We start from the raw sequence: 144,179 nt of genomic DNA on the forward strand, positions 1-144,179 counted from the left end.
TGAGGATAGGTGGAGGGGCTGGTAGTGTTGAAGAAACAGGGAGTCTGCAGGAGGACTGACAGATGGAGAGAATGGGAAAAGGAGTGGAAGATGGAATAGAGTGTAGGGAAGTGTATGGTCATGCACTTTGGTAGAAGAAATAAAGGCAGAGACTATTTTCCAGATGCAGAGAAAATTCAAAAATCAGAGAGCTGACCAATGATCATCATACACTGGAGTGGATGATCTGCCAGCAGCACTTGATGTTTGTCTCTGTGTGCATCCCTGGGCACAGCCAGTAGATCAGAGAACCTTCTGTTACACAGCTGCTCAGGATGAAACGGACACAGGACCTTTCTTCACAAATCCACAATGTGCAAAGAGGTGAGCTACTGTCTCTACAAACATGAGAAGCAGATGCTGGAAGGGCCTCAGTCTGAAATGTCATCTGTTTACTCTTTTCCATAGAGGCTGCCTGGCCTGCTGAGTTCCTCCAGCATTTTTTGTGTGCAGCTACTGTCTCTTCCCCACTACAGTCATCATGTGGTCAGTGCATTATGTAGATGATTCTCCGAGAATGTAGGAAGGATCTGACTGGGAGGGCTCTTCTCACCGCCAGCCAGGAGAGGTCTTGGTGCCTGTAGGTGAGGCCTGATGATGAGACATTCTGATGATTGATTTGGACAGTCTGCTAAGGAAGCTGCCCCACAGCATCCATAGAATCTTCTCCCTCAGTGCCTGCAGGATGTTCTTTGTTGACCACTAGCTGATGGCCTTGTGGTCAAAGGTATTGGTCTTGAAGAACCTTCCATGAAGAACAGGTAGTGTGGCACCATCCCGCTAACTGGGATGTTGCGCGGCAACAGGGCCAAACCCCTCCTTCAAAGCACTGGGGACAGGGAGAACGTTGGCATATAGTGGTACTTGGTGCCCATGTGTTTAGGTTCCATGTACAGCCTGATGCAACCACACACAGAGCTGGTCATCAGGATGAGGGAGACATTGGGTATATTTTGCCCCAATTGTCCAGGGACACGTGCATTGTGGTTCAGCTGACCTGCTCCATCTTGGATCTCCAGATTAACCTGAACAGGTGAACTAAATCAGATGAGGGTGTCTAGTGGTTTCATACCCCAGTGAGTTAGGGACATGCTTCCCCAGCATGTGAAGTCAGCTCTGGTGGACTGGGCAGGTGGGATCTACAGTGAGATCCAGCATCCAGCAAGGTGGTATTGCAATGCTCCATGGAGAGAGAAAGGCATGACAAGGGACAGAAGACGTCATGGTCATCCACTGCAATCCAGGAAGACCTCAGTCTGTGACACTAGTCTGTCCCACTTGACTTGGACCTCTGACCTCAAGAGAGTGGTACTGCCCCAGTGCAATGGCTCTTCCACTTTGAAAACTTTCCCATGCAGGTTTCCTGCCATTGTTGGACATAATGGACAACCACCACCACAGTCTAAGCAGTGAAGGAGCCTTTGCTTGCTATTACAGTCCACTGGTTCTCAGTATTTAACCCTACACAATGGAGGTATGGTTATGACAGTGTTATCCACATCCTGCACTCCGCTCTCAATCCCTCTCCTTCTGCACAGCACAAAGATAGCGGTTTCCTGGTCCTCACTTCCACCACACCAGCCTCCACATTCGACACATCATCCTTTACAATTTTCACATTTTACATCACCAGACACACATCTCTCTTTCTTCTCCCCTTTCTGCACTGCAAAGGGACTGTTCTCATCATGACTCCCTGCTAAACCCTTCCATCCACACCTACAGCCCTCTCTTACTTCACTTCCCTGTGCAACTCAACCCTTCCCACCATCCAGGGATCCAAACAGTCTTTCCAAGTGAAGCAGAGGTTCACTTGTACTTCTTCTAATCTGATGTACCACAGTATAGTTTCCTCTATGCTGGAGAAACCAAACACAGGATGGGTGGCCACTTAGTTGCTATTAGCAAGCGGTAACATTGGCAAAGCAGTACAATCTGCCTCCAGTGCCCCATTAATACATTTGGATCCAGTCTCACCTTATCATAGATATTCCCTTCATTCTGCCCATTCTTCCGCACTTTCCACCCTCCTACATCGTTAGAAGGATGTGATTGCTGAGGAAGGTGCAGAGGTGATTCATCAGGAGATGGCTTGCAGAAGTATCTGGAACTAGAGGCCATTGATTCAGGATCAGCGGTGCAAGGTTGAGAGGACATCTCAGGAAGACATTTATCTCCAGAGGGTGGTTACAACCTGGGACACTCTACCTGAGGGATGGTGGAGGCAGAGATTCTCATAACATTTAAAAAACATCTGCATGAACTCTGGAATCAGTGAGGGAGAGAAGGTTACAGATCAAATGCTGGTCCTACGGTTAGTGTAGGTGGGTACATGATGGTCAGCATGAACATCATGACCTGTATCTGTGCTGTATGACAATAAGACTACATGAATGCATAACCTGTCTGCAACTTAAAATTATCCCTTTTAAAAATCTCTCTTTGAGATCCATTGAAAATTCTTGACATGGAACATTAACTAGTTCTCTCTCCACAGATGGTGTCTGACCTGCTGAGTGTTTCCAGTATTTTATGTTTTGGTTCAGTTTTCCAACAACTAGAATTTCTTGATAAATGTCCATTTTGTGTCCACCACTGGTTCAACCCCAGAAACACACAGGCTGGCTTTTGCTTGGCTCATGGTATCAGTGGGAATTGTGTTCAGTTGGCAGCTTTGGGACCACAGTAAGTCTGAACTGTGGGAATTTTCAGTAAATGTGATCCTGCAGGGGTGTGGGGGGGGGGGGGGGAGTGTGGTGGGAGGTCCTGTTTTGAACTGAGGAGGGAGGTTCAGAGTGTGGGGTACTGGGGCACAGCCTCAGTCTCTGATTCCAGACTCCCAGCTGCAGTGTGTGGCGGTGAGGGTGGAAGACTGTTTGTCTATCAACTTTACTCATTGAGCCACCTATTCCCTGTTAGGAGGAAACAACAGCAGCAGCTGAATCAGTGGCACCATGACTGGCTGTGGTGTGCAGAAGGGATGGCTGACAGGTAAGTAAGTAGTAGTGATAGGGAAGTGGTCATGAAGCTATTAGAGAAGATTTGTAGCAATAGGATTTATGAGCATTTGGAAAACCATGGACTAATTAGCGACCATCAGTATGACTTTGTCCAGGGTAGGTCATACAACAGAAGCATTTAGAGTGTCCTAGACAGGCACAAGGATGTGCAGGGAATGGAGGGATATGGACATGACATAGAACATAGAATATAAAACTTAGAAAATAGGTACAGCACTGGACAGGCCCTTTGGCTCACAATGGTCTTGATGACAAATTATACTCAATGTCCTCTTCCTATGTATCTCCATATTCCTCCATTCCCTTCATATTCACATGCCTGTCCAAAAACCTCTTAAACTCCATCAAACTGCCTGCTTCCACCACTATCCCTGGTAACCTATTCCAAGTACCTACCTCCGTGTAAAAGACTTGCCCCTCATATTACTTTTAAACTTCAACTCTAAAACCTTAAAAGCATGTCCTTTGGCATTTATATTTCTACCCTGGGGTAAAGGTTCTGAATATCCACCCTATCTATGCCCCTCATAATTTTAAAATCCTCTATCAAGTCTCCCTTAAGCGTCGAACATTCCAGGAAGGACAGCTCAAGTCGTCTAACCTTTCCTTATATCTCATATCTCTAATTTAAGCAGCATCCCAGTAAACATCTTCTGCAGCATCTCCATGGTTTCCACATCCTTCCTTTAATGGGATGACCAGAACCAAATGCAATACTCCAAGTGCAGTTTGACTAAACTTTTATATAGCAGTACTATGACTTTCTTACTTTTATACTGGACACCCTGCCAATGAAGGAAAATATTTTGTACACCTTCTTTAACACTTATCCACTTGTGTAGCCACTTTCAGTGAATTATGGCTGGACCCCAAGATCCCTCTATATTTTGATACTATTAAGAGGTCTCCAATTAACTGTATACTATCTCCTTTCATTTGACCTCCCATTATGTAACATCTCACACATGCCTGGAATGATCTCCATCTGCCACTTCTCTGGCCATATCTATAAATAGTCTGTATCCCACAGTATTCTTTGATGGGCTTTACATTGTCCACAACTCCACTTATCTTGGCGATATCCACCCATCTACTGTACATTTTCATCTAAATCATTGATATATTCCATAAACAACAGAGGCCTCAACTTCTGACTTGAGGCTCAGTGCCTATAATTAATGGGATTACCCTTTTTCCTGTCTTGAACAAAGGTAGAAGGATTAGCTTAGTTAGGAGTTAAGTTACTATTTTGATTAGTTTGGCACAGCATCATGGTTTGAAGAACATGTTCCTTTCTTGTACCATTCTATGTTTGATTGGGGACTCTATAGTCAAGGGGCTTCCAGGGAAGTACGTTGCCTGGAGATAAGGGACTGCAGATGCAGAGATGCAGGAATCCGGTGCTCTAAAAAAATCTGCTGGGCTAAATCAATGGGTCAAGCAGCATCTGTGGGAGGAAAGGAATTGCCAATGTCTTGGGTCAATACTCTATATCAGGTATGTTGCATCCCTATTGCCAGGCCATGGGCAACAATGTCTGAGTGACATCTTGAAAGTCTTGGTCCACGTTGGTACATAGACAGGAAAAGAGATGACATTCTGCAAAGTGAATTTAGGAAATTAACTGAAATTGGAAAAAAAAGGACCTGTACAGTTTTAATCTCAAGATTATTCCTTGTGCCACTAGCAAGTTACAGTAGGAATAGGAATGTTCTAATGCCTGGCTAAAATTCTGCTGTAGAAGGGAGGATTTCAGATACATAGCACTGGTGTCTGTCAGGGCAGATGGGACCTCTACAAGAAGGATAGGTTGTGGATAAACTGGAGGGGAACGAGTTTTGAAACAGGAAGGTTTGTACACACTGCTCAGGAATGTTTATACTGAACTAGTTTGGCAGGAGATGAGGATCAAAACAATAAGTCAGCAAGTAGAGGGATTGAGGGAAAGGTAGGAATTCGATTAGGTAAGTCTGATAGGAAGGATGGGCGGAGGAGCCAAGTTAATGAACACTGTGGAGTTTACACTCTGAAATCTTATTTTTTATTTTAATGCAAGGATTATTACAGGAAAAGGCAGATTAATCTAGAATCTGGATTAGTGCATAGAACTGTGATGTTGTGGCCATTGCAGAAACGTGGTTGAGAGAAGGGCAGGGCTGGCAGCTGGTAGCTCCAGGATTTAGATGCTTTAGAGAGTGATGTAAAAAAGATGGGGAATTTGCAATATTAATCAGGGATAATGTCACAGCAGCACTTAGAAAGAACAACCTGAATGGTTTCTCTCAGAAACAAGACAGCTGAAATCAGTATAATACTAAAAACCTTCCAGTAGCCAGCAGGAGATAACAGAACTAGATGTGTAGATATTTAAAAGACACGGTCAGGTGCATGGATGTAAGATTTAGAAGGCAATGTGGGCAAATGGGACTGACTTAGATGGGAATCTTTACCAGCATGGATCATTTAAGCTAGTAGGCCCATTTCTGAATCATATGATTCTATGAACTGTGTCCATCTATTCTGCAGGGAGCAGTGCTGAGTGGGGGGGGGGGGGCTCTGTTACTTGTGATATATATAAATGATACAGAGGAAAATGTAAATAATGTTTAATCCAGGCAAATGTAAGATGTTGCATTTTGAGAGATCAAATGCAAAAGACATTAATAGTAAATGGCAGGGCCTTTGGAACATTGATATCAGTCCTGAGATGCAGTCCACAGCTCCCTGAAAGTGGAACAAGTGATAGGGTGATTAAGAAGGTGAGCATCGTAATTTGCTTTTATTAGTTGGGACATTGAGTATGGAAGTCAGGCAGTCATGCTGCAGCTGTATAGATCTGTGGTCAGGCCACATTTGGAGAATTGCGTGTATTTCTGGTTGCCACATTACTAGAAGGATGTAAGGCCTGAAGGTGTTTATTAAGATGTTGCCTGGATTTGAACAAGATAGCTATAAAGGGAAAATGGACAAACTTGAATTGTTTTCTCTGGAGTCTCAGAGGCTGAGGGGAGACCAGATAGAAGTTTATAGAATTATGAGAGGAGTAGGGAGGTTAGATAGGAAGCAACACACACACAAAATGCTGGGGGAATTCAGCAGGTCAGGTAGCATCTATGGAAATGATAAACAGTCGACATTTCAGGCCGAGACCCTTCTTCAGGACTGGAAAGGAAGGCGGAAGATGTCAGAATAAAAAGGTGAGAGGATGGGGGAGGAGGCTAGCTGGAAGGTGATAGGTGAAGCCAGGTGGGTGGAAAAGGTGAAGGACTGGAGAAGAAGGAATCTGATAGGAGAGGAGAGAGGGCCATAGGAGAAAGGGAAGGAGGAGGGGACCCAGGGGGAAGTGATAAGAAGGAGAGAAGAGGTAAAAGGCCATAGTGGGGAATAGAGGAAGAGAAGAGGTGGAGGGATTTTTTTTCTGGAAGGTGAAATTGATATTCATGACATCAGATTGGAGGCTACCCAGACGAATATAAGTTGTTGCTCCTCCACCCTGGGGGCGGCCTCATCTTGACAAAGGAGAAGGACATGGACTGACATGTTGGAACAGGAAATAGAATTTGAATTAAAATGTTTGGCCACCAGGAAATTCCACTTGTAGCAAATGGTGCTTGATGAAGCAATCCTTCATCTTACAACATGTCTCACCAATGTAGAGGAGGCCAGATCGGAAGCACCAGACACAATGGATGACACCCCCCCCCCCCCCCCCCCAGCAGATTCACAGGTGAACTATTGCTTCACCTGGAAGGACTGTTCGCGGCCCTGAATGGAGGTGAGGGAGGTGGTGATTGGGCAGGTGTAGCACTTTGTCCGCTTGCAGGGATAAGTGCCGGGAGGGATGAATGGAAAAGGGAATCGCATAGGGAGTGATCCCTGCAGAATGCAGGAAGGGGGTGGAGAGATAAAGGTAAGTTCAGTGATAGGATCCCTTTGGAGATGGCAGAGGTTGTGAACAATGATGTGTTAGATGTGGTGGCTAATGGGATGGTAGGTAAGAACAAGGCGAACTCTATCACTGTGGGAAGATGGGGTGAGTGCAGATTTTCAGGAAATGCTGAGATGCAGGTGAGCACAGTATCATTACTGGAGGGATGGAAATCCCATTCTTTGAAGAAGGAGGACATTTCAAATGTCCTGGAAAGGAAAGCCACATCCTGAGAACAGATGCAGTGGAGGCGAAGGAAATGAGGAAAAGGAAGAGCAGTTTTACAGAGATAGGTTGGGAACAGGGTAGATAGAGAGTTCTTTCCAGAGTGAATTGTCAAATACTAGAGAGCATGGGCGTAGGGTGACAGGGGGTAAGTTTGAAGGATATTTGCAGAGAGTGCTAGATGCCTGGAACAGACTACCGTGGTGGTGGTGGTAGCAGATACCACAGCAATGTTTAAGAGGGATTTAGTCAGCAAATGGAGGGGTACACACCATGTGTGGGCAGATGGGTTCAGTTTAAATTGACATCATGGTCAGTACAGACATGGTAGGCTAAAAGGCCTTTTCCTGTACTGTTCTCTGTTCTCAGTGGAGAGATAGAGAGTCAAAACCAATAGTCAAAGTTTTCAATAGCAAAGATAGGGGAGGGTCAGGTAGAGCAGAGGGAAGGGTAAAGGTTTACCAGACCTGACGAAAAGCCTCAAACCTGATAAATAACCCAGTTTCTCACTTATTGGTGCTGTCTGACTCGCTGAACAGAGTGGATCCGTCCTCTCCTTCAACTCAGTGGTGAGAGGGTGAAGTAAAATTATCTGCGTAAACTGTTCAATTCAACGCAGGTCAAAAGCCTCTTCTAAATGTCTCTTTTGAAGAAACGCCTCTTCTCGGAGCATCTCTTCCTCAACTGAAGCAAATTCAGTTTGGTGTCATTCAGAGCAAGTTGGTCTGTATTCTACCCGAAGACAGATGACGAGCCAGAAGCTCGGCGTCTGATTGGTTCAGCTGCCCTCGGGCACATATCAATATCAGACTGCAGTAGAGTGAACGGCAGAAGTTTGGTTTAATCGAGAAACTGGTGGCAGACTGAGCTGAACTGGCGCTGGACGAGGAGCGGTCGAGTTTGCGAGACCTGGGAGATATGGGAGCTGGGGTTTACTTCTTTGTGTTGGCGACGGCTTTTATATATGGAGCACAGGCTGGAGATTGTGAGTTATCTGATAGTAACAATTAAAATATTTTACTGTTTGAACTCCCTGAACCAGTTGGCATTATAATAGAGTACTCTATGTATTTATGTCTGTATCGGCCAAATATATGTTCTTAACCTTACAATGCTATGATGATTCTAATTTGTTTTAACAGAGAACGCAGTCTGTGACAACCTATCTTCAGGATATACTGTATCTATAAACCTGAGCCAACTGTCCATTTCTATTGACAAACTGGGAGCTGAGTTTATATTTTATGTCTCAAAATCAGGGAATTTGAGACGTTGGACCTTGATCCTTCCCTGAGAGAGGTCTACAATTTGTTGCCGAGATCAGAGTGACAGCAGGTTGAAAACAGTGAGTTAGTTGGGGAACAGCATGGGTTTGTAAAGAGTGGGTCCGCTCACAAACGTGGAGGAATATTTGAAGAGGGGTCTGAGGTAGCGGACAGGACAGGTCTGCCTGTAAAAACTTCAAGAAGGGAATTGCTGTTGACCGGAGCTAGTCCGTGGAGATGAAGAGAAATCGGGATAACGGCCACTCGGCCGGACAGGTGTGAAGGTCCAACTGCCCCGGGCACTGATACAGCTTGTCGATGGGGTTCTGGGGTCCACGACGGCCCAGAGCGGGAGTTGGCGGCGTTAGAGCAATGAAGGGACTGGCGAACCGAGTGATGGGTTCAGCCCGCTCTAATATCCAGGCCGGAGCCAGACGGACGGAATAGTAACGTGTGAGAATTGAGGCCGTGTTCGAGGTCCGTGTACGGGGACCACACGAACTCGGAGGTCCTGAACAGGGCTGGTGGAGTTTGTGCCCCGAAACTGGAGTCTCAGTCCAGTAGGGGATCGGACACTGCGGTGGCAGGGGTGGGGGACATACTGGCCAGTGAGGGAGGGAGTGTGATCTGCATTCCCAGCACAGCAGCCGGATTACACAGTTCAGACAGTTCCTTACTGGGGTTTACAGGCGAGGGTGCCTGATGTGTTTCTTTTAGGATATTTTCCCCCCACCCCCACCGGCGTAGAGAAAATTATCAGGGGCAGTAATTTTTTGCACGTTCGTGTACAGGTGCAGGGCTACAAAAGTGCAAAAATACAAAATATATTTATTGCAAATCACATTCTACAATACTTCAACATACGCAGAGACAATAACAGTGGCTAACACAATCTAAATTAAAACGTTCCAATCTCTGTCAAAAACATTTACCGTTAACGCCTCCATTGCACCCTGGACACCGCGTGTTCCTTCTCCACGGTTTCCTGGGCACCGATACCCCACTCCCCCGATGAATTAGGGCAGGGGGGTGGGGGCGTCCGGAGGGACAAGTTTCCAGATTTTATCAGTCCTCATAGAAGCCGGGAAATGCCTGCGCAGACTGGCCGATGCCCCTTAGCAAGGCAAGGCTCTGCTGAGCTCTGACCGCTCAGCGTCTGAGGGAGGGAGGTCAGTGTCGTGAAGGCGCGGCCTGGATTGCAGCTGGAGCCAGGCTCGGGGTCAAAGAGAGGAATGGGGAAGGAGGCCAAGGGGTGCGTGAATGAACGTGATGGGAGAAGGGAATTAGGAGGAGAGAAGAGAGCGTCACCTGTTGAGGTGTGAGGGATTTAGCCCTCTAGTTGGGAAGTCCAGAATCACAGAATTAGAGCAGGTCCTTTGTGATTAGGTTGGAAAATAGTTCCCGCACCAGTGTGTGGAAATATTGGAACACTCTTCCTCAAGTGGTAATATGAGATTTTAATTTGACATAGAGTCATGGGGCACAACAGCACAGAAACAGGCCCTTCGGCCAACTAGTCCTTGCTGAACTATTAATCTGCCTAGTCTTGTTAACCAGCACCCAGTCAATTCTGATTGGTGGTGTCTTGTGACCCCATAAATTAAATACGTAGTGCAAAAAGAGAGCGGAATAATGGAGGGGAAACAGTAGTGAGGTGGTGTTCGTGGGTTCATTGTTCATTCAGAAATCTGACGGCGGAGGGGAAGAAGCTGTTTTTAAAACATTGAGTTGGTGTCTTCAGGTTCCCATACCTCCTCCTTGATGGTAGAAATGAGTAGGGGCCATGTCCTGGAGCAATTCTTGTTCCTCGGAAATGGATAAAGTAACCCAAATATGTTCTCTCATTCTCCCTCCCTCTCTCTCTCTCTCTCTCTCTCACACACACACACACACACACACACACACACACACACACACACACACACACACACACACACACACACACACACACACACACACACACACACACACACACACACACAGTGAGGGAGCAAAGCGGAAGCAGTGAGATAGAGAGAGAGAGAAGCTGTCAAACCTTTCCTTTTTGAATCATTTATCTCTTAAGGCTTAGAATGTGAAAGGTGACAAATACGTTTCCAGAAAGAGACAAGAGAGAGGGTGAGACTGAGAGGAGTGGCAGGAAGCAGGCCCAGAGTTGACACTACTCCAAACTTTATCCACCTCACCTACCCATAGGCTCAGTGTGTTCACTCATTGGATTAAGATAGCTCTAACACCAATCTGTTTGGTTTGGATGTTGTGAAATTTGAATTAGATAATGTTCTGACTTATCTGGAAACATTGGGTGGTTCATAGACTCAATGGGCCGAATGGCCTGTTTCCATGTTTTACCTCTCTCTGTCCCTGGTGGAAATGGACGGTATGGAGTTGGATGAATCAGCCGGTGTAAATGTACTGTCTCGGTCTGGTACACTGGGGTGTGAACAGGTCCTGGTAGCAGTGGGATATTACACTGGAATTGCTCCATTTTTTCCCTGGTTAACCTGACATCTGGTGTCTTCACCAGCCCTGGGTGTGGGTGAGGGTTTGTAAATAATGAACAAAACTGACGGCAGAGTCAGAGGTTTGATTTAGATTTTCTGTCTGTGGGTGAAGCTGTGAGGTGAGTTGAAGTTGAGTCTCCTCTCCTGAGGTCAGAGGGTGGTCACTTCATCAGCTGATGCCAAGAGCTGGGTCAGGTGGGTCTGTTGAAGGGTGACCTCACTGGGACCTGTGCTATTTCCAACATACGGGTCCTGTAGGATGTGAAATTTTGGGTCATCGCCTCACCTTACCTCACTCCCATCCATTAGTTATGGAGAAGGCAGGGAGGAGCCCACAGACATGGCAAGGCCAGAGTAGGCCCAGCAGACTCCTACTATAGGTCACATTCCTCTTCCCATTTGTGTGAAGAAGCTACCCAAATGTCCTTTTTAAATTGTCGCCTCTAATCTTAAACGTCTGCTCTCTTGTTTTTATCACTCTTTCCCTGTGAAAAGACTATATGCTTTCATACTGTCTGTGCCCCTCGTGGTCTTATATACCCTAATCAGGTCACCTCTCAATCTCCTACATTCCATGGAATATAGTCCTAGTCAAACATGAGGGACTGCACGTTTATAGCCCAGCGGTGGCGGTTGGTGCAGTATGGACAAGACAAGACAATGCAACCTTTCCTTGTACCTCAGGCCCCTAAGTCCAGGCAACATGCTTGTAAATCTGTTCTGCATTCTTTCTAGTTTAGTAACATCTTTCCTATAGCAGAGTGACCAAAAGGACCAAAAGGGAACTCACACTTAATTTGCTTCAGTCATAGGGTCATTCGTCACAGAAACAGGCCCTTCAGCCCATCTCATCTAACACATATCCATGTACATTCATTCCATCTATCAGCACTTATTCCAGGGCCTTCTCTGCCTTAATGAATCCAATACTCAGACCAATGTTTTCAAATGCTGTGAAAGTCTCTGCCTTCATCACCCCCTCGGGTTCCAGACTTCAATCACCCTCTTGGGTGCAAGTTTTTCCTCAGATCTCTATGTAAACCTGCTGGTTTGTGTAGATTTAGCATGTTATCTAAAACTTTGATGAACTTCTACAGATGCACAGTGGAGAGTATCCTGACTGGTTGCATCATGGCCTGGTGTGGAAACACCAGTGCCCAAGAACAGAAAAACCTACAAAATTTTTTGTTTGGATGCAGCCCAGTCCATCACAGGAAAAGTTCTCCCCACCATTGAGCACATCTGCAATGAGCACTACCACAGGAAAGCAGCATCCTCACCATCCAAGCCATGTTCTCTTCTTGCCGCTGCAACTGGGAAGGAGGTACAGGAGCCTTAGGTCCCACACCACCAGGTTCAGGAACAGCTATTACCCTTCAACCGTCAGGCTCCTGAATGAGTGTGGATAAATTCACTCAGCACAACTCTGAACTGATCACTGAACACAACCCTATGGACTCACTTTCAAGGACACTGCAACTCATGTCCTCACTATTGTTGATTTATCTACAAGTATCTATCTATTTATTTATTTATTATTATTTATTTGCACAGTTTGTTTTGTTTTTCACCGTGGTTGTTCATCAGTCTTTGTGTGTAGTTTTTCATTGATTCTATTGTATTTCTTTGTTCTGCTGTGAATGTCTGCAAGAAATTTAATCACAAAGTAGTATATGGTGACATGTATATACATTGATATTAAATTTACATTAAACTTTGAACATGAAATGACAGCACTTAATGGGGTAATATTGTGAATGTTGGAGTCCTCAGTCTCCCAACATGGTGCAGCACTGGGATTAGGACAGGCAGATTTCTTCTCCCCTTCTTCCCTCCCCCAGATCACTCTGATCTTGATCTTACTCACCAGTCTTGAATCCTTCTCTGTCACCACTTGGTTCCCGATTATTTTCACCACTCTGAAGATTAATGACAGTGGATCACATTTGCTATAGTTGTGCAGCACAGAAAGATGATTCAACCCACCAGATCCACACTGACAAGGCAGTTTAACATAATCAGCAAGTCTGCATTTGAGAACAAAATTCTAGTGGACAGTGGAGAAATTTAACAAATGTGCAGTGATTTATTTTGGTCAATCAAACCATGGCAAAACTTATACGATGATGGCAGAGCCCTGGGGACTGCTGCAGACAGAAAGACCTGGGGGTACAGGAGTCCTGATGAAGGGTCTCAGCCCGAAACGTCAACAGTGCTTCTCCCTATAGATGCTGTCTGGCCTGCTGTGTTCCACCAGCATTTTGTGTGTGTTGTTTGAATTTCCAGCATCTGCAGATTTCCTCGTGTTTGATCATTATACCAGACATTGATTAGATCACACTTTGAGTACTGTCTACAGTTCTGGTTCCCCCAGCAAAGGGAAGGAAGTCATTATGCTGGAAAGAGTGCAGTAAAGATTCACAAAGATGTTAAGGAGAGGCTGGGACTTGTACCCCTGAGCATAGGATATTGAGGGATGTGATTAAATACATAAAATCATGAGGGAAATAGATAACGTTAATGGTTACTGTCTTTTCCCCGGGTTAGGGGAGTCTAAAACTCGAGGGCATAGACTTAACATGAGAGGGGAAGATTTAAAAGAGACCTGAGGGGTAACTTCTTTATGTATAGAGATACGATTACAATTACAATGATTATTTTTTTTAACAAAATAAGCTTTATTCATAATAAAAGTACAATGTTTAAGTGACATTCTGAAGGCACTTGGATGGAAAAAAAATCCAGAGAGACATGAGCCAAATACAAGCAAATGGGACTAGTTCAGAGACATCTTTGTCCTGGTGAAAGAGTTGGGTCGAAAGACAGGTTTCCCTATCTGTTCCGAACCACGTTGACCCCTGACCCTGAAACCTTCATCCCGCAACATCAGGAGTCAACGTGTTAATTTTTCTGAAAGGTGAATATTGCTGGAGCTTAATTGGTTTGCATTGTGAATACACCAACTGAACGTCACCATCTCCCGGCCCGGGATGCTCAGTCCGTCCTAGCAGTCAGATAGCTGTCGAAAAAAGCATCTGATGTCTGCGACTAGGATTTACCACTAAAGTCACAAAAATACAACTGCAGATGCTGTGGATCAAAGAATACGTACACAACGCTGGAAGAACTCAGCAGGTTAGGCAGCATCCGTGAGAAAAGAGTAGCCAACGTTTCGGGCCGAGACCCTTCATCAGGAATGGGGGGGGGGGGGGGGGAAAGAGAGGGCCGAAGTCCAAAGCCCAGTAATAGAGATGAGGGAGGGGGTAGGGCCTGAAGGCGCCAGGTGGAATCAGTCATCAGGCGTCATTTCACGTGGACGTAGGCTCGGCCGCTAGAGGGCGCACGGTGACCGACTGCCAATCACAAGCAGGAGAAAATCTGCAGATGCTGGAAATTACCGAGTAACAAACACAAAATGCTGGAGGAAGTCAGCAGGTCAGTCAGTCAGTGCAGTCGACGTTTCAGGTTGAAACCCTTTGGCCGACTGCCAATCACCTGGATACTACCCGCCCACAGGGAACAACATCCAGCTTTGTAATCGGTGATTGATTGCGGTGTACTAAGATTCAGTGTTCGTGTGCCATCCTGAAGAATCCTGCCATGCATAAATACATTAAGGTAATAAAAGTAAAAACAAAATGTAAAATGAAGTGTTACAGGTGCAGAGAAAGTACAGTGCAGCCCAGTAAATGGACTCTGAAAACTCGCAGCAGCACACACAAAATGCTGGAGGAACTCAGCAGGCCAGGCAGCATCTATGAAAAAGCGTGGACAGTCGACGTTTCGGGGGAGACCATTCAGCAGGACTGAAAACTCGCACTCATTCCTGTATTACATTTACTTGTATATAATGAGAACAGCATGGCTCATGTCACCCCCACTGTTCTGAATTCTGAACAGAGGAATGTCATTTTTATACTTCGTTGACTAGCATATACCGATATTGACCATTTGGTAAACTCTATGTTCAACTTCCTAACTTGCATGATCAATCACTATTCACAATACAGGTGTTACAAATCAATAGAAAGTATTAGCTAACAATGAATGAAACTTTGAAGATAGTAAAGTTATTGTCCCTTAGTTTGTGTGCCCTTTCTGTTACATCCTTACCTTGTCTCCCTATGTAAATGGCACCAGTCCCCTGCTGTGCTAGGCTCTTCAAACCCTTCTAGCCTGGGCTGACTACACACTAACCATCCTTGCCTGGAGATGTTTTCACCCTTACCTTTCTGCAAATTCCACAGAGGCAGACAATGAGGTGCAAGATCATAACGAGGTAGATTGTGAGGTCAAGCAGCAATCTTACTGTACCAAGGAACCATTCAATACTCTTACAACACTGTGGTAGAAGCTATCCTTGAGCCTGGCCTTTGATGAAGCTGTTTGCAAGAAATATAGAGAGTTTATGGAGTTGTGTGATAGACTTTGATAGTGTTCAAAATTTTTTGCAATATCTTGTGGTCTTGGGCAGAGCAGTTGTCATACCAAGCTGTGTTGTATCTGGAAAGGATGCTCTCTATGTTGCATTTGTAAAAACAGTAAAGAGTCATCATAGATGTGCCAAATTTCCTTAGGCTTCTGAGAAATCGAGGCATTGGTGTGCTTTCTTAGCCATAGTGTCAATGTGGATGGACCAGGACAAGCTACTGGTGAAAATTACACCAGGGAACTTGAAGTTCTCAGCCGTCTCCACCTCAGCACCATTGATACAGACAGGAATATGGGCACCGTCCACCATGAAGTCAATGACTGGCTCTTTTGTTGACATTGACAGAAAGGTTCTTGTAATGACACCGTGATACTAAGCTCTTTGTCTCCTTCCTGTACTCCAAATCATCGTTATTAGAGATGCGGTCCACTACAATGGTATCTACAGGGGAGCCACGCTAGTCTAGTGGTTAGCATGACATTATTACAGCTTGGGGCTTCAGAGTTCACAGTTCAATTCCGGAATCTTCTCTAAGCAAATTTGTAAGTTCCTTACCATGTACATGGGGGTTTCCTCTAAAGTTGCTCCTGTTTCCTCCCACTGTCCAAAGGTAGTAGGTTAATATGTTAATAGGTAATTTTAAATTGCCCTATTATTAGGCTAGGGTTAAATCAGTGGGTTGCTGGGCAGTGCAGCTCGAAGGACTGGAAGGGCCTATTCCACACAGTATCTCAAAATAAAATAAAATAAATTTTAAAAATAGATCAACTGCAAACGAATTGATGGAGTTAGAATAAAATTTGCTCACGGGGGGGGGGTTGTGTGTGTGTGTGTGTGTGTGTGTGTGTGGACTAAAGGCGGGAGCTGGGCACACAGCCTTGTGGGGCATCAGTGTTTAGAATAATCATGCTGGAGGTGTTGGTGTCTGTCCTTACTGACTGTGGTCTGTTGTTCAGGAAGTCAAAGATCCAGTTATTGAGTCCCAAGTCTGGAGTTCAGAAATGAGTTTGCTTAGAATTATTCAAGTCAAGTCACTTTTATTGTCATTTCGACCATAACTGCTGGTACAGTGCATAGTAAAAATGAGACAACGTTTTTCAGGACCATGGTTTACATGACACAGTACAAAAACTAGACTGAACTACGTTAAAAAACAACACAGAGAAAGCTACACTAGATTACAGGCCTACACAGGACTGTGTAAATTGCACAAAAACAGTGCAGGCATTACAATAAATAATAAACAGGACAATAGGGCAAGGTGTCAGTCCAGGCTCTGGGTATTGAGAAGTCTGATAGCTTGGGGAAAGAAACTGTTACATAGTCTGGTTGTGAGATCCCGAATGCTTCAGAGCCTTTTCGTAGACAGCAGGAGGGAGAAGAGTTTGTAGGAGGGGTGCATGGGGTCCTTCATAATGCTGTTTGCTTTGCGGATGCAGCGTGTAGTGTAAATGTCTGTGATGGTGGGAAGAGAGACCCCGATGACCTTCTCAGCTGACCTCACTATCCGCTGCAGGGTCTTGCGATCCGAGATGGTGCAATTTCCAAACCAGGCAGTGATGCAGCTGCTCAGGATACTCTCAATACAACCCCTGTAGAATGTGATGAGGATTGGGGGGTGGGAGATGGACTTTCCTCAGTCTTCGCAGAAAGTAGAGATACTGCTGGGCTTTCTTTGCTATGGAGCTGGTGTTGAGCTGGTATGGTATTGAAGGTGGAGATGTAGTTAATGAACAAGAATCTTTACGGTCCAGATGAGTGTAGTGCCAGGGAGGTGGTATCTGTCGTGGATCTGTTTTCGCAGTAGGTAAATTGCAGTGTGTTAAGGTTGTTTGGGAGGCTAGAGTTGATATGTGCCATCACCAGCCTCCTGGAGCACTCTGTCAGGACACATTACCTTAGTTTTCTTTGGTACTGGGATGATAGTGGTCTTCTTAAAGCAGGTGGGAACCTCAGATTGAAGCAGGGAGAGGTTGAAAATGTCTGCAAATATCCCCACCATCTGATCTGTGAGGATTGAAAGACACGGCTGGCTACACCATCCGGGTCCAATGCTTTCTGCAAGTTCACACTCCAGAAAACTGATCTCATACCTGCAACAGTGACTGTAGGCTCATGCATTGGGTCTGTCAGGTCTGTCTTTCTATTAAAAATGCACATAGAATATGTTAAGCAAGTTGAGGAGGGATGCATTATTGGCAGCAATATTGTCTAGTTTCATTTTGGGGATCATTTTAAGGTGCCCTGCCAGAACTGATATTGGGCAGGGATCTGGTATTGTCTTTTGGCATTTCTAATACATTTACAAAGCCCAAACTTTGATTTCCTGCTTAGTTACCTGACTTGCAAACCTCAGACCTGGATTCAGTGGGGAGTAGATCTCCTTGGTCATCCACGATTTCCTGTTCAGGAACACTAAGTTTTACCACAGTCCTCAACACACCAGCTGCTAAAGTCTGTGACGGTGTGATATACTGATACAAATTGGCTGTTGAGTCTCTGATTATGGACTAGTCTACTGAGTATGGAAGCTCCCCTATTTCCTCAGACTGGCACTGTATGACATTCCATACTGGATCTTCCTGTTTCAGTTCCTGTTTGTATGCGGGGAGCAGGAGCACAGCTTGGTAGTCTGATTTACCAAAGTGTGTGCTGGGGGAGTGCGGGGAGGTTGTGGATTGGTTTGGTAGGCATCATCGATGGTTGTGTAGCAATGGTCAAGAGTGTTTGGATCTTTGTGGGACAGGAGATGTGTTGTTAGTATTTTGGTAACACACGCTTAATGTCCCTGGTTATGATGAAGAGGACCTCAGGGTATCCCGCCTCAGGCCTGTTGATCATGGACTATTACTCATTGAGTGCAGGCTTCAGAAACACCCAGGGTGGGATACAGACGGCTGAGGTGAACTCCAAAGTCAGGCAGTACAGACGGCACTTCACTGTTTGATATGCCAAGTCAACTGAGCAGGAACTCACGCGAATGAGTTGATTAGGAAGCAACTCCTCCACCTTTTGCTTTTCCCGAGGATGCCGTCTGGTCCATCTGATGAACTGAGAAGCTCTTAGGTTGAAGGGCACAGTCAGGTGAAGCCAGCGTGAGTCACATTTCAGTGAGACAGTGTAGACAGCAGACCCCGAGTTCCTTTTAATAAATGAGTGTAGCTTTAAGTTCATCTAGTTTGTTTACGATGGCCAGGACATGTGCCAGGTTTATACTGGGGTGGGGGGATTTGAAACTGTTGTTTCAGGCTCACTGCAGCCCAGTCCTTCTCCCACATTTCCTGGGAGAGTGACTGCTTTTGGTCAGCCCAGGAATCGGAGTACTGTACAGAATCACTGTTCCAAAAGGTAGGCGAAGACATCAGGTGAAGACCAGGAATCAATTTGCAGTGTTTGGGTGCTCTGGAGGTTTGGTCTTTAGTATCAGGTCACGGTGCTGGGTGTTTCACATTATCAGGCCTTTTGCCCAGGATGGGATTGGGAGGTAGGCCATTCCCACTGATCAGTGTTCATGTCTGGGTCAGGACTTCAAAAGTCTGGTAAGTCACTCATCTATCCAAACATTGGAGACTGCACTTGATTTGGGACCATTTTCGGCCTCACTTATTAAGTCCATTTGGGTTCAAGAGATTTAAGAGAATATTTTAATTCTTACTGTCTTAGAAATTGAGATTTAAAAGAATAGCATGATTATAATGAGGGAATCAGCTGGGGACGACCCTCAAAGAGTCACCACACTCTGGAACCGTTTAACTCCTCAGTAATCAGTGAGCATTCAGAGTGAAGGTTCCATTACCCTCACACAGTAAAATGAAAAACAGAAACATTACGAATAAACATAAAAATAATTGTGATTCTTTTACAGTTGCTTATATTGTGAAATAATCCTGTGAAAGTGCACAACCTAGAATAGCTAATCATATAAACCAGATTACTGCTATCTGTGAATACAGTTTAGTACAGCGGCAAAGTTTTCATTTGTCAGATTTTAAGGAACTAATTTATTAGTGATTGTGTTAAACTCCTCAGGATCTGAGTGAATTCCTGACTGGGGTGCAGAAGGTGTCAGGACATAGCCACTGAGGTTTACCCAAGGCCCAGTTAATGCTCATTGAAGACCTTGCCACTACCCCACTATGACCATTTGAAAAGCAGTCAACAGTGAAAATTTTTGACAGTGTGATTTTAATCACAGTTTAAAATTGAGCTTTATTGCTGAATAATGTAATGATTTTACTGTTGTTTATTTTTTGGAATATGGTTTAATATTTGAGTTTATCTCAAAATAATACTGTGATTTATTGCTGGTGGATTTTTGACTTTTCAGATCAGGAGTTATTGTTTAATAAATTGATTTTTGTTAAATTTTGGGGTCTGTTTAATATCTTATTTTTGTATTAAATCATATTCATTGCAGTTTAATATTTGGAATTACTTCAGTTAAGAGGTTTGTTATATCAAGAGTTAGCACAGGCCTTTCAGCTCACTACATTGTGCCGACTTTGTACCCAACTCCACGAGCAATCTAACCCTTCCATCCTGCACAGATTATAGCCCTACAGTTTTCTTCCATCCACATGCTTACCCAAGAGTCTCTTAAACGTCCCTAATGGATCAGCCCTAACCACCACTCCTGAACTATTTTATCTTGAATTAGAGTTTTAATTGTGCTTAATATCTAATTTATTGTCAGGCATACCCAGGGTATAAATGCCATGAAAATTAGCATTTTATTCCAGCACAGTACATTACAGAACAGACAGACAGACAGACATACTTTATTGATCCCGAGGGAAATTTGGTTTCGTTACAGTCGCACCAACCAAGAATAGTGAAAAAATATAGCAATATAAAACCATAAATAATTAAATAATAATAAGTTAATCATGTCAAGTGGATTTAAGTCCAGGACGAGCCTATTGGCTCAGGGTGTCTGACACTCCGAGGGAGGAGTTGTAAAGTTTGATGGCCACAGGCAGGAATGACTTCCTATGATGCTCAGTGTTGCATCTCAGTGGAATGAGTCTCTGGCTGAATGTACTCCTGTGCCTAACTAGTACATTATGGAGTGGATGGGAGTCATTGTCCAAGATGGCATGCAACTTGGACAGCATCCTCTTTTCAGACACCACCGTCAGAGAGTCCAGTTCCACCCCCACAACATCACTGGTCTTACGAATGAGTTTGTTGATCCTGTTGGTGTCTGCTACCCTCAGCCTGCTGCCCCAGCACACAACAGCAAACATGATAGCACTGGCCACCACAGCCTCGTAGAACATCCTCAGCATCGTCCGGCCGATGTTAAAGGACCTCAGTCTCCTCAGGAAGTAGAGATGGCTCTGACCCTTCTTGTAGACAGCCTCAGTGTTCTTTGACCAGTCCAGTTTATTGTCACTTCGTATCCCCAGGTATTTGTAATCCTCCACCATGTCCACACTGACCCCTTGGATGGAAACAGGGGTCACCGGTGCCTTAGCCCTCCTCAGGTCCACCACTAGCTCCTTAGTCTTTTTCACATTAAGCTGCAGATGATTCTGCTCACACCATGTGACAAAGTTTCCCACCATAGCCCTGTACTCAGCCTCATCTCCCTTGCTGATGCTTCCAACTATGGCAGAGTCATCAGAAAACTTATGAAGATGGCAAGACTCTGTGCAGTATTTGAAGTCCGAGGTGTAGATGGTGAAGAGAAAGGGAGACAGGACAGTTTCCTGTGGAGCCCCAGTGCTGCTGACCACTCTGTCTGACACACAGTGTTGCAAGCGCACATACTGTGGTCTGCCAGTCAGGTAATCAATAATCCATGACACCAGGGAAGCATCCACCTGCATCACTGTCAGCTTCTCACCCAGCAGAGCAGGGTGAATGGTGTTAAACGAAGTGGAGAAGTCAAAAAACATGACCCTCACAGTGCTCGCTGGCTTGTCCAGGTGGGTGTAGACATGGTTCAGCAGGTAGACGATGGCATCCTCAACTCCTAGTCGGGGCTGGTAGGCGAACTGGAGGGGGTGTAAGTGTGGCCTAACCATAGGCCGGAGCTGCTCTAGAACAAGTCTCTCCAGGGTCTTCATAATGTGGGAGGGAATGCCACTGGTCTGTAGTCATTGGAGCCACTGGGGCGCAGCGTCTTCGGTACAGGGACGAGGCAGGACGTCTTCCACAGCACAGGAACCCTTTGGAGACTCAGGCTCAGGTTGAAGACATGGTGAAGTACTCCACATAGCTGGGGGGCACAGGCTTTGAGCACCCTGGGGCTGACACCATCCGGGCCTGCAGCCTTGCTTGGGTGGAGACGTTTCAGCTGTCTTCTCACCTGTTCAGCTGTGAAGCCCACCGTGGTGGTTTCAGGTGGGGGAGGGGTGTAGTCACGAGAGCAGGGTGGGGTTGAAATGACAAACGTTGACTAAAATTAACATAAATTATACATTAATTGATCAATAAGCATAACTACACCAGTGCAAGTTGAGAGAGAGGAAAATAAATATAATCCGAGATAGTGTTACAGTTTTCCAGGTCTGTTCAAAATAGTGATCAGTTCATGGTGATCTGTTGTTGGGTTCAGAGTTTAAATTGGGGATTATCCCTTTTGCACTGGTTTGGCAAGTTCCAAAGGTTATGGTTCAGTATATTGGTTCACTTACCATTTAATTTCTGATCATTTGGTGTACTTGGTTTTGCTGTCTGGGCTCTGTGCTGTTCATTCCCTTGCTGACCTGTGCCTGAGCACACAATAAATTTTGTGTCACTGCCTTTATTCTGCTTTGACACTGATCCCAGCTGCACCCTGGGCTCCCATCTCTCCATCTCCTCCCTGCTGGCCCCTAGGTTCCACTCCCTCCCATTGTCTGGCATGTCCTCAGGCTCCCCCCCCCCTCTATTCCCCAACACCACTTAGCTCTCTCCTTGCTCTCAGCTGATCTCGTTTTTTTCTCCCACAGACCTACATGAGGAACTCATGATCTTTGTTGTCCAGGACCGCAGTCCTGACAAACAGTTCGATGTTTTGGATGATGGTGATGAGCGTTTCTACATGGACTTCAACCTGAAGAAGGAGGTGCCACGGATCCCCGAGTTCGCAGGCCATGGGATGGAGGGAGGAGAGGCAGGGGTCTCGGCTCAAATGGCCATCATGAAACAGAATTTTAATGTTTGGAAGAACCTGTCGCAAGGGAGCCCAGAGCCTAAAGGTGAGAGAGTAGGGGTTGGGGGGAGTGTCACTGAACCCGGAGTAATGTGGGTCTGTCCAGGGACCAACCTGGGGCTGAGTGCCGCTTCAATCCCTCCTCAACCTCAGCTCCTGGCTGGTTCCTCACAGAATCCAACCCCTCTCCTTTAACCCTCACATTCCCCAATCCCACAAAACACTGGAACACCCCGCTAGTCCCAGCCCTTCCACAGTTCACTCACTCAGGCCCGATATCTCTCGGGTTCTGGAGGAACTCAGCAGGTCAAAGTTCAAAGGACATTTATTATCAAAGTATGTAGGCTATATACAATCTTGAGATTTGTTTCTTTCAAGCAGCCACAAACTAAGAAAACACAATAGACCCCATTTAAAAAAATCCACACTACAAAGGATGTCAACACCTAGTGTGCGAGAAAAGAACAAACTGTGCAAACAATAAAAAAATAAACAAATAACAAAACAACACACACAAAATGCTGAAGGAACTCTGCTGGTCGGCTGCATCTATGAAAAAGAGTTAATAGATGATGTTTTGGGCCAAGCCCCTTCATCAGGACTGAGAAAAAAGCAGGAAGATGCCGGAATAAAGAGCTGGAGGGAGGGGAAGGATACTAGTTGGAAGGTGAAAGGTGAAGCCAGGTGGGAGGGAAGGGTTAAGGGCTGGGGAGTAAGGAATTTGATAGGAGAGGAGAGTGGCCCATAGGAAAAAGGGAAGGAGGAGGGGATCCGGGGTAAGTAATAGGCAGGTGAGAAGAGGGAAAAGGTCAGAGTGGGGACCAGAGGAAGAGGGGAGGGAGGAAGTTTGTTTACTGGAGGGAGAAATTGATATTCATGTCATCATGTCGGAGGCTACTCAAGATGGAATATAAGGAGCTGCCCTCCACCCTGAGGGTGGCCTCAAGTTGGCACAATAACACACAGACCATGAACCACTGAGTCCCTGAAAATAAATCCTCAGACATGGAGTCAGGCAGCATCTGTGGGGGGAAATCGACAATTTACATTACAGATTGAGATCCTTTAATCTTGAGGTCGACGAGGTTGCTGGAGGAGTGTGAATGGGTGACGGGCTGTGAGGAGCTGGGGAAGTGTGAGGGGGTGATATTGTAGATTTTACTGATGGAAGTCACTGCTGGCAAACACCTGAGACCAGATGTTGTGGCCAAGATAAACCAACCATTTCTTTATCTCACCCCATGTTTGGTTGGAAATCTGAAAACACGTTTTTGTCGTCTCGACTGATTTCCCATTGGATGTAGACTGGTCCGGGTCTCTCCATCCTGCACTCCCACCCCCCACACATAATGATTTTCCGTGCCCTTTCACCTTGGTTAACCTGTATTCACCCTGTCTGCCTGCAGTTCCCCCTCAGACTGCCATGTACCCCGAGGAACCTGTGGAGTGGGGTCAGCCCAACACTTTGATCTGTCTGGCTGACGGATTCTATCCTCCGAGCATCAAGATGACGTGGAATCGGAACAACAATCCTGTGACCGGTGGAGTCAACATCACAGAGTACTACCTGAAGAGTGACGCCTCCTTCCAGAGATTCTCCTACCTGAGCTTTGTGCCAAATCCTGGAGATATGTACTCCTGCCACGTGGCGCACGAATCAATGAAGGAGCCAAGAGTTGTCTTCTGGGGTTAGTATGGACTGGGTTACCAACGGGAGGTGGGAGCTGATTCCAGGGGAGTTCTAAGATCACCTGATCTATTAGCTTTCTGTTCCAGCCATAAGCAGGTGATCGTGTGTAAATACCATATACTCTGGGCTATTTGGGGCATGGGGTGAGTACAGATGGGTGCTGTGTTGAGTGAAGAAGCAAATAAATTTTGTGATGTGGGAAATCTGAAAAAAATCAGGGAATGGAAACATTCAGCAGGTCAGGTGGCATCTGTGGGAGAGAAACCCTTTGTCAGAACTTGGGAAGTGAGAAAAGAAGTATGTTAAGTTGCAGTGATGGGGTAGGGCGCTGTGACCAGGGGAGGTGTCTGATCACCCCTGATTCACCCCTGATCCAGGCGATATTCATCACAACCTATAATGAAAGAATGCTGGTGAATCATAGGTAATCTATCTGATGAAGTGTGAACAGATGGGCAGGAAGGAGGGCAGAAGAAAGAAACAAAGTACAAACTGTGAGATGGAGAACTGAAATCTGAGACTCAAGTAGGGCCTGTGAAGAGGAACTGAGTTATCTTTGCCAGTTAGTGGTCTTGCATCAGAATAAAGAGGAACGCTGGTTATCTGGAATTGCTGAGTGATGATATCAGCAATGTGATTTAGATTTATGCTGAAGCTTCAGTGGATCAGTGTAGGAAATCAGAGTGGGAGTGGGATGGAAAATTAAAGTAATTGGAGGATTAGGGCCACCCTATGGACTGAAAAAATTTTTTGGTATAATAGTCAGCCAGACTGTGTTTGGTTCCTCCAACGTAAAATCATAAGGTTTAGGAGCTGGTAGTAGTAGGCAGCCATTGATCCCAGGAGATTGTGGGTTTGTGCCTCTGGTGGACTGTGTCCTCTCTAGGATACAAGCTTGGGCGGGAAGATTTGAAGAACCAGCTGTTGCCCATGCAGCGGGTTCCCCCTCTCCGTGTCACCGAGGAAGTCCAAGAGAAGGGCAAGCCCTGATACAGCTTGGCACAGCTTGGCACCTGTGTCATGCCAGAGTAAAGTTGTAAACAACATCAAACTGCCTTAGGGACACTGGCTCCAGATTTCTTCCTCCAGGTTTACTCCTGAAGCCATCCCGTGAGTGGGTATGGCCGCAAGGCAGCGAAGGTTTAAAATCAGAGTTCTCCTTCTCCTAGGCGGGCTGTCATCCAAGGCTGATGAGCCCCACGTGCCCGAAACAACTAGTTTTGAGGCACCAGTGATCTGCCTTTGCTTCTTGTCAGTAAAAACAGTTCAGCTGGGTCTAGTAGCTATGCTACACATGAAGGCCTAGAGTTGGATTTGGTTGTCAGAGGCTGTTAGAGACGCACACCATTTGGAGCACTTTATAGGTAGTGGGAGCTTATCCCCACTACCACACCCAGCTATGGCAACCTTAGGAGCAGGTAAAGACCTACTGAACCTAATTTTTGCAACACGGGAAGAGGCCATCAGTCTATCAGGTCCCTGCCAGCTCCCAGCAGAGGAAATCCGGTAACTCTGATCTCATTCCCTCTCACAGCCATAGAGTCATAGATACTACAGCAGTCTTAGGGATGTGAGAAGAAAATGGACCTTAATGGGGAAATCCACACAGTCACAGGGAGAATATGGAAATGCCACACCTGCAGCACCAGAGGTTGGGATCTGCAAACTGTCCAGAGGCATCAATTTAGGACAGGCATCAAATCAGAGGGAGGGTCAGAGAATGATGTCTTCACACGGCCTGTGGGGCAAATGGGAACTAGCTACCAGAGAAAGACCCACAGAGCAGAGTGGGATGGTGGGCTTACAGGACAATTTATCAGTCGTTTTTGGGAGAACATAGAACATAGAAATCTACAGCACATTACAGGCCCTTCGGCCCACAATGTTATGCCGACCATGTAACCTACTCTAAAACTGCCTACAATTACCCCACTGCATAGCCTTCTATTTTCCGCACCCACCACTCTGTGTGTTTAAAACTTACCTCTGACATCTCCCTTGTACTTTCAGGCACCTTAAAACTTTGCCTTCTCATGTTAGCCTTTTCAGACCTGGGAAAAAAGCCTCTGGCTATCCACATGATCAATGCCTCTCACCCTCTCTCGATCCAAGGAGAAAAGGCCAAGGTCACTCAACCTATTCTCATAAATCATGCTCTCCAATCCAGGCAACATCCTTGTAAATCTCCTCTGCACCCTTTCTATAGTATTCACATCCTTCCTGTAGTGAGGTGACCAGAACTGAACACAGTATTCCAAGTGGGGTCTTATATAGCTGTAACATTACCTCACGGTTCTTGAACGCAATCCCATGGTTGATGAATGTCAAGCCACCATATACCTTCTTAACAAGATTCCCTCTCAGGGAGGGAGGGGAATGTGGACTAAGGGTGGGAAGGACAGTGAGGCTGAATGGAGGGAAGGAGGAGGAGATGTGACTGTTACTCTGAATTTCCAGCATCTGCAGAATCCTTTGTACATAAAATAAAAACCTTATTTTAGTCACCTGGTCTGGGAATATTGTATCAGTGGCCTTAGGTGATGGTGCAGACGGTTTAACACCACAGTGCTGATACTGAGTGCCTTCAGCCACACAGAGTGTGAAGTCAGAGGTACCTTCTGAGGGCAGAGAGGGCTGAGGACAGGTAATTTGAAGAGGAGGGGACTTTGATCAGGTCCACTGCCTGAGGATAAAAGGCAGGAGCGGTTTATGAGAGCATAATAAAGCTTTGACCAGGTGCCAATCAGCATTTGGGGTTCATTAGTAAGAGCAAATTGAAGGCAGGGACAAGCACAGTGGCTGTCATCTGAGTGAGCATACTCAGAGTGGTGATCTCAAGGCTTTAGCTTTTCGAGGCTTTAGCTCTTCGAGGCTTCACTCAGAGAAAGCAAAGGAAAGAAAAGCTCAATTTGTTTTCATTCTGTTCTTTATATCTGCTCAGCTATGACAGTAGGGATGACAGGTAGGATAGTGAGATTGTCCTTATACAGGATATGGGAAGGCAGGGAGACCTCTAGTGTCCCTGACAACTACAACTGTGAGAATTGCATCCAGCTCCAGCTGCTAACAAACCATGTTAAGGAGTTGGAGCTGAAACTGGATGAACTCTTGATCATTCAGGGGACTGAAGGTGTGATAGATAAGACATATAGAGAAGTAGTTACACCCAAGGAGCAGGACACAGGAAACTGAGTGACAGACAGCAAGGGGAAAGGGGTTAAGGTGCCAATGCAGAGTATCCCTGTGGCTACCCCCCCTCAATAACAGCAATATCACTTTGAATACTGTCAGGGAAGATGACCTAATGGTCAGGTCTTTGGCACTGAGTCTGTCTCAGTAACTCAGAAAAGAAGAGGCATGATGTGGTGATAGGGGATTCATTACAGGAATAGATGGGAGGTTCTGTGGGTGAGAACGAGATTCCTGGATGGTATGTTACCTCTGGGGTTCTAGGGTCCGGGATATTTTGGATTGAGTCCTGAGCATTCTTAAGTGGGAGGGAGAAATCCTCGTCCATGTAGGTACCAATGACATGGATAGAATGAGTGAAGAGATTCTGCATAGGGATTTCAGGGAGTTAGGTGGTAAGTTAAAGGGCAGGACTTCCAAAGTTGTGTTCCCATGCCACGTGCTAATGAGTCTGGAACTAGAAATATTATACAGTTTAATACGTGGTTAAGGAGTTAGTGTAGAAGGAAGGACATACGATTTTTGGATCATTGGGCTCTCTTCCAGGGAAGGTAAAATCTGTACAAAAGGGACAGTTTGCTCCTGATCTGGAGGGGAACTAATATCCTAGTGGGAAGGTTTGTTAATGTTGCATGATGGGTCAGGGGAATGGGAACCAGAGTGCCGGAAAAGTTAGTGGAGAGTTTGTGAAGGCAGATGTCAGTAAGGCCTTAGACAAAGTCAGGGATAAAAAGGTTGAGCCTGGTGCAACAAGTGTCCTGAGCTCCTTATATTTCAATGCAGGAAGTGCCATAATCAAGTTGGTGGATAATAGTGCTGAAGATGAGGTAGCAGGTTTACAAACAGAGGCAATGTGTGTTGAGGAGAGATTGTTGATAGGGCAAAATTGCAGTCAACAGGATGAGTTACAACATTAAAGGCAGGCAGAATTGGAAAAGGTGAATACAAGACTGAAGATGTTGTATCTGAATGTGGGCAGTATACAGAATAAGGTAGATGAAGTTGTACCATAGTTGCAGATTGGCAGGTATTATGTTGTAGGCATCACTGAATCATGGCTGAAAGATTATTGCTGGGAGCTTAATGTATCGAAAGGATAGGCTGGAAGGCAGAGGAGGCGGCGTTGCTTTGTTGCTAAAAAATGAAACCAAATCATTAGAAAGAGCTGACATAGGGTTGGAAAGTGTTGAATCATTGTGGATAGACCTAAGGAACTGCAAGGGGAGTTGTATACAGACCCCCAAACAGTAGTAAGGATGTGGTTTACAAATTACAATGGGAGATAGAAAATGCATGCCTAAAGGGCAATGTTACAATAGTCATGATGGATTTCAATATGCGGGTAAATTGGGAAAATCAGGTTGGTGCTGGATTTCAGGAGTGGGAGTTTCTAGAGGGCCTCTGAGATGGATTTTTAGTGCATCATGTAGTTGAGCCCCCTAGAGGATCAGTTATTCTGGATTGGGTGTTGTGCAATGAACCAGAATTGATTACAGAGCTTAAGGTAAAAGAACCCTTGGGAAAAATGATCATAATATGATCGAATTCACTCTGAAGTTTGAGGAGAAGCTAAAGTCAGATGTAGCAATATTACAGTAGAGTAAAGGGAAGTACAGAGACATGAGAGAGGAGTTGGCCAGAATTGATTGGAAAAGGACACTGGCAGGGATGACATCAAAGTAGAAATGTCTGGAATTCATGGAAGCAGTTCAGAAGAAATATGACACAACCATAGCTAACAAGAGAAGTCAAAGCCAACATAAAAGCCAAAGAGAGGGCATGCAATAGAAGGAAGTTACAGGATTGGGAAGCTTTTAACAATCATCAGAGGGCAACTAAAAGTCATTAAGAAGGTAAAGATGAAATAGGAAAATAAGCTAGCCAATAATATTAAAGAGGATACCAAAAGTTTCTTCAGATACATGAAGCATAAAAGAGAGTCAAGAGTGGATATTAGACCACTGAAAAATGATGCTGGAGAGGTAGTAATGGGGGACAATGAAAGGGTGGATAAAAGTATCTTGCATCAGTCTTCACTGTGGAAGACACTAGCATTATGCTGGAAGTTCCAGGCATTGGGGGCATGAAGTGTGTGAAGTTGCCATAACTAGAGAGAAGGTTCTTAGGAAACTGAAAGGTCTGAAAGTGATTAAGTCACCTGGACCAGATGGTCTATACCCCAGAGTTCTGAAACAGGTGGCTGAAGAAATTGTGGAGGCATTAGTAATGATCTTTCTAGAATCACTAGATTCTGGAATGGTTCTGGAAAACTGGAAAATTGCAAATGTCAGCCTATTCTTCAAGAAGGAAAGGAGGCAGAAGAAAAGAAACTATAGACCAGTTCATCTGACCTCAGTGGCTGGGAAGATGTTAGAGTCAATTATTAAGGATGAGGTCTTGGTACTTGGAGGCACATGATAAAATATGTTGTAGTCAACATGGTTTCTTCAGGGGAAAATCTTGCTTGACAAATTTGTTGGAATTCTTTGAAGAAATAACAAGCAGGGTAGACAAAGGAGAATTGGTTGATGTTCTGTATTTGGATTTGCAGAAGGCCTTTGACAAGGTGCCACAAATGAGGCTACCAATAAGCTATGAACTCATGGTATTACAGGAAAAACTCTAGCATGGATAAAGCAGTGGCTGATTGGCAGAAGGCAAAGAGTGGGAATGAAGGGAGCTTTTTCTGGCTGGCTGCCGGTGACTAGTGGTTTTCCACAGGGGTCTGTGTTGGAAGCGATTCCTTTCATGTGATATGTCAATGATTTGGATAATGGAATTGATGACTTTGTTGCAAAATTTGCAGGTGATATGAAGATAGTTAGAGGGTAAGTAATTTTCAGGAAGTAGGCTACAGAAGGACAGACAGATTAGGAGAATGGACAAAGAAGTGGCAGATGGAATACAGTGTTGGGAAGTGTATGGTCATGCACTTTCGTAGAAGAAATTGAAGGGTTAACTATTTTCTAAATGGAGAGAAAATACAAAAAACTGAGGTGCTAAAGGATTTAGGAGTCCTTGTGCAAGATTCCCAGAAGGTTAATTTGCAGGTTGAGTCTGTGTGAGGAAGGCAAATGCAATGTTAGCATTCATTTTAAGAGGACTAGAATATAAAAAAACAAGGATGTAATGATGAGACTTTATAAAGCACTGGTGAGGTCTCACATGGAGTATTGTGAGCAGTTTTGGGCTCTTGGAAAGGATGTGCTGAAACTGGAGAAGGTCCAAAGGAGGGTCACGAAAATGATTCAAGGATAGAATGACTTGTCATATGAAGAGCTTTTGATGGCTCTGGGCCTGTATTCACTAGAATTCAGAACAATGAAGAGGAGTCTCATTGAAACCTATCAAATGGTGAAATGCCTTGATAGAGAGGATGTGAAGAGGATGTTTCCTCTGGTAGGAGAGTTAAGACTAGCAGACACAGCCTCAGAATAGAGGGGTGTCCATTTAGAATGGAGATGAGGAGGAATTTCTTTAGCCAGCGAGTGGTGATTCTGTGGAATTCTTTGCCACAGGCAGCTGTGGAGGCCAAGTCATTATGCATATTTAAAGCAGAAGTTGATAACTTCTTGATTGGTCAGGGCATGAAGGGATACGGGGAGAAGGCAGGAGAGTTGGGCTGAGAGAAAAATTGGATCAGCCATGATGAAATGGTGGAGCTGACTCGATGGGCCAAATGGATTCATTCTGTTCCTATATCTTATGGTCTTATACGAGTTCTGTATCAGGATGGGATCTGAAGCTGGAAACAGTTTGAATAAATTTTTGAGCTAACTATACAGATGATTGAAGGGGAAGGGTGTGGGACATGCAGAGAGCTACTTTCCTTTTGCTGAGACAAAAGGAATGCTGAGTGTTTGCTATTTAACATCTGTGAGTCTTTCACACAACCAGTTCTGTCTCTTTTGACATCCTAGGGAGTGGAGCTGTGTGATCTCTATCCCTTTAACATCCTTTCTACAAATATTTACACACTGCCTCAAACCTGGGTTATCAATATCCTGTGTCACCCCAGTCTGTGGGCCCTGGGTAGAGACTGTGACTGCAGACCACAGGCTCACTGATGTGTGTGGACAGGGGTTTGCCAATGTTGGGGAGGTGTGTTAGTGTTGGGCCAGACTTCCCTCCAGCAAGGTAAGCTTGGTGAATGAACACTCACTGTGTGTCCTCTGTAAGTTTCACTGTGAGCTCTCACGCTTCTCTTGTCTCTCCCTAGAACCTGAGGTACCTGAGGAAGTCTCCGGCCCAGGAACCGTGATCTGCGCACTGGGACTCTCCCTGGGAATCATCAGTGCCGTGGTTGGAATCATCCTGCTGATCAAAGAGAGGCAGCGTCTGCAGGCTCAGCAACAGGGCATCTAGGGGTGAGTGTTGGGCCCAGTGAGGGCTCCCAGTCTGTCTGGGGTCCTAACCTTGGAAGAAATCCTCAGTCAGAGAACATCCTGTAGAAGTCATGTATCTATTTCCTGTCTGTCTGCATTGTATTTTGTGTTGTGCATTTTTATTATGGGTTACGGAAATTTGTTATGTGGATTGGGGCGTCGTAGAAGAATATGAATATAGTCCCATATTTACACTTTGTGTCATTAGTTTTAGTTCGAGAGAGAATTAGTTGGTGACATGGATATTTTTTGTAGACTAATTTCTTTTTTTGAATATTTTTATTATTTTTCTACATAGGAGAATACAGAGTTCAAGAAAAAAGAAATATATCAAATACACTATACTGAATCGCACATATAAACTCCTTACTCTATATTCATACAAATTGATTAATTCATAATATTGAAATATAGTAAATTTATTATATAGAAAAAAAATCTAACCCACTACCAAGACCGAAGCTGATTAATAAAGAGGAAAAAAGAAAGTATATTATTAGCCATCATCTGTGCTTTAATGGCAAATCAGAGGTTTTGAAAATAGTTCATAAAAGGTCCCCACAATGTTTGAAAGTCTTGATTAGATTCAGGAATTGAACACCGAATCTTCTCTAAATTTAAACATGACATGACATCACGCAGCCATTGAACCTGAGTGGGCGGGACCGCATCTTTCCATTTAAGCAAGAATACCCTCCTAGCCATAAGATAAATAAAAGCCAAAATGTGCAAATCAGATTTCTCCAAAATAATATGTCACAAGGTGAGGTGGAGACTGGACCCAAATGCAGGACGCAGGCACTGAAGTACTAGGGGTCGGACAGGAACAACTAAAGGATAGAACAAGATGGGGAGACCGTGGCATGTAAAGGTGATCCTGGGGTTCAGCGAGTTCATGGCGAAGGCAGGACCTTGGCTAGGCTAAAGGATGGGTCTATGGGACAAGGAATGCTGGGAGGATAGCCCCCTGGGTGGGCCACATTACTTCTGGGCAGGACCCGGCCTCCCAGGCAGGAACACAGGGGCCTGGGCAGGTCGCAGGGCACCTAGGCAGGATGTGGGGCACAACCAGTCGGGAGCAAGGGGTAGGAAAGGGTCGGAGTCCTCCGGGCAGGCCGCATAGCTCCTGGGCAGGGCCACCTCCCAGGAAGGAACACGGGGGCCTGGGCAAGAAGTGGAGCACCTGGGCAGGTTGCGGGGCACCACCCATTGGAAGAGAGGGGTAGGAAAGGGTCAGAGTACCCCCGCCGGGCAATGGCAGTCCAGCCTGCTTACCCAACGGAGGCAAGGATCAGGAGGGAGCTCGGTCCAGGGTGACTACAAGAACGGACTTACAGAACTAGATGTTTAACAGTGGGTACTCCAAGCCGGGGTCGAAACAGGATAGCCAAGCAAACATTGCAACAGCACAAACAAGGCAAACCAGACGGAACAGTGGGTACAAGACAAACAGAGGAACAGGACAACCCCCCAACTAGACTCAGTCCCAGAGCCCCTTATATACACCTGCCAGCCGATAGGTCTCAGGTGAACTTCCAAGATGATCCCCTTTGGGCTTAAGAAAAAATGAGGTACGAAGGTAAACTAGCCAAGAATATAAAGGAGGATAGTAAAAGCTTCTTTAGGTATGTGAAGAGCAAAAAAATAGTTAAGACCAAAATTGGACCATTGAAGACAGAAACGGGTGAATTTATTATGGGGAACAAGAAAATGGCAGATGAGTTGAACAAGTACTTTGGATCTGTCTTCACTAGGGAAGACACAAACAATCTTCCAGATGTAATAGTGCTCAAAGGAACTAGGGTAAGGGATGAACTGAAGGAAATTTATATTAGGCAAGAAACGGTGTTGGATAGACTGTTGAGTCTGAAGGCTGATAAGTCCTCGGGACCTGATGGTCTGCATCCCAGGGTACTTAAAGAGGTGGCTCTAGAAGTCGTGGACACATTGGTAATCATTTTTCAATGTTCTATAGATTCAGGAACAGTTCCTGCTGACTGGAGGGTGGCTAATGTTGTCCCACTTTTCAAGAAAGGAGGGAGAGAGAAAACAGGGAATTATAGACTGGTTAGCCTGATGTCAGTGGTGGGAAAGATGCTGGAGTCAATTATAAAAGATGAAATTACAACACATTTGGATAGCAGTAGAAAGATCAGTCCGAGTCAGCATGGATTTATGAAGGCAAAATCATGCTTGACTGATCTTCTGGAGTTTTTTGAGGATGTAACTATGAAAATGGACAAGGGAGAGCCAGTGGATGTAGTGTACCTGGACTTCCAGAAAGCTTTGATAAAGTCCCACATAGGAGATTAGTGGGCAAAATTAGGGCACATGGTATTGGGGGCAGAGTACTGACATGGATTGAAAATTGGCTGGCTGACAGGAAACAAAGAGTAGCAATTAACAGGTCCCTTTCAGAATGGCAGGGTGTGACCAGTGGGGTACCGCAAGGTTCGGTGCTGGGACCACAGCTGTTTACAATATACATTAATGATTTAGATGAAAGGATTAAAAGTAACATTAGCAAATTTGCTGATGACACAAAGCTGGGTGGCAGTGTGAAATGTCAGGAAGATGTTATGAGAATGCAGGGTGACTTGGACAGGTTGGGTGAGTGGGCAAATGTATGGCAGATGCAGTTTAATGTGGATAAATGTGAGGTTATCCACTTTGGAGGCAAGAACAGGAAGGCAGATTACTATCTAAATGGAGTCAAGTTAGGAAAAGGGGAAGTACAATGAAATCTAGGTGTTCTTGTACATCAGTCAATGAAAGTTAGCATGCAGGTACAGCAGGCAGTGAAGAAAGCTAATGGCGTGCTGGCCTTTATAACAAGAGGAATTGAGTATAGGAGTAAAGAGGTCCTTCTGCAGCTGTACAGGGCCCTGGTGGGACCCCACCTGGAGTATTGTGTGCAGTTTTGGTCTCCAAATTTGAGGAAGGACATTCTTGCTATTGAGGGAGTGCAGCATAGGTTCACAAGGTTAATTCCCGGAATGGCGGGACTGTCATATGTTGAAAGATTGGAGCGACTGGGCTTGTATACACTGGAATTTAGAAGGATGAGAGGGGATCTGATTGAGACATATAAGATTATTAAGGGATTGGACACGCTGGAGGCAGGAAGCATGTTCCCGCTGATGGGTGAGTCCAGAACTAGAGGTCACAGTTTAAGAATAAGGGTAGGCCATTTAGAACAGAGATGTGGAAAAACTTTTTCACCCAGAGAGTGGTGGATATGTGGAATGCTCTGCCCCAGAAGGCAGTGGAGGCCAAGTCTCTGGATGCATTCAAGGGAGAGTTAGTTAGAGCTCTTATAGATAGCAGAGTCAAGGGATATGGGGAGAGGGCAGGAATGGGGTACTGATTGTGTATGATTAGCCATGATCACAGTGAATGCCGGTGCTGTCTAGAAGGGCCGAATGGCCTGCTCCTGCACCTATTGTCTATTGTCTGTTGTCTTAAGGGTGAAAGGAGGGACGGCTACAAGACCCGGAGTCCGCGGACCGGATCAAGACCCGGAAAGCAGGCTCCAGACCGGACCATAACAAATATCCTATCCTCCAACAATACCAAATAAAGCGGTCAAAAGATTAGGCTTAAAATTTACTTTAAAAAGTACCAAGAAGGTTTGAAATACTTCTTTCCAATATTTTTCAAGACTCAGACATGTCCAAAACATATGAATGAGTGAAGCTTCTCCATTATTACATTTATCACAATAAGGAGATATAGCCAAATAGAAGCAAGACAACTTATCCTTGGTCATATGGGCTCTATGGACCACTTTAAATTGTAGGAGAGAGTGGCGAGCACATAACGATGAAGTGTTAACAACTGCTAACCACTTATTTGGTTTGTTCTGCTTATTTCACTATCACTATGCTAGTTTTGTTAGTTTTTTATCACTATATAGATCATACTTCTTTGCTGGTTTTGTAATAAAGGATCGAACATACATTTTTCAACTTGGAACTCAATTATTTGGAAGCATATCACACAGTGTCAAATCCCTCACTCAGTCTCTCAGCGGTTTTGGCTTGTTTTTCAAGTAACTACTTCATTTTGTCAACAAAAAATAATAGTTATACCAAATGAATACCACTCTATAGTGAAGGATTGCCTCAGACCTGTTGGTCTGACCTGTCTCCACAAGACTGGATCATCTTGTGGTAGGATTATCTGTGACCTTTTCTTGATTCATACTGTGTTCAAACATTCATAAAGGCTTTTGAAAACAGTGTTGAAGGAAAGACCGACAGCCAAAGTGACTGCCTCTATTTCCTTGACCAGTACATTAGGGGTTGCCCTACAGAACTTGTCAGAAGTTACCAGCATGACACCCCTAAGAAAGGATATGTTAAGGCTAAGGTTTTACTGTAGGGACATTTGGTAATGAACAAAACTGCATCTGCCTACATGCAAAAGGCTTTTTCTTTGGTACCTATCAAATCTGAAAACATGAAGGCTCTTCAAGACTACAGTCTTTTTCTTAAGAGGCTGTTGCAAAGCTATGGAAGAAGTGCAGTACATGAGTTGGATGGACATGCCTGCCAAAATGTCGATAGTTATAAAGAAATTGCCCTATATGTTGGCGATAAATGGAGAACAGTGATCTGGAAACTGCAGGAAGGGCACAACCGTAAGGCTCCTTTCACTGACATTGTTGATTTTTTTGAAAGGAAAGTAAAGATAATAACAGACCTGTTATCTGAGAATACACAGATGCTCCATCTGCTACAGTAAGTAAAGGCGTGAACTAGAAAAAGTCACAATTTTGTTTTAAGACTAAAGGAAGTAGTTTTGCCATGACTGTGGCTACTGTGAGAAGTAAAACTAAAACTGAACCTGGAACTAATGGAAGGGAAATGGATTCATCAGTCTAAGCAGGCCATCTGTTTTGTGAGGTTGAACTTGCATTGGATTTCTGCCCTCATGGAGAAAAAGGTTCATTGTGAGAAGATTGCCTTCATAAAGGAAAATGATGTCTGATTTGCAACACACACAGAGTGCTGGAGGAACTCAGCAGGCCAGGTAGCATCTATGGAAAAGAGTACAGTCAACATTTCGGGCCGAGACCCTTCAACAGGAGTCTGCTTTGTCTGCTTGTGTACGGGACACATCAGCAAGGATTGCAGGAAGCATAGTTCATACAAGGTATGCAGTGGCAAGCATCCTAGAATACTTCATATTCACTCTGATGAAAAGGGTTTAGAATCCAAACAAGCTGTGAAAGAATCAGACACAACAGTGAGTAGTGCCCTGGTATCTAATGGCCTTACAGGGGCTGACGATCATGATCGTAAACTTCCCATAATTCCAGTACAAGTGAAGTCTAAAAAGGGGAACAAGACAATGGTTACTTATGCTTTCCTAGATCAAGGCAGTACAATAGTTTTTTCTACAGTGGGCCTGATGACCACGCTCAACATTCACAGGAACAAGGACATGCATTCTCATACACACCATGGGTCAAGAGAAGGTAATGAGAAGCTACATTGTTTCAGGATTAGAAGTGGCTGGCTTAGATGGTTAAACTATTGTGAGCTACCTAACATCTATACACTGGAAACTATGCATGTCCACAGAGGAGAAACTCCACGTAGGAGGGATCTCCAGGGATAGTCTCACCTGAAACATCTCCATTTGCCAGAGAGAGATTCAGAAATTGAGCTGCAGATAGGGACAAATGTGCCTAAAGCATTGGAGCTGTTGCAAGTGATTCACAGTGTTAATAATGGACCTTATGCAATTAGAACAATGTTGGGTTGGACTGTGAATGGAGATGATGGTGATGGGAAAGACTGTGGACAGCCTAAGCTGACAGTTAACAGGATCTCAGTTTTGAACTTGGAAGAGGTTTGGCAATGGCAGTTCAAGGCAGACTTCCCTGAATGCAGTTAGAATGAACAACTTGGTTTGTCAAGAGAAGGTCACAAGTTCATGGAGCAAGTTGCAAATTCTGCAAAACTGGTGGATGGCCACTACCAGAAAAAAGGTTAATATGCCAAATAAGAAGAAGATTGCAGAACAGTGCGTTCTAAATCTCAGAGGTTTAGGAAGGATTTGTCATTTCTCACTGACTACACAGATTTCATGAAGGATGTAATTTCCAGAGATTATGCCAAAAGAGTGTCAGCAGAGGATCTGGAATACAGTGATGTTAAAGTCTGGGATATTCCACATCATGGTGTTTACCACCCCAGAAAAGGAAAACTTCATGTTGTGTTTAGCAGTCGAGTAACTTTTCAGGGAGTGCCACTTAATGCTCAGATTTTACAGGGACAAATTCTTACTAACTCACTGATTGAGGTCATGGCCATATTCAGAAAGTAACCAGTGGTGATCATGACAGATATTGGATCAGTGTTTCACCAGCAGAAGATGCAGCTCTGCTGAGGTTTCTCTGGTTTCTTTGGTGGCCGGATGGAGACATCAGGCAAGATATGGTGTACTTTAGAATTTTGGTACATCTCTTTGGAATGACTTCACCCCTGAGCTGTGCCAACTTTGCCCTTAGGAAATGTACAAAAGACAATGCAGAACAGTTCAGCTGTGAGACAATGGGTAAGGTTTTGCATTGCTTCTACGTTGATGACTGCCTTGTGTCAGTGTCCTTTTAGGAAGAAATTTCTCTATCATGACCTGGTATCCATTTGTGCTAAAGGTAGCTTCCAACACACAAAGTAGATAAGCAACAGATATACTGTGCTAGCTGTTATATCAGAAGAGAAAAGAGTGAAAGACATGAAGGATTTGGATTTGGATCAATATATACCTTCAGTGGAGAGAGTACTGGGTGTACAATGATGAATTTAGTCTGATACTTTCAAGTTTAAGATCATGATCCAAGATAGACCACTCACTAGAAGGCAGATCCTCTCCACAGTTAGTTCCATCTATGATCCTTTAGGAATCTTGAGTCTGGTGGTGCTATCCGCTATGAAGATCCTGTAAGATCTACAAAAGAAAGAATTTGTCTGGGATCAGTTGCTCACGAGTGGACAAGCTGGCTGGAAGAACTCTGATGGTTGGAAGATTTCAAGGTTGTTAAATATATGAAGCCCCTGGATTTTAGTGAAGTTATTGCTGCAGTTACATCACTCTACGTACACAAGTGAAGATGGCAATGGAGTAGAGACCTACCTATTGTTACACAACATTCACTCTCAGTTGCAAAGTGCCTTGTTCATTGGAAAATCTAGGATAGCTCCACTGAAGTCAGTTTTCATCCTCCAGATGGAGCTCACTGCTGTTACAATGGCAAGCTGTATGGACACATTGTGGAGGAGGGAGTTGCAAATGCAGCTTCATGACTCAGTTTTTGGACTGATAGTACTTGTGTACTGAAGAATATCAAGAATGAAACTTTCAAGTTTTGAATCTTCATTAAAAAACAGACATTTTTAAGGTTTCACAGGCATGTAAATGGAGGTATGTAAAAACTAAGCAACTCAGTTGATGTGGTCTCTAGTGGGTTGAAGGTGAAAGCATTTCTGAAGAATAAAACATGGGTGTCAGGGCCTCAATATCATCTTCTGCTTGAAATCCCAATTGTTCTGGAGAACTCCTACAACATGATCCGGAAGTCAAGAGTACTGTTACAATCAACGCTGTTCAGATTGGAGAGGAGGTGGACCCAATAACATGTATAATCTATCACTTCTCATCTAGGGCCCATTTGAGGAAGACAGTGGCCTAAATTTTGAATTTAAGAACTTGCTCTTGTTTTTCGTTGGAAGAGGAAGCAATTGAACATTGCTTTTGCTCAGTTTGACTTGGATGAGTATAACAATGATATTCTTTGGAGAGAGAGATTGAGAAGGCCAATGGTCAGATTGGCCGAGATTGTCTCTTAATGGAGGAACTCAGAAAAGCTGAAATAGTGATCATTTGGGTTTGCCAAAGGAAGAGATTTGCTAATGAATTCTCAAGTCTGCAAAGAGGAGAAAGCGCAAAAATGAACAGCCATATTTTCAAGCTTTATCCAGTACTTGAAGGTGGCACCTTGGTTGACAGCTTAGTAGGATAGCCATGCCTGAAGAGTCTGAACATCTTGTTATACTGGCAAAGGATCTTTACGTCTCAGACATCATTCTGAGGCATGTACATCAAGAGGTGGGACATGCTGGTCATAACCACATGTTGTCCAGGTTGCACCAAAGATACATTGTTCCTGGCACTAGTACAGCTATAAGAAGAATCCTGTTTAAGTTTGTTGTCTGTTGATGGATGCACACAGCTCCAGGATGCCAGCAGATGGCAGATCTACCTCTGGACGGACTCTCTCCTGACAGTCCTCTATTTACATGTGTAGGTGTGGACTACTTTGGAAATTTTGAGGTGAAGAGCAGAAGTACAGGGAAGAGGTATGGGGTCATATTTACCTGTCTAGCTATACGAGGTGTTCACATTGAAATGGCATCTTTTTTAGACACAGACTACTTTGTTCATGCACTTCAATGCAAGACAAGGACAGGCTTATGAACTGTGCTGTGATAATGGAACAAACTTTGTTGGTGCTGAATGTAAATTGAAAGAAGCCATTGAGAAGTGGAACCATTCACATATCAGTGTTGTCCTTTTACAGAAAGTAATTAAGTGGATTTTTAAACTTCCAGCTGAATTTCATCATGGAGGAACATGGGAGAAGTTGGTCAGGTCTATGCAAAAGGTCCTCAATTCCACCATGCAAGTATGGAATCTTTTCAAAGAGGGTTTCTGCACAGTTCTTTATGAAGCCGAGGCTATAATCAATGGTCATCCAATTACTAAGGAATCCTCTGATCCCAATGATTTAGAAGCATTAACACTCAACCATGTGTTGCTTCTGAAGACCTCACCAGACTTACCACCAGGAGAGTTCCAAAAGGAACTTGTCGTAGATGGAAGCATGTCAATAGATGTCAAACTGGTTTTGGAAACAGTGGGTCAAGAGTACTTAACACAGTTCCAGGAACATCAAAAATGTTCAGGTATAAAGCACAATTTCTTCCCAGGAGACATTGTGCTTATAGTTGATGACACAGTGTCTTGCAACTTATGGATCTTGGGAAGAGTCATTCAAGTCTTTCCAGACAGAAGATGATATGTGCACCAGCTGTCGGGACAGGTCTATAACCAAGATCTGTCTTCCACAGGAGGCAGAGGTTTGATGAAATACAGCTCTAGAAAATTAACTTCAAGTTATTTGACTTCATGACTTTGACTTGACAGAAAGTGGTGGTGAAGATCACTCTTGCAGGGCTAACTGCTGGTAACCTCTGGCTTATATGATAGTTACATGACTAGGCTTGAAGAAGAAAGAGGATATTTGCATAAAGTTAAGATGTTATCCTTGAAGAATTTGTCTCCTATTTTTGTAGCATATAGTTGTAATTATCATAGTGTAGTAAATAGGAGCTGGGATGTAGGAGCCATGTATCTATTTTCTGTCTGTCTGTATTGTATTTTGTGTTGCGTGGTTTTATTATGGGTTATGGCGATTTGGCATGCAGGTTGGGGAGTGGTGGAAGCAATGAGTATAGTCATGTATTCACACTTTGTGTATTTAGTTTAAGTTAGAGAGAGAATTGGAAGGATATGGTTTTATTTTGTTGATTGCTAACTTTGCTTATTTTGCTATCGCTATGCTAATTTTGGTAGTTTTTTTATCTCAATATTAGATCATTCATCCTTGCTAGTTTTCTAATAAGGGATCAAATGTACTTTTTTCCACTTGGAACTCAGTTATTTGGAAGCATGTCATACAGTGTTGATTCCCTCACTCAGTCTCTCAGTTTTGGTATGTTTTCAAGTAATCACTACATCTCCCACTGGCTATCACCTGCTGCAAGGCAAAGGTGTGGACAAGGTGAAGCTTTCACAAAGAAATCTGTAGATGTTGGAAATTCAAGCAACACACACAAAATGCCGGTGGAACGCAGCAGGCCAGGCAGCACCTATAGGGAGAAGCGCTGTCAACATTTAGGGCCGAGACCCTTCGTCAGGTGAAGCTTTGCCGCTTCTCACATTCAATGATGGATGGAGACTTTGTGCTCCAGAGGACTGCTGAGTGGGGACCAGCAAGAAGAGCTATTCAAGGGGATGGGACACTGGCAATGCGAAGATGTAGAAAAGGCATGTAATAAAGGGCAATGTTACAAAAGGCATGAGGGATTTCAATATGCAGATAGACTGAGAAAATCAGATTAGTGCTGGATCCCAAGAGAGTAGATTTATAGAATGGCTATGAGATGGCTTTTTAGAGCAGCCTGTGGTTGAGCCTATAAGGGAAAAGGCAGTTCTGGATTGGGTGTTGTATAATAAACCAGATTTTATTATTATTATTATGACTTTATTGTCACAAAACAATTGATACTAGAGCATACAATCATCACAGTGATATTTGATTCTGCGCTTCGTGCTCCCTGGAGTACAAATCGATAGTAAATATAATAAAAATTTAAATTATAAGTCATAAATAGAAAATAGAAACTGGAAAGTAAGGTAGTGCAAAAAAAACCGAGAGACAGGTCCGGATATTTGGAAGGCACGGCCCAGATCCGGGTCAGGATCCGTTCAGCAGTTGGAAAGAAGCTGTTCCCAAATCTGGCCAGATGTGTCTTCAAGCTCCTGAACCTTCTCCCAGAGGGAAGGTGAGTCATGTCCTTGATTATCCTGGCAGCACTGCTCCGACAGCGTGTGGTGTAAAGTGAGTCCAAGGATGGAAGATTGGTTTGTGTGATGTGCTGGGCTATGTTCACAATCTTCTGCAGCCTCTTCCGGTCTTGGACAGGACACCTTCCATACCAGGTTGTGATGCACCCTAGAAGAATGCTTTCTATGATGCATCTATAAAAATTAGTGAGGGTTTTAGGGGACAGGCCAAATTTCTTCAGCTTTCTCAGAAAATAAAGGTGGTGGTGGGTCTTCTTGACAGTGGACTCTGCTTGGTTAGACCAAGTCAGGTCATTTGTGATATTCACCCCGAGAAGCTTAAAGCTTTTGACCTGTTCCACCTGCGCACCACCGATGTAGATGGGGTCATGCGGTCCGCTACTCCTTCTGAAGTCAACAACCAATTCCTTCGTCTTGCTGACGTTGAGGGATAGGTTATTGTCTTCGCACCATGCCACCAGGTTCTTAATTTCCTCTCTGTACTCAGACTCATCATTACCCAAGATACGGCCTACAATTGTGGTGTCATCAGCAAATTTATATACTGAGTTCGATGGAAACTTGGCTACACAATCATGGGTGTACAGTGAGTACAGCAGGGGCTGAGTACACAGCCTTGTGGGGCACCGGTGCTCAGAGTGATTGTAGAGGAGAGCTTGTCCCCTATTTTTTACAGCCTGGGTCCTATCTGTGAGGAAGTTGAAGATCCAGCTTCAGATCTGAGTGCTAAGACCCAGGTTCCGGAGCTTAGGAATCAGTTTATTCGGGATGATGGTATTAAAGGCGGAGCTGTAGTCAATGAAAAGGAGCCTAACATATGCGTCTTTATTCTCCAGGTGTTCCAAGGAGGAATGTAGTGCCAGAGAGATGGCATCTGCCGATTTCATTAGGGAATTTGAAGTAAAGGAACACTTTGGAGGCAGTGATCATAATATGATATTTACTCTGAAGTTTGAGAGAGAGAGGCTTTAATCAGATATAGATAGATAGATACTTTATTCATCCCCATGGGGAAATTCAACCTTTTTTCCAATGTCCCATACACTTGTTGTAGCAAAAACTAATTACATACAATACTTAACTCAGTAAAAATATGATATGCATCTAAATCACTAACTCAAAAAGCATTAATAATAGCTTTAAAAAAAAAAGTTCTTAAGTCCTGGCGGTTGAATTGTAAAGCCTAATGGCATTGGGGAGTATTGACCTCTTCATCCTGTCTGAGGAGCATTGCATCGACAGTAACCTGTCGCTGAAACTGCTTCTCTGTCTCTGGATATATATCAGTATTACTCTGGAGTAAAGAGGACTACGGTGGCATGAGGGAAGAGCTGGACAAAGTCAATTGAAAAGAGACACCAGCAGGGATCAAATTCACAAATCAAAAGTGCAAAGGAATTTCTCAGAGGTTAACTTGCAGGTTGATTCGCTAATAAGGAAAGGAAATTAACTGGTAGCATTCATTTCAAAAGGACTAGAATATGAAGTTGTGTATATAATGCTGAGGCTTTGGTCAGACTGCAGTTTAGGATCTAAAAAAGAGATATGTTATCATTGGAGAGGCTCAAGAGGAGACTTGCAAGAATTACCTCAAAAATGAGAAGGTTAATATATGATGAGCAGGGGCTACGTGGGGAAGATGGGTTCTTCTCTTACTAGAGAGCAAGAGCAGAGTAGGTGGAGGAAGCCCCTCAATTATTGTAGTAGTTTGAATACCCCCCTCCCAGTGCTGTTAATATGTATGAATTTAATAGAACAGTATGGGAAGCATTGATCATGTATGTAAAGAATGAAAAGGAATTGAATGGTTTATTCCTGTAAATAGTTTTTTTTATTTTGATTAAAGTTTATTTTGTTTATACAAAAAAGTGCTGCTGGGCCTGGTGCAGTGTTTCCATTACTATATTGGAGCCTTTGAGAAGGGGGTTGGGAAATAGCAAGAGGAATAAACCAAGTCTCCCAATATGAAACATTTCACACTTAACTGAATTAAACTCTGTCAATTCTTTGCCCATATCTGTAACTGATCTATAACTCGCTGTATTTGTTGATAACCCTTTACACTGTCCACAACTCCATCAACCTTGGTATCACCTAATCTACCCATCTACATTTCCATCCAAATGATAGATGTAACATCACAAATAACAGAGGTCCCAGCACCAGTTCTTTACACTTGTATGAGTTACAGGCCGTGTAACATCATCCCCAGCACATGAATGTAAAAAATGGTTGTTACTCTGAATCCAATGCAGCATTATAAAAACAGAAAAAGCATAGAAATCATAATAAATATAAATATAAAGGCAAGCCTATAAAGCAAAATTCACAAGTAAATTGAGTGTGGTTGTATATGCATAAGATTAGTTTATATACATATACTAATTATATGTACATAAAGTGACAATAGGTACAGGAATAGGTCATCCTCCCCCACCGCCGCTCCACAATCCCATGTCTCGCAGGTCCAACTGCCAGTTCCTGGGTCTACACAGACTCCACCTTCCTCTCACCCCACCATCCCTGAACACCCCAAACCTCCCTTCTCCTCAGACACCACCAACCCTGTGGTAAACCATGTATATCTGTCTGGACACGCCCCTCTGCTGACTGCTCCTGTGGCTCCTCCCACAGACCCCTGTATAAAGGTGTCACCATGGAGTGTTCAGGGTAGGGGTCTGGTTCTCCCGTGTCCTCCTGCCCATCAGGTAAGACCACATAGGCATGCTGGGGGCTCACATGAAGTAGGTGAACCCTCTCGACCATCGGGGAGTATTTATTGCTCCTCGCATGTTTCCGGAGCAGCACTGGCCCTGGGGATGTCAGCCAAGCCGGTAGGGTGGTCCCAGTGGCAGACTTCCTGGGAAAAGAAAAGAGACGCTCATGAGGGGTGGCATTGGTGGATGTACATAACAGGGAGTGGATGGAGTGGAGTGCCTTGGGGAGGACCTCCTGCCAGCGAGAGACCAGCAATCCCTTTGACCTAAGGGCTAGGAGTGTGGCCTTCCACACTGTGGCTTTCTCCCTCTCCACCTGTCCATTCCCCCAGGGATTATAGCTCATGGTCCTACTAGTAGCAATGCCCCTAGCCAGCAGGTACTGGCACAGCTCGTCACTCATAAACAAGGACCCTCTGTCACTGTGGATATAGCAGGGATATCCGAACAGAGTGAAGAACTGGCGCAGGGCCTTTATGACTGACGTGGCAGTGGTATCGGGGCAGGGGATGGCAAAGGGGAACCGCGAGTACTTGTCGATGATGTTAAGAAAGTACACATTGCGGTCGGTGGAGGGAAGGGGGCCCTTAAAGTTGACACTCAGTCGCTCAAAGGGGCGGGTGGCCTTGATAAGTTGTGCCTTTTCAGGACGGTAGAAGTGCGGTTTGCACTCAGCGCAGACTTGGCAGTCCCTGGTCATCGTCCTGATCTCCTCAAGAGAGTAAGGCAGGTTCCGGGCTTTCACGAAATGGAAAAGCCGGGTGACCCCCGGGTGGCAAAGATCTGCATAGAGGGCGTATAGCCGGTCGAGCTGCGTGCTGGCGCATGTTCCCCGGGATAGGGCATTAGGGGGCTCATTGAGCCTTCCAGGCCGGTACAGGATGTAGGTGGAGCTGTAGGTGGAGAGTTCTATTCTCCACCTTAAAATTTTATCATTTTTGATTTTGCCCTGCTGTTGGTTGCTAAACACGAACGCAACTGAGCGCTGGTCGGTCAGCAAGGTGAACCTTTTGCCAGCGAGATAGTGCTCCAGTGCCTAATAGCTTCACTATGGCCTGGGCTTCTTTTTCCACCGCGAAGTGCCGAATTTCAGGGCCTAGAAGAGTACGAGAGAAGAATGCTACCGGTATTCCTGCCTGATTGAGGGTAGCAGCCAGTGCAAAGTCAGAGGCGTCACTCTCTACTTGGAAGGGAATGGTCTTGTCCACCACATGCATCGTTGCTTTGGCAATGTCCCCTTTAATGCGGCTGAAGGCCGCGTGGGCCTCGGCAGAGAGGGGAAATGCGGTGGACTTGACCGGGAACGGGCCTTATCAGCGTAGTGAGGGACCCATTGGGCGTAATAGGAAAAGAAGCCCAGGCACCTTTTGAGGGCTCTGAGGGTGGTGGGAAGAGGGAGTTCCAACAGGGGCCGCATACGGTCGGGGTCAGGGCCAATGACTCCATTCTCTACGACACACCCAAGGAGAGCAAGTCGGGTGGTTCCAAACACACACTTGTCCCTGTTATAGGTAAGGTTAAAAGCTTTGGCTGCTTGGAAAAATTTTTGGAGGTTGTTGTCGTGATCCTGCCGGTCGTGACCGCAGATGGTGATATTATCCAGATATGGGAACATGGCCTTCAGTTGGCACTGGTCCACCATCCGGTCCATTTCCCTCTGGAAGACTGACACCATTCGTAACACCGAAGGGGATGTGCAGGAAGTGATAGAGCCTGCCGCCCACTTCGAAGGCGGTGTAGGGGCGGTCCTCCGGGCGGATGGGGAGCTGGTGGTAAGCGGATTTTAGGTCTATGGTCGAGTACACATTGTACTGAGCTATCTGATTGACCATATCCGCGATGCGGGGTAGGGGGTACGCGTCAAGCTGGGTGAACCTATTGATGGTCTGGCTATAGTCCACGACCATCCTATTTTTCTCCCCGTTCCGAACAACGACCACCTGGGCCCTCCAAGGACTTGTGCTTGGCTCAATGATCCCCTCCCTGAGCAGCCGCTGCACCTCTGACTGAATGAAGGCCCTGTCCCCCGCACTGTAACTCCTGCGTTTAGTTGCCACAAGTTTACAGTCGGGGGTCAGGTTGGCGAACAGCGGTGGGGAAGGGATCTTGAGGGTGGAGAGGCCGCAAGTGGTGTCCGTAGTGCGGCTGTCGGCATGGTGTTGTGTGGGATGTGCGGGTTGGTGTGTGTGTGTGTGTGGTCAGTAGCGGGGTATGTGACAAATTCCTACAGAACTGAGGATTTCTGACAGTGCTTGGTGGGAGGGGCCCATCATACTCCATTGTCACACTTTTCAGGTGGCTCTGGAAGTCGAGCCCCAATAGCACAGGGGCACACAGTTGAGGCATGACTAGTAATGTAAAGTCTCGATATTCTGTGCCCTGCACCACTAGTGTCGCTACACTACCCCCCCCCCCCCCCCCCCCCGGATGTCTGTTGTATGCGACCCAGAAGCCATGGCAACCCTCTGGCTTACCGGCCATGTCACGAGTCCGCAATGTTGCACCGTGTCCAGGTGGATAAAACTCTCCGTGCTGCCCATGTCAAACAGGCAGCTAGTCCTGTGCCCCTCCACCAGGATGTCCATCATTGACCTTGCGAGCTGGTGTGGAGCGCTTTGGTCGAGGGTCATGGAGGCCAGAGTTGAATCGCTGTCTTGGTCCGGTGCGGTGGGGTGCCCGGTAAGTACCCGTGGGTCATAGGTGGTGCGAGGTGGCGCCGACCAAGATTGCCACCCCCATGCCTCGCACGCAGCAGCAGGCAGGAAAGATGGCAAACCCCATGCCTTGCACGCGGCGCTGCTCGATTCCGCTCGCGGTTTGGACTTACAGGCCTTGGCAAAGTGGCCCTTCTTTCCGCAGCTGGAGCAGGTAGCTTCTCGGGCCGGGCAACTTCTTCGGGGGTGCTTCTTGAGTCCGCAGAAGTAACATTTCGCGGACTTGCGACTGGCAGCAGCCATGGTCGATTTGCCGGCGGGTTGCGGGGTCTGCGGCGTCCACGAAGCCAGCGGGAGATTGCACGCCTGGAGAGCATCAGAGTTGTGCAGAGCGGCCTCCAGCATATCAGCCAGCTCAATCGCGGAATGTAAGGTAAGATCAGCATGTTCCAGCACGTACGCTGACCTGATCCCTGTGACGAAGACGTCTCTTACTAGGAGCTGTGACATGTTGTTTGGCCATCAGCCCCTGGCAATCGCAGGCCCGCACGAGTGTCTGTAGGGCCCGGACAAACTGAGCGTTCGATTCTCCTGCCCGCTACTGCTCCGTTGCTAAGCGATGTCTTGCATAGACGGTATTTACTGGCCGCAGGTATTGTCTTCTGAGGGTGCTCATCGCGCCGTCGTAACTCGGCTGGTCTCTAATCATCGAGTAGACTGTGGACTGACCCTGGAGAGGAGAACTCTGTGCTTCGCAGCGGACTCCAAACTCCTCCAGGTATGATTCGAAGCAGGCTAGCCAGAATTTGAAAGCATTTCCAGCCTCAGGTGTTCGCGGGTCGATGTCCAATTTGTCAGGCCTCAAAACGTGTTCCATGCTTTAAATATACTGCTAATAAAATTGATGCACTATCAATAACTCCAAAAGACTGGAAGTAGAGTAAGTACTGAAAGGCTTTTATTAACAGTAAAATGGATCCACGTTCATGCTGGATGACCACCCTGGACTGTGGGAGGAGCCACAGGAGCAGTCAGCAGAGCGGCGTGTCCAGACAGATATACATGGTTTACCACAAACCCCCTTCCCCCCTCTGATCCTAGCTCTCATCCATGCCGGGTTTTCACCATTCCCTCTGACCTTCCCCTCTCTGAGGCAGAATGTTCTGTCCTCAGTAAGGGCCTCACCTTTGTTCCCCTGCTCTCACACCTCAGTGAGTTTTGTGCCCGCCATGATGCTTAGCTTTTCCTCCCTCACCTCCGTCTTCAAGCAAGGACTCTCCACCCTGCACCGATATGACCCCCTTCTCCCCTCTTCAACCATCCTCCTCTTCCTGGGCACCTCACCCTGGTCTTCTGCCTGCTCTGGACCTTTTCATTGCCAACTGCTGATGGGACATTAACCGTCTAGACCTGCACCTCCTTTCTCCATTTCCAACCTCACTCCTTCTGAGCACTGTACTCTCCACTCCTTCTGCACCAATCCTAACAACACCATCAAACCCACAGACAAGGGAGGTGCTGGCGCCTGACCTCTATCTCGCTGAGGCTCAGCGTCAACTCACAGACACCTCCTCTTACTTACCCCTCGAATAGGATCCCACTAATGAGCACCAGGCAATTGTCTCCCACACCATCACCAACCTTATCAGCTCTGGGGATCTCCCATCCACTGCCACCAATCTCATAGTTCCCACACCCCTGCACTTTCTGTTTCTACTTCCTACTCAAGATCCACAACCCCACTTGTCCAGGTAGACCCATTGCTTCAGCTTGTACCTGCCCCACTGAACTCATATCAGCATATCTTGACTCTGTTTTATCCCCCTAGTTTAGTCCCTTTTTACCTACATTCGTGACACTTCACACGCTCTTAATCTTCTCAAGTATTTTGTTCCCTGGCCCCCATCATCTTATTTTTACAATGGATGTCCCAGTCCCTGTACACCTCCATCCTCCACCAGGAAGGCCTCTAAGCAGCTCTCTGTTTTTTTCTGGATTCCAGGCCTAACCAGTGCTCCTCCACCACCACTCTCCTCCACCTAGCAGAATTTGTCCTCACTCTCAATAATTTCTCCTTTGGCTCTTCCCACTTCCTTCAAACAAAAGGGGTAGCCATGGACACTCGCATAGGTCCCAGAAATGCCTGTGTGTTTGTTAGCTATGTGGAACAGTCTAAGTTCCAAGCCTCACTGGTCTATCCCCCACTTTTCCAATGCTACATCAACAACTGCATTGGTGCTGCTTCCTGCACCCATGCCGAGCTCATCGACTTCATCTGCTTTCCTCCAGCTTCCACCCTCAAATTTAAATGGCCCATTTCTGACAACTCCCTCCCCTTTCTCAATCTCTCTGTCTCTATCTCTGGAGACAGTTTATCCAATTTGGGTAACTTCCAAACTGATTGGATGAACATCAATTTCTCAAACTTCTGGTAATGCTCCCCAACCCCCTCTCCTTCACCATTCCCCATAATTTTAGCAAGAGGAACTCTCCTAGGTAGCAGCAGGGTAAATGAAAACAGAGTAGGACAGTCACTGTGTCTATGTAGGTCTGAGGTGTGGAGTGTAGGCATTGCATGGAGGGGTGAAGGGTGCTGAGGGGCTAAGAAGTGGAGTGATGTGGATGTAGTGGTGGTGGCGGCACGGGTTAGTAGGTGGAGGTATTGATCTGCCTGATGCCTTGGGAGAAGGAACTGTTTTTCAGTCTAGTGTTCCTAGTGTGAATGCTAGCCTCTTCTCTGATGGGAGAGGAACAAACAGTCCATAACTAGGGTGGGTGGGATCCTTCATGATATTTCTGGACTTTTCCCAGGACTATTTTCTGTTGTGTCCTTGATGGCGGGGAGGCTGGTGCCGATGATGCATTGGGCAGTTTTAATTACCCATTATAGAGCCTTCCTGTCTGCTGCAGTACAGTTTCCATATCACATGGTGATGGAACATGTTAGCATGCTCTCAACTTTGCATCTTTAGAAGGTCTTGAGTGTTGATGTGCATAGTTATGCTCTCTTCAGCACCTTTGAAAGTACAGGCATTTGTGAATTTTCTTGACTGTGCAGGATGAGCTCTTGGACCATGGGAGATTGTTCAAGATGTGCACTCCCAGGAGTTTGAAACTGCTTGCAGTTTCCACCGCTGTGCCACTGATATGTGAGTGGTGCAGATTTTTCTGAAGTCCATAACCATTTCCTTTGTCTTGTTGGCATTAAGGAAAAAGTTATTTTGCCTGGAACCAGGTTTAGAGCTTCCACCTCCTCTCTGCAGGCATCTCAACATTGTTGGTGATGAGCCTCATCACTGTCATGTCATTGGTGAACCTGAAAATGGGATTGCTGAAGGGTTTGGCTGTGCAGTCTTGTATGAGCCCTGCACACAGCCCACTAAGAGGCAATAATTCACAAAAACCCACTACCATCACCCTCAGTCTCCTATTGCCAAGTCAAGTTTGGATCCAATTTGCCCCTTTGCTCTGGATTCCATGGATTCCTAGCCTTTTGGACCAGTGTCCCATGTGGGACCTTGTCAAGTACAATACACTGCATCCACCATGGTCACTGCACTGTCCTCATCAATACATTTTGTTATATTCTCAATGAATACAATCAGAATGATTCGCCTTTGGCCATCTCTGAGCAGTCACAGTCTTTCCAAGTGATCATTAATCCTGTTTCTTAGAAATTTTTACAGTAACTACTCCAGTAGCGATGTTAGGCTCAGAGGTCCACAGTTACCATGCTCTTCCTTGATGACCTTGAAAAGGTGGAACATATTTGCCATCCTGTCATCATCTGGTTTCCTACTTGTGACTGGCACAGATGTAAAATTCTCAGTCAGATCCCCAAAAGTCTATTGCCCTGTTTTTCATAGTGGTCTAGGATAAACATCATCCGGCTAACTAAGGCATGAAGTATCTACTCTTTATTTATGGAGACTTGCACTAGACTTTTACCTTCCCCTTCACTGCATTCTCCAACTGCACAGTCAAAGGTCATGAGGGCAGGGGGCAAGCCTGAGACTTTCAAATATATTATTACTGCTGTGTACATACATCTACTGATGCTTCTGGACACATCTTCAGTGATGTTCTTGGAATCATCGGGTGTTTCAGGTCTTTCAACATCATACACCCTTCTCCAGGTGACCCAGCTGGGGCTGATCAGACCCCAGCTTGTGTCCAAATGGCTAGCTACTTATGACTCCATGGCTCCCCTCTTTTGAGCCACAGCCATCTTGAGGCCCTCTCTGCCCCATCTGTGGTCCTGCAGATGGCTCTCCTCTTCCTCTGTCCCTCGATGCCCAAATTGCTGAAGGCTCTGGCTAAGGAACGGGCTGTGAATCCCCTACAACCAACTTCCACTGGGCTGACAATGATTGCTGTCATGGCTTGTAGCTTCCTATCGACCTCTCCCTTCGCCTCCACAGTATTATGGAGAAAAAAATTGAGGGTAACACAGTGGTACAACTATAGAGTCATTGCCTCTCAGATCAAGAGCTTTGAGTTCGTTACTGACTTTAAATGCTTTCTGTGTAAAGCTTGCACATTCTCCCTGTGACTAAGTGGATTTCCCCAGATGCAACGTTTTCCTCCCATATCCCAAAGATATGATGGTTGGTTTACCATCCAGGGCCCTAAACAGTCCTTCCAGGTGAGGCAACACTTCACCTGTGAGTCTGTTGGGGTTATACACTGTGTCCGGTGCTCCTGCTGTGGCCTCCTGTATATCGGTGAGACCGAACATAGATTTTGAGACCACTTTGTCGAGCACCTATGCTCCATTCGCCAGAAAAGGCAGGATCTTCCAGTGACTGCCCATGTTAATTCTGTTTCCCATTCCCATTCCAACATGTTAATCCATAGAATACATACACAACACTGGAAGAACTCAGCAAGTCAGGCAGCATCCGTGAGAAAAGAGTAGCCAACGTTTCAGGCTGAGACCCTTCATCAGGACCGTTCATCAGATTCCTGATGAAGGGTCTCGGCCCGAAATGTTGGCTACTCTTTTCTCACGGATGCTGCCTGACCTGCTAAGTTCTTCCAGCGTTGTGTACATATTCTTTGACCCACAGCATCCGCAGTTGTATTTTTGTATGTTAATCCATAGTTTCCTCTACTATCGTGATGATCCAACTGTCTCAGGTTCGAGTCTCCAACCTGATGGCATGAACATCAATTTCTCAAACTTCTGGTAATGACCCTCCCCTCTCCTTTACAATTTCCCATTCCCTTTTCCCTCTCTCACCTATCTTCTTGCCTGCCCATTGCCTCCCTCTATTGCTCCTCCCCCTTTTCTTTCTTCCATGGCCTTCTCTCCTCTCCAATCAGATTTCCCCATCTCCAGCCCTTTATCTCTTTCAGCAATCAACTTCCCAGCTCTTTAATTTACCCCTCCCCCACCTAGTTTCACCTATCACCTTATGTCTCACCCTCCCCTCCCCCCAACTTTTAACTCTGATTCCTCATCTGTTTTTTCTCTGGTCTTGCTGAAGTGTCTCGGCCCGAAACTGTCGACTGTACTCTTTTCCATTGGTGCTGCCTAACCTGCTGAGTTCCTCTATCATTTTGTGTGTGTTGACAGGATCATTCAATCTCTTGTTATAATTAATAGTCTCTAATCCAGCCAACCTGTTTGTAAATCTCTACTACACCTTCACGTCCTTCTGTAATGCAGTGACCAGAATTGCACACAATACTCAGTTCTTCCCGTTCTGTGTTTGTGTCAAGCCCCCTCTATGTTTTCTGACATCATGATAATGAATAGATCTGCTGAGAGCGGCTTGCAATGAGTTGCCAGGTTCTAGTATGATCTTGAGGCCGAACAGCATCCTCTTGATATCAGTATGCATTAGGCTTCCGATGTAAATCATCCCCTGTGAGATATGTCCTCATTAATCTTATCTTTCTTCCTCCAGATCAACAGTCCAGGGCCCGCCCAGAGACTGCCTCCATCTACCGATTCATCTCGGCCCACTTATAAGACGAGCATTCGATCCACGAATCCGATGGATAACGCCCAACTGAAGCCATTCCTGCAGCAATAAACCTTCAACTTCAGTAACCGGTCTCCATTGGTCTGTTTGTTGTACCACATTGGTTAATCCCGGGTCAGAGATGGGTAATCATTCCCCAAGCAGGGTCCCAGTTGATGGCTCCAGTGTTGCAGGGTGCTCCAGAGTCAGACGGAGAATGTGGGGAAATGCGTGTGGGAAATGATCTGTATGACCCTAACACATCCTCAGAATAGAGGGGCATCCTTTTAGAATGGAGGTGAGGAGGAATATCTTTAGCTGGAGAGCGGTGAGTATGTGGAACCTGATGAAGGGTTTCAGTCATAGAGGGATACCATAAAAGGGACCTTTTCCATAGATGCTGCCTGACTTGCTGAGTTCCTTCGAAATGTGTGTATTGCTTGGATTTCTAGCATCTGCCGTTTTTCCCTTGTTTGGAATCTGTGGAATTCTTTGCTACAGGCAGCTGTGGAGACCAAGTCTTTATGTATATTTAAGGCACAGGTTCGGGCATGAAGCGATACGGGGAGAAGGTAGGAGATTGGGGCTGAGAAAAATCGTATTGAAATGACGGAGCAGACTCAATGGACCAGATGGCCTAATTCTGCTCCTATACCTTATGGACTTATGGTCTAATGCATCTCCTGTCTAGAAACGGAAGTGTGTTCAGTCACTCCCCGCCCACCAGTGGACATTGATGCACCATCAATAACTCTCTGAGACGTGAGGCAAGATATAGGCTTTTATTGACTGGAAGAAAGAACAAGCAGCAATTGACCACCATGCTACATCCTGGAGACTGAGGGCCGGGCTTAGGCCTCAATCGCCTTTATACCAGGGTCTGTGGGAGGAGCCACGGTCAGTGGGAGGGGCCACAGGAGCAGTCAGCAGGGGGCGTGTCCAGACAGGTATTTGTAGTTCACCACAGACACGATGTTCGCAGTCGGAAGCCGAAGCTTTAACTCGCATATCGCGACCTTTCAATTCACGTCAGTTCCAGGGGCTGTGACTGAGCGGGTCCTAACTCACACCGAAATCACAATGAGAGAGTTTATACCAGGATAATTGTTTTCCTGTTGTCTGAAACAATTACACCAGGGTAGGTAAACCCCTTTTGGTGAAACAACGTTGGGAATGCAATGTGGAGGCGGGGGTGTAGAGATCTTGGCGTAGCCCCCAAACAGTGGGTGCAGGGTGTATGGCCAGGCAGTTCCTCACACTAGATCACAGCCCGGGGTTTAATCTGACCAGCTCAGATCCCCAACGCTCCTGTCCTGCATAAACCGACCTCGTTCCATTTTCCTGGCAGTCACAATCCCCATCCTCTTATCAACATTTCCGTACTAAAAAAAAGTGTATTGCCAGTGTGTCAACACTACAACAGAAACACTATAAACTATAATAATAATAACTAACACCAAATTAAAATATTCCCATCATCTGTGGTACCATTTATACCTTTTCATTGCCCAACTGTTCCGGAACACCTCCATGGTGGCTGTGGATACAACGTGTTCTTTCTTCAGCTATACCTGGGAGCGAGCGTACTTCCTGGAAAATTTCCAGTCAGCTCGGGCCATCCCCTTCACTACATGCCTCCAGGACCCACAGATAGCTAATTTGGCCATCCGCACGAGCAAGTTTACCAGGACACCCTCCTCTCATTCCGCCCCTTCCCGACTGGATGACAAATATAAAGAAGGTGGGGCTGAATGCAACGAGAAGGCGAGGAGCACACCTGAAGATAGGCAAATAGGGTTGCAGCCTCACCACTCCGAGTACAGGCTTATAAAATTATTACAGAGCTCCATCTCAGGACTCCAATGTACAAGGGAAGGACACCAGAATATCCACTGGGAACTCACTCACTCCCAGGTGAAAATACTGAAAGCCATGGTATGTATGGACTGTGAAGGGGGGGTGGAGTGGACAAAGAAATGAAGGATACAAAGTGGTAACCCCTATGGGTATTTCCTAACTGCACCTTGGAATGGCATTGTGGGTGTTGACAAGATATGGCTCAAGTTGTGTAGTACCAGCTCTCAAATAAGATTTTGGGGCCTGAGTCTGATAAGCAATTCCGACTGAGCGGAATCGTTCCACGCATCTAATCCAAACCAATACCCGATAAGGTTGGTCGTTCTGTCAGCCTGGTCCCAGCTGAGGCAACTATGTCCCAGGCTTTTAGTAGGCCCCAATATGCTACAAAAACCCTATGGACAACTGCACTATCCATAGGGTTGCCATGAGTCGACCGACAGAGTCTCAATGGCACTCAACAACAGATAGACACCAGGCAACCCCTGCAGATCATGAAGGCAGCCGCCTCTCCAGAGTACATCATCAACATGTCCCACCTAGGAGGGTGCTCGGCGTATACAGGAATTTCTACAAGGTTCTGAAGCAGAGATACCATAAGACACAGGAGCAGAATTAGACCATTCAACCCATCAAGTTTGTTCTGGCATTCCTTCATGACTGACTTATTATCCTTCTCAACGCCATTCTCCTGCCTTCATCTTTGAAGTCCTGACTAATCAAGACCTATCAACCTCTGCTGTAAATATATCCAATAACTTGGCTTCCATAGCCTTCTGTGGTAATGATTTTCACTGATTCATCATCCTCTGGCTAAAAAAATTCCTCCTCATCTCCATTTTAAAGGGATATCCTTGTACTGTGAGGCTGTGTCCTCTGATCTTAGAGTGCCCCAGTACAGGAAACAACCTCTCAACGTCCAATCTGTGTAAACCTTTTAATATTTGATAGTTTTCAATGAGACTCCCTCCCCACTGCCCCCATTCTTCTAAACTCCAGTGAGTACAGGCTCAGACCTATCAAATGCTCCTCATACATTAACCCTTTCATTCCCAGAATAATTCCTATAACCATCCTCTGGATGCTGCACATCTTTTCTAAGATAAGGGGCCTAAAACAGCTCATAACACTCCAAGTGCTGTCCGACCATTGCCTTATATAGCATCAGCAGTACGTTGTTGCATTTATATTCTAGCCCTCTTGAAATATATGCTAACGTTGCATTTGCCTTCCTCACCACCAACTTAACCTGAAAGTTAACCTTTAGAGAATCCTGCACAAGGACTCCCAAGTCCCTTTGCACCTCTGAATTTTAAAGTTTTCTCCTCATTTATAAAATAGCCTACATTTTTATTCCTTCTACCATACATTTCCCTACATTATATTCCATCTGCCACTTCCTTGCCCATTCACCTAATCTGTTTAAATCCTTCTGCAGACTCCCAGCTTTCTCAAAACTACCTGCCCTTCCACCTATCTTTGTAACATCTACAAACTTGGTTAGTATACCATCATCCAAATCATATAATGTGAAAAGAAGTGGTCCCAACACTGACCTTTGAGGAATACCACTAGTTACCAGCAACAAACTGGAAAAGAGCCCATTTATTCTTACTCTTTGCCTCCTGCTAGTCAGCCAATCTTCTACCCATGCTAGATTCTTTCCTGTGATACCACAGGCTCTTATCTTGTTAAGCAGCCTCATGTGCCACTCCATGTCAAAGGCCTTCTGAGAGCCGTCAACTGTATATGTAGTCACACCAGCCACTGTCCATCTGTCAGATCATTGATGCAAAGAACCAGTATTTTTTATTGGCTCAGAAGTCCTCTCACTCAGTCATACTGTCATAGGACACTATGGCACAGAAACATGCCCTTCAGCCCTCCTAGTCTATGCCAAACAGCTACTCTTCTTAGTCCCATCAACCTGTAACCGGATCATACCCCTCCCATTCATGTATTTATCCAGACTTCTCTTAAATGTTATAATCTAACCTGCATCCAACATTTCCATTTGTAACTTGTTCCACACTCACACCAGCATCTGAATGAAGTTCCATAATAATCAGAATCAGAATCAGGTTTATTATCACCGGCATGTGTCATGAAATTTGTTAACAGCAGCAGCAGTTCAATGCAATACATGATAATATAGAAATAAAAAAATAAAAAATAAATAAGTAAATCAATTACTGTATGTATATTGGATAGAATAAAAATAGTGTAAAAACAAATAACATATATTGTAAAAAGTGATGTAGTATTCATGGGTTCAATATCAATTTATGAATCGTCTGCTAGAGGGGAAGAAGCTGTTCCTGAATCACTGAGTGTGTGCATTCAGGCTTCTGTACCTCCTACCTGATGTAACATTGAGAAGTGGGCATGCCCTGGGTGATGGCGTCCTGAATAATGGATGTTGCCTTTCTGAGGCACTGCTACGTGAAGATGTCTTGGATACTACGGAAGGTTGTACCCAAGATGGAGCTAAATAAATTTATGACATGTCCCCCTTAAACCTTAACCTATGACCTCTATTTCTAATCTTAATGAACCTCAGTGGGAAAAGCCTGCTAACATTTAGCCTATCTATAATCCTCAATATTTTGTATACCACCTCTCATTCTCCTATGCTCCACTTGGGACACCTCTCACTACCAAGTAGAAAAATCAACCACCATGGCGTGTTGGGACAGTGAACTAGGGCTAGGAATTAGAGGGTGTGGAGCAGTAATTCATACAGGTACCTCCTACCTGAATCTTTGCATGGTATTCTAGGTGTCAATGAGATATAGCTCGAGTTATATGGTACCAGCTCCCAGATAAGATTCTGGGGCCTAGGTACAATGAACAACTCTGTCTGAGCAGAAGTGAGGCCAGCCAGAATCTTCCAAGGACTTGAGTTGCACCAACACCCAGTGAGATAGGGCAGTTCCCTCAGCAAGGACATCACCCTTCGCTAGTGTAGGTGTTGTAGTTGGAAGCAACCATGTTCCAGACTTTTAGTAGGTACCATTAGAAGTTCTACTGATCACCATGGTTGATACCTTCTGCGTGTGGCTAAGTCTCCAGACCTCTGGAGAAAGTACAACTCCAGTACATGCAACTTTAGAGGATTCTCGGTGAACATGAATCTCAGGGTTCTGAGGTCAAGAGTCACTAATCCTGTATGTTTACACAACAGTTCACTATCTACCCTCTCCCACTCTGGAGATGCAGGACCATCGTAGAAACCCAAGTTTCCTGTCACCCCAGAAGTCCATTCACTTCCTCTGGATTTTACTGGAAAAAACAGGGAGTGAAGTTAATGTGACCATCCAATACCACAACATAAAGGCCACCAATTGGTTTACAACTGCACCCTACCTCAGTAGGAAAGCACTCTAAGGAGGCCTGACCAGTTCACCAAGGTCCATTGGGCCATGACCTTTGCCTCCAGGTCCTGCCAGTTCACCAGTCAGTTCTCCCCCGAAGGGCTCAGGGAGACTCCCAGATAGAGGAGATGTGTGGTACTCCATGTAAATGGTCTCATCTCCTCCAGCAGGGAGTTCACCTACCACTCACCAGCTAAGAGTCAAACATTTTGGCCAATTGATCCCGGCAAAGGACACTTCCAAGATGACCTCCTTGCACTCACACACCCTCCACAGGTCATGGGGATTTGAAACCATAAAGAGCCTATAGCTGACATAGGATAGAAGTTAATATCTATGTTTAGCTCGTGCAGGACCTGACTAGTTAACACTGTGCAGATGGTGTACAACTGGCTAGACAAAGGGCACACCCAACTACTCAAGATTCACTGACCTTGATGAAGCACTCTGAGGCACAGTATAAGAGTCCCCTGGGCAACAAAAGCTGATCTTAACTGAAAAACCTTCATATGGTGCTGTGTCTTCAGCACCATGCTGTGTCTGCAACACTGTTATGTCCTATTTTTTCATTGAAATTTGAATTTATGCAAATTTAAAATTTCAAAGCAGATAAGCTTCAAAGCCAGTTTAGCAGAACTCTCAATGCCCAGTTCCTGGTCTTGTGAATGGCTCCTTTGTCCAGGCCTAGGAGCAAACAAATCAGGAAATTCCCCAACCAACACACACTCCCCCATCCTTCTGCGCCATCCCAAGATTGGGTGTCTGAAGATTGGGCAGATGGGTTTGAATTGAACTGAAACTGAAAATTGACTAAAACTGAAACAGACACAGTTGCTCTTCTGAATCTATACTGTATATATATATCAAGGGAATGGCTGAAGTCTTCTCTTTCTTCTCAGTCCTTTGGGATTGAGGATGACCTAGTTCTGTACCAATTCTATCAGTTCTCAGGTGCCTGATGAGTTGAATAGGGGACCCACAGATTTTGCCACAGATGGGGTAGAAGATACTTCCCAGAACAAGTGTCTAATAGTCAGGGAGACAGTATATTTCTACTGTTGTTAATACTGGACATCATTTCTCTCCTGGTGAAGAGAATTAAGGACCTCCATTTCATCTGAATGCTCTTTCTTTGCTTTGAAGCAACTGGGGTCAAATTTCTGTAAGTTGGTGGATTCTATGAGAATGTATTTGAACTATTTCCTGCATCCACCAACTAATATCTTAACATGACTGAGCATGGACTGGTGCATCTGTTTCTGCAGTCTGGTGTCAGGCAATAAAACAATGTGGCTGCCCATTAGAGCTGTGGTCCTGATGTTTTTTGCCCTTCCTGGATGCTTTTCCTGGATTGGGATGATTTTGCACAGGCTGCATTGGTTCTACATCTCCAGCATGTTGTGGTACACACTATGGTTAGTCAATGTCTCAGAAGGCAGCATCTAAAGTAATCAAAGTGATGGGAATTTCTTCATAACAACTGAACTGTAGTCAGGCTAGGTAATAAGATATGCAAATCAACATGACAGATTCCACTAAGCTTGCATTTTTATCCAAATCTTTGAAAATCAGAATCATTGCTCAGATGAAACCAGCTATCCTTTCTAAACAACAATCAGTCAGAACTCTATCCAATCAAATGCCAACCAAGACATAATGGTGTGACAGAAGTCACATAGTATGTCAGTGGGATGGAAGAAAGTGACTCAATGGTTAAATTATCATCAAGAAATCTTGGCCAGCAATCCAGAGACTTGAGTTCAAATCCTATCACAACAGCTGTGGAATTTACTAAATACATTTAATGTTCTGGAATTTGGAAGCAACAACAATTAGTAAAGATGACTGTGAAAATTATTGGATTGTCATGAAAGATATCTAATACATAAATGCTATCTCCATATAGGTGACTGTTATAAAGAGAGGCAAGCCACTCAGTTGTCCTATTATTGTTACATTAAAAGGAAAAAAGAACAAAATTATAAAGACCACCTAACATTTGGACACGTACAAGGATAGGACAGATTTGTAACATAAAACCGTAAGACATAGGGCAGAATTAGGCCATTTGTCTCATTGAGCCTGTTCTATCATAGCTGATTTTTTTTTCTCTCATACCCATTCTCCTACATTCTCTCTGTAAATATGAACCCCTTTACCAACAAGTACCTATCAATCTCTGCCATGGATACCTCAAGTCTCCATGGGAGGAAATTACACAGATTCACAGCAGTCTGGATGAATAATTTCTTCATCATCTCAGTTCTAAGAGTACATTCCTTTATTCTGAGGCAGTGCCCTCAAATCCTAGGCTGTCCTAATAACTCTCTATGGCCAATCTCTCCAGGTCTTTCAGTATCCGGTAGATTTCAATGAGTTTCCATCCCCCCCTCCCCCCCCCCCCCCCATCATCACCATTCTTCTGAACATCATTGAGCACGAGCTCAGAGACATCATTTCTCACATGCAAAGTTTTTCATTCCTGGGATCATTCTTGCAAACTTCCCCTGGACCCTCTCCAGGGCCAGAACAACTTTCTTTAGATATGGGGCCCAAAATATCACAGTATTCCAAATGAGGCCCGATGGATGCTTTATAAACCTCAGCAGTACATCCTTGTTTTCATATTCTTGTCCACTCAAAATGTATGCTAACATTGTATTTGCCTTCCTTACTACTGAATCAACCTGCAAGTTAACCTTGATGGAATCCTGAACTAGGACTCCCAAGTCCCTCTGCACCTCTGTTTTCTGAATGCTCTCCCAATTAAAAATACACCTTTAGCTTTCCTACAAATGTGTACAACCCCACACTTCCCTACCCTGCATTCCATCTGCCAAAAGTTTGCCAACTCTCCCAACCTGTCCAATTTTTCTGCCTCTGTAATGCTATCTGCCTCTCTACTTATCTTTCTATTATCTGCAAACTTGGTCACAATGTCATCAGTTCCTTTATAAACATTATTAATGAATAAAAGTGATGGTCCCAAAACTGACCCTTGTGGAACACCATTCTGTAAGGAACCCTTTTATTTCCTCTCTCTGCTCCTTGCTAATCAGCCAGTCTTCTATCCATGCACTAACACCTTGCCTCTAACACCATGGGCTCTTCTTCAGCAGCCTTGAGCGTAGCACTTTGTCAAAGACCTTCTAAAAATGCAAATATGTAACATCCACCAACTCTCCACAAGAAGCTGAATGAATTTAGCAGGCAGTCAGCACCTATGGGGAGAAATAAACTCATTGACAGTTCATACTGGAAAGGAAGGATGGAGAAGCCAGAATAAAATGTTGGGGAAAGGGGAACAGAATAAGTTAGCAGGAAGTAGGTGAGTCCAGATGAGGGGGGGAAGGCACAAGGGGTTAAAAGGGAATGATGAGAGGTGATAGGTGGAAGAGGCAAAGGGCTGAAGAAAAAGGAATCTAAAAGGGGAGGCAGCTGATGGGCAGATCTTGAGGGCAGGAGAGAGGAAGAGAAGAGGTGTCACATGAAAGTAGAGAAAGAAAAGGGGGGAATTGAAAGCTTTTCTATGCGGTTACTGGAAGATGGAGAAACCAGTGTTAATCCCGTTGAAACCTTCAGGCACATCTTCACCTCTGATACCCTCTCTGTGATTCCCTCTCCACTCAGCCCTCCCACCAATCTCCCTTCAGGTATTTATCCCTGCAACTGTGCTATGTACTACACCTGCTCCTATGCCTCCTCCCTCACCACCATTCAAGACCCTTCTAGGTGAGGCAACACTCACCCGGCATTCCATCTGCCAAAAGTTTGCCAGTAAGGCTATCAGGATCATTTCCTGCATCTGGTGCTCTAGTGCAGCCTCCTCTACATTAGTGAGGCCCAACATAGATTGAGGGACTGCTTTATCAAAAACCTTTGCTCCATCTGCAGCAACAGGCAGTATCTCCTGATAGCTACTATTTTCAATTCTGCTTCCCACTCGAAAAATGGCATATATATCCATCACCTTGTCTACTGTTCTATGAGGCTGTGGTGGCCAGTGCTATCATGTTTGCTGTTGTGTGCTGGGGCAGCAGGCTGAGGGTAGCAGACACCAACAGAATCAACAATCTCATTTGTAAGGCCAGTGATGTTGTGGGGGTGGAACTGGACTCTCTGACGGTGGTGTCTGAAAAGAGGATGCAGTCCAAGTTGCATGCCATCTTGGACAATGTCTCCCATCCACTCCATAATGTACTGGTTAGGCAGAGTACATTCAACCAGAGACTCATTCCACCGAGATGTAACACTGAGCGTCATAGGAAGTCATTCCTGCCTGTGGCCATCAAACTTTACAACTCCTCCCTCGGAGTGTCAGACACCCTGAGCCAATAGGCTGGTCCTGGACTTATTTCCACTTGGAATGATTAACTTATTATTATTTAATTATCTATGGTTTTATATTGCTATATTTCTTCACTATTCTTGTTTGGTGCAGCTGTAACGAAACCCAATTTCCCCTCGGGATCAATAAAGTATGTCTGTCTGTCCACTGCCATGCTGAGGCCAGATGCAGGTTGGAGGAGCAACACCGCATATTCTGTCTTGGTACCTCTGGTATCTCTGGCAACTTAACCTACAAGCTTCAGCTTCTCATAGACTGTGTAAGAGAACTGGAACTGGAGCAGGATGAACTGCAGATCAATCAAGAAGCTGTGGGGTTAACTGAGAAGCTCAAAGCTCAAGTTTATAATCAAAATACAATATACAATTCTGAGATTAATTTTCTTGCCAGCAATCACAGTAAATACAAGAAACACAATAGAATCATAGCAATCAATGTACAAAAAAACAATAAACTCTGCAAATACAAAAAGAAAGAGACAGAGATAAAAAAACCCAATAATATGTAAATAAACAAGCATTGCAAACATAAGATGAAGATGAGCGTGAATCAAGTTCAGTGATGGGGTGAGTTCTGGGGCTCCTGTACCCTCTTCCTTTTGGCAGCAGTGAGAAGAAAATATGGCCTGGATAATGGGGGTCCCTTTGATGGATGCTTAGTTACACCTAAGGTGTAGGACATGGGTAACTGGGTGACTCTTGGGAGAAGGAAAGGGGATAACTGCCAGTATAGGGTATCCTATGGCTATTCTTTCAGTAACAAGTAAACTGCTCTGGATATTGTTGGGGGAGGGTGTACAACCTAGCAGAGGTAAGGCTCTGCAGTCAGGTGTCTGTGATTCAGAAGAGATGGAGAGGTGGAAAAAGAGGTGAGCAGTAATGAAAAGGAAGTAGAGTTGCAGGAGGGTTGGGAACCAGAGTGCCAGCACAGATAGTGAAGTGGTTGCAGAAAAATATGTTGTTGAGCCTATGTAAAAGACAGGAATTGAACAGTTTAGCATGGCGGGGTGGGGGGGGGGGGGTGAGGAACAATGTTCTGAGTGGCATCTATTTCAATGGAGAGGTATTGTAGGAGAGGCAGATGAGTTTAAAGCATGGATCAGCACATGGAATTTTGACATCTTAGCTATTACAGAGACTTGGTTACAAAGAAACCAATAAACTAGACAAATACAAAAAGAAAGAGAGAGAGGATTTAGTTGAGTTAGATGTAACAGAGAGTGTGGTATTAAAAGGGGAGGGATAGCAATAGTAGTCAAGGAAAATGTCACAGCTGAACTCAATCAGGCCAGATAGGTAGGCTCATCTACTGAGGCTGTATGGGTGGAAGTGAGGAATAAGAAATGGATGACCATGTTAATAGAATTATCTGACAGTCAATTTAGAGGAACAAATTTGTAGAGAGATAGCGGACAGTTGCAAGAAAACTAAGGTTGTGAAATAGGTGATTTTAACTTTCCATATATTGACTGGGACTCCCATACGGTAAAAGGGCTGGATGTGTTTGAGAAACTTTGCTTAATCAATACACCCAGTTAAAGAGAGTGCAATACTGGATCTGCTATTAGGGAAAGAGACAGGACAGGTAACAGAAGTTTGTGTAGAGAAACACTTTACATCCTGTGATATTAATGCCATTAGTTTCTAGATAATTATGGAGAAAGATAGGTCTGGTCCTGGGGTTGGGATTCTAAATAGGAGAAAGCCCTGTTCTGATGGCATCAGAAAGTACATGGCAAGTGTTAAATGGGAGAGGTTGCTTTCAGGCAAAAGGATGGTTGGTAAGTGAAAGGCCTTCAAAAGTGATCTGGATGATAATATGGTAAACTGGAAGAAAAGTTTGAGGATGACACCAAGATTGTGGGCATAGTGGAAAGTGAGGAAGGCTGTCAAAGCGTACAGTGGGATCAGGACTAGCTGGGAAAATGACAGATGGAATTTAGTGCAGACAAATGTGAAGTATTGCACCTTGGGAGGACAGATCAGAGTAGACTTACACAATTAATAGTAGGACACTGAGGAGTATGGTAGGTCAGAGGGATCTGGGAACACAGATTTATAATTCCTTGAAAGTGGCATCATAGGTGGATAAGTTTGTGAAGAGCACTTTTGGCACATTGGCCTTCATACATCAGAATATGAGTACAGAAAATGGGATGTCATGTTGAAGTTGTATAAGACATTGGTGAGGCCAAATTTGGAGTATTGTGCACCTACATGAAATATATCAGTAATATTCAAAGACTACAGAGAAAATTTAGATAGATGTTTCCGTGACTTATGGAGCTATGCTACAAGGAATGGTTGAATAAGTTAGGACTTTATTCCATGGAATGTAGATGAATGAGAGGAGATTTGATAGATGAATGCCAAGTTATACAAAAATGAAGGGTATTTGTAAGGCAAATACAAACAGCTTTCCCCTCACTGAGGTTTAGTGTGACCATAACTAGAGGTTATAGGTTACGGGGTTCTGAAGGGGAACTTCTTCACTCAGAGGGTGGTGTGAATGTGGAATGAGCCGCCAGTGAAAGTAGTGAATGCAGGTTTGGTTGAAACATTTAAGAGAAGTTTCAAACAGTGCATGGATGGGAGGAGTATGGAGAGCTGTGGTCCAGGTGCAGGCTTACGGGATTAGGGAAAATAGTATTATGGTTAGTGTGATATGGGCTAGATAGATTAAAACTCTATGGAAGTCTCAATCCTACAGCATTAATATTGATTTTTCTAACGTACAGTAATCACTCCCCTCAGTTTTCTATTCCCCCTTTAACTTGTCTGTGGCAACCCTTTCCTTTCCAGTCCCCTGCCCTCATGACCTGTCCATCACCTCTCTCTGGTTCCACTCACCCTTCCCTTTATTCCACTGTCCTCTCCTATCAGATTCTTTCTTCTTCAGACCTACTACTCTTTCACCTATCAGCTCCAAGTTTCTCACCCCTTTCTCCCCTGACTCCACCCCACCACCTTGCCATCTTGCCCCTCATCTGGACTTGCCTAATACATGCCAGCTAGTACTCTTCCCTCTTTTTTCTGTCTTCTGTGCACTCCCTTGCCATTCCTGACTAAGGATCTCAGCCTGAATTGTCAATTGTTTATTTCCCTCCACAGATTCTGCCTGAACTATCAAGCTGTTCCCTCATGTATTTATTGAGATACAGCATAGAATAGCCCCTTCCTGCCCTTCGAGCCATGCCGTCCTGCAAATCTTCTGAGTTAATCCTTGTCTAATGATGGGCCAATTTACAATAGCCAATTAACCTACCAACTGGTACATCTTTGAAATTTGGGAAGAAACTTGAGCATCTGGAGGAAACCCATGCAGTCATGGGTAGAACATACTAATTCCTTATAGGTAGTGGTGGGAACTGAACCTGGGTTGCTGGTACTGTAAAGTGTTGTGCTAGCCATTACACTACCATGCCACCCCAGATTTTCAGTGTGTTGCTCCAGTTTTCCAGCAGAACCTCTTCATTGTCCTTCCTGAAAGCATGTCAGAAGGAATACTCTGATTTTAAACCTCCTCTACCTTGTGGCCATACCCACCCATGGGAAAGGCTACAGGAGTAAGCCCCGAGGAAGAAATCCGGAGCCAGGCTCCCTAAGGCAGTTTGATGTTGTTTACAACTTCACTCTGGCAACCTCTGCGACGACACTGGTGCCAAGCTGTATTAGCGCTTGCCCTCCCCTCGGACTACATCAGTAACGTGGAGAGGGGGAACCCGCTGCATGGGCAACAGCCGGTTCTTCAAAACTTCCTACCCAGGCTTGCACCCTGGAGAGGACACGGTCCACCAGAGGCACAAGCCCACAATCTCCTGGGATCGACAGCTGCATACTAGACTTGTCAGGCAAGATCTCCTTCCAGTGGGGTGTGGACCAAATACGCACAAACAAGACTAGCTCAGGAAGGTATCTTTGTCAGTTTGGATGAGCTGAGCCGTAGGCCCTGTTTCTATGTGGTATTACTCTGAAAAGCTGAGGAGTAGCCCCTTGAAATACTTTTTTAAAACATTTTTTATTGAATTTTCAAATAGGTTACAGAATAGAAAGAAATAATATAATATCAGCCCTCCCCCCTCCCCTTAACCCCTGCCCCCTAACATATCCCTATGTATATGAAAAAGAGGGGAGAAAAAGAGAAAAAAGAAAGAAATAAAGAGTGCCTGGATGTCAGAAGATCCCCACATGCTCCATGGAGTTCAAAATAGCTTTAATATATATATTTATTTCTTTCCCCAGATGACCAATAATTTTATCTTCGGAGCACCTATATATTTAACCCTATCTTTTGTAAATAAGGGCGCTAAATTGTCAGAAATATATCATATTTATTTCTTAAATTATGTAATTTTTTCAAGTGGAATGCAGCTGAAAATTTCATTCTTCCAACGATCTATACTTATTTCCAAGTAACCTTTTTGGCTACTGCCAATGCAATTTTTATGAATTCTTTCTGATATTTGTTCAATTTAGGTTTCGGTTTTATCCCTTCAATATCACCCAGTAAGAATAATATTGGGTTGTGTGGAAGTTGTGTTCCAATAGTTTGTTCCAGTAAAACTCTTAAATTTGTCCAAAAAGGTTGAATTTTAAAACAAGACCAAGTAGAGTGTAAAAAAGTACCAATTTCTTAATTACATCGAAAAAATTGATCAGATAACTTTGGGTTTAATCTGTTTATTTTTGTGGTGTAATATATAATTGATGTAAAAAATTATATTGTACTAATCTTAGTCGGACATTTATTGTATTTGTCATACTGTCAAGACATAGTCTTGACCAACTTGTTTTATCAATTTTAATATTCAAATCAGTTTCCCATTTTTGTCTTGACTTATGAATTCCTTGTTTAATTGCCTGTTTTTGAATCAAACTATACATACAAGAAATAATTTTTTTTAATTTTTCCTTTATGAATTAAAGTTTCTATTTCATTAGGTTTTGGCAATATCATTGTTTGACCCAGTTTATCTCTTAAATAAGCCCTTAATTGAAAATAAATAATTTTGGAAATAACAAAAAAGTGTTATTTGACATTTTGTATTTATTCTTTAATTGATCAAATAACATTAATATACCTCCTTCAAAACAGTCTCCTATATATCTAATCCCTTTTTGAAACCAGTTATATAAAAGTTGATTATCCATTGTAAAAGGAATAAGTTTATTTTGAATTAAAGGTCACTTTACTAATAAAGATTTCTTTATCTCATGATCAACATTTATCTTATTCCATAAATCAATCAAATGTTTTAATATAGGAGATTCTTTCTTTTCCCGTATCCATTTAGATTCCCATTTATATATAAAATCTTCTGGTATATTTTCTCCTATTTTATCTAATTCTATTGTAATCCATGCCAGTTTATCTTCATCAAAAAAAGATGCAGTAAATCTAAATTGATTTGCTTTGTAATAATTCTTAAAATTTGGTAATTGTAACCCTCGTAGGTCAAATTTCCATGTCAGTTTTTCCAATGATATTCTTGACATCTTACCTTTCCAAAGGAACTTCCTCACACATTTATTTAACTCTTGAAAAAACTTCTGCGGTAATTGTGTTGGTAGTATTTGGAATAAATATTGTAATCTAGGGAATATATTCATTTTTACAGCATTGACTCTACCTACTAATGTTATTGGTAACATCATCCATTTATCAAGATCCTCTTGAATTTTTTTCCCCCTTGAAATACTTGAACAGGGTTGCAACTCTATGAGCATCTGCTTGACAACTAACAACACTGAACTACATTTGGGTATGATCATCAGTTTACTCATACTAATCTTACTACTGTTAGAATTGGCATTGTCTCTTTACAATCATGTTCTTACTGAAAGTTAAAAAGTTCAAAGTAAAGTTGTTATCAAAATATGAATATATTACCATATGCTACCTTGAGATTCATTTTTCTTGGGGACTTTTACAACAAAAAAAAGAAATAAATAGAATTTTATGAAAAACTATACATAAACAAAGACTGTCAAATAACAAATATGCAAAAGAAGACAAACTGTGGAAATAAACATAATACTGATGACATCAGTTATAAAGAGTCTGAAGGTGAGTCTGTATGTTGTAGAATTGGTTAGAGTATTGGTGAATGAAATTACCCATGTCTGTTCAGGAGCCTAATGTTTGTAGGGTAACAATTGTTCTTGACCTGGTGGTGTGGGACCTAACAAAACACAAAATTCTGGAGGATCTCAGCTGGTCAGGCAGCATCTGTGGAGGGAAATGGACGGAAAATATTTCTAGTCAAGATCCTTCATCTGGACTGAAAGAAAGTGGTATAGAAAGTGAAGAGAGGGTTGAATCCAGACCTTACAGAAAGAGATTGCTCCAGATGACAAAGGTACAGATAGATAGAGGAGGGAGTGAGAATGTTGTCAGAACCTGAGGGATGATAGGTGGAAATGACAAAGTGATGAAGATAATGGAATCTGATAGGAGAAAAGGGGGAGCTGAAATACACGGAGGGAGGTAGGGGGTGAAACCAAAGGGAGGAGTGTGTGGGTGATGGAGCTGGTGGAATAGGGAGCAGATTTAGAGTGATGGGGCTATATGAATTACGAGGAGATTTAACAAAGACAGAGAGGAGGAGCTACCAGAAGCCTGAGATTTCCACATTCATGAAATTGGGTTGGAGACTGTCCAGGTCGAATATGATGCTGTTCCTCTAATTTTCATTTACCATCAACTTGGAAGGAGTTGGAGTATGCTAAAGAGAGACAGGTGTGTAAACGGGAATTAAAGTGTTTGGGAGCTGGGAGACCCAGATGCCTATGCCAGATGGATTGCAACCTGGTTCATGAAGCAATTACCCAGTCAGCATCCAGTTACCAATGTAAAGGAAGCTGAACCAAAGAGTCATTTGTAATAAACAAGGCAAGAGGATTTGTAAGCGAACATCTGCCTCACCTGCAAAGTCTGTTTATGGTTCTGTATAGTAATGAGGGAGGAGGTGTGGAGACAGGTGTAACATTTCTTGTTGGCACAGAGGACAGTGCATGGGCAGGAGGGAGGAAGGGGATGGATGGGGAGAGCCGAATGGACCAGAGAATGACACCTTATGGAAAGTGAAATGGGGAGAGAAAACTATGGTTGGTGATGGGATCATGCTTTGCTGCACTTTGTGTTCCACCTAGGCATTCTACAACACAGCAGTATGAACAATGAACTTTCCAATTTCTGGTAACTATCCCCCCTCTGGCCTTTTTCTCTTTTGTCCAGATCCATCTACCCCTATCACCCTGTGGTGAACTACATATACCTGTCTGGACCCCCCCCCCCGTTGATTGCTCCTGTGGCTCCTCCCACTGACCGTGGCTCCTCCCACAGACCCCGGTATAAAGGCGATTGGGGCCTGAGCCCTGCCCTCAGTCTCCAGGATGTAGCATGGTGGTCAATTGCTGCTTGTTCTTTCTTCCAGTCAATAAAAGCCTATATCTCGCCTCACGTCTCGGAAAGTTATTGATGGTGCATCATACCCTCTTTCCCTTTCCCCCTCCTTCTCCCTATCATCAACACACTCCTACCACCAGTTCCTTTCACCACTTCCTTTGCTATCAGATTCCATCATTTTAACTCTTGTGTCTCCTCCACCTTTCAGCTCCCAGCTTGTCATTATTCCCACTCTCCTATCTGCCTATCAATCCCCACTCACCCGAATCCACCTATCATCTGCTAGCTCTTGTCCCACCTGTTTATACTGGCCCATTTCCTACTTTCTTGATGAAGGGTCACTGCCCGAAAGATTTACTGTTTTCTCTCAGCAGATATTTCCTGACCTGCCATGTTCGTCCAGCACCTGATGTGTTGTTGTTATTTGCCTAATACATTTGGCCACAGATATAATTAATAACTTGTGTCTGGTGGGTTTTACCTCATTGTAGTTGTCACTACTCTGCCAACCAGAGGGTGATTGGTTTTCCTCTGGCCGGCCGTGATTGGTTTTCCTCTGCCTGACTGTGATTGGTTTCTCTCACATTGGCTGTGATTGGCTCCACTGCGCCCAGTTATGATTGGTTTGTTCTACGGTTCTCTATTTAAACCGTGGGTGCCGATCTACTTCCGTAGTTTCAGAGCTTCTGACGATGAGGGACGGATTTGTTGGGCTGCGTGTCCCGGGGCTCAAGGGCACCGGTCTCCTCTGCATTGCATTCTTCCTCAGCCAGCGAAATGCCGGGGTCGGTAAGTACTGGAGCATATCGTCGCTCTGGAATTGTTCTTACTCAGGGATGCCTGTCGCCTCTGTAGCATACAGATATCGTCGAGGTACTGAATGGGTCCCATAATAAGCGTAGAAGCAAAGAATTGTCGACATTTCGGGCTGCAGCGCTGCGCGTTGACAATCCCTCGGCGCTTTTTGTTCCAAAATCTAGTTTCTTTAGTCTCCCTGTGAGCGGTTCTGTCTCGACGCCCTGTTTATCATGTTCCGTCAAGTCTCGGGGTTCTCCAGTATTCTTGGTTCTTCCACTGAGAAATTGAGCAATATGTATCTGCACTGTATGAGGGAAGACAGCAAATGATGCACGGAGTACGACATTTGGCTCTATTTATAAAATATATTCCTGTTATGACTGAGCCTACGGTCCTCTGAAGAGAATTCTAATGGCTCACCCGCGCTCTAGTTTATTTTAGACTAGAATAGCGTTAGATTAAGACTGCTCTCCTGCTTTTAGACTCCTTAGCTTGCAATCCCTTGTGAGAATATTGTAAATAACACCACTTCTCATTCTTAAAAATTTTTGGAAATTTTTAAAGTAATAGGTCAGTACCTCTCTATTTTCTCAGTCATGAGAGGGATTCTATTTGTTGATCTAATCCAGGGACCATTTCCAAAAGGGGAAGCTAGAGAGTCCAGTGTGCAGTCATTTTTTTTGAAATTTGATGTAGACTACTGGTTCTTGAGATTTGTTGTGTTCAATCTTACATTCTCAGATTATCTGAAATATAAATTTCAAAAAGAAAATGCATGGGTATCTGGGTGCCTTGAGTGCATGTTACTGTGTGGTTATGGTAATCAGTCAAAAATAACAATGTTATTTATTGTGCATAATTGAAAATAAACCTAGGGATGACCTAGTTTGTGGTGTCCTTGGGGAAATAAGGTGACTCCCACCCAGATGGTGATCATAGATGAGGCAGGTGGTTTGTTACCTTGTACATGTGGTCTTGTGATCACAATACACAAACTTGTAGAATATAGGGGCATGTCTTGCAGACTTTGGCTTTTGTGAAAGTGGAGATGATTGTAATGTGTCTGCAGTAAAGATTTTATGAGACAACTTGTAGGCTGATTGAAAAGGTTAAGGCACAAAACATCCATCATGATTGGTACAACACACACAAAAAGCTGGTGGAGCACAGCAGGCCAGGCAGCATCTATAAGGAGAAGCACTGTTGATGTTTCAGGCCGAGACCCTTCGTCAGGACTAACTGAAAGGAAAGGTAGTAAGAGAGTTGAAAGTAGTGGGAGGAGGGGGAAATGTGAAATGATAGAAGACTGGAGGGGGTGGGATGATATATATTGGTGTTGGTGTGGTATACTGCGTCCATTGCTCCCGGTGTGGCCTTTTATATATTGGTGAGACCCAACACAAACTGGGAAACCGTTTCGCTGACCACCTATGCTCGGTCTGCCAGAGAAAGCAGGATCTCCCAGTGGCCATACATTTTAATTCCACGTCCCATTCCCATTCTGATATGTCTATCCATGGCCTCTTCTATTGTCAAAATGAATCCAAACTCAGGTTGGAGGAACAACACCTTATATACCAGCTGGGTAGCCTCCAACCTGATGGCATGAACATTGACTTCTCTAACTTCCGTTAATGCCCCTCCTCCCCTTCTTACCCCATCCCTGACATATTTAGTTGTTTGTTTTCTCTCTCCGCCCATCACCCTGCCTGTTCTCCATCTCCCTCTGATGTTCCCCCCCCCTTTCTTTCTCCCGAGGCCTCCCGTCCCATGATCCTTTCCTTTCTCCAGCTCTATCACTTTCGCCAATCAGCTTTCCAGCTTTTAGCTTCATCCCACCCCCTCCGGTCTTCTGCTATCATTTTGAATTTCCCCCTCCCCCCCCCCCCCCCCCCCCCCACTACTTTCAAATCTCTTACTATCTTTCCTTTCGGTTAGTCCTGACGAAGGGTCTCGGCCCAAAACGTCGACAGAGCTTCTCCCTATAGATGCTGCCTGGCCTGCTGTGTTCCACCAGCATTTTGTGTGTTGGTTGAATTCCAGCATCTGCAGATTTCCTCATGTTTGATCATGATTGGTATATTAGATTCAAAATTGGATTGGTCATAGAAAATGACTGACTTCGTTTCAATATTGACCAGTGAGAGGTACCTCGATGTTCAAGGACAGTGAAAAGCAGGCTGATATGCTTGAAGGAGGATGTGCTGGAACTTTTGAAAAACATTAGGATAGTTAAGTGTCTGGGCCTGGACAAGATATACCCCTTCTTACTAAGGGTAGAGATTATATGGCAATTATCTGCCAGGGGTATGGCATCAGATGATTGGATGGTGACAAATTTTATTCTGTTCAAGCCAGAAAAAATTTAAGACAGAAATCAGGAGGGCTGAAAGACACGAGGTTGTCCTAGCAGACAAGGTAGAGGAGAATCTTGAGAGATTCTACAGATGTGTTAAGAGCAAAGGGGCAAAATTAGTCTTTGGAGTTCAGAATGATGATCCATGTGTGGAGCTAAAATGACTTATTTTTTTTTACGTCTGTATTTACTCAGGAGATAGATGCAGTCTATAGAAGTGAGGTAAAGCACATCAGCTTTGTGGTCCCGATACAGATTACAGAGAAGGTGTTTGCTGTCCTGAGGCAAATCGGGGTGGACAAACTCCCCCAAGGTCTGACAAGGTATTCCCTTGGACCCTGGGGAAGGCAAGAAATTGCTGGGGCTTAGTGGAGATATTTAAATCATCCTTGGTTACAGCTGAGGTACTGATGGATTGGAGGATAGCTAGTGTTCTGCTGTTCAAGAAAGGCTTTTTAAAAAAAAAAAAACCTGGAAATTATAGACTGGAGATCCTGATGTCAGTAGTGGGAAAGCTATTGGAAGGCATTCTGAGGGACAGGAAATACAAGTATTTGGATAGACATTAAGGAAAGTTGGTATGGCTTTATTGAAAGTTATTGGTAAGGCAATAGGTTTTGTCTACACAAGCATGAGCAAGGCACTTGACAAGGTCCTGCATGGGAGGTTCTTCAAGAAAAATCTTTTTAAGATTTAAGATGAGGTAGTAAATTTGATTTGGTAAGGTGGGAGAAGCCAGAGTGGTAGGAAATGGTTGCCTCTTTGGTTGGAAGCATGTCGTACGGATTGGTGGTGGGTCTGTTACTATTTGTCATCAATATCACCGATCTGAATGACAGTGTGCTTAACTGGGTTGAGAGTGCAGTGAACAGGGAGGAAGACTATCTTGGCTTTCAGTAGGATGTGGCCCAGATTGGCAAATGGTCTGAAAAATAGCACATAGAATTTAATGTGGTTGAGTGTAAGGTCTTGCACTTCAGTAGGACCAACCACAACAGATTACAATGAATGGTAGAACAAAGGAATGCAGATCCATAATTCATTGAAGGTGGTGTCACATGTACATAGGGTTGTAAAGAATGCTTTTGACACATTGGCCTTCAAAAATGAGTTTTGAGTACAGGAGATGAGATGTTAGGTTGAAATTGTACAAGATGTTGGTGAGGCCTAATTTTGAATATTCTGTACAGTTTTGGTCACCTACCTAGAGGAAAAATGTAAATAAGTTTGAAAGAGTGCAGAGAAAACATACAAGGATGTTACTGGGACTGGAGGACCTGAGTCATTAGCAAAGATTGAATAGTTTAGACCTTTTTAAGAGCTAGAAGTCTTGAGGAGATTTGAAAGGGGTATAGATAGGGTACATGCAAGCAGACTTTTCCACTGTCGTTGGGTGGTACTACCACCAGAAGTCATGGCTTATGGGTGACAGGTGAGAGGTTTGAGGGGAACATGAAGGTTTGAAGAATGTCAAATGAACTGCCAGCACATGTGGTCCATGTGAGCTCTATTTCAATGTTTAAGGGGAGTTTGGATACCTACATAGATGGTAGGGGTATGGAGGGTTATGGTCCTGGTGCAGCTTGATGGGAGTAGGCAGTTTAAATGGCATGGACTGCTTGGGCTGAAAGGCCTACTTCTGTGCTGTTTTTGACTCTGATTCTAATGGTTGTAAGTATAACCCTGGGAATTAGACCAGTGAGTCTTCATTGGTGGGCAAATTATTGGATCAAAATCAGGTTCAATATCATTGGTGTATGTCATGAATTTGTTATGCAGTAGCAGTACATTGCAATACATAATTAATTGCACTTCAATATATACACTTACTGTGATTTAGTGTTTTTATTAAGTAGTGTAGAGGAAAAAATAGTGGGGTAGTGTTCATGGGTTCAATGTCCATTCAGAAGTCTGGCAGAAAAGATGCTATTCCTGAATGGTTGTGTGCCTTTAGGCTCCTGTAGCACCACCCTAGTGGTAGCAATGAGAACAGGGCATGTTCTTGTTGATGGGGGTCCTTAATGATGGTGCCTTTTTGAGGCATTCCTCTGTGTCCTGGTTGCTGGGGAGGTTTGTGTCCTGATGGAGCTGACTGAGTTTCTAACTTTCTGCATTTCTTATTTTGATCATGTGCAGTCTTTCTTCCCCTGCCCACTCCCGAACCTGACGGTAATGCAACCAGTTAGAATGCTTTCCACAGTACATCTGTAGAAATGTGAGTGTTTCTTGTGACATGCCAATTCTCAATTCCTAATGAAACTGTTGCTGTTGTGCCTTCTTTGTAACTACATCAATATGTTGGGCTCAGGCTAGATCTTCAGATGTTGATACCCAAGAATTTGAAATTGCTCACTCCTTTCACTTCTGTTCTCTTGTCTTGCCCTTTCTGAAATCTGCACTCAATTTTTTTTCTTGATATTGTTGAGTGCAAGGTTGTTGCTGCAACATCACTCAACTAGCTATCTGTCTCCTGTGTGCTGCCTTATCACCATCTGAAATTCTGCCAACAATAGCTATCAGCAAATTTGTAGATGGTATTTTATCTGTGCCTAGCCACACAGTCATGGGTTAGAGAGATGAGCAGTGGGTTAAGCACACATCCTCATTTGCCAGGGTTGGTTATCAATGAGGTGGACATGTTATTTCTGATCTGCATAGACTGTCCTCTTCTGATGAGGAAGTCAAGGATTCAGCTACAGAAGGAGGTACAGAGACCCAGATTTTAGAGCTTTTTGATCAGATCTGTAGGAATGATTGTTATTCACTGAGCTAGTCAATAACAGCAGCTTAACAAGTATTTGTATTGTCCAGGTGATCCAAGGTTGTGTGAAGAGCCACTGTAGACCTATTATTCAGTATGCAAGTTGCAGTGGCACAAGTCCTTGGGCAGTAGTTGATTCTAGCTAAAACCAACCTCTCAAAGCACTTCATCACTGATGTAAGTGCTACTGGACGGTAGTCATTACAGCAACTCGCCCTACTCTTGGGCACTAGTATGATGGTTGCCCATTTAAAGTGGATGGGAATGAGAGGTTGAAAATGTCTTTGAACATACCTGTCAGATAGTTGACACAAAGTTTCAGAGCCCTAACAGGTACACCATCAAGGCCTGTGGCTTTGCAAGGGTTTGCCTTCTTGAAAGACATTCTGACATCATCCTCAAGACATGCTGTAGGGATTTTTAGCTATAGTTTCATTCTCCCTTGCATAAAAGGCTTTGAGCTCTTCTGGGAGTGAAGTATCACTGCCATTCATATTAGTTTTTGCCTTGTATGATGTAATGGCCTACAAACCCTACCAGAGTTGATGTGCTTCCAATTCTGTCTCCAACCTCATTTGGAATTGTTCCTTTGCTGTTGAGATGGCCCTCTGTAAGTCATACCTGTATTGTATAGTCCTGGGTCACCAGACATGAATGCCACAGATCTAGCCTTCAGCAGACTGAATCTCCTGGTTCATCCAGTGTTTGATTCAGTAATGTACAACGTGTTCTCTTAGGCACATGCTTATCCACACAGGTTTTAAGGAAGTTGGTGACAATTATAGCATATTCATTCAGACCCTAAGATAAATCCTTGCATATAGTCCACTGACTCAAAGCAATTCTGTAAGTGCTTCTGTCTAAGATTCTTGGACAAGAGCACCTCTAAGTACTTGTAAACCATGTCTAAGATTCTTAGACATGATTTGTGGACACTTGGAGAAGCATAATCTGATTAGGGACAGTCACAATGGCTTTGAGTGGTAGGACAAACTTTAGGAGCCTAATTGAATTCTTGGAGGATGTGACAAAGCAGGTTGTTGAAGGTGGAACAGTGAATGTGGCTTGTATGGCCTTTAGCAAGCTGTTACTGTTCCTCACTCAGAAACCCAGGTGTATGGGATCCAGGGAAACTTGGCTGTGTCAATACAGAATTGGCTTGCTCATAAAAGGCAAAGGAAGGAGCATATTCTGCCTTAGAGGTAGGTGACCAGTGGTGTTATGCAGGAACCCTGCTTTGATTTTTAATGTGTATAAATGAATTGGATGATGAAGCAGAAGGGTGGATTAATAGATTTGAAGATGACATCAAGGTTGGAGTTGTGGATAGTGTAGAGGTTTGTAAATTACAACAGGACATTGAAGGGATGCAGAGCTGGGCTGCTCTGGCAGATGGAGTTCAACTTGGAGAAGTGTGAAGAGATGCACTTTGGGAGGTTGAATTTGAAGGCAGAATATAGAAATTGTTCCTAAAACAATATTGAGTATGGGTTTGAAGTTCTTGTATTGCTTCCAAATAGAAGCCATGATGTGGGGTTGAGATTGCAAAGGGAGCTGGAAAAGGTATGTAATAAGGGTAATGGCACAGTTATAAGGGGATTAGGAAAATCAGGTTGGCGTTGGATGGCAAGAGGGAAATTGAATGCCTACAAGATGGCTTTTTAGAGCACCTTGTGCTTGAGCCTACTTAGGGAAAGGCTATCTTAGATTGGGTGTTGTGTAATAAATCAGATCTTATTAGGGAGCTTAGTGTAAAGGAACCCTTAGGAGGCAGTGATCATGATGATTGAATTCGTACTGCAACTTGAGAGGAGAAGCATGACTTACATGCATCTGTAACACAATGGAGTAAAGGGAATTAGAGGCATACAAGAGGAGCTTGCCCAAGTAGATTGGAGGAGGATACTGGCAGGGATGATGGCCAAGCAGAAATGGCTGAAGTTTCTCAGAATGGCTCACAGAGCACTGGATAGACATCTTCCACAGAAGTTCTCAAATGGCAGGGCTAGGTAGCTGGCTGACAATGGAAGTTAAGGACTGCATAAAAGCCAAGGAAAGGGCATTTAAAGTAGCAAAATTGATTGGGAAGTTGGATGATTAGAACCTTTTAAAATCCAACAAAAGGCAACTGAAAAAAAAGCTAAGGGAAAATACGAAATGAGGGCAGACTAGCCAATATAAACCAGGATACCAAAAGTTTTTCAGTTTTGAGTAAAAAGGTGAGAATTGATATTGGACCACTGGAAAAATGATGCTGGTGATGTAGTCATAGGGGACAAAGAAATGGCAGATGAGCATAATGGGTACTTTGCATCTGTCTTCACTGGAAGACACTTGCAGTGTGTCAAAGGTTCATGAGCATCTTTGCTATTTCAAAGGGCAAAAAGTGCTAGGCAAATGCAAAGGTCTTGAGGTGGATAAGTCAGCTGGGACCAGAGTCCTGAGTGGTTGCTGAAGAGATAACAGATGAAATGGTCATGATCTTTCAATAATCACTTGATTCTGGCATGGCCCTGGAGGACTGGAAGATTGCAAATATCACTCCTCTCTTTAAGATGGGAGGAAGGCAAAAGAAAGGAAATTAAAGGTCAATTAGCTTAAACTCAGTGTTTGGAAAAGTATTGGAGTCTGAGGACGAGGTTTTGAGGTACTTGGAGACTAATGATAAAATAAGACAGTCAGCATGGTTTCTGTGAAAGGAAATATTGCCTGACAAATCTGTTATAGAGTTCTTCAAGGAAGTAACAAGCAGGGTGGACAAAGGAGAGGCAGTGGATGTCATTTACTTAGACTTTCAGAAGGTGTTTGATAAGGTGACATTTGAGGCTGCTTAAGATAAATCTTATGACATTACAACAAAAATACTGGCATGGACAGTGGAATGGCTGTCAGGCAAGAGCCAGTGAGTGGGAATACAGAGGGCCTTTTCTGGTTGGCTGCCAGTGACTAGTGGTGTTTCTCTGGGGTCAGTATTGGGACTGCTACTTTTCACATTGTTTGTCAATGTTTTAGATAATGGAATTGATGACCTTGTGGCAAAGTTTGTGGATGATGCAAAGATAGGTGGAGGAATAGATAGTGCTGAAGAAGCAATGTAATTGTAACAGGACTTGGACAAATTGGAAGAATGGGCAAACAGTGTCAGATGGAATAGTTTGGGGAAATGTATGATGATGCATTTTGGTGAAATAGTCAGCACTGCAGTTCTTTATCTACTTTGTAAATAGGGAGAAGGCTCAAATGTCAGAGGTGCTGAGGGACTTGGGAGTCCTTGTGAAAGACTCCCAGAAGGTTAATTCACAGATTGAGTTTGTGGTAAAGAAGGCAAATGCAATGTTGGCATTTATTTCAAGGGGAATTGAGTATAAAAACAAGGAAATGATGCTGAGCCTTTATAAGAAACTAGTCAGGCTGCACTTGGGGCCCAAAACTTTTGACAATACTCTTTCTCAAAGGATGTGCTGTCATTGGAGAGAGTCCAGAGGAGGTTACATAGAAAACCTACAGCACAATACAGACCCTTTGGCCCAAAAGTTGTGCCGAACATGTGCCTGCCTTAGAAATTACTAAGCTTACTTATAGCCCTCTATTTCTAAGCTCAATGTACCTATCCAAAAGTCTCTTAAAAGACCCTATTGTTTCCGCTTCCACCACAGTTGCTGGCAGCCCATTCCACACACTCACCACTCTGAGTTTTTTTAAAAAAAACAACTTACCCCTGACATCTCCACTGTACCTACTCCCAAGCACCTTAAACCTGTGTCCTCCTGTGGCAACTATTTCAGCCCTGGGAAAAAGCCTTTGACTATCCACATAATCAATGCCTCTCATCTTATACACTTCTATCAGGTCAGCCTTCATCCTCTGTCTCTCCAAGGAGAAAAGGTCAAGGTCACTCAACCTATTCTCATAAGGCATGCTCCCCAATCCACTTAGTAGAATGTTACCTAGGTTTCAGCACCTAAGTTACAGGGAAAGGTTGAACAAGTTAGGTCTTTATTCTTTGGAGCGTAGGAGGTTGAGGGGGGACTTGATAGAGGTATTTAAAATTATGTGGGGGATAGATAGAGTCGACATGGGTAGGCTTTTTCCATTGAGTAGGGGAGATTCAAACAAGAGGACATGGGTTGAGAGTTAGGGGGCAAAAGTTTAGGGGTAACATGAGGGGGATCTTTACTCAGTGGTAGCTGTGTGGAACGAGCTTCCAGTAGAAGTGGTAAAGGCAGATATTTTTTGTCATTAAAAAAAATAAATAAATTGGATAGGTATATGGACAGGAAAGGAATGGAGGGTTATGAGCTGAGTGCAGGTAGGTGGGACTAGGTTCAGCACAGAATAGAAGGGCCGAGATGGCCTGTTTCCATGCTGTAATTGTTATATGGTTATATAGCTGCAACATTACATCTCAGCTCCTAAATTCAATTCCACGATTAATGAAAGTCAATACACCATACACCACCTTAACCACAGAGCAACAGCGCAGCTGCTTTGAGCATCCTATGGACTCGGACCCCAAGATCCCTCTGATCCTCCACACTGCCAATATTCTTACCATTAGTACTATATTCTGCCATTATATTTGACCTACCAAAATGGACCACTTCACACTTATCTGGGTTGAACTCCAGCTGCCACTTCTCAGCCCAGTTTTGCACCCTATTGATGTCCCGCTGTAACCTCTGACAGCCCTCCACACTATCCACAACACTCCAACCTTTGTCAGTAAACTTACCAACCCATCCCTCCTTCATCCAGGTCATTTATAAAAAAAAAAAATCACAATGAGCAAGGGTCCCAGAACAGATCACTGAGGCACTCCACTGCTGACTGATCTCCATGACCTGACTGCAACCACTCTTTGCTTTCTGCAAAGCAGAACTGCAAGCCAGTTCTGGATCCACAAAGCAATTTCCCCTTGGATCCCAAGCTTCCTTACTTTCTCAATAAGCCTTGCATGGGGTACTTTGTCAAATGCCTTGCTGAAATCGATATACATGACATCTACTGCTCTACCATCAACAATGTGTTTAGTCACATACTCAAAAAAAAAATAATAAAAAAATTCAATCAGGCTCGTAAGGCATGACCTGCCTTTCACAGAGCCATGCTGACTATTCCTGAACATATTATGCCTCTCCAAATGTTCATAAATCCTGCCTCTCAGGATCTTCTCCATCAACTTACCATCCACTGAGGTAAAATTCACTGGTCTATAATTTCCTGGGCTATCTCTACTCCCTTTCTTGAATAAAGGAACAACATCCGCAATCCTCCAGAACCTCTCCAGTCCCCATTGATGATTCAATGATCATCGCCAGAAGCTCAGCAATCTCCACCCTCACCTCCCACAGTAGCCTGGGGTACATCTCATTCAGTCCCGGTGACTTATCCAACTTGATGCTTTCCAAAAGCTCTAGTGCATCCTCCATATCTACATGCTAAAGCTTTTCAGTCTGCTGCAAGTCATCGCTACAATCACCAAGATACTTTTCCATAGTGAATACTGAAGTAAAGTATTCATTAAGTACCTCTGCTATTTCCTGTTTCCATACAGTTTCCCACTGTCACACTTGATAGGTCCTATTCTTTCAAGTCTTATCCTCTTGCTCTTCACATACTTGTAGAATGCCTTGGGGGTTTTCCTTAATCATGCCTGCCAAGACCTTCTCATGGCCCCTTGTGGCTCTCCTAATTTCCTTTTTAAGCTCCTCCCTGTTAGCCTTCTAGATCTCTAACATTACCTAGCTCTCTGAACCTTTTGTAAGCTTTTCTCTTGACTAGATTTATTACAGCCTTTGTACACTACCATAACTTCCCTGTCTCATTGGATCGTACCTAAGCAGAACTCCACACAAATATCCCCTGAACACTTGCCACATTTCTTCTGTACTTTTCTGAGAACATCAGTTTCCAATTTAAGCTTCCAATTTCCTGCCTGACAGGCTCATAATACCCCTTTCTCCAATTAAATGCTTTTCAAACTTGTCTGTTCCTATATCTCTCCAACGGTATTGTAAAGGAGATAGAATTATGATCACTTGTAAAGGAGATAGAATTATGATCACTATCTCCAAAATGCTCTCCCGCTGAGAGATCTGACATCAGACCAGGTTCATTTCCCAATACCAAATCAAGTACAGCCTCCCTTCTTGTAGGCTTATCTACAAATTGTCAAGAAACCTTCCTGAACACACCCAACAAATTCTACCCCATCTAAACCCCTTGCACTAGGGGAGATACCAATCAATATTTGGGAAATTAAAATCTCCCATCATGTCAACTCTTATTGTTACACCTTTCCAGGATTTGTTTCCCTATCTTCTCCTCGATATCCCTGTTACTACTGAACAACCTATTAACACCCAGTAGAGGTATTGACCCCTTCCTGTTCCTAACCTCCACCCACAGAGACTCTATAGACAACCCCTCCATGGCGTCCCCATTTTCTGCAGCCTTGACACCATCTCTGATCAACAGTGCCATGCCCCCACCTCTTTTGCCTCCCTCTCTGTCCTTTCTGAAAAATCTAAAACCCGGCACTTGAAGTAACCATTCCCGTCCGAGCCATTGGAGTCTCTGTAATGGCCAGCACATCATAGGTTGGCAAGGATGATTCTGGAAATGAAGAGGTTAATATCAGAGGAGCATTTGGCAGCTTTGGGCCTGTACACACTGGAATTTAGAATGTGTGTGGATCTCATTGAAACCTACCAAATTTTGAAAGGACTAGATAGTGTGGATGTGGAGAGGGTGTTTCCTATGGTGGGGTGTCCAGAACTAGAGGGCACTGCCTCAAAATTGAGGGACAACCCTTTAAAACAAAGGTATGGAGGATTTTTTTAGCCAGAGTAGTAAATCTGTGGAATGCTCTGCCACAGATTGTGGTGGAGGTAAAGTCCATGTATATATTTAAAGTGGAAATTGATCGTTTCCTGATCGGTTAGGGCATCAGAGGATGTGGCAAGAAGACGGGTGTATGGGGTTGAGTGGTATCTGCCATGATGAAATAGTGTACTGGACTTGATGGGCTGAATGGCCTAATTCTGCTCCAGTTTTGTGGTACCTCTTTCCTGGTAGTGGTAATGAGAAAATGGTTTGTCCAGGGTGGTAAAGAGGTGTAAGGCATGTTTGGCTTTGTCCATTGGTGTTGAATTAGTTTACTTGAGCCACATTTGGAGTATGGTGGGCAGCTCTGATCACACATTATAAGGGTGTGGAGTCCTTGGAAAAGCTGAGCAAAAGGTATAACTGGATGTTGCCTGGATTAAAGTATTAGCTACAAAGAAGCAAACTTGGATTGTTTTCTCTATTATTGGAGGCAGTGGGTAGACCTAACAGATGTTCAAAGTACATTTATTATTGCATGTATACTCCACTGCATACAACCTTGAGATTTGTCGTCATGTAGGCAGCCACAAAACGAGCAATAGAACCAATAGAACTTTAAAAAAAAGCCAATACAAAGACTGTCAAAGACCCAATGTGCAGGAAAAATCAGCAAATAATAAAAGTAAATAAGTTATACTCAGAGCATGAACCTCCGAGCTCCTGAAAGTGAGTCTAAAGCCACGAAGCCAGTTCACTGTTGCAAAGTCTAATGGCTGTAGGCCACAGCTGTGGAAGCAAGTAAACTGAACACTGGCCCATCCTTCGTCCCTGGATCCAATACCTTGATCCTTTCGATCTGGACAGGCACTCTGATTTATACTAATGCATAGTAGCCTACGCCACAGCCTTCGTAAGTCACTTGTGCTGTTGTGAGCATTTATACCTGTGCGTTGGTGTGTCTGCGTCGCTCTGCAATTCAACGCCAAAATGCTAGTTGGCGCTGAGGTTTCTAATGGTGACTGAGCACATGTTGGAGTTGGAGCTAACAAATGTTGAACAAGGGTTACTTTTATTGAAATTACTGCAACGCAGAAAAGAGAAGACGTCAGAGGAGATGGTGTGTACGACCATTGAATGGATTGAGGCAGGAAGAGGATGAATTTTCTGTGCTTGTCCGGCCACTGAGAGACATGAATGAGGAAATTCATTTCAAATATTTTCGGATGTCGGCAGGTAGATTTCACGATTTGGTTCATCGTCTCCAACTATTTATTTCGCATCAGTGTACACACAGTATGCCTATAGACAGGAGAAATGCAATGCTACCAAGCGGACCAATCACAGTTGTTGCAGTCTGCATCGTCACAATGCGTAACTTTTCTGGAGAGGTGCAGGTCACCCCTACTGCGTAGGGTAAGCGACACCTGTGGCGTAGATGTGTCGCACAAGTATAAATTAGCCTTTAAATTGGTCAAACTTCAGCTCAATCCTCTATCTTGGGCTGGGCCTGGGCCCTGCTGCCTCAATCAAACCCCAAATCTGCTCCACTGTGACCATTTCCCAGGACTTTGGCTCACCAAATGCCCCAGGATGCAGCATAAGCACCAGGTTGTACAGTTGGTTCAAAAGCACAGCTTGTGAAGGGAAATTACAACCTGATAAAAATATATTATGAAGTACAGGCAATCTGTTATTCATGAAGGACAATATTTGGTCAGTCATGATCTTGCTGGCTTAAAGTATTAATCAGCCTGGTCTGGTTTGATCTTGAAGTGCTGCTTGAGATTTAATTGACTGCTGGATTTGTCCCTGTATCCTTTTTCCAAAAGATTACATTATTTGCTTTTCTCCAGTGCTTGACATTGTTTCTTATAGAAAGGCTGGCAGGTGTCTTTGCAATTTCCTGCTCCACCTTCCACCTTCCTCGGTGAAGGACATACCATCTGGAATGGATCACTTTGTACTTGATCTCGGCTGTTTGCCCCATTTCCCTGTCCTGCAGGAACTCCCTGTATTCTGCTTTCAGAGCCTCCACCCTTTTTCTACCCTTGTCGTTGGTACCAATATGTGCCATGACCTCTGGCCCTCCTATTTCAGGATATTGTGGTTGCACTCTGAGACATCATGAACCCTGGCACCTGGGAGGCAAGCTACCATCCTTGTTTCTTTCACCTATGTTCAAACTTGTATAATCAACCTGATAATCACATTGTTTCTAATTCATCTTTTTTGGGGATGCCAAGTATTGCATAAATGTACTTGGCAAGATGTTATTTGGCATCTGGAAGTGGCTGACATGAGCGATGTGCATCCCTAATTGCCTTGGGTATGGTGATGAGTCAGTGCCTTGAGCTGGTGAGGGGGGTAGAGTTATTAAGATGGGAATTCCTGGGTATGTCCCTGTTGGGGCATCAGGAGAAGGCACTCACCACTAAATACCCAGTCTCAGAGCTGTTGGTGTAGTCATAGTATTTGAGTGCACTGGTGGTGATTGCTGTTTCCCAGAATGTTAATGGTGGAGGGGGGGGGGGGGGTGCGCAGGGGTTGGTAGTGATGGTAATATCACTAGATGTCAAGGGGAGGTTAAACGTGCATTGGAGACCATACCTGACAGTTGTGCCAGTAATGTTACCTGCTTCATCAGTCAACTGAATATTGTCTAGATTTTCCTGCCTATAGGTGAGCCCTGCTTCATTTGGTGAGGAATTGTATTTAGAATTAAACCTTATGACATTATCATTGAACTTCCCCTATTTTCCTGACCTTGCCATGGAAGGAAGGTCACTGATGAAGCAGTTGTAGCTGGCTGGTCCCAGGGCCCTGTCCTGAGGGACTCCTGCAGGATGTCTTGGTACGAAGATGACTGACCTGTCAACCACAACTTGGTTGCATTTTATGGTGATGACCTTTGATCAGGGCTGGCAAGGGACATTGTGATGCCTTGAAATAGTTTATCACCACAGATACTATCTAACCTGTGGGCTTCAGCATTTATAATTTTTGCATTGGTTGCTCTACCATCCCCTGTGGGAATGTACCTGGACTAAACAATCTCCCTACTGAAGAATAGCTTCAGTAGTTTAGATTGCCAACCTATTTCCAGTTTACCTGAACCAGATCCTCCTGTCCCACTGGAGTATGTATCCTGTTGTATCCCATTTCCTCCTTGCTGTTGGACTACTTTGCACAGACATGGCCATCCTGAGCTAGATATGGTATTAACTGATTTTGGATCTGAAAGGAAACATCAAATGTAGATACAGTTGTTTTCCTGCTGTGTCTCTGACAATGAGATGTTAATTGACCAATATGTTCAAAATTCTTCACCTCAGCTGTGAATATTACAGGGTTCAACCAATGCTGACAGTTCCTATTTGCCCTGTAAGGGACATGCCTTTTACTGAGCCCTGCTGTTTAAACCAGGGGCCCAATCTGCCTCATTCCAGTACTGAGGTAAAAGCCAACGTTTGAGTAATGATTTATTTCCACACAAATGACCATGGCTCTGTAAAACAAGCTTCATTGAACTGCAGGCACCCAGCAGAGTGCAAGTGGAGTTTAATGGCTGTAGAAGATTCAACCAGTGATCCTTGTAGATTCCAGCACAGATCTGATGTATCTGCCAGAACTTAATTGTGAGTAGCATCTCCCCGAGCTCTCAGTCAATGGTATTTAATACAACAATCCCACACACAGATCTCAACCCACTTAATAAATAAAATCCCATCATACCAAACTGAGCAAAGTTCCCTGTTAGCAAATGATGGTCTGGAAGAGTGCTTTCTCTGTCCTATGCTCATTGTTGTCCCTGAGCATTCCATTATCCTCTTACCTGGTCACTTCCTCTGCTTATCTTGCTTTGCATTTCCTCCATAATTAAATCTGGGCCCAGCTTCACTGCACATCCCAACTACCATCAAACTCCCTCACCTTGCACACTAATACAGTTCAGTACCTCTCAGATGTTCAAGTAACTTTATTATTAAATTACATGTAGTATGAGATTCATTCACTTGTGCGCATTTAAAGTAAGCAATGAAACAATAGAATCAATTGAAAAACACAACAAGATGGGCGAACGACCAATGTGGAAAAAGACAAACTGAACTGCAAAAAGAGCCCAGGGTCTTGACAGGCACTCCCTTAACTAGTTACCACTACCCTTGTCCCCACTGTGGGAACAGCAGGAACAGTGGACATGCCCATCAGTGGGCTGGGGTAGATTTAATATTTATGGCAACAGTTGCCCCTCCTGCCCCCAGTGGGCTTAGGCCCTCGGGTTGTGGGTTGGGACCACTCGTGAGGTGCAGGTTGCACAGTCCAGTGTGGGGGGGAGAGATGACCTGCCATCCCTCAGGAGAGTGGCTCCTCTGAACCAGAGCAGTGGTGTTTGGTGTGGTAATAACTGTCTTTCTTCCAGGGGCCAACTCTGGTTACCACGTGCAGGGCTGTCGGTTTAACAGCAGCGCCACTGGAAGATGGATCTTCATCTACCAGGATTACTACAACAAAGAGCTGATTAGCTACTATGACTTTAACCTGAAGAAGTTTGTGGCAGCAAAGACGTGGATGCAAGGGAATGTGGACAGGTGGAACAAGGACGGGACAGCGGAAGCGAAGTATGAGGACGGGATCCGTGTGTGTGAGAACAACATCGCCATCGATGAAAAATGGGTGCTGCCCCGGAGTGGTAAGTGGAATTGTGATGCGAGGAAGGAAATGTTGGCTCTCTGAAGTTGTCCCAATACTGGGGAGGTCCCAAGTATCTAGGTCATCCTGGGTGGGAGATACATACACTGCAGCCCCAATGGCAGCTATTAACACTAAACTATGATCCCTCATCTCTTCAGCCCTGCACCACTCCCCCCTTCCCCCCCCCCCCCCCACCCCCCGGGATTTGTCTACCAGGCTCAGGGCTCTATAACCCCACTTTAAAAAAAAAAAAAAAACAACTAGTGGGTGGCTTGGCATTCCAGATTTTGAGGCTTGAATCATGAACTAACTGCAGAGACGGGGCCCCGAGGGTCAGTTACAGAGCACAAACAAGCCTTTGGCCCACTGTTTCCATGCTGACCATGTCCACATTTCCAGTAACACCAACTGAGATGCCTGATAAACTGACATGGCAAACTTGGAAGGCAGGATATACCTGTAACAGGGGTAGTGCAACAGGTATTCACTAGGTTATTTCCAGGAATGGTGGCATTCTCAGCCCAGAAGGGCTGCTAGTTCTGTATTCCTTGAATGGATTGCTATGTAAATTTAAAGGCAAGGAGTATGAAGTTGGTGCAGAGGTAGAAAATAAGCCATTGTCTAATTGAATGATAGTTGGCACAGGGGCTGAAAAGTCTTGTTTCATTCTTGCTTTGTACCTGCACAAATGTATTGTCCTTGTCTTTGTTCTCCCCCCCCCCCCCCCCCCCCACCACATGGCCATTTCTTGCCTGTGAAGTCAACCGGTTGGCAGCTTTCCAATTCATTCCTTTATTCATGATATAGTGGTAACAGCTGCCTTTCTTTATGATCGAGTGAGATAAAAATGCATTGTTTCCTTTTCAGTTTTAAAACATGGAACAGACCTTTTGACCTCCAATATCTGTAGCAAACCAAATGCCAAGTTAAACTAAATCTCTTCTGGCTGCACACAAGTACCATCTTTCATTCCTTGTATATTCACATTGAGCTAACAGCTGCATCTGCTTCTAACATTCCCTGATAGTAATTTCCAGGCAACTGTCCCCTCTGTTTATAATTTTAGAAACTGCCCTGTACATCTTATTCTCTCAGTTTTGTGATCTTCTATTAGGCCTCCCCTTGATTTCTCTGGGTGGGATGAGAGGGGAAGAAATCAGTTTGTGCATCTCCTTGCCCTCACTAATCTAAGTGGCATCCTAATGGGCCTCTTCACACTCTCCAATGCCCCCACAATTTTCCTGTAATGGGGTGTCAGTACTCCCAAGTGCAGTCTAACCCAAATTTTATACAGTTGCGCCATGACTTTCTTACTATGTTACCCAGTGCTCCATTCAATCAAAGCATCCACGTGCATTATTTACTATCTACTTTCAGGAAGCAATGGACTTGAGCCTCAAGATCCCTCAGTCAATGCTATTAAGGGACCTACCATTTACAGTATGCTTCCCCTTGAGCATCCCAAAGTACAGCTTCTCACCTGCTCAGGTTAAACTCCTCTGCTATTTCTGTCCATATCTGTAACTGTTCTATATCCTCTATCCTTTCATAGACCTTGCACTGTCTCTAACTCCACTAAGCATTGGGTCATCTGCAAACTCACTAACCCACCATTTACATTTTATCAGTTATTAATACTTGGTTGTAGGACTGTTTTGCAGGGACTGATTATATGTAATCTTCTAGTTAATGTCCTACCCTTTGATTCTTGTATATGTTGGGATTACATTTCACCTGTTAGTAGAATTTAGGAATTTGCTATTTCATAAAAGAAAATTGCCTTTAGGAATTGCTGTCAGTATCCCCATTCTAAAACTCTCCACCTCACTGAAGAATGGATGGGAAATCCTCTGAACCTTCAGTAACAGCTGATGCTGGACTTCTTGACAGTTGGTTTTTGCCACTGTGACTGCCACAACATTGGGCTACTGTTGGACAATTTTTAGGAGCAGTGGGGGTGGGGGGTCATGGGCTCAGTGCAGGAGTCTTGTATATCAGGAAAACATTGGGTTGTTTGCTGCTTCTGACAGTGGATAAATACTGCAGTTGTGGCAAAGCCTGAGACAGAATGTGCTGTCCCTAAAATCGTTAGTCATTTGGGATCTCCACCTTGTCTGGATTAATCTTCACTAGAATATCAGTTTTTTAAAAAATCAGTATTCAGCAGCTGGGTGACTGCAGTGGAAGTTTTTGGTAAATGGAGGCCAATCAGGTGGTCTGAGGTTGCTTCTGTTCTACATGTTTAACTCTTTCTCCTCTAGTTGAACCAGAGATCACCATCCGACCTAAAGTCTCACCCTCCCACTCAGGGCAGTTGGCCCTGCTCACATGTCATGTCACTGGGTTTTACCCTCCGAAGATTAAAGTCACATGGATGAAGAATGGAGCCCCAGTTCCCAATGGAGCCATCAATACAGTCCTGTTGTCAGATGGTGATTGGACGTACCAGGTGGAGGAACTCCTGCAGTATGACCCAGTGTCTGGGGATAAATACACCTGTCACGTGGAGCACAGCAGCCTGGCCGAGCCCATGACCATGGACTGGGGTAAGTGGAGAACATCTGGAGCCAGTGCTCTGTGCAGCCTTTGTCTTTGCTTGTCTACTAGTTTCTACACTTCGCTAAATAGATAAGGCACAAAGACAAAGTACAGCTTTTCCAGAGGAACTTTCCAAATCTTTTTGGACAATGTCATTCACTAGGCCTGCTATGAATTCAACCACCTCTTTGCCCATTATAGAGATAAGGCTGCAACCATGGAAACAGAATATTTATTTTCTTGTGCTGATTTATTCCAGCTTATCTCCCCTCATCTTTTCCAATAGTTCTGTCAGACTTTGCACTGTATCACCAAATGTAAAAAATTATATTCATGGCAGAGTAGGCTCTTCAAGCCACACTGCTCTAGCAATCCCCACAAACCTGATTAAACCTAACCATGGCTCAATTTATAATGACCAGTTGACTATCTGGTACATCTTTGGGCTGTGGTAAAAAGCTGGAAAACGTGGTGATAACCTACCTATTCCAAGCAGAAGGTGTACGGACTTCTTACAGATGGCACTGAAATTGAACACTGAACTCTAGAATGCCTCGCATAACTGCAACACTATTATGGATTAATGCAGGATAAGAAAATTAATTCTGTTCCAATCTTTCTAATACCATTTCAAAAGCACTTTTAATCTTGGATCAAAAGTGATCAATGTGCAGGATCCTCTGGACTCACACCACCAGGTTCAGGAACATTATTTTCCCCTCAACCACCAGGGTCCTGAACCAGAGAGGATAACTTCTCTGGCCCAATCACTGAACTGTTCCCACAACCTATGAATTCTTCATTTCGTGTTCTTGGTGGCATCCGTTGATCTCGAGAGACCATGGATCTGCGCCTGGAGTTTCCAGGGTGCAGGCCTGGACAGGGTTGTATGGGAGACCGGCAGTTGCCCAAGCTGCAGGCCTTCCCCTCTCCACGCCACCAATGTTGTCCAAGGGAAGGGCACTAGGACCCATGCAGCTTGGCACTGGTGATGTCGCAGAGCAATGTGTTGTTCAGTGCCTTGCTCAAGGACACAAACACACTGGGCCTCAGCTGAGGCTCGAACCAGTGACCTTCAGGTTACTAGTCTGATGCCTTGCCCACTAGGCCACGCGCCAACACATGTTCTTATTTATTGCATATATTTTCTTTTTGTTCGCATGATTTGTTGTCTTTTGTAATTTGGTCTTTTTGTCTTTGAGCAATGTTTCATTGATTCTATTGTATCTTTGTATTTACTGTGAATGCCTGCAAGAAAATTTGTTAATATGATGACATCAATGTAATTTGATAATTTTACTTTAGCTTATCTGTATTCCTATTCTGGACACAATGGACTTTTAACTAATTGTGAACCTGATTATTGTATTTGGAGAACTGGTCTTTGCAGCATCACCCACAGATGGAAGCAGCAAACCCATACAACAAAGCTGTCCTACAGAGCTGTGGTATGAATGCTCCCACTGACACAAGTGTCAGTCACTCCTAGTCAGTGGTTCTGAAGAACTAGAGGACTGCTGTGCTAGCTAAAGGAAAGAACACTTGAAACAAATAGTTAAATGTGCTTGCAAGATGTTGTAAAATACTAAGGTAGGATTTGAAAAGGCTGGATAACTGAGCAGGTACTGTAAATTTAAAATTTAAAGTGATGCCTACTTGTGATAACAGCACAACAGGGACATCAGTGCCTTCACCTGCACAGATTTTGACAAGTGTCATGTAGAATGTTCCAATTGAATGCCCCTGGGATACAGGAAGAGGTAAATTGGATTGAAATTGTGACAGGAAGTGAGTGATAATGGTGGGTGTCTGTCAAGTGTTTACCAGTAGGGATTCATTGTCAGTATTGTCCCTTGCTTTCTGTGCCATGTCAATGATTTGGTCCTAACTGAACAAGAGGTTTACATGTTGAAAGTGAAGAGGGAGCTCTAAATTGCAAATAAAAAATATTGCAGATGCCAGAAATATAAAACCTTTAAGAAAACTGAAATTGTATTAGGAAAACTTGACATAAGTACTGACTAAACTAATTGATATTAATGACCTGGACAGAATGGATTATGTAAAATGTATCCAGGAAACTTTCAGACAATACAGAGGGCCATATTCAGGAAGATGCAATACTCAACCTTGAATATAGTAGTGAAGTGGCAGTCAGGGAGCACTTTGGCTCTAGTGATACTAATTCTGTCAGTGATGTGCAAAGATGGGATAAATTCACAGATTAGGGCCCTAAACTGAAGCATAGCTAATTGTGGGGGAATTACCAAATCTAGAGGTCAATTAGGAGAGCCTGTTTGAAGGGAAAGGAATGAATGGTGAATAGGAGACTTTAGAGCAATATATCAAGTGTACAGGTGCACCATCTGTTTGGGTGAAGGGGAACCCCAGCTGAGATTGAGGCTGTGGTCAAGAAATTGAAATTGTATGTTGGATTTAGGAGGTAAGAGGTGAGTATCCTTTGAATCAGGGTACTCGAGGGAAATCTGGTAGTTGTGACATTGATCTGGCAGGTGAGATGAAGAAAAAAGGGGTTCCTAGGTAATTTTAAGGGTGGCTAGGGAGTAAGTCCCTTTAGAGATCATGAACTACAGAAAAAGATTTTTAATAAATTACCTCTGGAGCGGCTCTTCAGTAATGAGAAATGGAGCTGCTTTGGACAACATTCACATTGGCAGGAGGTATTTAAAGCCTTGCAGTGCATTATGGTGAATAATTCCTAGCAACTGAAGTCTATCTTTGGACTTTGAGGGGATAGAGATTAGATTGCAGAAGCCCTTGATTTTTAGCCACAAATTCCTGAATGCTCGAAGGTGGCTTAGGTTTTCAAGAAAGATGGCAGGAACAAGCTAGGGAACTCAGCCCAGTCACTGACCTCAGTGAGGAAGTTGCTGGAGGGAATTGAGTGACAGGACTTGCCAATATTTGAATAGATAGTCTGATTAGGGGTATGCATAGCTTTTTTATGGAAAGTCATGGTTGATAAATTTGTTTTTGAAGAGATAAACAAAAATTGGAAGGTAGTATAGTGGATTTGCCCATTTGGTCTTTAAGAACTTCAAGGTTCTGCATGCAGACTGTTCTGGAAAGTTTAGTCTCATGAAATCCAGAGCTAATTATGTAGATTCAAAATTTGCTTGGAGATGGGAAGTGGAGGGGGGGTGGTTATAAATTTTCTGGAATTGAGACAGGTTAGTGGTCATGATGTGGGTGTTGGAAGCTTGTGCATTTCTTTTTAAGCTGTAGTTGAAGGCGGTTTTATTAATCACCAACATGTTGCAGTATGCAAAGAGCCAATGTAAAAAGACAGTAATTCTCACTGTTCTAACAAAAGGCAGATTCAAATATTGATTGAAATTCTTGACTTCCAACAAGTGCTTCTAACTACTAAATGAAATATACAAATGATTATATAGTTGGGTCAGATGATACCTTCATTTTCAGTGAGTCTATCTCTGCTGTTGGCCACAGCCTCATCAATTGCTCTCCCAATAATTGGTCATTACTATCTCCTTTGAGATCTGGTCATGCAAATGTACCTCCAGCCTTTACAATTTGTTCTTCTTTCCTTGGGTTGTGTTCCACCTGCCAGTATAAGAGCTATTTGGGCAGTCTGGTTTAGATGATTTTGGAGTATTGTTGGAAGAGCTGACAGTGTGTAAAATGTGTGACCCTGGCATGTAACATAGCTGTGATAAGTATGTGTGCATGCAATGAGGCATTTTAACATTTGGTATGAGTTTCCTTTGATAAAGATTGGTGTTCAAAGTAAATTTATTATCAAACTATATACATATATCTCACCATATACAACCCTGAGATTTGTTTTCTTGCGGGCATACTCATTAAATCCAAAAAGCTTAATAGAATCAATGAAGACCACACTCAACTGGCTGGACAAGCAACCAACATGCAAACGTGCCAAACTGCAATGTAGCTGAGCAAAGGGCATTTAAACTGCAAGACCTCTCAATATTATGCCATTCATCCCATCAAGTTGCTCCAACATTGAATTATAGCTGGTTAATTTCCCCCTCAATCTCATTCTTCAGCCTTGCCCCAAAGCCCCTGATGTTCCCACCAATCTCTGCCCCAAATAAACCCAATGAATCAACCTCCACAGCGTTGTGACAATGAATTCCACAGACCCACCACCCTCTGACTAAATAAATTTCTCTAGTTCTGTTCCAAAGGGACACCCCTGTACTCTGAGGCAGTGCCCCCCCCCACTCCCAGTCCCAGACCCACCCACTTTTGGAAACACCCCCTCCACATCCACTCTATCTAAGCCTCTTAGTATTCAGTAAGTTTCAATGATTTACCCTCATCCTTCTGAAGTGAGCACAAGCCCAGAGCCACCAAACACTCCCCACACATCAACCCATACATTCCTGGAACCATTCCTGCAAACATTCCCCGAACTCTTCCCCCCCCCCCCCACCCCCCCAAACCCAGCAGATCCCTTCATGGACACGGAAGTCAAAACTACTCACAATATCCAACTGCAGTCTGATCAATGCCCCACAAAGCCACAGCATCACCTCCTTGCCTCTATATCCTAGTCCTCCCGAAACGAATGCCATCATTGCATCTGTCCTCCTTACCACCAACTCGACCCGCGAGTCAACCCCTAGGAATCCAGCACTAAGCCTCTGGAGTCCTAGAACCTCTGATTTCCGAATTCACTCTCCACCTAGAAAACGGCCTACACCCCTATTCCTTCCACCAAAGCAAATGACCACACACTTCCCTACACTGTATTCCACCTCCTCCCCCACTCTCCCAATTCATCCAAATCCATCTGCAGTACCCCCACCTCCTCAGCGTCGCCCGTCCCTCAAACTATCCTTGGAGGGGAAATCTGCAATTTTGGTCACAAAGCCATCAACTCTGTATTCCAGATCACTAGCGCACAATGTGAAAAGCTGCAGCACCAAAACCAACCCCAGGGGAACACCACCAACCTGCAGCAGCCACAAACGGCCCCACTCATTCCCATCCCCTGCCCCCCCACCAGCCAGCCAACCCTCCATCCATGCCAGCATCACCCCTGTTTAGCAGTATCATGTGTGGCACCCGTCAAAGGCATCCTGAAAATCCAAGTGAACAACATCAACTGATTCTGGAAGCTTGTGCATTTCATTCAAATCAGCAAGGTTTGTGTAGTAAATTTGTGGATGGTATGAAATTGGACGTTGATGGTGAAGGTTATCATAAGATTACCGGAGGATTCTTATCAGTTGGGGAAGTCTGCTGAAGAGTGACAGATTTAATACAAATGAGGGCAGCGGAATGGTTAGAGTAAAGCTATTAGTGCCAGCTGTAAGACAGGATTCAATTCTATCTGTAAGGTGTTTATACACTCCCCATGACTACATGGGTTTCTTCTAGGTGCTCCGGTTTCCTCCCACATTCAAAAAATGTATGTTTGTGATGGAGTTGTAGCCTTGCTATGTTGGCATCAATGTGGTGATACTTGCAGCTGCCCTAGCACAATCACTGATTTGAGTTGACATGACCTCTTGCTGTATGTTTTGATATACGTGTGACAAAGCTAATCTTTGCATTTGGGAAAATCAAGCCAGTGTACGGTTTCTATGAATGGTAGGGCACTAGAGGATAATTGTAGGCCAACATCCCTCTATTCAAATACATTTCATTGTATGCTGCTTCACAGATAGACTAGATGAAGCTTTAACACACTGGCCTTCAATAGTCAAGGTATTAAGTAAGAGTTGGGATGTTACATTGCTATTGTTTGTTATTTGTGTGGCTGCACCTGGAGTACTGTGGTTTTCATCACACCCTGTTATCGAGCCTTGGTTAAATAGCAAGGGTGCAGAAAAGTGAGTATTGCCAGGGCTGGATTGCCTGAGTGATGGCGAAAGCCTTTTGAGTATAGGAGAACAATCTTGAAGTTTAGAAACTGGAGCACGGGTAATGTGGATGCTAACGATCTTTACCCCAAGTTGGTCTGAAACTAGGGGGTATAGACTTGGGGTGAGGGCAATGCTTAAAGGTACAGCTTTTCATGGGGCAGTGGGTGGTGAATATATGTAACAAGCTGCCAGAGGAAATGGCTGAGGCAGGTAGAATAGTATAACTTGAGAAGCCCACAAGAGCAGTTCTTGGAGGGATATGGGCTGAATACAAGAAATTGGTACACAATGGTTGGCATGGATGCTGGGCTGAAGGGCCTTTATCTGTGCTATATTGCTCTGACACTTACATATTTAAATGTTGGAAGCATTCAGAAGTAGTATCAATGGACAAGTAGCCAATATTTCTCATTTGGGGCCACGTGGGATGGCTGGTGGCGCAATGGCATCAGCGCTGGACTTTGGAACAAAGGCTCCCGAGTTCGAATGCAGTCGCCCCCAGGGCACGCTTTCCATCGGTGCCGAGTTGAGTGTCCAGCTAGCCACTCGGCTTTTTTTAAAAAAAAGGTCTAGTCAGGAACGTTCATACTGTGACCTGGTTAATCCGAAAGGAGACCAATCCTGACATTACATGCTAGACAAGAATGGCTGACTGTCTGGTGTGAAAAGCTATGAATGAATTTGGGGTCATACATGAGCACTGGGAAATAAGTTGCTGACTTTTCATTATTGTCAGATGCTGATTAATGTGCTGCACAGTTAAATCAATTACAATGTTCAATGTGCAGAAAGTTGTGTAAATGTTACTGAAACCCTGGGAGCTACCAAATGTTTGCCCTGAACCAGCTCATTACCACAAATTCCTGCATCCCACAGGGTTTCTGCATTGCACTTCTGATGGCCCCAGAAAAGGTGTGGGGAGTTAATTTCTCCACCTAATTTCTGATTTTAAAACTTACAGCACTGTTCTACAGCTGGAGATAATTCCCCTGATACAGATGGAGATTATTCCAGTGTCAAATCTTGCTGGTTGCAGTGTCTTGGTCCCAGACATCTCCCCATCCTGCTCTAACAAATCGTTTCCCTTGGACAGAAGTGCAGACCACGCCGGAATCGGAGAGAACGAAGATCATCGTGGGAGCTTTGGGGTTTGTGTTCGGGCTGCTCATCCTGCTGGCAGCAGTTATAATGAAGCTCAAGAATGCAAAAGGTAAGCTTCTGTCTTAAGTGGGCAACTGCACCTTCTGCTCTGGGGTCCGGCTAACATGCATTCCTTTCATCCATCCACTCTACTTAGGATCCAAAGTCATAAATTGTTCTATTATGTTTTGACCATTTCAGTGAATTATCTGCTTTTTCCCAGGATCAGCATGGATGTGATAGGCTTGAAGGGTCTGTCCCTGAATGATTTTTCTTCCTCCTTTTTTCTCTTTCCCCCCCACCATCCCCAATCTTCTGGGACAGGGTGAAGCTTAGAATGGGAGGTTGTGAATCTGGACCCTCCCCCTCTGCTCCATCAATATCTGGATATTGGCTCCAGTTTCCTGTTTCCATCGCTAACTGGTGCAAGTCCAGGACCGGCTAGGACATTTTCCTAAATTAGCAGTCATTCAGTTACCTCTTGGCTAAGCACTGAGTGTTCCATCCCCTGTGAATACAACTGGTCTTCACTCCAGTAGTGAGGCAGAGTTCAGCCATGGGTCAGCAGATGCTGAGATTCTCTATATTGTGCTTCTAATGGGCCAGAAAGAGTGGAAATTCCATTTTCAGCTAGAATTTCTGGTCAAATATTTCCAGTTGCATGATTAATGCTTTAGAAACACTAAACTGATAAATAGACCAGAGATAAGTGAGTGTTTGAGTGACTCTATTTAACATGCATTTTGAATGCCAAAGGTGCAGTGGCTTTTCCTGCTTGAATTTTCTCAGTAGCTGAGTGTTAATGTCTCAAATCTCATGCAGTAGCCTATTGCAAGAGTTGAGCAGTATGAAAGAGGAGCACTGGACAGGATGTGCTGGCATTGGAGTAAATGGGGAATGTTCAGTTCTTTCCTGGAATGAAGGGGTTAAGTGTGAAAAGGAAGAGCTGAATCATTTACTATCAAGCGATATTGGGACAAAAATGAGGGAACGCACGGTTTATGAATAGGAGTTGCCATTCAGGAGAGGAATTTCTTTCTGGGCAGTACTACATGGACGTAGGTCCATTGACCAGTGGTCTGTCCAGACATCAGAAGTTTGGAGAGGGCAAGAGGCAGCAGCAGGTCTCAGCAGCACAACAGAGCTGTGACTAGCAACCAACTGGCATTTGGGATTGATTAGTAAGAGCAAATTAAATGAAGGTGGGTCAAGCACAGCGGCTGCTGTCTGAGTGGTGATCTTAAGGCTTCAGCTCTTCAGGGCTTCAGTCAAAAAGGAAAGAAAAGCTCAAGTTTTTTCCCCTTCTCTTCATAATTGCTCAGCTAGGACAGTAAAGATGACAGGCAGGATAGTGAAATGCTCCTCTTCCAGGATGTGGGAAGTCACAGACCTCCAGTGTCTCTGACGACTGCAACTGCAAGAAGTGCATCCAGCTCGGCTTCTAGCAAACAACATTAAGGAGTTGGACCTGGAACTGGATGAACTTGATTATTCAGAAGGCTGAAGGGATGATTTAAAGAGGTAGTTACCCGTAAGGTGCAGGACACTGGAAACTAGGTCTCAGTCAGGAAGGGAAAAGGGGTTAAGGAGCCAGTGCAGAGTGCTCCTGTGGTCATCTACCTCAAAAGGTGTATCACTTTGTATACTGTTGTAGGGGATTACCTCGCAGAGGAAAGTCAGTGGTTGGGTCTCTGGTACTGAGTCCGGCCTTTCCTCAGAAGGGAAAGGGAGAGAAGAGAAATGCTGTGGTGATAGGATATCAGACAGGAGGTTCTGTGGGTGAGAATGAGATTCCTGGATGGTATGTTGCCTCCTGGGCACTGGGGTCTGGGACACCTTGGATTGAGTCCTCAGCATTAAGTGAAATCATGGTCATGTAGGTACCAATGACATGGGAAGGATGAGTGAGGTTTTGCACAGGGAGATGGGTGCAAAGTTAAAGGGCAGGACCTCTGGGGTTGTGATCTCAGGATTGCTACCTGTGCCACCTGCTAGTGAGGCCAGAACTAGGAAGATTACAGTTTAATACATGGTAAGGAGTTGGTATAGGAGAGAGGAGATTTGATTTTTGGATCATTGGGCTCTCTTTTGTGGAAGGTGGGACCTATACAGAAGAGACGGCTTGCACTTGAACTGGCTGGAGCAAATCCTAGCCAGAGCGTTGGTTAATGCTGCATGTTGGGGTTTGCAGGAGATGGGGAGCAGTGCCAGAACAGTTGGTGGAGAGACTGTGAAGGTGGATCTTGATAATTCCTCAAAGTCAGGAATCAAAAGGTTGAGCATGGTGCAACTAGTGTCCTGAGCTGCCTATATTTCAATGCAAGAAGTATTGTAGGAAAGGCAGATAACAGTGCTGAAGATGAGGTAGCTGGTTTACAAATGGGCAATGTGTAGTGAAGAGAGGCTGTTAGGGCAAAGTTGCAGCCAACAGGATGAGTTACAATGTAAAAGACAGACAAAACCAAAGGGTAAATAAAAGACAAGGTGTATCTGAATGCATGCAGTATATGGTATAGGTAGATGAATTTGCAGCACAGTTGCAAATGGTAGGTATGATGTAGGCAACACTGAGCTCCCAACTATAATCTTTTATCCATGATTCAATGTCCTAGGATGCACATTGTATCAAAAGGATAGGCAGGAAGGCAGAGGGGTGTTGCTCTGGTTGAAAAATGAAATCAAATCATTAGAAAGGGGTGAAATGCAGTTGGAAGGTGTTGAATCATTGTGGATAGAACTAAAGAACTGTAAGGGTGTAAGACCCAAAACAGTATTAAGGATGTGGCCTACAAATAATGGGAAATGAAAAATGCATGTTAAAAGGGCAATGTTACAATAGTAATGGGCAGGGCTTCAGTATGCAGGTAGATTGCAAAAATCGGGTTGGTGCTGGATTACAGTGGAGGAATTTCTAGAGTGCCTGCAAGATGGCTTTTTAAAGCAGCTGGTGGTTGAGCCCACTAGAGCATCAGCTATTAGGTATTGTGCAATGAACCAAAATTGATTAGAGCTTGAGGTAAAAAACCTTGGGGTCAAGTGTTCATAATATTGAATTTACCCTGAAATTTGAGAAGTTAGTCAGATGCATCAGTATTGGAGTGAAGGGAAATGCAGATGCATGAGGAGTTGACCAGAATTGATTGGAAAGGAACACTGACAGAGATGATGGTAGAGTAGTAATGACTGGAATTTCTGGAAGCAATTCAGAAAGCACAGGATATACTTCCCAAAGAGAAATATTCTAAAGGAAAGTTGTTTTATCAATATTTTTTATTCTTTTCTACAAACAACAAAAAATTACAGCACATCCCCAAAAACCACGGCCATAACAAAATAAAATTAAATATTGAGCAGCAAAAGGGAGAATAATATAAAGGCAAAAGTAAACTGACACAGCAGAGGTGCACCGCACCAAAAACCTCAGTCCTCACCCTGTAAGAAAGTCCAATACAGGGTCCCATATCCTTTCAAAGATGTCCCCTCTGTCCTCATTACATAGTCTCAGTCTCTCCAAATGTAAAGTATTTGCCAGTTCTCTCAGCCACAGATCATACGTAGGCACAGAGTTCATTTTCCACATTTACAGGATTAACTTCTTAGCGATCACCATTCCAAACAATACAGCCATTTTTCATACTTATTGACTTGTTGCTCCAAGGATGGCTGAGCAGGTCTGGTTCCCACACTTCCCATTAGCCTCAGAAACAGTGAAAAATACTTTTCCAGTATGCATAAAGCTTACAACATGACCGGAATGAATGTGACAAGTTACTGTTCTCAGATTTACATCTATTACAAACTGGTGAAACATCAGGGTAGAAGCTGTGCAACTTTGGAATAATGGAGTCTGTATGATGTTTTAAACTGTATAAGTCTGTCTGACGTTGACTGAACAATCGTGTATACTCTTTAAACACTCATTCCAGACCACCTCTGTCAGTTCTATACCCAATTCATCCACCCATGTCTGTTTAAGACCTGAAGTATTCACCCAAGTTCCATTATGTAGGAACTGATTTTTTTTAAATAAATAAATAGGATATGGCACTATGAGTAACCAGATCAAATTCATTTATTGCCTCCAGGAACTCATTTTTGTCTAAAACTTAAATTGGATATATATTTCCTAACATAATCTCAAATTTATAAATCTTCTTTTAAAAAAACAAAAAAAAACAACTAGATGCAGGGATATTGTAAACTGCTTGTAACTGCACGAATGAGGCAAAGTTTCCATTAATATATAGGTCACCTACACTACAGATGCCACTGTTTCCAGGATGAAAAAGCAGTATCATTTAGGCCAGGCAAAAAGGAATGATTGTCACAAATTGGAGTGTCAATACAAGTTTTTGGGGCCTTAATGTGTAGTTGAATCTGCTTCCAAATTCTTAGTGCTGCCAACCATATAGCTGTAACTAAAATATGACTTATTAACTGCAGTGGGGCTGTTGAGGACAGCTGGTAAGGAAGTCTTCTTACAAAGCACTCGCTCTGAGTAACCATGCTGGGCATGAGCCTGAGGTAGAGGGTGGGCCTTTTTTCCACCATGCAAGAATGGATAGGTGGGCAGCCCAGTAATACACTTTAATGTCCTGTAGGGCAAAACCTCCTGCTTCCTTGGGCTTTGACAAGTGTTTCAGTAATTCTAATGGCTTAATAACAAATAAAGGGTATAATAATTGAATCCAATTAAAATATTACCGGAATAAAACAAAGTTGTCACAACTGTTAGCAAGAGAAGTCAAAGTCAGCATAAAAGCCAGAGGGCATATAACAGGGCAAAACTTAGTGGAAAGTCAGGGTTGGGAAGTTTTTAAAAACCAACAGAAGGCAACTTAAGTCATTAAGAAGGCAAAGACAGGAAATAAAAGTAAGAGTCGATAATGGAGGATACAAAGTTTTTTCATTTACATAGTGTAAAAGGTGAGGTTGGATATTGGACTGCTAGAAAATGATGCTTGAGGTAGTAATGGGGCAACAAAATAATGGCCAACTGAATAAGTATGGAAGACACTAGCAGTATGGTGGACATTCCAGGTGTTGAGGTTATTGAAGTATGTGAAGTTAGTGTAAGTAGAAAGCAGGTTCTTGGGGAAACTAAGGTCTGCAGGTGAGCAAGTCACCTGGACCAGATGGTATGCACCTCAGATTCTGAAAGGTGGCTGAAGAGATTGTGGAGGCATTAGTAATGATCTTTGAAGAATCATTGGATTCTAGAGTGGTTCAGGGGACTAGAAAAGTGCAAATGTCACTTTCCTCCAAGAAGGGAAAGAGGCAAGAGAAAGGAAACTAGTCTGACCTCGATGGTTGGGAAGACGTTGGAGTTGATTTTTAAGGATGAGTTCTGAAATTCTTTTGGAAAAAAAATAACAAGCAGGATAGACAAAAAAGAATTGGTTGATGTTGATTTTCTTAAGGCCTTTGACAAGGTGTCATACATGAGGCTGCTTTAACAAACTACAAGGCCATGGTATTACAGGAAAGATTCTGGCATAGATAACGCAGTGGCTGATTGGCAGGAGGCAGAGTGGGATTGAAGGAATTATTGAAAGGACTTGGACAGGTTAGGAGAATGGACAAAGAAATGGCAGGTGGAATAGTGTCGGGAAGTGTGGTCATGCACTTTGGTTGAAGAAACGAAAGGGTTGACTATTTTCTAAATGGAGAGGATACAAAAAACTTGAGGTGCAAAGGGACTTGAGTCCTTGTACAGGGTCCCCTATAGGTTAATTTGCAGGTTGAGTCTGGTGAGGAAGGCAAATACAATGTTGGCATTCATTTCAAAAGGACTAAAATATAAATGCAAGGGTGTAACGTTGAGACTTTATAAAGCACTGGTGAGGCCATGTCTTTACCAAGAAGAATGAGAGGGTGACATTGAAATCTATGGAATGGTGAAAGGCCTTGAGAGTGGATATGCAGATGTTTCCTCTGGTGGGTGAGTACAAGACCAGAGGTCAGTCTCGGAATAGAGGGGTGTCTTTCTAGAACAGATGAACTTTAGCCAGAGTGGTGAATCTGTGGAATTTGTTGCCGGGGCAGCTGTGGAGGCTAAGTCTTTAAGGCAGAGCTTGACAGATTCTTGATTGGTCAGGGCATGAAAGGATATGGGGAGAAGGCAGGAGATTGGGGCTGAGTAAAATTAGATCAGCCATGATGAAATGTTGGCAGATTCAATGGGCCAGATTACCTAATTCTGCTCCTATTTCTTGTGGTCTTGGGCCAACCAATACAATTTCAGAATGGTTATGCTGGGAATTCTTTATGCCAGGACTGGAGGTGGAGTAACTGACAAATATTCAAGTGGTGATTGCCAGGAGGTTAAGCTATGAGAAGCCAAAGGTCAATAGGAGATGAAATGCCTCATGACAAGACTGTATTGGCCATGTTGATAGTGGAGTGGGTCTAAATCCATTCCATCAGCATCTCTGCAGCAGTTGGGAGTTGGTGTAAAATTAAGTTTCTGAGCTTGGTTTATCTTGAGAGTGACTGGGAGTTCCCTGGGTATCAGTGTGATGCATCAGGGTTACTGAAGTTGGATCAACAGGCACTGAACTTTAACTATCGGTGAGCAAATGAGGAGCACACTCCCTACCAGACCAATGCTGCACTTGGTTTGACTCTGTCACTGACCTACTAACCACATCAACTTTCTTTTTCAGCTATTCTGGATTCCAGCAGTCACGGCCCACGTGAGTATCCCAAGGGAAGGTTGTAGTCACCCCAGTGGTTTGGGAAGGAATATGGTAGTTATTGGTGAATAAGCTTGTTTGAAGCAAGTGCCAAGATCAAGTGAAGCATCTCATCTGTCACATTTATAGCACTGGGGTTTTTCAAGCCATTGATCTACTGCCAACCCATAACAATTCCATGACCTCACTTATTTCACTAATGCACACTCTCCCATGTCCATCACCTTCCCCTCTTCCCAAAAATTCTCTAGGCTACAGCAGCCAGTTAACCCACACTGACCTGCACAATGTTGGGATTTGGGAGGGAAGCAGAACACTAGGGGTGGTGGGGAGGGGGATGGATGGTCACAGGTAGAATGCAGACTCCAGAGTGCTGGAGGTCAGGATTGAACCTGTCACTGGAGTTGAGGCAGCAACACTAAATGCTGCCTGTGGAGCTCCCTGTACACAGTGGACACGTCATGTAACCAATAGGGGTGGGGGGAGGGAGTATAATGGTGGAACTGTCACTAGGGACCATGTGTGTAGTACAGAGGTCAATGTACCATTAGGAGGGGTTTGTAAAGGTGGGACTGTCCTCATGCTCTTGTCTGGACACTGATGTCTCTCCATCCTCTGTTTCAGGTCTGATGGGCCCACAAATCAGTTAACCCAGCCCCAAGTGCAGTGCAGTTTCTACCCTCAATGATGGTTTGAACATGCCAGTTGCCCCAGGACTTGACTCTGGCGCAGTGGGTAGGAAGCTGCTCTGTGGGCTTTGGAAGCAGTTCCCTCTAAGCAGCAGTGTAAAGGTTCACTGTAAGCTCAACCCTGCCGAACACAGTGTGACTGTAGCTTGTAAACTGGAGTCAATCTATTTCTCACGCGTTCGGGGATCATTCCCAAATGTCCTGTAATAATCCTTCCTGTCTTGCTATAACAACACCCCAATCTCTAACTGTAAATCGGCATCTTAAATATTACTATTCTCTACAATTTGTAAATGATTTTATTGCAAACATTGATCTTTATACTGATGGCATGGTTTTGATTAAACACTTTGTGATGCCTACTCATTGCTTGCTGTCACTCTTCTCCAGTATTTGTCACTCTGGTTTTCTCAGCTGCTCTCACCCATGTGGCAGCTTAATTCCTCACTGGACAGTGGGTCTGCCATCCACAACCCTCCAAGTATTTGGTCCAGTGTTAAGATTGATATGTCTCATTCTGCAAACTCTTCCCTGCCTGGGGTAGAGTGGTTAAACCCTCATCCTTAAGTAGAAGGGATGGGCCCTCAATCTCCCTCAGTGGAGGGACAAACATTGACTCAGACTTCAATGTTCATCCTGATGGCACCAAATGACTCTAGTCCTGGGGTTGGAGAGAGTGGGGGAGAAGTCACTGTGGAAACTGGATGTGGGTTGTCTAATGAGTCCAATTGATTCCTTTCTCCACTGTCCTTTTCTCTGGCTGAGCTACCCTCCAGGGCAGAGGCAAATCATTGTTGAAAATCAAGGCAGATGATGCTAGAAATTTAAAATAAAATCAGCATTGGGAACTCTCATTGTGGTTTATGGCTGATTAGTGATGGGGGAGCTTTAACAATCTGACTGAATGAGTACAGAAGGGGAAGATGCCTTCAACTGTGAAGGGTGGCTAGAATGGAACATCCCAATTGGGGGCAGAGTGGGGTGGGGAGGGGTGTTTGGGTCTTCATCAGCAGTAGGAGAAAGCCCTTTGCTCCACAGGAATAGTCTGGGAAGAATTCAATAAGATGTACATCCCTGCTTGAGTGTCCTGGAGAGGGAGCACACATTGTCCACTGCCACTCTGAATACCTTCCAATGCCAGCAGTAGGCACAGGAGCTGGTGAACACTCTGGAAAATGAAGGTTGTATATTTTAAATGCAGCTGTAAATGTGGGATTGTATCTCATTCTATTTGGTGAGCACTTTATTGGGTAAACCTGTGCAGCTGCTTGTTAATACAAATATCTAATCATCCAATGATGTGGCAGTAACTTGTGGTAATGATGTAGGCATGGTCAGGAGACCAAACTTCAGCATGGGGAAGAAATGTGATCTAAATGATTTTTGACCATGGAGTGATTGTTGGTGCTGGACAGGGTAGCCCAAGTATTTCAGAAGCTACTCATCTTCTGGGATTTTCATGCAAAACTATCAAGTTTATGGAGAATAGTGCAAAATCCTGTGTTAGGAGAATAGCCAGACTGGTTCAAGCTGGTGGGGAAAATGCCAGTAACTCAACCACTCATTACAAGAGGTGTGCAGAAGAGCATCAATGAATGCACAACACATTGAACTTCAAAGTAGATGGGCTACAACGGCAGACCAAGTTCCATTCTTGTTGCTTCAAGTGACCCCTGAGAGCCCTATACCATTTATCAGTTCCATCTTGGGGAAACTGACCATCTGCACAATCTTCACCTGTTGTAATATGTCAGGTCTATTGTCAGCTTCACACATGAGGAACCATACCAAGTTTGTTCAACCTCTCCTCAGTAAATCTCCAAACAGGTAACATCCTACTGAATCTCTTCTGCACCTTTTGGGAATTTTGTGACTTTTTTTGGCCAGTTTTTGATCTGGTGCTTTGCTTTCACTGAGGGAGTTTAGTGAGGTTTCAACTGGAGTGTGTGGCCTGAAGGTCATGAAACCTGGAGATGGGGTGTGAGCCCATGATCAACTCCATTTCTTGCCAATTGGACTGAAAGCATCAGTACAATTGAAATCAACGAGGATAAGAGCAGAAAGTAAGATGTATTCTGTACCATCTGCCTGCATTTGACCAGTCTCTTACCCACTGCTCAAGGAAGGTGCCTGCATGTGATTGGTCTCACTCACTGCTTCTGGAGGAAGGGACTTGTGTTTGACTGGTCTTGCTTGATGCTGTCAGAGTGCAGGGTTTTGAGCGAAGTTTAATCAACATGGTTTGTGGATTGGCCTCTATAGTTCATGCTATGTTTGATTTCTGGTTACTCCTTTACTTATTGCTTTTGTGTGATTGATTGGGGTGGACGGGTTCTGCAGTCAATGAATGACTCATCACGAAATTGAACTGAAATAAAACTAATGTTCCTAGACTGTTTCAATCTATATAACTTTTTTTGCTTGTTTTCTGTGGTTTGTATGATTTGTTTTCTTTGGTGTGTTTGATGTTTTCTTGAATGGATTGTATTGTGGCTGTCTGTGGAAAGATGAAGCAATACACACTCTGCTGAAGGAACTCTGAAGGCCAAGCAACATCTATGGAAAAGAGTACAGTTGATGTTTTGGGCTGAGACCCTTCATCAGGACTGGAACTGGAGGCCTATCCTGTAGAAAGATGAAACTCAGTTGTATACTGCATGCATACTTCAATAATAAATGTACTTTGAAACATTCCTCTCCTCCCCCTCCCCAACATATTGCAGGAGATATAAAAGCCTGAATACACCTGCCGCCATGAGACTATTAAGTGGTTCCCTGGAATGATAAAATACTCAGATCCTGCAACTAACTTGTAATGACCTTACTCCTTATTGTTTACCTGTATTTTCTCTGCAGCTGTTACACTTTGTCTTGCATTCTGTTATTGTTTTACTTTGTACTATCTCAATGCACCATGCAAAGGATTCATCGGTATGAACTGTATGCAAGACAAGCTATTCATTACACCTCAGCAAACTGCAACAATAATAAATCCATTCCAATAGTAGTTGCTCTTGTGATGCACTGACTAGAATTTTATACAATGCTCCAAATATTGCCTGAACTACATCCTTGACCTGACCAATGAAGGCAAGTATACTGTACCCTTCTTTACTACTATCCATTTGATGTGCACTGGGGTTTTGGGGTGGCCCACACAAGGTTCTTAAGGGTTCTGCAGTTTACTATGTACTCAATTAAATTGTGAATATAGAGGGTGAGGGGAATGAAGTGAGGGTGAACCAGAGGTTGGATAGGGGAGAACAAGGAAGCAGGTTATTTCAGGGAATGGGAGGATGGGATTGGAAAAGATGTGTTTATTTGTGGAACAGTGGAGAAGGGTGTGGCTAGAAATCTCCATTGCAAGCAATAGAGAACAGCCTGCAGTCTCTTAAACCACAGAGTTATTAATGTGCAATAACAAGCTAATGGTGTGATGTGGCTTATTTTGTCACCTGTTGCTGGGTAGTTTATTGTCAAGTGCAGTGAGTCTAACGGAAGAATTGCAGAAGCATCACAGCCATGAAGATACAGATAGCATGCAGAACATAAATTATATATAAATTGTACTAGGCAGTGAAGAATAAAGTTTGTACAAAGCAAGACATTAGTGGGGGGGAAAAATACCAGAGACTGTTTCCTGATAGTGCAAGAGGTGGGCTATAGACTTCCATTGCTGAGGTGACAATAGGGTTGTGCAGTAGGTTCAAGAACCTGATGGTTGAAGGGAAGATGATGTTCCTAACTCGGTGGTGTGAAACCTCAGGCTCGTGCCTCCTATCTGAAGGTAGCTGTGGCAAGAGGGCACAGGCTAAATAGTAGGGAGCTGTGATGACATGCTGCATTCTTAAGGCAATGCCTCCTATAGATGCTGTGAGTGGTGGGAGGTCTGTGTCCTCTACTCACTGAAACCTCTTCCATTCAGGTGTGTTGCAATTGCTCCATCAGTCTGTGATGCAACAAGTTTTCTTGTTGGGATCTGTGAGGTTTTCCTCCCAGACTCTGGTCTGCAAAATCACCATCTCTTCCCCCACCCTCAGCTGTAGATGCAGTGGGTGTTTTTGGAGGAGGGGTAAAAAGGTGAGGGGATAGGGAGAGGGGTAAATAACAACCTTGGGACTATGAGAGGGCCAACAATGCAGGATGTTGGAAAGGAATTAAATGCGAATGCTGGTAATACCAGGCATATCAGGCAGCGACTGTGGGAAGAGGAAACTTGAACTCGTTACAGTGGATGATCTTGCAACACAACTGGTCATCTACTGGAAAGGCTGGTTATTTGAAAAAATTCACAGTCAGAGTCTTAGTGTCATACTGGAAATAGGCCCATCATATTCATGCCAAATATCCAGGAACTGTTTATACTAATCCCAATTGCTGCCACTCAATCCAGAACCTTTTTGCCTTGGGGGTGATGGAGGGGAGGGTATGGTTGGCTTGGTGTGGAGTTGAACAGTGAGGAAAAGACGAGTGGGAGTGGTTGAAAACAGTGCACCACAAAATCAGGGCATTAGGCAAGCCTGGCAATTCTGACCATGATATCAATTCTAATAGCCCCATCCACCTGCTCATGATCCATATCACTCCATTCTCTCTCTCTGTGCCTGTCTAAATATCTTTAACTGTAAAATATGCAACTGCATTAAATTGTGAGGAAAGGGCAGAGTGTGGGGTTGTAGGATTGAACTGATGGGGGAAGGTAGGAGAAAGAGAATACTAGTGAGAGGGAGAAGGAAAAGAGGGGTCAATGATTGTCCTAGGGTTAAGGATGTCTCAGGAAACCTAAGGGTAGGAGAGGAGTGGATGGGACTTTGTTCCAGAGATACTGGTATGTTTTTCAGATTGGGAAGCAGATATGGGACCAGGAGGAGTTGGCTGTAAAATCCTCAACTACAAGCAGCAGAGAAACAGATTGCAGCCATTCAAACTGCAGGATTAACGTGGGATAAATTAACCAATTAGTAGTATAGGTACAAGTTGTCACCTGTTGCTGGGTAGGGTTTGTTTCTGAGGCTTCCCATCAAGTTTATTATCATGTACACAAATACATGAGGTACAGGTACAATGAAACAGTTGCAGCAACATCACAGGCTTGTGGACTTGGACAACATCCAGAGCATAAATTATACTAGTCAGTGAAAATAAACTCTGCAAAATTACAGAGCCAACTTCTTGGTAGTGCATGAGGTGATCAATAATGTTCTGTTGTTAAAGTGGGGTTTGGATTATGCAGTTTGATCATAAGATATAGGAGTAGATCTAGGCCATTTGGCCCATCAAACCTACTTCACTATTTCATCATGGCTAATCCATTTTCCTCTCAGCCCCAATCTCCTGCCTTCACCCTGTATCCAATATACCCCATGAGTTGGTCTCCACAGCCACTTGAGGCAATGAATTCCACAGATACACCACACTCTGGCTAAAGAAATTCATTCTCATCTCTGTTCTAAAAGGATGACCCTCTATTCTGAGGCAGTGTCCTCTGGTCTTAGACTCCCCCCACCATAGGAAAGACCCTTGTCGCATCTACTCTGTTGAGGCCTTTCAACATCAATAGGTTTCAATGAGATCCCCTCTCATTCTTCAAACTTCCAGTGAGTACAGGCCCAGACCTATCAACTGCTCCAAAATTGTGGAATCATTTTCGTGAACCTCCTTTGAACAGTCCCCAATGTCAGTTAGTTAATCGGGCCAAAACTGCTCATAGTACTCCAAGTGAGGCCTCATCAGTTCCTTAAAAAGCCTTAACATTGCATCCTTGATTTTATATCCTGATCCTCTGGAAATGAATGTTACCATTGCATTTGCCTTCCTCACCACTGACTCAACATAGAACAGTACAGCACAGATACAGGCCCTTCCATCCACAACAATAAGCTGAAGCAGCTAAAAATAAATCATCCCCCCACCTCAAAAAACTAATCCCTCCTACCTACACAATGTCTATATCCCTCCATCTTCCTCACATTGATGTGCCTATCTGAATGTCTATTAAAAGTGTCTAATGTATTTGCCTCTACCACCATACCAGGCAGCACATTCCAGATATCCATCACTCTCTGAAAATAAAACTTAACCCTTATGTTCCCCTTGAACCTACCCCCTCTCACTTTCAATGAATGCCCTCTGGTATTAGATATTTCTACCCTGAGAAAAAGATACTCCCTGTCTACTCTATCTCATAATCTTATAAACCTCTGTCAGATTTCCCCTCAACCTCCACCACTCCAGAGAAAACAATCAAAGTTTTTTCCAGCCTCTCATGATAGCACATGCCCTCTAAACCAGGCAGGCTCTCCAAAGCCTCAACATCCTTCCTATAGTGGGGCAACCAGAACTGTGTGCAGTACTCCAGATGTGGCCTGACAAGATTTGTATGAAGTTGCAGCATAACCTCTTGACTTTTGAAATCGATATCCCAACTAATAAAAGCAAGCATTCCATAAGCCTTCTTAACCAACCTATCGACCTATGTAGCCACTTTCATGGACCCAAAGCTCTCTCTGCTCAGCAACACTGTTAGGGACTCAACCTGCAAATTAACTATTAGGGAATCCTGCATGAAGTCTCTCAAGTCCTGATGCACTTCAGATTTTTGAATTCTCTCTCCATTTAGAAAATAGTCTACATTTTTATTTCTTCTACAAAAGAGCATGACCATTCACTTCCTGAAACTCTATTCGATCTGCCACGTTTTTGCCCATTCTCCTAATCTATATAGTCTCTCTGCTTCCTTAACGTGACCTATCCCTCCATCTATCTTTGTATTGTCTGCAAACTTGGCCACAAACCCATCAATTCCTTCATCTAAATCAATGATGCATGATGTAAAAAGAATTGGTCCCAACACAGACCTCATGTGGAACATCACTAGTCACCAGAAAAGGCTCCCTTTATTCCCACTTTCTGCCTCCTGCCAATCAGCCAATGCTTTGTCCATGCTAGTATCTTTCCTGTAATACCATGGGCTCTTAACTTGTTAAGCAGCCTCATGTGTGGGACCTTGTCAAAGGTCTTCTGAAAATACCCAACCCCTTCCTTTGTATAAAATGCTTGTTATTTCTTCCAATAATTCCAACAGGTTTGTCAGACAAGATTTTCTCTTAAGGAAGCCATAGATAGATAGATAGATAGATAGATAGATAGATACTTTATTCATCCCCAAGGGGAAATTCAATGTTCCTCCAGTATGATATCACATAAACACAAGACAGACCAAGACTAACTGACCAAAAAAACCACATAATTATAACATACAGTTACAACAGTGCAAAGCAATACCATAATTTGATAAGAGCAGACCATGGGCACGGTAAAAAAAAAAGTCTCAAAGTCCCAGATAGCCCATCATCTCACGCAGATGGCAGAAGGAAGAAACCTCCAACGTGGCAAAACTTCCCGATGCAGCCTCTGGAAGCACCCGAGCACAGCCAACTGTGAGTCCGTCCGAAAACTTCCGACAACTTCGTGCCTCCGACCAGCCCTCCGACACCGAGCACCGAGCACCATCTCTGCCGAGTGCTTCAACCCCGGCTCCGGCCACCAAGCAACAGGCAAAGCCGAGGATTCGGGGCCTTCCTCTCTGGAGATCTCTCCGATCGCTCAGTAGCAGCGTCAGCAGCACAGGCATGTCAGAAGTTTCGCCAGATGTTCCTCCGTGCTTCACACATCCGTCTCAATCAAATCAGGATTGTGCACGGCCCCTACTTACAGATAACGGATATTCCTTACTGGAGTGGCCGCTGCGCCCTGCGTCGTCGCGCCGCCATCTTGATGTTGACTTTAGTTCAACAACTTGATGATTGTAGGGAAGTAAGTGTTCCTGAACCTGGTGGTGTAAGACTTCAGGTTTCTATAATTCCTGATGAAGGGCCTCGGCCCGAAACATTGGCTACTCTTTTCTCACGGATCTCACTGACCTGCTGAGTTCTTCCAGCGTTGTGTATGTATTCTTTGATCCACAGCACCTGCAGTTGTATTTTTGTGTTTCTGTAATTCCTACCTGACATTAGCAGTGAGAACAGGAAATGTCCTGGGTGGTGAGAATCCTTGATGACAGAGGGCATCATCTTGAGGCAGCAGCTCCTATTGATACTCACAGTGGTGGGGAGTACTTCACCCATGATGGATTGGGCTGTATCCTGTATCCACCAGTTCTCCGCAGCCTCTTGTGTTCCTGTGCAAATGAACTGCCATAAATGGCTGCGATGTAACTAACTGTTTCATCGCGAACACAAGGAAATCTGCTGATTCTGGAAATTCAAGCAACACACACAAAATGCTGGTGGAACGCAGCAGGCCAGGCAGCATCTATAGGAAGAAGTACAGTCAAAGTTTCGGGCTGAGACCCTTCGTCAGGACTAACTGAAAGAAGAGATAGTAAGAGATTTGAAAGTAGGAGGGGCAGGGGGAAATCTGAAATGATAGGAGAAGACCGGAGGAGGAGGGAAGAAGCTAAGAGCTGGGAAGTTGATTGGCAAAAGGAATACAGAGCTGGAGAATGGAAATGATCATGGGATGGGAGAGCTGGGGAGAAAGATAGTGGGAGGGGAGCACCAGAGTAAGATGGAGAGCAGGCAAGAAGTTATCGTGAGAGGGACAGAGAGAGAGAAAAAAAAAAGGAAATAAATAAATAGATAGATGGACAAATAAATAAGGAAATGGGGTAAGAAGGGAAGGAGGGGCATTAACGGAAGTTAGAGAAATCAATGTTCATGCCATCAGGTTGGAGGCTACACATCCGGTATATAAGGTGTTGTTCCTCCAACCTGAGTGTGGCTTCATCTTGACAGTAGAGGAGGCCTTGGATTGACACATCAGAATGGGAATGGGATGTGGAATTAAAATGTGTTGCCACTGAAAGATCCTGCTTTCTCTGGCGGATAGAGTGTAGGTGTTCAGCGAAACAGTCTCCCAGTCTGCGTTGGGTCTCACCAATATATAAAAGGCCACACCGGGAGCACCAGATGCAGTATACCACACCAGCCGACTCACAGGTGAAGTGTCGCCTCACCTGGAAGGACTGTCTGGGGCCCTGAATGGTGGTGAGGGAGGAAGTGTAAGGGCAGGTGTAGCACTTGCTCCGCTTAGAAGGATAAGTGCTGGGAGGGAGATCAGTGGGAAGGGATGGGGGGGACGAATGGACAAGGGAGTCGCATAGGGAGCGATCCCTGCAGAAAGCAGAAAGAGGGAGAGAGGGAAAGATGTGCTTGGTGGTGGGATCCTGTTGGAGGTGGCGTAAGTAACGGAGAATTATATGTTGGACCCGGAGGTAGGTGGAGTGGTAGGTGAGGACAAGAGGAACCCTATCCCGAGTGGGGTGGCGTGCGGATGGGGTGAGGGCAGATGTGCGGGAAATGGAAAAGATGCGTTTGAGAGCAGAGTTGATGGTGGAGGAAGGGAAGCCCCTTTCTTTAAAAAAGGAAGACATCTCTTTTGTCCTGGAATGAAAAGCCTCATCCTGAGAGCAGATGCGGTGGAGATGGAGGAATTGTGAGAAGGGAATAGCATTTTTGCAAGAGACATGGTGGGAAGAGGAATAGTCCAGGTAGCTGTGAAAGTCCGTATATTCCGTTTGGGTAGCCTCCAACCTGATGGCACGAACATTGATTTCTCTAACTTCCGTTAATGCCCCTCCTCCCCTTCTTACCCCATCCCTATTCCTTTATTTATTTGTTTGTTTATGATTTTTTCCTTTTCTCTCACTCTCTCTTTTTTTCTCTATCTGTCCCTCTCACAATAACTCTTTGCCTGTTCTCCATCTCCCTCTGGTGCTCCCCCCCCCCCCCACCTTTCTTTCTCCCTGGCCTTCCATCCCATGATCCTTTCCCTTCTCCAGCTGTGTATCCCTTTTGCCAATCACCTTTCCAGCTCTTAGCTTCATCCCTCCCTCTCCTGTCTTCTCCTATCATTTCGGATCTCCCTCTCCCCCTCCCACTTTCAAGTCGCTTGCTATCTCTTCTTTCATTTAGTCCTGATGAAGGGTCTCGGCCCAAAACATTGACTGTACTTCTTCCTATAGATGCTGCCTGGTCTGCTGTGTTCCACCAGCATTTTGTGTTTCATCGTGATCTGGAATGCTTCCCCCCCACCTAGCCCTGGGTGTGCAGAGACTGTCTCACCTCCACCACACCTCACTCCCAAAATTGATGATGCAGCTGGTGTGTTTGGAGGAGAGGTAAATAGAGGAGATGAAGGAGGGCCGAAGAGGGAGATAAATAAGAACACTAGAACTGTGAGAGGGACAACACTGCAGATGTTAGAAATCTGAACTAAAGGAGAATATTGGAAATACCCAGCAGGTCAGGCAGCGGCTGTGGGGAGAGTAAACCCAAATTCATGTTTCAGTAGATGATTTAGCAACACAAACTGCCAGAGCCAGCTCAACTGGAATGCCTGGTTATCTGAAATTATTCACAGTCAAAGATTCATTATTTCACACATCACTGAAGCAGGCCCTTCAGTCCATCATGTCTCTGCTGCCCATCATGTACCATCCACACTATTCCTATAATCTCAGACTCTGGTCTCTAGGCTTCTCTGCCTTGGTGAGGACACAGAACTGAAGTGGGTGTATTAGGGATTAACACAGCACATAGTACAACATACCTATGCAGAACATGATATCAACACAACTGATCTTATCTGCCTGCACATGATACATATCCCACCTTCCCAGCTTGTTCATATGTCTAACTAAATGCATTTTAACTGTTCCTGTCCTGTCTGCTTCCACTGCCTACCCTGACAACACATTCTAGGTATCACCACTGTCTGTGAAAAGAAGCAACAAGTATAGTTTCTTGTGTTGTATTTCGTTATCTTGCTGTAAATCCCTATAAGCAAATGTATGGCCAGTCATGATCGTGCTTTGATAGTAAACTTTACTTTGATTTTGACTTTGACTTTGCACTTGATACACAAACCTCCTTCCCCCTCCCCCACCTTAAAACTATATCTTCTAGTATTTGATTTGACATTATGCAAAAGCGACTATCTACCTTATTTATGCCTCTCATGATTTTATAAACTTTTATCAGGACAATCTCAACCTCCAATGCACTTATGAACCTCTCCTTATAGTGCATGGCATCTATTTAAGGCAGCGTCCTGCTGAGCTTCTACTGTACCCTCTCTAAAACCTCCACATCCTTCCAGATATGCAGTGAGCGATTGACACTCAATATTCCAAATGTGATCTAACCAAAGAGGGAAATTGAATTGCCAACTTTTACACAATGCCCTGACCATTCATTTTCTTTTCCCTCCTTTTTCCTTTTGTTCCCACTGTTGGGGAGCTCTCGACTTACGTACACTGAATATCCTGTGGTATATCTCATCAGGCCTTGGGGTCATATCTACCCTACTATTTTTCAAGAGACCTCATACTACCTCTTTCCTAATTTCAAAATGCTCTAATCTCGCTATCCTTTACATACTGCTTCTTGGTACAATGTACTCACTCACAAATCCCACCTCCAAGTACATTTCAAGCACCCTGTTCAATTCCAGCTTCCCAAGCCTTACATATGAAATATTTCTTCCTTCTTCTTGACAAGGTACTTGCACCTCGTCATCTTTGTCCTTCCCTCTGACTAGGAGAAGTCAGTCCTGAACATTGTACTGTCCTGGTCTTTAACAGACCTCCATAGGTCAGATGTACATCTTCTCTTTCCAGTTAACTCCCCCTAGATCCTGTCTGATGTCCTCATAGTTAGCCCTCCATCAATTTAATACACTCAGAATCAGGCTCAGGTTTAAAATCATCGGCATATGTTATGAAATCTGTTAACTTTTCAGCAGCAGTATATATATATATAATAGTTAATTAAGTAGTCTAAAATAGAAATATAAAGGTAGTGAGGTAGTGTTCATGTGTTCAATGTCCATTTAGGAATCGGATGGCAGAGGGAAAGAAGTTGTTCCTAAATCACTGAATGTGTGCCTTCACATTTCTGTACCTCCTTCCTAATGGTAACAGTGAGATGAGGGCATGTCCTGGGTGATGGGGATCCTTAATAATGGATGCTGCCTTTCTGAGCATCACAACCTGTCATATACTGGAAAGGCTGCACAGTGTTACCTGGAAGACATTATTGTTTTTGGCAAGGATGACAAAGAACATCTTGAAAATCTCAAGACAATATTAAAAAGGTTAGAACATTATGGGCTCAGAGCACAATGAAACACATGTTTAAATTCTTTAAACTAAGCATCACTTAATGTGGTCACTCTATTGGTGCACAAGGATTACTCAAATGTGCTGAGAAAATTCGAGCGTGGGTGGATGCTCCAAGCCAAAGTATATGTTTCAGATGTAGTCCTTTTTAGGATTTGTCAATTACTATAATAGGTTCCTGCCAAACCTGATTACAGTACTCCACCTCTTAAACTCAATACTACAGATTGGGAAGAAATGGCAATGGACAAAGCAATGTGAGGTTGCTTTCAAAAAGGTAAAGGGAATGGTGACGTCAGACACTGTACTCTCACATTATGATCCACATTGTCCAGTGAAGATTTCCTGTGATGTCTCACCTTATGGTATAGGTTCAATATGTTCAGTCATGTCACATGCTATGAGTGATAGAAGTGAAAGCCTTTGCATCATGTACCCTTACTGCTGCAGAGAAAAGTTTCACACATATTGACAGAGAGGTCTTGAGTCTGGTCTAGGGTGGGAAACACATGGGAGGTAGTCTACCCTCATTGCTGATCATCAATCCACAGAAGGGTAGGTGTTTCATTAGGAACAGCAGCATGAACGCAAGGATGGGCCCTGCTTCTTGGAGGACACAATTACAAGATCAAATTTAAGAGGATAACTAATCATGAAAATGCTTATAGATTGGAAGAGGAAATACCTGAAAAATTTACAAAAGAGAACACTCGCCTTTACGTATTCTCCCCAACACAAATCTCCCAATTACCTCAGAGATGATACAAAGGGATACCAGAAAAGACTCCATACTGTCTCAGGTCCACATGGCAACTCAAAATGGCTGGAATGTTCAAAGTTCAAAGTAAATTTTATTATCGGAGTAAAAATATGTCACCATATACAACCCTGAGATTCATTTTCTTATGGGCATACTCAATAAATCTATAAAATAATAACCATAACTGAATCAATGAAAGACTGCCTGATTGGATCTTTCAACTAGAGCACAGAAGTCAATAAACTGTGCAAATACAAAAAGAATAAATAATAATAATAATAATAATAATAATAATAATAATAATAATAATAATAATAATAATAATAATAATAATAATAATAATAACAACAATAATAATAAATAAGCAAAAATGTCAAAAACCTGAGATTCAGAATCCTTGGAAGTGAGTCCATTAGTTGTGGGAACATTTCAATGATAGGGCAAGTGAGGTTGAGTTAAGTTATCCCCTTTGGTTCAAGAGCCTGATGGTTGAGGGGCAGTACCTGTTCCTGAACCTGGTGATGTGAGTCCTGAGGTTCCTATTACTTCTACCTGATGGCAACAGTGAGAAAACTGCATGAGGTGGGTGGTGGGGGGTCCCTGATGATGAATGCTTCTTTCCTGTTTCATTGCTCAATGGTTCAGAAAGCTTTATCCATGATGGACTGGGACATATCCACTACTTCTTGTAGGATTTTCCATTCAAGGGGATTGGTGTTTCCATAGCAGGCTGTGATTCAGCCAGCCAATATACTCTCCACTACACATCTGCAGAAGTTAGTCATAGTTTGAGGGTCTTGCCAAATCTTTGCAAACTCCTAAGGAAGTAGAGATGCTGCTGTTCTTTCTTTGTAATTGCTCCTACATGCTGGGCCTCCGAAATAATAACACTGAGAAATTTAAAGTTGCTAACCCTCTCTACCTCTGATCCTCTGATGAAGACTGGCTCAGGGACCTCTGCTTTCCTTCTCCTGAATCCTTGGCCTTGCTGACATTGAGAAAGAGGTTATTGATACGGCACTACTCAGCCAGATATTCAATCTTCCTCCAATATGCTGATTCATCACCACCTTTGATTTGTTTTAAGTTGAATATGGCATTGAAATTGTGCTTAACCACACAGTCATACGTGTAAAGCGAGTAGAACAGGAGAATAAGCACCCACCCCTGTGCTGCACCTGTGCTGGTGGAGATTATAGAGGAAATATTGTTGTCAATCCAAACTGACTGGGGCTGCAAGAGAGGAAATCCAGGAACAAATTGCACAGGGAAGTGTTAGGTGAGGCCAAGATCATGGAGAATATTGATTAGTTTTGAGGGGATGATGGAATTGCTGTAATCGATAAAGAGCTTTCTGATGTATTTATCTTTGTTGAACAGATGATTCAGGGTTGAGTGAAGGGCCAATAACATGGCATCTGCTGTTGACCTGTGGCTCCAGTAGGCAAATTAGAGCGGATCTAAATCACTTCTCAGGCAGGAGCTGATATGTTTCATCATCAGCCTCTCAAAACACTTCATCACTGTGAATATATTTTAAGTGCTGCTGGATGATAGTCATTGAGGTAGCTCACCACACTCTTCTTGGGCACTGGTATAATTGGAGCCTGCTTGAAGCATGTGCGTACCATACATTGCTGAAGTGAGAGGTTAAGGATCTCAGTGAACACTCCAGCCAGTTGATCAGGACAGGTCTTTAGTGTTTGGCCAGGTACCCCATCTGGGCCGGAAGTCTTTCATGGGTTCATCCTCCTGAAGGCTGCTTGTACGTTGTCTCAAAGACTGAAATCATAGGATCATCAGAGGATATAGAAGTTTTTGATAGTTCCTCCATGTTTTGATAGTCAAAGCAAGCATAGAAGGCATTGAGTTCACTTGGAAGTGAAGCCCTTTTTTTGCCTATGCTGTTTGATTTAACATTTAAGATGTGATACAAGGGGTGACTGATAAGTTCGTGGCCTAAGGTAGAAGGAATCAATTTTAGAAAACCTAGCACATTTATTTTTCAACATAGTCAACTCCTACATTTACACACTTAGTCCAGCGGTCGTGGAGCATACAGATCTTGGATCTTCAGAAAGTGTCCACAACAGGGGTCATTGATTTTATTCCCACTCTCTATGTCCTACCAATCAGCCAATGCTCTAACCATGCCAGTAATCTTCCTGTGATACCATGGGCTCTTAGCTTGGTAAGCAGCCTCATGTGTGGCACCTTGTCAAAGGCCTTCTGAAAGTCCAAATATACAACATCCACTACACCCCCTTTATCTATCCTACTTGTAATCTCCTCAAAGAATTCTAACAGGTTCTTCAGGCAAGATTTTCCTTTAAGGAAATCATGCTGACTTTGTCCTATCTTGTCCTGTGTCACCACGTACTCCATAACCTCATGCTTAACAATTGAGTCCAACATCTTCCCAACCACTGAGGTCAGGTTAACTGGTCTATAATTTCCTTTCTGCTGCCTTCCTCCTTTCTTAAAGAGTGATGTGACATTTTCAATTTTCCAGTCCTCTGGCACCCTGCCAGAGTCCAATGATGTTTGGCAGATCATTACTAATGTCTCCACAATCTCTACCACTATCTCTTTCAAAACCCTAGGGTGCAGTTCATCTGGGCCGGGTGACTTATGTACCCTTAGGTCTTTAAGCTTTTTGAGCACCTTCTCCCTTGTAATAATAACTGCACTCACTTCTCTTCACTCACACTCTTTAACATATCGCACACTGCTAGAGTCTTCCACAGTGAAGACTGATGCAAAATACTCATTTAGTTCATCTGCCATCTCCTTGTCCCCCATTATTATTTCTCCAGCCTCATTTTCTAGTGGTCCTATCTCCACTCACATCTCTCTTTTATTTTTTGCATACTTGAAAAAGCTTTTACTGTCCACTTTGATATTATTTGTTAGCTTGCTTTCATATTTCATCTTTTCCTCCTAATTTTTTGTTGCTGTCTGCAGATTTTTAAAAGCATCCCAATCCTCTGTCTTCCTGCTAATTTTTGATTTGTTGTATGCCCTCTTGCTTTTACATTAGCTTTGACTTCCCTTGTCAGTCACTATTATACTATTTTGCCATTTCAGTTTTTCTTTGATTTTGGAATGCATCTATCCTGCACCTTTCTCATTTTTCCCAGTAACTCACACCATTGCTGCTCTGCTGTCATTCCTGCCAGCATCTCCTTCCAATTTATTTTGGCCAACTTTTCTCTCATACCACTGTAATTTCCTTTACTGCACTGAAATACTGCTGCATCAGACTTTGCTTTCTCCCTATCAAATTTCAAGGAGAACTCAATCACATTGTGATCACTGTCTCCTTAGGGTTCTTTAACCTCAAGCTCTCTAATCACCTCTGGTTCATTACATAACACCCAATCCAGTATAGCTGATCCCCTAGTAGGCTCAATGACAAACTGCTCTAAAAAGCCAGCTCGTAGACATTCATCAAATTCACTCCCTTGAGATCCATTCCCAACCTGATTCTCCCAATAGACCTGCATGTTGAAATTTCCCATGACTATCATAACATTGCCCTTTTGACACACCTTTTCTATTTCCCATTGTAATCTGTGGTCCACATCCCAGCTATTGCTGGGAGGCCTGTATATAGCTGCCATTAGAGTCTATTTACCCTTGCAATTTCTTAACTCAACCCATAAGGATTAAACATCTTCCAATCCTATGTCACACCTTTCTACTGATTTGATGCCATTCTTTACCAGTAGAGCCACACCACCCCCTGTGACTATCTTCCTAACCCTCCGATACAATATGTAGCCTTGGACATTCAGCTCTCAACTACAACCATCCTTCAGCCATGATTCAGTGATGGCCATAACATCATACCTGACAATCTGTAATAGTGCAACCAGATCATCCACCTTATTTCTTATACTCCATGCGTTGAGATACAATACTCAGAGTACTGTGTTTGCTACTCTTTCTGATTCTGCATCATGAATGCACGGACTCATATCCTGCTGGCTGCAATGTTGTCCCATCATCTGCTTGCCCTTCCTGACAATCCAAGTGCACTCTATCTTTTTTAAACATCTTTTCTATCCGGCATCCCTTCACCCTGGTTCTCACCACCCTGCAAAATTAGTTTAAATCCTTCCCAAGAGATCTAACAAACCTGTCCTCAAGAATATGGGTCACCCTTGGGTTCAAGGTGATGGGACCAGGGGAGAAGAAAGAGGAGCCTGTGCTAAAGAGGTAATTAGGAGGGCTTCAGCGAATGAAAGGTAGTGGTTGGGAGGTGCTCAGATTAGGGAGTGGAGGGCATTGAGTACAGGTGTAATGACATTCTGTGAGTTTGCACAGATTTGACACGCCATCTAAAAATTTGGCAAACTACTATAGATGCACAGTAGAAAGAATCCTGACTGGTTGCATCATGGCCTGGTAAGCAAACAACCACTAATAGCCAAGAACAGAAAAGCCTATAAAATAGTTGGACACGGTGTAGTCCATCACAGGAAATGTCCTCTCCACAACTGAGCACATTTACAAAGAACACTGCCACAAGAAAACTGCAATCATCATCTAGAATCCCCAGCATCCAGGAGATGCTCTCTTCTTGCTGCTATGATCAGGAAGGAGGTACCGGAGCCTCAAGTCCCATACCACCTGTTCGGGAAAGGTTATTATCTTTCAACCATCGGGCTCCTGCACCAGTGTGGACATCTTCACTCAGCAAAACGCTGAACTGATCATTGAACACAAACTATGGACTCACTTTCAAGGATTCTACAACTCATGTTCTTCCTATAACTTAGTTACTTGTTCATTTATTATTATGATTTGTCTTTTCTGTATTTGCGTAGTTTGTCTTGTTTTATACAATACTTGCTTGTGTGTAGGTTTTCATTGATTCTATTGTACTTTGTTCTATGTGACAGCCTGAAAGAAAATGAATCTCAGGGTAGCAACAGGTGACATAGACGTATTTTTGATAATAAATTTGCTTAGAGTTTGGAACTTTGAAAAGTGCTAGTGATGTTGCATCTGGAGTACTTGTACAGTTTTGACAACCTAATTAGAGGAACAAAGTAGTGGAAATACCATTGAAATTTGAAGCAACTCTTTTCCATAGATGGTTCCAGCATTTTGTGTGTGTTGCTTGGATTTCCAGCATCTTTAGGTTTTCTCTTGTTTGTGATTGAAATCTGAAGGCCTGGGTTACAGGGTGGGATTGTTCAGGCTGGGAATTTGTTCCTTGTGCTGTTTTGCAGCAGGAGTTACAGTACAAAGACATAAAGTTATAAATTACAGAATAAATAGTGCAATAAAGAGAAGGGTTTAAGAAGGAAATAACATTCATGGGCTCAGAAATCTGATAGAGGGAAGGATGCTATTTTTGTATCATTGTATCTGGGTCTAACAGTGGTAATGAGAACAGGGCATGTTCTGGATGATGAGGGTCCATAATGATGGATGCTGCCATCTTGAAGCACTGCTTCTTGAAGATGTCCTCAATGGTGGGAAGTGTTGTGTCCATTATGGACTTGGCTGAGTTGACAACCTTTTGCAATGTCAGGTTCTGATACAAACCAGTCAGAATGCTCTCCTCTGTACATCTATGGAAATTTGCTGACACACCAAATTTCCTCAAATTCCTAATGAAGTAGACCTTCTTCATGATTGGTTCAAAGTGCTGGGCCCAGACACACCAAATTTCCTCAAATTCCTAATGATGTAGAGCTTGCATGCTTTCTTAATGAATAATTCAAAGTGCTGGGTCCAGACAGATCTTCTGACATATTGACAAACAGTAAATTGAAGCTGCTCAGATACATAGGGTGAATGCACACAGTTTTATCCAGGGTAAGGGAAAGGAAACAAAAAACTGGAGGATATAACTTTAAGATAAGAGAGAAGAGTTTTAAAAGACTCCTGAAGAGCAACTTTTTTGCACAGAATGCAGTGCATATGGAATAATGTGCCACAGGCAGTGGTTGAAACAATGTCGATAGTAATATTTAAAATACATTTGGACAGCTAGATGAATAGGAAATGTTGAGAGTGATATGGGTCAAATGTGAGCAAACTAGACTAGTTTAGAGGGCACCTTTGTCAGCATTGACAACATGAAACAAAATCTTGTTTCTGTAATGTATAACTCCATGACTATATGACTCTGAGGGGGAGGGGCTGGCTGTAAAATCCCCAACTTAAAGCAGCAGAGAAACAGACTGACTGAAGCCTCTAAACCATAGGACCTTAATGTAGAAGCAAGCCAATGAAATGGAGCAACTACAGTTTATCACCTGTTGCTGGGTAGGGTTTGCTTCTCAAGTCCAGGATCAGCAGGGACGCCTTTCAGTGTCAGAGTGAGGGTAAATACACAATGTGAAGGAGGGCAGGGGAGAGGGGTAAATAACAAAGCTGGAACTGTGAGAGGGATAACACTGCAGATGTTAGAGATCTTAAATAAAGGAGAATTCTGGTATTCGGCACCAGGTCAGATAGTGGCTGCAGGGAGAAGAAACATGAACTATAATGAGTGATCTTACATCACAACTGACTCATCCCACAACAAACTAGAATGGCTAGTTGTCTGAAATTGTTGTAGTCAATGTTTTATCCACAGTTCTGTTCAGCAGGGACTGTCTCTCAGAGACTGTGGCCTGAGCTCTGGACACTGAGGACTACAGTGCACAGCATAATCCTGCCCATGTCACTGGATCATTCATAAACTGTGGAGAACACCGGCTATATGGATCCAAGAGAGTTCCAACAAGTAGTCAGAATCAGAATCTGAATCTATCACCAGCATATGTCATGAAAATTGTTTTGTGGCAACAGTACAATGCAATACATAAATAAATAAGAAGAGTGCATATATACACACACACACACACACACACACACACACACACACACACACACACAAATGTTAAATAAATAGTGCAAAATAGAGGGAAAAAATTGAGTTAGTGTTCATAGGTTCATTATCCATTCAGAAATTGGATGGTGGAGGGGAAGAAGCTGTTTCTGAAATGCTGAGTGTGTGTTTTCACGCTCCTGTTACTCCTCCTTGATGTTAGCAATGAGAAGAGAGCATGTCCTGGGTGATGGGTCTCCTTAATGATGGAAACTGCCTTTTTGAGACGTCATCTTTTGTTGATGTTCTGGATCCTGGGGAGGTTAGTGCTCATGATGGAGCTGACTGAGTTTAAATCTTTCTGCAGCTTATTCTGAAAGATCCTCAGAGACGTTGACACCCAAGAACTTGAATGTGTTCACCCTTTCCATTTCTGATCCCTCAATAAGGACTGGTGTGTGTTCCTCGTCTCACCATTTTTGAAGTTCACAATAAATTCCTTGGTCTTACTGATGTTGAGTACAAGGTTGTTGCTGTGACATCACTCAACCAGCTACTCTGTGATTCTCATGCATGTCTCCTCATCACCATCTGAAAATCAGCCAATCTGAAAATCGTTGGAACTCACTCCTTCATAGGATGGTGGAAGCAGAGGCTTAGGAATTTTAAGGTAGTGGTGGATGGATTGTTTACAGGGGTGGAAAGTTTATCAAGATGATAAATACGTACCAGGGTGAAAAATTACCAGAGTGACACGTTACTAGGGTGAAGGAAGGTGAAGTTAGAGATATACCTGACCCATTGCTTCATCAATGTTGAGCTGCAGTGTAACAATCAAGTTGCTTACTACACACCTTACACACGCACACCCACCCCTCATGCGAATTCCAGAGGGGTGAGAGCTGATGACAGGATTCTGAAGTGGAGCAATTCTGCACACAGCAAGATCCCATGAACAGTAGTGTAATCATCACCAGGGGACTGATTTCAGTGACATTGGTTGAGGCAGCCACTGCTCCAGGAGCCAGTGAGACTGACCTGCTCTCCCCAACACTGACAGTGGGATATTTTATTATTGGGACACACAGTCCCACAGCTACAGGAAGGCGGTGGCCCTGCCCCCTGCATCCCTGCAGTGTGGAGTCTGCCTGGGCTGTGGGACTGGGAATCACAACCTGGAGATGGGGAGGGGCTGGTGACTGTCATCTCTCTGTGTCCCACTCCAATACAAGCACATACACACACAGGCATGTACTCATACACTGAAACATAACCACTGCACTCAGATACACAGGCTAAGGGGTAGGCATACTAAGTTCAGGGGACCCTGACTGATAAGAGATATCGAGGCTGTCATTAGGGAAAAGAAAAGAAAGAAAAGAAATATAACAAGTTAAGCACTCATGTCTGGAATTCCAAAATCCAAAAATCTCAGGAATCTGAAAGTTTGTTGAATGCTGACATGATATCACAAATGGAAAATTCCACAAGGCTCTGGGAAGGTTTCCAGGTGATGTGCACCACAGACAGTGCTGAGAAGTGACCTCACATATGTAATGAGCAAAAGTTAGTGAAAAATAGAAAAACACTCCATAAAGTGAAAAATGAAGATCTTGAAATGTGTACTGAAAGAGTGGAATCGTCAGTGTCAAAGTAAACATATGCAGCTTAATGGTATGTTGATCATGCAATAAGCAAAGATAATCACAATGAATTGAAAATTGAAAGTAATTGTGAATGTTCAGCAGGGTGATTGCAGAAATTTAAGAAAAGGGATGGCATTAATTTTTTTTAAAGATTTGTAGCGATAAAGTATCTGTTGATCATGACGCAGCAGAGAAATTCATTGATAGGATTGCGAAGGTTGTTGGTGATGAAAATCAGACATGTGATTGGCTGCATTAGGTTATGTGTGTGATGAACAAGGGTAAGACAAAGACTGCTTACCAGTAGCACATAAATTCAGAGTCAGGAATGATGGCGATAACAACTACCAGGGTAGCCAAGATAGTGACAGCTTATCTTTCTGATGGTTCAATGTATACATTATTGTTTCATGTACAAAATTATTAAAAATATTATATAAAGCTACCTTCAGTGTATATGTATAAGCTGTAAACGCAATGTAAATGAATTTTGTGTTTAGACTTGGATCCCATCCCCAGGTTCAATGTTTTGTCTGGAGGTCTGGGATCATCAGATTGAGCAGTTTGTTATTCAGTGTTTGGGATGCCAATGTGTCCAAAAGCTGCCCGAGAGCAGCTTCTTTCCATCCCTGGGAATGGCCTGCATTGCCCTAGCAGAGGATCCATGTGGCTTTTGCCAGACCATTCATGGGCTCAAGTTTCTTGACAGTAGTGAATGCAGCTACAAAGTAGCCAGAATTGTTCACAATAGCCTCATACAGTCTTGCACACTGTTGATGTGTTAAGAAGCTTCTTCTCTGGGACTGCTGTTCCAGAGCAATTAGTGAAAATAGACCACAGTTTGTTACAGAACAGTTTCAGTCATTCCTGAAAATTGATACAATAAGGGATATTACATCTGGGCCACACTATAAATCGCTTGGTGGAGAGGTTTGTCCAGAGTCTAAAGAATGTTAGTTGAAGACACTACACTAACACTGAACCAGAAACTTGCCAATTTCTTCCTTCCACATCACAATGTAACACACTCCACAACAAACAACTCACCAGCTTGGATCTCCTCAAACCTAATCTCAGAAGGATTATGCAGGACAAACAATTGAGGCAGATTGAGGGCTCCTCAACCAAGGAGGTTCAATGTTTCACTCCTGGTGAGAGAGATGATCAAAATTGGGTACTAGGAAAGATTGAAGTCAGAACTGGACTACTCTTGTATACTTTGGAGATTGCATCTGATATCATCTGGAGATGACTCATTGATCAGTTGAGGAGAGCAGAGCTAATTATAAGAGAAGAAAGATGACCAGAGTGCGAGAACCATTCCTACAGTCCCAGAGACAACTCTTACAACCACCATGGAGAATGCCCGAGAACCTGTGATTGCTTCACAGCTAGAATTCTGTCATGCTAAGCAGAGTGACCAGAGACAGAGAAGCAGTTTCAGCGACAGGTTACTATCGATGCAATGCTCCTCAGACAGGATGAAGAGGTCAATACTCCCCAATACCATTAGGCTTTACAATTCTACCGCCAGGACTTAAGAACTTTTTAAAAGCTATTATTAATGCTTTTTGAGATAGTGATTTAGATGCATATCATATTTTTTACTGAGTTAAGTATTGTATGTAATTAGTTTTGCTACAACAAGTGTATGGGACATTGGAAAAAAGTTGAATTTCCCCATGGGGATGAATAAAGTATCTATCTATCTATCTATCTATCTATCTATCTATCTATCTATCTATCTATCTTGTCAGGAAAGATGTTATCCCACAAGAGTAAGAAATCCTCCACAGTTAACATCTTTGTTTGTTGAAATAATTTATTATGGGCTTTACTGTATGCAAAAGTACATGAATGGCATACATTATTATGCCACTATGTCATATGTGCACACCTCTCTAAAAGTAAAAATGAACATGCACATTAAACCCTGTCCTGTGTTTCTTATTAGTTTTATGTTTTGGAGTTAGAAAGTATTACATGACCCATTGGACACAGCTCATGTTCAAGCAAAAGATGGTTCTACTGATTACCAAGGGAGAGTTGTGGGGAACAGGCCATATCAGCACCAAATATAGCAGCCCTGAGAGCACATCACAACTCATAATTAAGTTCTTCCCAGCTAAGTGCAGTGGATGCTATTTCCATTGACTTAACTATTTGTTTGACCTTTCTTGTCTGCTCCAGAAAAACTTGTTACATGCTTCAACCTTCTGAATCAGATCCCCAACACCTTCAGGTCATCAGATCTAATAGAAATGGGAACCAGAGGGAGTCTAGTTCAAATGGGACACTGGGGGATGGAAAAAAACCCAACTACAAGCAGCAGAGAAATAGACCGCAGCCACTCCAACCACAGGTTCAGAAACAAGCCAATGAAATGGCAATGTTACAGTTTGTAACCTGTTGCTGGGTAAGTTTTGTTTGTGAAGCTCCAGTGAGATCTGGGATGTTTTACACTGAGTTCGGATCTGCAGAGACATCTCAGACTGAAACATCTAGGCAAATTGAGGGTTCCTCAAACAAGGAGGTTCAGTGTTTCAGTCCTGGTCAAGAGGTCCTGGTGAGGGACTACAGAGGTGATCAAAATTGGGTACTTTGAAAGATTAAGGACAGAACTGGACCTCTCATGTATACTTTGGAGATTGCATCTGATATCATCTGGAGATGACACATTGATCAGTTGAGGAGAGCAGAGTTAATTGTTAATGCACTCACAAGAAAAGCGACCATGACAGCCACTCACTATTTGACTGTAAGTTGCCATCGAATCAGGCAGCAGCCTGATCTCCTCAAACCTAATCTCAGAAGGATTATGCAGGACAAACAGTTGAGGCAAATTTTGGGCTCCTCAAACAAGGAGGTTCAATGTTTCACTCCTGGTCAAACAGTCCTGATGTGAGACTATAGAGGTGATCAAAATTGAGTACTAGTACAAAGTCAGAACTGGACCTCTCTTGTATACTTTGGAGATTGCATCTGATATCATCTGGAGATGACATATTGATCAGTTGAGGAGAGCAGAGTTAATTGTAAGAGAAGAAAGGTAACCAGCATGGGAGAACCATTCCTGCAGTCCCAGAGACAAATCTTACAACCACCATGGAGAAAGTCCGAGAACCTGAGATTGCTTCACAGCCTTTAAGTCTCTCATGCCAAGCAGAGTGACTCGCTTGTCAGGAAAGATGTTATCCCACAAGAGTAAGAAGTCCTCCACGGTTACCATCTTTGTTTGTTGGAATAATTTATTATGGGTTATACTGTATGTAGAATACGTGAATGGCATACATTAATTTGCCACCACATCATATGTGCACACATCGCTAAAAGTAAGAATGAATGTATATACATTAACTCCTGCACTGTGTTTATTAATAGTTTTATATTTTGGAGTTACAAAACATTGCATGACCCATTGGACACATTTCATGTTGAACCAAAAGAGGGTTCTACTGATTACCAAGGGAGAGCTGTGGGGAACAGGCCACATCAGCACCAAGTATAGCAGCCCTGAGAGCACATCACAACTGATAAGCAAGTTCTTCCCAGTTAAGGACAGTGAATGCTACTTCTATTGACTAACAATTTGTTTGACCTTCCTCGCCCGCTCCAGAAAAATCTTGTTCCATGCCTCAGCCTCTCTGAATCAGATCCCCAGCACCTTCAGGTCATCAAACCTGATGGAAATGGGAACCAGAGGGAGTCTAATTCAAATGGGACACTGGGGGATGGAAAAAACCCAACTACAAGCAGCAGAGCAATAGACCGCAGCCACTCCAACCACTGGTTCATAAACAAGCCAATGAAATGACAATGTTACAGTTTGTAACCTGTTGCTGGGTAAGTTTTGTTTTTGAAGCTCCAGTGAGCTCAGGGATATTTTACACTGAGTTCGGATCTGCAGAGACATCTCAGACTGAAACATCTAGGCAAATTGAGGGTCCTCAAACAAGGAGGCTCAATTTTTCACTCCTGGTCAAGCAGTCCTGGTGAGGGACTATAGAGGTGATCAAAGTTAGGTACTTGGAAAGATTAAAGACAAAATTGAACCACTCTCGTATACTATGGAGATTGTATCTGATATCATCTGGAAGGACATATTGATCAGTCGAAGAGCGCAGAATTAATTGTTAGAGAAGAAAGGTGATCAGAGTGCAAGAATCATTTCCTGCAGTCCCAGAGACAACTCTTACAACCACCACGGAGAATGCCCGGGAACCTGAGATTGTCCTGCATAATCCTTTCCATAGATGCTGCCTGGCCTGCTGAGCTCCTCCAGCATTTTGTGTGTGTTGCTCAGATCTGTAGAGACCCGGCCCCAATCTCTCAGTTGTTGATGCAGCTGGTGTGCCTGTGACAGGGATAAGTAGACGAGTTGAAGGAAGGCAGAGAATGGTAAATATCCATGCCAGAGCTGCGAGAGGGGCAACCTGCAGATGCTGGATGTCTGAAATAAAGGAGAAAGCTGGAAATACCCATCCAGTCAGGCAGTGGCTGCGGGGAGTAGACCTGAACTCATATTAGAAGCACGTGATCCTAAAGCACCAGTGGCCAGTCCCAGCACAAACAAATATCAAAGATTAAAAAGAAATTTATTTTCAGAGTATGCACACAGAATACAACTCTGAGATTTGTCCTCCTGCAGGCAGCCATGAAACATAGAAGCATCATGGAACCCATCCAAGAAAATATCAAACACCCAACGCGTGAAAAAAAAGAACATATTGCGCATCGGAAAAAAGTGAGCAAACATCATGTTTGCTATCAAGCATCAGACTAGTAGTATTCAGTTTAGTTCAGATCCATACCAGATGCCACCAGTCAATGCAGGCTGCAGGGCCTTTCTTCACCAACTGCCCCAGGCCGCATCGATCACCCAGATCAAACCATTCAAAGACAGCAAATATCAGAAAACCAGAATCTAGGAACACATGCAACATGAACATCAAAGTCCCCCAAAACAAGTCCATAGTCTCGCCGACTGATCCTGACAATATAGATCCCAGGACTCCTGCACTTTCCTCTGACTGCATCTAGGGAGAGGGAGACGAAAATTGGTCAAATGCAGGCAAATCGTGCTGAACAACTGCCCATTCTCTGCTCCCGTCCTTATCAGCCTTGCTCGACGTCTCAGTCAGAGAGAAGCAATGGAATTGATCATGGGTAATGTCGTTGATGCCTCAATCGGAGAAAAGCAATCAGTTGATCATGGGCTCGTACCCTGTCTCCAAGCTACACAGCCTCCAGGCTGAATATTCTGCTCCAAACCTCATCAAACTCCATCAAAGACAGCAACGTGCCAGACCATTCAATCGGCTCCAAAACACACTATCAAAATATAAATCACAGGTTCCAATCGCACGCAAATAGAATCATATCTGAAAGAAGAAGATGTAAATGAAGTAGTTTCATGAAGTGTCAGCAGGACATCGCTGTTGGTCACAATGTTCACTGGCACCATCTTGACAATCAGTCATTGTCATAGATAGATAGATACTTTATTCATCCCCATGGGGAAATTCAACTTTTTTCCAATGTCCCATACACTTGTTGTAGCAAAACTAATTACATACAATACTTAACTCAGTAAAAAAATATGATATGCATCTAAATCACTATCTCAAAAAGCATTAATAATAGCTTTTAAAAAGTTCTTAAGTCCTGGCGGTAGAATTGTAAAGCCTAATGGCATTGGGGAGTATTGACCTCTTCATCCTGTCTGAGGAGCATTGCATCGATAGTAACCTGTCGCTGAAACTGCTTCTCTGTCTCTGGATGGTGCTATGTAGAGGATGTTCAGAGTTATCCATAATTGACCGTAGCCTACTCAGCGCCCTTCGCTCAGCTACCGATGTTAAACTCTCGAGTACTTTGCCCACGACAGAGCCCGCCTTCCTTACCAGCTTATTAAGACGTGAGGCGTCCCTCTTCTTAATGCTTCCTCCCCAACACGCCACCACAAAGAAGAGGGCGCTCTCCACAACTGACCTATAGAACATCTTCAGCATCTCACTACAGACATTGAATGACGCCAACCTTCTTAGGAAGTACAGTCGACTCTGTGCCTTCCTGCACAAGGCATCTGTGTTGGCAGTCCAGTCTAGCTTCTCGTCTAATTGTACTCCCAGATACTTGTAGGTCTTAACCTGCTCCACACATTCTCCATTAATGATCACTGGCTCCATATGAGGCCTAGATCTCCTAAAGTCCACCACCATCTCCTTGGTCTTGGTGATATTGAGACGCAGGTAGTTTGAGTTGCACCATATCACAAAGTCCTGTATCAGTTTCCTATACTCCTCCTCCTGTCCATTCCTGACACACCCCACTATGGCCGTGTCATCAGCGAACTTCTGCACATGGCAGGACTCCGAGTTATATTGGAAGTCTGATGTGTACAGGGTGAACAGGACCGGAGAGAGTACGGTTCCCTGCGGCGCTCCTGTGCTGCTGACCACCGTGTCAGACCTACAGTCTCCCAACCGCACATACTGAGGTCTATCTGTCAAGTAGTCCACTATCCAATCCACCATGTGAGAGTCTACTCCCATCTCGGTTAGTTTGTGCCTTAAGATCTTGGGCTGGATGGTGTTAAAGGCACTAGAGAAGTCAAGGAATGTAATCCTCACAGCACAACTGACCCCATCTAGGTGAGAGAGTGATTTGTGCAGCAAATACGTGATAGCATCCTCCACTCCCACCTTCTCCTTATACGCAAACTGAAGAGGATCCTGGGCGTGCCTGGTTTGTGGCCTCAGATTCTGTATTATCAGCCGCTCCATGGTCTTCATCACGTGCGACGTCAAGGCAACAGGTCTGAAGTCATTCAACTCCTTTGGTTGTGGTTTCTTCGGTACCGGGACAATACAGGATGTTTTCCACTGTCTGGGTACTCTTCTCTGCTCCAGGCTCATGTTGAAGATGCGCTGTAGTGGTTCACCCAGCTCAGTCGCACAGGCCCTCAGTAATCGTGGGGAAACTCCATCCAGTCCAGCCGCCTTGCTGGTACAGATCTTCCTCAGTTGACCTTCCACCTGTGCAGCCGTAATCCTGGGCGTGGGCAAGGTCTCCTGTGAGTGGCTATTTTCCTGTGAGGGAAGTAAGCCTGGTGTGGATTTCTGCATAGCCTGCATAGCCTAGTCACATAGCCTAGGAACAGGCCCTTCGGCCACCATGTCTGTGCTGACCATGACGTTAATCCATCTATCTGTATATTTTCAGAGTCCCTACATCCCCTCCTTGTTCATGTGTCTGACTCTTATATGTTGCTATCCCATCTGCCTCCACCACCATCACTGGAAGCACATTCAACTTAATCACTTCACTCAATCCAATCCAAGTTTAATTGTCATTTAACCATACATGAATACTCATGTACACAGCCAAACGAGACAGCGTCACTATGCCTGCTAGGTGACACCATGGCTTTGAGGCCCAGTCCTCGTATATACAAGCACATAGAGTTTTGTAAAAACACAACCAAACAAATATATAGTTATATAGTTCAAACAACCAGTCCATTTTAAATCTTCAGTTGCACAACTGCACTACACTGCCCCCAGTAGAGATTGAAGGCTCGGGCACCTCACCTTCAGTGGCAGAAAAGCAAATAACCCCGCAGCTTGAGGCCTGAGTCCATTGAGTGCTACTAAAAAATCTGCAGTCGTCCTCAACAGAGCTTGTCTTCTGTGGACCGAATCTCTGGGAGGGCACTTCCCACTCCATTCTGGACACCGCACCACATGCCCCCAGTGAAGCACAACAGCTTCATCCCCTCATGCCAAGTGGACGTAAACAGGAGACACCGTGGCTTCAGGGCTAGTCTGCACTATAACTTAGAATTAGGCCCACTCCATCTGCCCCTACTCACATCCAGTAAATGAACTAATCAAACGTAGCATACCAGATTAACAATGTTCAGAAGGGTCTTACACTCAGAGCGACCATGACGGCCACTCGCTATGTGACTGTGAGCCGCCATTGAATCAGGCAGCAGAACGTTGTGCAGTTCTTTCATTATCTCTGCCAGTGAGCAACTTGCTGATGGTGCAGACCTGCAGTACTTCATGTTCTTAACGTATAGCAGGATCCTGCGATCATTAGATGATCGTGTAGGTAGAACGGTAGCACTTTTTGTTGGCCCCACAGAAGTGACACTGCCATCTTGCTGGAAAAATATCTACCAATATTCAGGCCACTAACCACTATCTATGTGAAAACCTTGCACAGCAGTCTTGCTGAAACATCCTCACCTCACACCTTAAGCCCACACTTTCTAGTGTTTAACACTTCCATGCTGGGAAAGAGACTTTTATCTGCTCTAGCTTTGTCTCTCGTAACCTTAAATACTTCCATCAGATCAACGCTCAGCCCCCGATGCTCCAGAGTTTGTCTGATCTCTCCATGTGGCTAATATTCTCTAATCCAGCCAGCATCCAGGTGAACATTTTCTGCACCCTCTCTGAAACCTCTACGTCTTTCCTGTAATGGGGTGACTGGAACTGCACACATTACTCATAATGTGTGTGACCGAAACAAAGTTTTATACAGCTACAAAATGCCTTGTTAACTGTTATATTCAGTGCCCAGACTGATGAAGGCAAGAATGCCGTCTGCCATTTTTACTGCACCATCCAGCTCTTGTATGCAGCTACAGATTTGCATGTGAAAATCTCTACATACATCAATAGTCCTAAATTTACTGGATACTGGATTCAACTGTGAGGAATTGGGGTGGTGATAGGCAAGAGCAGAAACAACAGGGGATATCCAGATGGGGAGACCTGGGGGAAAGAAAGAGGAGGCTGTGCTATAGAGGGTTTTAGGGAATGAAAGGGAAAGGTTGGGAGGTGTTTAGATTACGGAGTATAGGGAATGCTATCTAAAACTTTGACAAACTACTATAAATGCACAGTGGAAAGTATCCTGACTGGTTGCTTCATGGCCTGGTAAGCAAACACCAGTGGCCAAGAACAGAAAAGCGTATAAAAATTGTTGGCCAAGTGCAGTCCATCACAGGAAATGTCCTTCCCACCACTGAGCACGTTTACAAAGAACACTGTCACAAGAAGCCAGCACCCATCATCAAGAACTCCCGGCATCAGGACATGCTCTCTTCTCGCTGCTATGTTCAGAAAGGAGGTACAGGAGCCTCAAGTCCCATACCACCTGTTCAGGAAAAGTTATTATCCTTCAACCCTCAGGCTGCTGGCCCAGCATGGACATCTTCACTCAGCACAACACTGAACTGATCATTGAACACAAACTATGGACTCACTTTCAAGGATTCTACAACTCATATTAGACCATAAGACCATAAGATACAGGAGCAAAAGTAGGTTATTCAGCCCATTGAGTCTGTTCTGCCATTCAATCATAGGTTGATCTAATTCTTCCAGTCATCCCCACTCCCCTGCCTTCACCCCATACCCTTTGATGCCCTGGCTAATCAAGAACCTATCTATCTCTTCCTTAAATACACCCAATCCACAGCCACTCATGGCAACAAATTCCACAGATTTACTGCCCTCTGACAAAAGCAATTTCTCCACATCTCAGTTCTAAAAGGACGTCCTTCAATCCTGAAGTCATGCCCTCTTATCCTAGAATCCCCTGCCATGGGAAATAACTTTGCTATATCCAATCTGTTCAGGCCTTTTAACATTCTGAATGTTTCTTCTTATTACTTATTTACCTGTTCATTTATTATTATTATTTGTCTTTTCTGTATTTGCATAGCTTGTCTTCTTTTACACAATGGTTGCTGGTCAGTCTTTGTGTGTAGGTTTTCATTGATGCTTTGTTTGTTTGTGAATGCCTGAAAGAAAATGAATCTCAGGGTGGTATTTGGTGACATAGATGTATTCTTGATAATAAATTTACTTTGAACTTTGAAAAGTGCTGGTGAGGTTTCATCTGGCGTACCTGTACAGGTTTGGCAACCTTATTAGAGGAAAAAGTACAAAGAAGGTTTATGAAAATATTGTTGGAATTTGAGTGCCTGGGTTATAGGGTGAGATTGTGCAGACTGGGAATTTATTCTTTGCACTGTAGGAGACTGAGGGTGATGTTATAGCGGCGTATAAAGTCATGAGGGGCATATCAGAATAGGAATCAGGTTTAGTAACACTGTCTTATGAGGTGAAAATTGTTGTTTTGTAGCAGGAGTTACAGTACAAGCACATAGCATTGCTATAAATTACAAAATAAATAAATAGTACGATATAGGTGTAACTTTCATGTGTTCGGAAATCTAATCACAGAGAGAAAGATGCTATTTTTGAATTGATGTATGTGGGTCTCAAGATACAGTACTACCTTCCCTGATGGTAGCAATGAGAAGACGGTAAGTTCTGGATGATGAGTGTCCATAGTGATGGATGGTGCCATCTTGAAGCAGTGCTTCTTGAAGGTGTCCTCAATGGTGGGGAGGGTTCTGCCCATAATGGAGTTAACTGAGTCTATGACCTTTTGCAAAGGCTCCTCCATGTCAGGTTCTGATGCAGCCAGACACAATGCTCTCCACTGTACATCTGCAGAAATTTGCTAACACACTAAATCTCCTCAAATTCCTAATGAACTAGAGCTGGCATGCCTTCTTCATGATTGGTTCAATGTACTGGGCCCAGACAGACCTTCTGACATATTGACAAGCAGGAACTTGAAGCTGCTCAGATAGATGGGGTGAATGCACACAGTTTTATCCATGGTAAGGGAAAGAAAGCAAAAAACTAAAGGACATGAGTTTAAACATAAGTTTAACTCTTCTCTCACCAAAGTGACAGGTTAACGGGGTGATGGGTTACTGGGGTGTAGGAAGGTAAAGTTGGAGATATACCTGACCCATTGCTCCACCACCGTTGAGCCGTAGTTCAACAATTAAGGTGCTTACTACACCCCCTTCACATACACACACCCATCCTGCCTGTACACCCCAGAGGTTGTGAGAGCTGATGACAGAATTCTGAAGTGGAGCAGTTCTACACAGAGCAAGATTCCATGAACATCACCAGAGGACCTGCTTCAGTGACATTGAATGGGGCAGCCACTGGTCCAAGAACCGGTGGGACTGTCCTGCTCTCCCCAACAATGACCATGGGATGTTTTTGGATGACCATGGGATGTCCCTTAGCTGTGGGACACACAGTCCCAGAGCTACAGGAAGGCAGTGGCCCCGCCCCCTGCATCCCTGCAGTGCAGAGGATGAATAAAGTATCTATCTATCTATCTATCTACTAAGTTCAGGGGACCCTGACTGATAAGAGATATCGAGGCTGTCATTAGGGAAAAGAAAAGGAAGAAAAGAAATGTAACAGGTTAAGCAATTGTTTCTGAAATTCCAAAATCTGAAAACCTCTGAAATCTTAAATTTTTTTCAATGCTGACATGATAAAAGAAATGAGAAATTCCACAAGGCTCTGGGAAGGTTCCCAGGTGATGCGCACCACAGACAGTGCTGAGAAGTGACCTCACATATGTAATGAGCAAAAGTTAATGAAAAATAGAAAAACACTCCATAAAGTGAAAAATGAAGATCTCGATGGTCTATTGAAAGAGTGGAATCGTCAGCGTCGGAATGAACATAGGCAGCTTAACAGTATGCTGATCATGAAGCAAGCAAAGAGCATGTTCATTACAATGAGTTGAAAATTGAAAGTATTTGTGAATGTTCAGCAGTCTGGTTGCAGAATTTAAGAAAAAGCACAACATTATTTTTTCTTAAAGATTTCAAGTGATAAAGTATCTGCTGATCATGAAGAGCAGAGAAATTAATTGATAGGATTGCTCAGGTTGTTGGTGATGAAAATCTGACACGTGATTGGCTGCATTAGGTTATGTGTGTGATGAACAAGTGTAAGACAAAGACTGCTAACCAGTAGCAAATAAATTCAGAGTCAGGAATGGTGGCGATGCTAAGCAACAACTGACTGTCCACCTGGGTAGCCAAGGTAGTGGCAGCTTACATGGTTGAATGTATACATTATTGTTGCATGTACAAAATTATTAAAACTATTATATTAAGCTACCTTCAGTGTATATGTATAAGCTGTAAACACAATGTAAATGAATTTTGTGTTTAACCTTGGATCCCATCCCCAGGTTCAATGTTTTGTCTGGAGGTCTGGGGTCATCAGATTGAGCAGTTTGTCATTCACTGTTTGGGATGCCAACATGTCCAAAAGCTGCCCAAGAGAAGCTTCTTTCCATCCTTGGGAATGGCCTGCATTGCCCTAGCAGAGGATCCATGTGGCTTTTGCCAGACCATTCATGGGCTCAAGTTTCTTGGTAGTAGTGAATGCAGCTACAAAGTTGCCAGAATTGTTCACAATAGCCTCCTTACAGTCTTGCACACTGTTGATGTGTTGAGAAACTTCTTCTCTGCGACTGCTGTTCCAGAGTACTTAGTGAAAAAAGACCACAGTTTGTTACAGAACAGTTTCAGTCATTCCTGAAAATGGATGTAGTAAGACATATTACATCTGGACCTAGCCGCAAATCACTTTGCAGAGTGGTTTGTCCAGAGTCTAAAGAATGTTAGCTGAAGACACTGCACTAACTCTGAACCAGAAGCTTGCCAATTTCTTCCTTCCACATCACAATGTAACACACTCCACAACAAACAACTCACTAGCTTGGATCTCCTCAAACCTAATCTCAGAAGGATTATACAGGACAAACAGTGGAGGCAAATTGAGGGCTCCTCAAACAAGGAGGTTCAATGTTTCACTACTGGTCAAACAGTCCTGGTGTGAGACTATAGTGGTGATTAAAATTGAGTACTAGGAAAGATTAAAGTCAGAACTGGACCTCTCTTGTATACTATGGAGATTGCATCTGATATCATCTGGAAGGACACATTGATCAGTTGAGGAGAGCAGAGTTAATTGTAAGAGAAGAAAGGTAACCAGCGTGGGAGAACCATTCCTACAGTCCCAGAGACAAATCTTACAACCACCATGGAGAATGTATGAGAACATGAGATTGTTTCACAGCTAGAAGTCTCTCATGCCAAAGATGTTATACCACAATGGTAAGAAATCCTCCACAGTTAACATCTTTGTTTGTTGAAATAATTTATTACAGGTTATACTGTATGTAGTAGATGAATGGAATACGTTATTGTGCCACTACGTCATATGTGCGCACCTCTCTAAAAGTAAAAATGAACGTACACATATTATCCCCCACCCTGTGTTTGTCATGGTCCCTTCTGGCACCTGGCTGTCTTACCCAGGAATTGGAACTAAACATCGTTTAGTTCCCAATCTATTCCCAGGTTCCCATAATTACGAACACCTGCATTCCATCAACCAGAGTAGTATAAGAGTCCTATGACCACTACTAGAAGGTGCCAGTTTGTTGGTTGACTTGTATATGAGTAACCTCACTCCATGGTGTTTAGGACATCCAGTTCTAAGTCTCGCCTTGTTCCTGAATTATCTACCAAGACCAAGACTCCGAGTAAAACCCCCCTTGGAACCCTTCTTAAGCTTGCTACGATGGCAGCGTCTCCCTACGCAGCCTCCGCGCCCATGTTCAGCACTTGGGTTCGTTCCACCGCCATGTCCTTGCAACAGTGTTTTCTATTAGTTTTATGTTTTGGAGTTACAAAGTATACATGACCCATTGGACACATTTCATGTTGAAGCAAAGATGGTTCTACTGATTACCGAGGGAGAGCAGTGGGGAACAGTCCATATCAGCACCAAGTATAACAGCCCTGAGAGCACATCACGACTGATAAACAAGTTCTTCCAAGTTAAGGGCAGTGGATTCCAATTCCATTGATTAACTATTTGTTTGACCTTTCCCATCTGCTCCAGAAAAACTTGTTACATGCCTCAATCCCTCCGAATCAGATCCCTAGCATCTTCAGGTTGTCAAACTTGATGGAAATGGGAACCAGAGGGAGTCTAGTTCAAATGGGACACTGGGGGATGGGTTGGCTGGAAAATTCCCAACTACAAGCAGCAGAGAAATAGACCATAGCCACTCCAACCACTGGTTCATAAATAAGCCAATGAAATGGCAATGTTACAGTTTGTAACCTGTTGCTGGGTAGGTTTTGGTTTTGAAGCTCCAGTGAGATCTGGGATGTTTTACACTGAGTTTGGATCTGCAGAGACATCTTGGACTGAAACATCTAGGCCAGGGGTGTCAAACTCATTTTAGGTCACGGGCCGGATTGAGCAAAATGCAGCTTCATGCGGGCCGGATCAGTCGGACGCGTGCGAACGCAGCTTTCATTGCCTCAGTTTTTACATCCTGCTCTCATGTGTCTCAGTCTCTGCTATAACTACAAAGTGTTTCACTTTACAAATTCCATTTCTTATGAAGAAGACTGCCGAATAAACACTAAAAACCCTGAAAACCTGGTACCTGAATAAACTCAGCATTAGCCATATCATACACCATAGGCGCTTCGATTACTGGGGCCAGCTTTAGTAGTAATTAGATATTATCTCGCGGGCCAAAGATAATTCCACCGCGGGCCGGATTTGGCCCGCGGGCCTTGAGTTTGACATATATGATCTACACTATCTACAACACCACCAACCTTTGTGTCATCTGCAAACTTGCCAACCCACCCTTCTACCCCCACATCCAGGTCATTAATAAAAATCACGAAAAGTAGAGGTCCCAGAGCAGATCCTTGTGGGACACCACTAGTCACAACCCTCCAATCCAAATATACTCCCTCCACCATAACCCTCTGCCTTCTGCAGGCAAGCCAGTTCTGAATTCACCTGGCCAAACTTCCCTGGATCCCATGCCTTCTGACTTTCTGAATAAGTCCACCGTATGGAACCTTGTCAAATGCCTTACTAAAACCCATGTAGATCACATCTACTGCACTACCCTCATCTATATGCCTGCTCACCTCCTCAAAGAACTCTATCAGGCTTGTTAGACATGATCTGCCCTTCACAAAGCAATGCTGACTGTCCCTGATCAGACCATGATTCTCTAAATGCCCACAGATCTTATCTCTAAGAATCTTTTCCAACAGCTTTCCCACCACAGACGTAAGGCTCTATAATTACCTGGACTATCCCTACTACCTTTGTGAACAAGGGGACAACATTCGCCTCCCTCCAATCCTCCGGTACCATTCCCGTGGACAATGAGGACATAAAGATCCTAGCCAGAGGCTCAGCAATCTCTTCCCTTGCCTCGTGGAGCAGCTTGGGGAATATTCCATCAGGCCTCGGGGACTTATCTGTCCTACTGTATTTTAACAACTCCAACACCTCCTCTCGCTTAATATCAACATGCTCCAGAACATCAACCTCACTCATATTGTCCTCACCGTCATCAAGTTCCCTCTCAGTGGTGAATACCGAACAGAAGTATTCATTGAAGACCTCAAAAAAGATGGTTCAATGTTTCACTCCTGGTCAAGCAATCCTGGTGAGGGACTACAGAGGTGATCAAAATTGGGTACTTTGAAAGATTAAAGACAGAACTGGACCTCTCTCGTATACTTTGGAAATTGTATCTGATACCATCTGGAGATGACACATTGATCAGTTGAGGAGAGCAGAGTTAATTGTTAATGCACTCACAAGAACAGCGACCATGACAGCCACTCACTATTTGACTGTAAGTTGCCATTGAATCAGGCAGCAGCACATTGTATAACTATTTCATTCTCTCTGCCAGCAAGCAACTCGCTAATGGTGTAGATTTGCAGTACTTTGTGTTCTTAACGTACAGCAGGATCCTGCAGTCAGTAGACGTATGTGTAGGTAGAACAGTAACGCCTTTGGTTGGCTCCATAAAAGCTGCTGTGACTAGTCGCACTGCCATCTTACCGGAAAAATATCTACCGATATTCAGGGCACTAACTACTGTCTGTGTGAAAACCTTGCATTGCAGTCTTGTTGAAACATCCTCCCCTCACACCTTAAGCCTGTACTTTCTAGTATTTAACTCTTGTACACTGGGAAAAAGACTTTTATCTACTCTAGTTATATCTCTCATAACCTTAAATACTTCCATCAGATCAACGCTCAGTCCCTGATGCTCCAGAGTTTGTCCAATCTCTCCATGGAGCTAATATTCTCTAATCCAGGCAGCATCCAGGTGAACATTTTCTGCACCCTCTATGAAACCTCCACGTCTTTCCTGTAATGGGGTGACTGGAACTGCACACATTACTCATAATGTGTGTGACCGAAACAAAGTTTTATACAGCTACAAAATGCCTTGTTAGCTGTTATATTCAGTGCCCAGACTGATGAAGGCAAGTATGCCATCTGCCATTTTTACTGCACCATCCAGCTCTTGCATGCATCTACAGATTTGCATGTGAAAATCTCTACATACATCAATAGTCCTAAATTTACTGGATACTGGATTCAACTGTGAGGAATTGAAGTAGGGGTAGGCAAGAGCAGAAACAACAGGGGATATCCAGGTGGAGAGACCAGGGGAAAGAAAGAGGAGGCTGTGCTATAGACAGTTTCAGGGAAGGAAAGGGAAAGGTTGGGAGGTGTTTAGATTAGCAAGTAAAGGGCATTGGGTTTTGGTGTTATGACATTCTGTTACAAAGTGCAACTGACTTTGAGTTTGCACAGATTCTGTATGCTATCTAAAACTTTCACAAATTACAATAGATGCACAGTGGAATGTATCCTGACTGGTTGCATTATGGCCTGGTAAGCAAACACCAGTGACTAAAAACAGAAAAGCCTACAAAAATTGTTGGCCACAGTGCAGTCTATCACAGGAAATGTCCTCCCCACCACTGAGCACTTTTACAAAGAACACTGCCACACGAAGCCAGCATCCATCATTGAAAACCCCCAGCATCAGGACATGCTCTCTTCTCACTGCGATGTTCAGGAAGGAGGTACAGGAGCCTTAAGTCCCATACCACCTGTTCAGGAAAAGTTTTCCTTCAGCCATCAGGCTCCTGGACCAGCGTGGACATCTTCACTCAGCACAACACTGAACTGATCATTGAACACCCCCTATGGACTCACTTTCTAGGATTCTACAACTCATATTCTTCCTATCACTTATTTACTTGGTAATTTATTATTATTATTTCTCTTTTCTGTATTTGTGTAATTTGTCTTCTTTTACACAATGATTGCTTGTCAGTCTTTGTGTGTAGGTTTTCATTGATTTTTTGTTCTTTGTGAATGTCTGAAAGAAAATGAATCTCAGGGTGGTGTTTGGTGACAGACATATTCTTGATAATAAATTTACTTTGAACTTTGTAAAGTGCTGGTGAGGTTTCATCTGGCATACTTGTACAGTTTTGGCAACCTTATTAGAGGAAAAAGTTCAAACAAGTTTGTGAAATATTGTTGGAATTTGAAGGCCTGGATTACAGGGTGAGATTGTGTAGACTGGGAATTTATTCCTTGCATTGAAGGAGTCTGAGGGGTGATGTTCTCGAAGTGTATAAAGTCATGAGGAACAAATCAGAATAGAAATCAGGTTTAATAACACTGTCTTATGAGGTGAAAATTGTTGTCAAGTAGCAGGAATTACAGTAGAAAGTCATAACATTGCTATAAATTACAAAACAAGTAAATAGTGCAAAGAAGGGGAAGGGGTCACATTC

At 43.9% G+C, this 144,179-nt stretch overlaps 2 protein-coding genes across 2 annotated transcripts; both read left to right on the plus strand.

The window, feature by feature from the left end:
* The first annotated feature begins 8,034 nt into the window (after positions 1-8,034).
* On the plus strand, positions 8,035-53,906 carry LOC140716624 (H-2 class II histocompatibility antigen, A-Q alpha chain-like). The gene is made up of 5 exons (XM_073029451.1): positions 8,035-8,197; positions 22,352-22,600; positions 23,961-24,242; positions 31,653-31,800; positions 53,761-53,906. Exons 1-4 carry the CDS (start codon positions 8,131-8,133, stop codon positions 31,796-31,798), a joined length of 744 nt encoding a protein of 247 aa, XP_072885552.1. The 5' UTR covers positions 8,035-8,130; the 3' UTR covers positions 31,799-31,800; positions 53,761-53,906.
* A 17,554-nt stretch (positions 53,907-71,460) lies between these two features.
* On the plus strand, positions 71,461-105,541 carry LOC140716636 (H-2 class II histocompatibility antigen, E-S beta chain-like). The gene is made up of 6 exons (XM_073029459.1): positions 71,461-71,592; positions 87,967-88,236; positions 90,500-90,784; positions 97,749-97,865; positions 104,461-104,490; positions 105,115-105,541. The coding sequence occupies exons 1-6, from the start codon at positions 71,496-71,498 to the stop codon at positions 105,138-105,140; spliced, it is 825 nt and encodes a 274-aa protein (XP_072885560.1). The 5' UTR covers positions 71,461-71,495; the 3' UTR covers positions 105,141-105,541.
* Positions 105,542-144,179: the final 38,638 nt, after the last annotated feature.

This window comes from Hemitrygon akajei, chromosome 2 (genome assembly GCF_048418815.1).
Source record: "Hemitrygon akajei chromosome 2, sHemAka1.3, whole genome shotgun sequence".
Classification (NCBI taxonomy): domain Eukaryota; kingdom Metazoa; phylum Chordata; class Chondrichthyes; order Myliobatiformes; family Dasyatidae; genus Hemitrygon; species Hemitrygon akajei.

What these genes read in the sequence shown, in the direction of transcription:
- LOC140716636 (XM_073029459.1), top strand. Translation starts at nt 71,496, where the DNA reads ATGAGGGACGGATTTGTTGGGCTGCGTGTCCCGGGGCTCAAGGGCACC. An exon ending in GCCCATGACCATGGACTGGG is followed by an intron (nt 90,785 to 97,748) that starts GTAAGTGGAGAA and finishes TCCCTTGGACAG; the next exon opens with AAGTGCAGACCACGCCGGAA. An exon ending in GAAGCTCAAGAATGCAAAAG is followed by an intron (nt 97,866 to 104,460) that starts GTAAGCTTCTGT and finishes TTTCTTTTTCAG; the next exon opens with CTATTCTGGATTCCAGCAGT.
- LOC140716624 (XM_073029451.1), top strand. Translation starts at nt 8,131, where the DNA reads ATGGGAGCTGGGGTTTACTTCTTTGTGTTGGCGACGGCTTTTATATAT. An exon ending in TGGAGCACAGGCTGGAGATT is followed by an intron (nt 8,198 to 22,351) that starts GTGAGTTATCTG and finishes TTTCTCCCACAG; the next exon opens with ACCTACATGAGGAACTCATG. An exon ending in AGGGAGCCCAGAGCCTAAAG is followed by an intron (nt 22,601 to 23,960) that starts GTGAGAGAGTAG and finishes GTCTGCCTGCAG; the next exon opens with TTCCCCCTCAGACTGCCATG.